General features: G+C 36.8%; 1 protein-coding gene across 1 annotated transcript; it reads left to right on the top strand.

The window, feature by feature from the left end:
• Positions 1–839: 839 nt before the first annotated feature.
• Positions 840–112,835, top strand: LOC128068335 (disintegrin and metalloproteinase domain-containing protein 2). The gene is made up of 22 exons (XM_052661482.1): positions 840–894; positions 1,452–1,528; positions 4,001–4,056; positions 8,802–8,880; positions 21,135–21,211; positions 25,398–25,566; positions 30,005–30,061; positions 42,994–43,065; positions 43,504–43,670; positions 44,898–44,979; positions 60,140–60,276; positions 66,726–66,906; positions 70,672–70,770; positions 70,881–71,076; positions 82,331–82,436; positions 101,177–101,360; positions 105,585–105,662; positions 105,891–106,023; positions 110,373–110,393; positions 110,577–110,588; positions 111,452–111,611; positions 112,802–112,835. The coding sequence occupies exons 1-22, from the start codon at positions 840–842 to the stop codon at positions 112,833–112,835; spliced, it is 2,232 nt and encodes a 743-aa protein (XP_052517442.1).
• The last annotated feature ends 239 nt before the right edge of the window (positions 112,836–113,074 follow it).

Here is a 113,074-nt window from a genome sequence, read left to right as displayed (position 1 = left end):
ATGGATCTCCTAATAATGTTGAAAGAACTTGAAGATAAAAAGAATACGTGATGATTAGCTCCATTTATATAAGTTCAAAAGCAGACAAAACTATTCTGTTAGAAGTAGTGATTGTCAGGGGCTGCTGACAGTTGTCACAGTCTGTCAGCTTTAGTATTTCTATATTTTACTTTTTGATCTGGATCTAAGTATTAATTATACTGGTCTGTTCACTTGAATATTGAGCTGTATGTAAATATATTATTTATTATGTATATAATATGTTTATTTATAAATATATATATTTGTACACAATATATTGGACTTCCCTGGTGGCTCAGATGGTAAAGTGTCTGTCTACAATGCGGGAGACCAGAGTTCAATCCCTGGGTTGGGAAGATCCCCTGGAGAGGGAAATGGCAATCCACTCCAGTACTATTGCCTGGAAAATCCCATGAGCAGAGAAGCCTGATAGGCTACAGTCCATGGGGTCGCAAAGAGTCGGACATGACTGAGCGACTTCCCTCACTCACTCACACAATATATTATATATAAAAGTTCAGTTAAGGTACAAATGAACCTTTCTGTTCATTAGCTCTTCAACCTTCTATTTCAAAACGGATGCTACACTTTCTGAACCAGAAGGCAGAGTCACGCTGGGTTGCAGCCTCCTGCATAGGCTTAGGGGCCCGGGTCGCCCTTATTGAAGAGCACGCAGCATCCCGGAGTCTGGACCCAGCGCTCTCCCAGCCGCCCGCCTCCTGCAGTGTGCGTGGCGGTGAGGCGCCTCCTCGCGCTCCCCAACCGTCCTGTAGGCAAGCCAACGGCCGTCATTCGGCCGGCATCCAGGACATTAAGCCATGTTGTGCATTCTGTCTCTGCTCCTGGGGCTCACAGGGCTTCAGACAGACGACAGTAAGTACAAAATCCCTCTTCTGACCTGTTGGGAATGTCAGGGCTCCCTTCCGTTTCCCCCTAAGAGGCCGGCTGTCTCTGTGAAAATGCTTTCTTGACGGGAGCTCCAACTATGTAAGTCTGAAAACACTCTCGCATTGCCTCCTTCCCCAGTCAAAATCCACTTTTGGTTGCGAGGGTCTTGACCACTCGTCTTGAGACCGTAGTAAATATGTGCGATGCCGATGCCGGGGCTGGAGCACATGCCTTAAGATGATCTCTGGGTTCTGTTTTTGGAAAGTCCGAAGGATCTGACTTTCTTTGTTCTAATAATGCTTGGACCTATTGCCTCAGGGTTACCGGAACCTGCCCACAGGGCAATATTCCTAAAGCAGCATACTTATTTCTCTTGAAAAGATTTGTAATTCTAGAAAAAAGTGGATATTGAGGGTGTTTGAAAAGAGAGCAGAAATGAGGGGTAGCATGTAGAATATTATGGGTTTAGATGAGGAAATAAATAATGAGCGAAGCTGTGAGGTGATGGAGGTTGCCCCAGTAAAACATTTTGAACCTTGCAGATTCTGAAAGACTACGTGTGCAGTTTACAGTTCCGGAGAAAATACGGTCAACATCAAGTGGAGGAGTAGAAACACATGTAATTAAAGCACTAACATTTTCCACGAACTAAAGAAAATAAGCATGTGAATATTTTGTTCCTAATAAGTAAACCTGGTGTTTTTCATCCTTGCACACTTCCTGAATTTATTTATCCTTAATTTTTCTTAAGCGAAAAAGCCCTTTTGAAAATGAACCAAGATTAATGGTGTTTCATAGAAATACGGTGAAGTGATGCTTATATTAAAGTCCCAAGGCCCATCTTCTAAATGTTTCCCTTTTGAGTGTCTGAATAATCTCTGACTTGATCCATTTAGAGTCTCTTGACCCTCACTCACCATGCAAGATTTGGAGGATTTTTAGTTGTTGTTTAGTAAACCTACGGCATCCTTATATGGAATGATAAGCATTTGATTTAATGAAATGTTACATGAATAATTTTTACATCTTAATTGCAAACATGTTAATCATTAAGAATTTTTTTCATGCCATCTTAGTTTGTCTTGGTTCAGGTATTAGTTTTCTCTTTTTTATTCTTTGAATCAATTAGAAAGATTCTTATCTTTTTTTATTAATTTCCAGAATAATTTCTAAAGAAATGAAGTATGATTTTTGAAACACTACACCTGAATCTTCTTTTTGATTGAGTAGTAAATATTTAGATAATTTGAATGCAAATACTTACTTAGTAACTACTTACTGCTCACACTAACAAATATTACAAGCTTAAAATTGTCAATATATAATTTATAAGGGAATATGTATTTAATGAAAACTTTATTTAAATAGAAAACAAGACATTTAACAGCATTTAAAGAGTGTTTTATCTTTTATGAAAAAAATCTGTGGGATTACTTGGTCATATTAGAAAATATACACAGAATCTACTTAAGAGGGAACTGTCTTTAACCAGGTTTCACCAGATTCTATGACAGTAATTCCCATAAGAGAAGCAGAAAAAAAATCTTTCCTCAACTGTCACGTTCATGAGGGAAAATTTTTGACTATTTTGTTGATATATCTAATTCCAATGCCTAGAACAGTAATGAATACATAACAAGGGATTAATAGTATTTTTGAACTGATGAGGTTATCATACCTACTGATTTCACAAATGCTACAAACACAATATTCAATGTGTTATATTCATAATTATTATAATTAAGACATTATCATAAGAGAATATTTAGTCTTAAAAAGACTAAAAGATTTTTAAAATAACTGAGTGGAATTTCTATGTGAAAGATATGTGTGTAAAATCAAGAATTAACGCAATCCCATGGACTGTAGCCTACCAGCCTCCTCTGTCCATGGGATTTTCCAGGCAAGAATACTGGAGTGGGTCGCCATTTCCTTCTCCAGGATCATAAGAGAATATTCAACTTAAAAAGACTAAAAGATTTTTAAAATAACTGAGTGGAATTTCTATGTGAAAGATATGTGTGTGAAATCAAGAATTAACAGTAGACCAGAAACAGCTGAAGAAATAAACAGATACAACATATAAATGGCTAAACAGAAAAGGGAGAATTAGAGGCTTATAGATACAGAATAATTAGAATTCCTGGAAAAGACAGAGAAAAAGTCTGAAGAAGAGGATACAGTAAACATAGATGAACTGAGATCAGGTATCACAACACAGAATAAATGCAGTTTATTAGAAATTAGATTACATTAACACTTTCAGATTACAAGAGAAGAAAATATTTTAAATAATGTACTGCAGCAGGTAGACGTTGAAACTGAGACAAGAACAACATAAAAGCAGGAACTGGTGAAAAGTATGAATATGTATAACTCGAAATAAATTGAATATACAATTGTAATTGTAACAAATAAAAGAATACAAAGCATACATATGTCTTGATACAATGGTGAATTAAATTTTAAATTAAACTTTAAAATTTGATAAAGTTTATCAGAAATCACATACATTTCAAATTGGATTTTAAAATATATACCTACAAGAGGAACACCTAAATCACAAGGGAGCAGAAAGGTCTAGCACAAAAATAAGAAAAATTGTACAAAGCAAATAATAAAGTTAGCATTTACTATACAACCATTATTTATCAGGCAAAATTTATCAATATTAACAAACTCAATGAATATTGCATCCAAACTTGGAACAGATGTTTATAAAATCTGTAAATATTAAATATGTGCAGTTAATTCTTTGCTATACTACATAAATTTTCAATTGAGTAGTTATATTATTTTAAGTACAAATTTTCCAATGACTTCATTATTAAACACACTATGGATTAAAATGATCATTGTTTTAGGTTCTATCTTATTGGCTAAACATTAAAAATTTAAAAAAACTATACAAATTAAGCAAATATTTTAATATTTGATTCCATTGGAATAAGTCAATATTAAATTATAAATTGTCCTCTTTTTATGTTATTAGTGTGCTTTAGGATGTGATTATTGGTAGCATAAAAGGTAGTTTTCCTTTATAACATTTTTCTCACTTTTCTTTTGCCTTTTTAATCCACTCTCCTGCCAGGTATCTTACAACATTTTAATTGAAGGGAAAACGTACACTGTGAACCTAATGCAAAAGTAGGTGACTTACATTATTTTATCACCTTTTCTTTGTTCTATTTATAATTACTATTTATATTTATTCAGAAAATAATTATTTTGCATTCTTTAATATTTTCAGTTGCTGGATATTTGCCTCTTATTTTATGCTTCAGGACAATCTTTTAAGCATATATATTAATTATCTTGAACTTTTCATTAATACATAATATGACTTGTTTTCAAGTTATCATATTCAACTATATTTGAAAGAACATAGTGGATTTTTGAGTGGAAAGAACAGTGATTTTTAAATTAGTTTATAGATCAGAATGTATTCAGGACTTGGAATATAACTGTAATTACCCAAACTCAATCCCATACAAGCTGAGGAAATTAGTTTTTAAAAAAGCACACCATATTTGGGAATAAGGAAAAATCAAAACTGTGGTATTCTTTTTTTCTATGGGTCCTTAAAAGCTTTAGTCAGTCTGTCTCTTTATATTATCTTCAGCAAGAATATTCTGGCTTTTCTTACCACTTTCATTTTCATATATTTTACAAAAAACTCTTCCACAAAGAAATGTCCATAGACATTGATTGTGACTTCATTGAATCTACATAGTACTTTCAGAGGAATTTTTCCTGTCATTCCCTTTCAATTTTTTATTCAGTCAGGAATTTTTTTAATTGAGGCTGAAACTCTTTTAATGCAATCCAAATTATTATTTTCTTTGTAGGTATTATTATTTTCATATTTTAAAAGAAATCTTTGTCTCCATAAAGTCATGAATTCAAACTGCCACTTTTGTCTAATAGTTTTTATTGTTTTCACTTTCATACTCAACTCTAGGATTCATCCAGAATTGATGTTTGTGTGTTTTATGAACATGGGAATCCAGATTTGAATTTTTTTTTGTATTAGCCTCCAATGAATCCAGCACATGCTACTGAAAAAATAATTTTCCCATTTCAGTGTAATGAAATGTTTGTCATAATTCAAAAGAGTCTTTATGATGGGGATCTCTTTCTGGACTATTTTCTCTAATTTTAGGTTTACTCCCGACCCCTGTTTATCTGTACAGATATCACACAGTATTAAGTACTGTACTAAGTCTAGCTATGTTCAACAATTTTAAGATGCTCTTGTTTTCCTTGATCCTTTGATTTTCCATATTACGTCTGAAGTCATTTTTGTCTTTTGTACATTTTATTTTATATTCCTTTTTCATTTGTTGTCTCCACTTTAATGAATCTATTGTTTTATATGATACCATTTTCTCTCAATTAAATTCTTGTTATATATCTTTTTACTATTCTTTAGTAGTTTCTCTAGACTATCATATTAGTTCCTGAATTATTGAATCTAATATAAATTATTCCTTTTACAAGTTACTCTACATTGCTGGGGGCTTCCTTGGTGTCTCAGATGGTAAAGAATCTGCCTGCAATGCAAGAGACCCTGGTTCAATCTTTGGGTTGCAAAGACCCCCGGGAAAAAATGGCTACCCACTCCAGTGTTCTTGCCTGGAGAATTCCATGGACAGAGGAGCCTAAGTGGGCTGCAGTCTGTGGAATCAAAGAGTCAGACACAACTGAGGAACTAACACACATACATTGTTAGATCATTAAGCCACTTTCATTTCACTTGTCTTCTACTTTTTCATTATTTTTCTCCTATGCTTTTAAGCCCCAATGTACTATTAGAATTATTTTTGTACAGTCAATGTCCCTTTATAATTAAGCATGAATTTACCCATTCTGGTGCTCTTCGTTTTTCCTACATTTGTTTCTATCTGCAGTTAGTTTCTTTATGTCTCAGGAATTCTCTTCACGTCTATTGTAGGTCTGCTTGTTTTTGATTAGCTTGCATTCGGTGTTAAACATTAGGTTTATTCTTTTTCTTACTTTAAATATTTCAATTTATTGTATATCAAATTTACTTAAGTTGAAAATATACAAAAATGATTTTATATATATATATATTAAGTAAAAGATTTAGAAAGAAGTTCACAAAAAAAAGTTCACAGTAAAATTCCTGAGCAGCGAGATTGCAAGTGATTTTTTTTTCTATGTACATTTACGCATTTTTCTAAATTTTCTAGAACACATACATACAGTTTCCTGTGTCACTTGTAACAAATCACCACAAATGAAGTGGATTACAACAATAGAAATTTATGGCCTCACATTTTTGGAGGCCAGAATTCTGAAATTAGTATCACTGAGACAAAATGAAGATGTCAGCAGGACTAGGCTCCCTGGGCGTTATGAGGCATAGCGTGTCTTCCACACCTCCCTGCTTCTGATGGTTGCCAGCTTTCCTTGGCCTGTGACCTTATCATTTGAATCTTCAGGATCAGCATCTTTCAAATCTCTGCTCCATCTTCACCTCACCTTTCCTTTTGTGGGCCAAAGGGAAAAAAAAAAATAGATAAATTGAGACAGTAACAGTGAAACTTATGCACTACCACGTGTGAAACAGATAGCTAGTGGGAAGCTGCCATGTAGCACAGAGAGCTCAGCCTGGTGCTCTGTGATGACCTGGATGATGGGCTGGAAGGGGCTCAAGGGGGGCTTTCAGGAGGGAGAGGGATATATGTGTCCTTATGGCTGATTCACATTGTACATCAGAAGCCAACCCAACATTGTAAAGTAATTATCCTCCAATTAAAAATAAATCTTAAAAAGTCAAAAAATGAAAGAAGATAATTTTTATGTGAGTATAGTTGGTTTACAATATTGTGTTAGTTTCTGTTGTACAACGAAGTGAATCAGCCATACATATACATATATCCCCTCTTTTTCAGATTTCCTTCCCGTCTAGGCCACCACAGAGCACTGAGTAGTTAGTTCCCTGGGCTATACAGTAGGTTCTCATCAGTTATCTATTTTATACATGGTGTATACATGGTCAACAGTGTATGTACATCCATCCCAGTCTCCTAAATCATTCCACCCCTCTCTTTTCCCTCTCGGTGTTCATATGTACATTTTTCTCTTTTTTTTTTCAACTGTGTCTAACCTTATTCTTAAAAACTTTTTTGCTGAAATAACTTCTGGGATGACCTTTTTAAAATGACTTTTGTCCTTTAAAAGTATTTCATTGTCTTCTGGCTTTCTTTCTTCATTTGTATTGACAACTTAAGCTCTCAGTCTTACTGCCCTTTAGTTTGGTTTAAAACCTTTAAAACCTGAGCCTTCATGCTCCAGATGGGAATTTATCCTGAAAAGGAGAGGGAGGGAGAGGGAGAAAGAGAGAGAGAGATTTGACACGAGGGAAACCAGTCTTTCCAGTGGTTCTACAGCCTTTAAAACTAGTAATGTAGGTGTAATTTTCTTTGCTTTTATCATGCTTGAATAAAATAGGATTTATTGAGTCTATATCATCAATTTTGAAAAAAAAATTGGTCTTATTTTCAGAGATTTAAATTTTGTTCCTTGGCTACTCTGTGCAACTTCAAAATTTGGCAACTGACTTTACAGGGAAAGAAGCTATGTGTTTGATACAACTTAAATATTCATATGTTTATTCCAGAACTGTACAGCCACCAAAAGTTCTGCTGGTTTCTAGACTCCTCAGTAATAGCTTCCTCCCTCGGCCAAGCATAGATATATGACTTCTTTCTTTGCCAAAAAGAAAAAACAGTACCTGCATATCACTAGCTAAGTCTCTTCATAGGGCTTTCAACCCAGAATCTGTGCATTCCCTAGAACTCCACTCCATTATGTGTTATTTTCTTTTTTTGCTACAGGAAAGAGAAAAATTTTGTCCTGCTTGTCAGTCCTTTGGCTCTTTGAACTTTTGCTTTAACAAATCCAGACTGCCGTGACAGTCACAAATCTTTATACTATACATATTGGGAAAATGAAAATGAAATACCTACACCTACCTTTTCTTTTTATAGAGACTTTTAACATCCTCTTCCCATGTCTACAAATAATGCATTTTAAAGTGACTTCATGTCATGTTAGTTCAATATTTGTTGGCTGTTATTTTCCAGATATTTTTAAAGAGCTTGAATTACATGAGTAAACAAAATGCAGATGTATTTTATATTATCAGATGAGACTAATAATAATGTGATTTAAAAAGGGGGATTAGAAAGAATATTAGAAAGTGACACATGCTTAAGCAAAATTATAGAGCAAAGTAAGAAGTGTCATTTGAAAACCATACGCTTCGATAATTGGGAAAGTTGCCGAGTTTTATAAACTTGTCAAGAGAAGCCTCAGGGAGATGAGGGTATATGAGCAAAGACTCGAAGTAGGTGAGACAACCAGCTATGTTGAAAAACATCCCAGGAAGAGGCAACAGCTAGTGCAAATACCCTGAGATGAAAGTTTTCCCGTTGTGTTTTTAAAACAGCAGGGAGGACAGTGTGACAGTAAGGTGAATGAGGAGAGGTCTGAAGACTAGAAATTTTGAGCCAAATTAGAACTGTGTGTGTGTGTGCGCGTGTGTGTGTTGTGTGTGTGTGTGTGTTAGTCACTCAGTTGTGTCCAACTCTCTGTGACCCCATGGACTGCAGCCCACCAGGCTCCTCTGTCCATGGAATTCTCCAGGCAAGAACACTGGAGTGACTTGCCACTTCCTTCTCCAAAATTAGAACTAAATTCTTGTATTCAGAGAATCTGTCTCCTTTCTCTCCCTTTCTCTCTCTCTGCCTCTCTTCCTATCTATAATAAATATAATGAAAGAAATATCTTTTCAAAATAAAATCTAGGAAACACATTTTCCCTTAGATACTTATTTAACTTTCCATGAAAATCTTCTTTTACAGAGCTTTCTTACCTCATAATTTTAGAGTTTATGGTTACAGTGGCACAGGAAGTATGAAACCTCTTGAACAACAGTTCCAGGTATGTTTTATTGTCTTTTTTGCCTTTATTATGTGAGCTTCTGTGACCATCTTACTTAGGGTCCACACGGTGCTAGAATGTGAAGGGCTGGAGTTTTGTTTTGGCATAAATATAACCATTTCCTTTTGATGATGTATTTTCCGTTAGCTTTGTGACACAGGTGGTTAAACAAACCGCTTATGACCGTGATGCGTTTAAGCTACTGTTTCACGATGCTGCACATGGATGTGGTAAAAGGGTTGAATATGGAGTGAGATACTTACAATGAGAGAACATGACTTGAGTCAAAAAAGCTAAATCTGGAAGAAAAGGAGAATGCAAAGACTTATCTGAAGTATGTTCAGGGACCAAAGAAGTACACACATTACATTTCATGCACATTAAGGAATATACTAAGTGTTCATCTATTTGCAATATTCAGAGCTTCATTTAATAAAGCCTGTGATTTGTTATAAAAATAATATAGAAGGATGCATAGACTTTCAGGGATTACCCACTCCTGAAATGCTGTTTTTCTGTTTTCCATTTACCATGCCTCACCAATACCTGAAACATATGGTGATATCTAGTCTCAGAGAAATCCACACAGAAATGGTTTTGAGCCAAGCCTTCAGTAGAAGAAGGTGGCCCAGGAAATGGGTTTTAAGATGGCAGGAGGCATATCTCCATTCCCCATGGGGAATGGGTCTAGGACCAGTGACTCTGAGATAGCTAAGTATGTCCATAGTGTGAAACACCTGGGCAGGAACACAGCAAGCAGGAGAAGGATATGAGTGGGCCAGGTCATGAAAGATATGCTGCACCATGGAAATCCATGTGGACTCCATCCCTGCTGACACAGGGAGCTGCTGGGGAAATATCAGCCAGAACTAGCCTAGCCATGTTCACATTCGCCAGTGGCTGTTTCTGTTAGCAGTATAGAGGGTGAACCAGGGAAAGAAGTGGAAGGCCTTGCTAGCCTGGAAAAGCAGAAAAGAGATGACCACAAGTGCTGTGCACATGTGGCAACCGGGGAATGAAGAGGCTCGTCCAGTGCAGCCTCTAACACCCGCACCAGAAGGTCTGGTTAACTAAGGTGGTGACTGGTAGGACTGGATGAGCACCATCATCCTTAATCACTGCTTTCTCTTTCCCTGGTTTCAGTTACTTGCTGTCAGCCAGGTGGCACTAGTGGTAAAGAACCCGCCTATCAATGTAGGAGATGCTGAAGATGTGGGTTCGATCCCTTGGTCAGGAAGACCTCCTGGAGATGTTCATGGCAACCCACTCCAGTATTCTTGCCTGAGAATCCCATGGACAGAGGAGCCTGGTGGGCTACCTAGACCATGGGGTCACAAAGAGTCAAACACAACTGAGCGACTTAGCACGCACCAATACCTCTTTGATTTTTTTGTATGCAATCCTGATTTCTGTGTAGCAAATTATACCACTATGTTGAAGTGAAAGCATTTTTATAGACTAAGCTCTTAACAGGGAAAATAATAAATATGGTGTGTTCTTTAACTTTTGCCAAACAGAGTAGACAAATACATGTGAATCATCTATGGAGTTGGCTATACAAATGTATAAATAATGCATACTGTCTAGAAGTCTTATGATATATACACTTATGCATATATACATATATAATAGACATACTGTGTGGCATTTTGTGTGTGTGCATGTGTGTGTCAGTGTGGTAAAGGAGAGTGTGTGCATGCTCAATTATGTCCAACTCTTTGTGACCCCATCAACTGTAGCCCGCCCGGCTCCTCTGTCCATGGGATTCTCCAGGCAAGAATACTGGAGTGGGCTGTCATTTCATTCTCCAGGGATCGAACCCACATCTTCGCTGTCTCCTGCACTGGCAGGTATATTCTTTACCACTGAGCTACCTGGGAAACCTCGAGAGGGAGAGAGACACATCTAAAAAGAAAAAAATAGAAACAATAATATGCACATGGCCACAATGTCCCACACCTACTTTTATGTGATTCTATATACCGGACTATCCTAGTGGCTCAGATGGTAAAGCGTCTGTCTACAATGTGGGAGACCTGGGTTCGACCCCTGGGTCGGGAAGATTCCCTGAAGAAGGAAACGGCAACCCACTCCAGTACTCTTGCCTAGAAAATCCCATGGATGGAGGAGCTTGGTGCAGCTACTGTCCATGGGGTCGCAAAGAGTCGGGCATGACTAAGCGACTTCACTTCATATACCTAACACCTAACTCTATTTCCTCCCTCCCCAGGAGATAGTCATGAAAGACAAATGTGTAATTAAAAAGACAAATCAAAAACTGTTTTAGTAATAACCTGACTGTAGTAAGTTATTGAATGCTGGCCTCAAATGCCATGTTGGCAAAGTATGTTTGCCAAAGCTTCAAGCCTATCTTCAGTGTAGGAAAAATCAGGAGAGTTTATTAAATTAGCTTAGAAGCATATAAATCTGTTTTTCATGAATTCCACAAATGATTTTCATCCCTTAAATCTTGCTAATTAAAGGCTTATCTACAAGAAACCAAATCAACCTAGCAGACACAGAATTTGTTCCCTAATCATTTCAGTTCAGTTACTCAGTCATGTCCAACACTTTGTGACCTCATGGACTGCAGCATTCCAGGCTTCCCTGTCCATCACCAACTCCCAGAGCCTACTCAAACTGGTGTCCATTGAGTGGGTGATGCCATCCAACCATCTCATCCTCTGTCGTCCCCTTCTCCTCCCACCTTCAATCTTTCCCAGCATCAGGATCTTTTCCAATGTGTCAGTTCTTTGCATCAGGTAGCCAAAGTATTGGTGTTTCAGCTTCAGCATCAGTCCTCCCAATGAATATTCAGGACTGATCTCCTTTAGGATGGACTGGTTTGATCTCTTTGCAGTCTAAGGGACTCTCATGAGTCTTCTCCAACACCACAATTCAAAAGCATCAATTCTTCAGTGCTCAGCTTTCTTTATAATCCAACTCTCACATCCATACATGACTACTGGAAAAACCATAGCTTTGGCTAGACAGACCTTTGTCAGCAAAATAATGTCACTGCTTTTTAATATGCTGTCTAAGTTGGTCATCACAGGGTTGTTCCCCATGTCTGCAGCTTGCTTTATGATCTCTTCAGGACAGAGAGATACTCATACTGGCTAAAAATAAAATTACAAGATGGCATAACAATCTGAAATATGTGTGCATATAAAAATAGATGTCAAACTATAGGAGGCAGAAATTGACAGAAATGAAAAAATAAATAATTAAATTATTATTATTGAAGATTTAGACTTTTCTCTCTATGGTGCTAGTGATAAAGAATCCACTTGCCAATGCAGGAGACCCAAGAGACGAGGGTTTGATCTGTGAGTCGGAAAGATCCCTGAAGTAGGAAATGGCAATCTGCTCCAGTGGTCTTACCTGGAGAATCCCCTGGACAGAGGAGCCTGACAGGCTACAGTCCATAGAGTCACAAAGAGTCAGACACAACTGAATACACGTGCCCACACAAACACACATACACACACACTCTCTTTCTCTCTTGATAATCAATAGGTGAAGTAGGAAGAAACTCAGCAAATATGTTGATGACTTGAGCAGAACTATAAATCAAGTTGATCAGATCAAAATTTGTAGGAGACACACACAACAGCAACATTCTTACTGTTGCTAAGTTTATACACATTCATTTTGAGTGCTATTAGAAGACCAAACAAGGTATGGTAAAGGAAAACAGTGCAGAAAAATGACAATGAAAAAAATATGAAAAAACTGGGAAAGGAAATTGTATAAAAATAATAAACTTTTGATTACTCTATCAAAATTTCATTCTCTACTGACCTAAAATGACTTATTTATTGATTTCCAACTTTTCCAATCAACTTATGTAAAAGATTGATATAATTTACTGATAATTTTGGAGAATTAGATATGTTATCAGTCTGGACCATATAAACCACATTTGCAGGAAAGTAGTCAAAACCTGGAGGAAAGGAAGAGATATTTTCTCTTGAGTGTATAAAGTATGATTTATGCAGATGAAGCTGTATATGAACCCACAGTCAAGAAATACAAATATGATGATAAATCAATGAAGTATCTGAAGAATGTAAGAAACTGTGTTAGTCTATGTCTAAAGAAATCACTCAAAAATTTGCACATAGAAAGCTTAATATAGAGAATTATTAACTGTAACAGGGATTAGAGTAAAAAATAAGAAGTAAAGAGAACTTTAAAGGACATAGGAATATCAGATACAAGAAGCAGTTGGCAACCTTAGGATGGGTTCAAGAAGCCTGTTTCTTTACCGAGAGTTGGGATTGCTGAAAGTGGCATGACCGTGGATCTTCGAATAGCAGAAGTTACTGTGGTGCTGTTCCAGTTGCTGCTGCTGTGAAATTTCTCTTCACAACCATCCAAGGGAAATCTGCCCTTTGGGTAGCCAGGAGAGCTGCTCACAAGATGTCTCACCAAAGTCACTTTACTGCGGAAGGAGAGGGGCCTGGACAGATGGAAACTACTTACTGAAGGGTGTTAGTGACCACCAGTCACTGAAGCATCCTGGCTTTGCCACAGCTGTACTCTCTGTAGGAGCCTACCAAGCTAGCACCCTGGAACCAGACAGCTGTCTTCCCATGCTCACCAGCACCCCTTACTAGCAAAGCTTGCTCTGTAGCAAAGGAAAAAATAATTAAGGGACCCATATTCATTTGCGCAAAGCAGGCAAAAGGTTAATTTGAAACTGAGTTGCAATGCATTAATAATCAACAGAGCCTTACAACTTAGACTATTCAGTTTCCATATGCACTCATTTTAAAAAAAAATTTTTTTTTTTTTGGCTGTGCCAGGTGTTCATTGCTGTGCAGGCTTTTCCCTAGTTGTGGCGAGAGAGGGCTACTCTTTGTGGTGGTGTGCAGGCTTCTCACTACTGTAGCTTCTCTTGTTGAGGAGCACAGGCTCTAGGGCACAGGCTCAATAGTTGTGGCACACAAGCTTAGTTGCTCCATGGCGTGTGGGGTCTTCCCATACCAGAGACTGAACCCGCATCTCCTGTATTGGCAGGCAGATTCCTTACCACTGAGCCACCAGGGAAGCCCCCCATATGTATACATTTGAACTCTGAAAAAAACACCAGAATCACCTATTTCTAGTTAACAACATTTAAACAAACTTTCACAATCAAAGCGATTTTCATTCTTCCACAAATTGATGAGACACACAATCACATGTCATTGTGTCCATTGGTAGCAATATTAAGCTCTCCACAAATTGTCACAGTCCTGCTGAATACTGTGTTAACATGAGGTTAAATTAACTTGTAAAGTTAACCTCCAACCACTTGTATGTAAGCCGATAATAGGAAGAGGGGGGAAAGAAGAAAATGGTTGGTACATACAAATAAAGATACATACGCATGTGACAAGCCAAAAGAACATATGCAAAGCTGCTAGAGTCTTCGCTTCTGTGATCAGTTATGATTGCTGTGTATGACTTCTTGTTCCCACCACCTGCTCCCCATTTCCGTTGCCCTCAACAGGACCTACCTAAGCTTCTTATGGATGTTTACCTAGCAGAATAGCACAAATCTTCATTCCCAGAGGGTCTGGATCCTTAATCATATCTTATTTTGGTTACTGTTATATTCAAGTGGATTGAAGACACAGCACTTCTTTAAGCAACAGTTTTCCCTACTGTGTTCAGAGTCAGTCACTCCAGCCACTGGATTAGCCTGCTCATTTGTACAGTGTCAGAAGTGGCTCAAAATATCCAGGTGGAAGTTTCATCTTCCAAAGTAGTAGAATTATTATTGTGTCCCCGGGTGAACAAATCCCCCACTGGTGGCTGGGGGCTAAAAGTTACTATGGTAGAAAGCAAAAAAGCTACCAAATAGTTATTAGGTATAATGTTGGGAAGGTGAGACTCCCATTTCAACACCTTATATCTGGACAAATGTATTGAGGCTCTCAGTGAAACTTGCCATATACTGGTCTCTGATGCAAACAGAACCCCAGCCTTTCAGAGTAATGTCTCCCAACTACCATGGTAAAAGAGTGCTCAGTAAGCTAGTCTACCTTTAAATTAGATCAGCCACTTCCAGATGATAGAATATATGGTTAGATATGTATATAAACCAATGGTGGTGATGGTAGTTTAGTTACTAAGTCATGTCCAACTCTTGCGACCCCATGAACTGTACTAGCCAGGCTTTTCTGTCCATGAGATTCCCCAAGTAAAAATACTGGAGTGGGTGGCCATTTGTTCTCCAAGGGATCTTCCTGACCCAGGGATCAAACCCGGGTCTCCAGCATTGCAGGCAGATTCCTTACTGACTGGGCTATGAGGGAAGCCAACATAAACCAATGGCTACACTTAATTCACTGAAAAATAAGTTTCTGTGTGAGACACAACACTGTGTAGAATCCACAGCAGTGGATAAGGCTCTCTGTGAGTTCACGAGTGCTGATGCTAGAGGAGGCACCATGGACAGAGAAGGTAGTTTGTGCTTTTCTATAGATATATTGATTTACCAACATCATGCAATGTTGGTGTATGATGACTCTTAGCACTCCCTAAATAATCCTGCTATAAGGGTGGTAGTAACACCCCACTTTTATTTCTGATTTTAGTAATTTGGTTCTTTTAGTAGTCGATGTAGCTTAAGAATTGTCCATTTTAACTTTTCAAAGAACCACCTTTTGCTTTCATTGATCTATTTATTCCTATTTAATTTCACTCTAATCTTCATTATTTCCTTTCTTCTGCTTAATTTAGATTTAACTTGTTCTTCCTTTTCCTGAGTTATAGGTGGTTGGATTGGTGTTACTTTATCTTTTTTCATTATTAATATATGTGTCAATCTATATACATTTATCAAAAGCACTAGCTTTCGCCACATCCTATACTTTTTAAGTATGGAGTTTCTTCATTTTTATTTTGCTCAAATATCTTCTGGTTTCATATTTGATTTCTCCTTTAATCCATAGGTTATTTAGAGATACGATGCTTGATTTCCACATGTCTGTGAGTTCATCCAAATGTTTTCTGTCAGTTATTTCTAAAAAATGTCATTCTTATCAGAAAGCATACTTTTACTAGTTCTGTATTTTTTAATTGAGGCTTTTGTAATGCATGAGCATATGATCTATCCTGGAAAATATGTATAGACTAAGAAGAATGCGTGCCTTGTTTTTCTTTGGCAGAGCAGTTTACAGATGTCTGCTAGGTTTACTTTTTATTTCAGATTTTATTTTATTTTATTTTTTACTTTACAATATTATATTGGTTTTGCCATACATCAACATTAATTTGCCACAGGTGTACAGCTTTACTTTTGTTGTTCAGTTACTCAGTAGTGTCTGACTCTTTGTGACCCCATGGACTGCAGCACACCAAGGCTTCCCTGTCCTTCACCATCTCCCTGCGTTTTCTCACATTCATGTCCATTGCGTGGATGATGCCATCCAGCCATCTCACCCTCTGACGCCCCCTTCTCCTCCTGCCTTCAATCTTTCCTAGCATCAGGTCTTTTCCAATGAGTCAGCTCTTCACATCTGGTGGCCAAAGTACTGGAGTTTTAGCTTCAGCATCAATCCTTCCAATGATTATTCAGAATTGATTTCCTTTAGGATTGACTGGTTTGCTCTCCTTGCTGTCCTAGGGACTCTGAAGGGTCTTATCCAACATCACAGCTGAAAAGCATCAATTCTTTGACACTCAGCTTTATGGTCCAACACTCACATCCATTCATGACTACTGGAAAAGCCATAGCTTTGACTATACAGACCTTTGCTGACAAAGTGATGTTTCTGCTTTTTAATACACCGTCTAGGTTTGTCTTAGGTTTTCTTCCAAGGAGCAAGTGTCTTTGAATTTCATGGCTGCAGTCACCATCTGCAGTGATTTTGGAACCCAAGAAAATAAAGTCTTTGACCGTTTCCTTTGTTTCCCCATCTATTTGTCATGAAGTGGTGGGACCCGATGGCCTGATCTTCCTTTTGTCAATGTTGAGTTTTAAGCCAGCTTTTTCACTCTCCCCTTTCATCTTCATCAAGAGGCTCTTTAGTTATTCTTCACTTTATGCCATAAAGGTGATGTCTTCTGCATATCTGAGGTTATTGATATTTCTCCTGGCAAGCTTTATTCCAGCTTGAGCTTCATCCATTTCACATGAGGTACTCTGCATAAAAGTACTCCGCATAAAAGCAGAGAGATAATATAAAGCCTGACGTACTCCCTTCCCAATTTGGAACCAATTCATTGTTCCATATCCAGTTCAAACTGTTGCTTCTTGGCCTGCATATAGGTTTCTCAGGAGGCGGGTAAGGTGGTCTGGTATTCCAATTTCTTTAAAAATTTTCCATAGTTTGTTGGATCCACATAGTCAAAACCTTTATTGTAGTTAAAGAAGAAGAAGTAGCTGTTTTTCTGGAATATTCTTGCTTTTTCTATGGTCCAACGGATGTTGGTATAAATTAACTGGGTTCTCTTAATTTATTTTTTAAAATCCTGTAGTTTCTTGCTAATCTTCTACCTAGTTGTTCCATGGATCACTGAAAGTGGAATAGAAAGAAAAAGAAAGTCTTCAACTATAACTGTTGAACTATTTCTCCCTTCATATCTACCAATTTTTAATGTACTATGGTGCTGTTACCTGTGTTTACAAGTGTTATATCTTCCTGATGTGTTGAACTTTTTATCATTATAAAATATTGCTTATTATCTACCAACATGTTTTTTGTTTTTAAAGTCTGTTTTGTCTGATATACACTATAGTGTTAGGTCACTAGTTGCATCCAACTCTTTGTGATCCCATGGACCAGTTTCCTCTGTCCATGGATTTCCCAGGCAAGAATAATGGATGGGTTGCCATTTCCTCCTCCAGGGGATCTTTGACCCCAGGGGACCCAGGAATTGAACCCATGTCTCCTGTATTGGCAGGCAGATTGTTTACCATCTGAGTCACCACCGGAATAACTTGGTATAAATGTAGTCAATCCCATTTGCTCAAGATTGCTATTTACATGATACTCTTTTATATTCCTTTAATCAGCCTACGTCTAGTAAAGGTTTACAGTTGTGTCTTTCTTTTTAACCTAATAAGACAATCTTTACATTTATTTATTGGTGTTTATCATCTGAGCCACCAGGGAAGTCTCATGAACTCCTTATTATCAAATTCAGACTTAAATTGAAGTAGGGAAAACCATGAGACCATTCAGGTATGACCTAAATCAAATCCCTTATGATTATACAGTGGAAGTGAGAAATAGATTTAAGGGACTAGATCTGATAGACAGAGTGTCTGATGAACTATGGATGGAGGTTCATGACATTGTACAGGAGACAGGGATCAAGATCATCCCCATGGAAAAGATGCAAAAAAGCAAAATGGCTGTCTGGGGAGGCCTTACAAATAACTGTGAAAAGAAGGGAAGCGAAAAGCAAAGGAGAAAAGGAAAATTACAAGCATCTGAATGCAGAGTTCCAAAGAATAGCAAGGAGAGATAAGAAAGCCTTCCTCAGCGATCAATGCAAAGAAATAGAGAAAAACAACAGAATGGGAAAGGCTAGAGATCTCTTCAAGATACCAAGGGAATATTTCATGCAAAGATGGGCTCGATAAAGGACAGAAATGGTATGGACCTAACAGAAGCAGAAGATATTAAGAAGAGATAGAAAGAATACACAGAAGAACTGTACAAAAAAGATCTTCATGACCCAGATAATCACGATGTTGTGATCACTCACCTAGAGCCAGACATGCTGGAATGAGAAGTCATGTGGTCCTTAGAAAGCATCACTACGAACAAAGCTAGTGGAGGTGATGGAATTCCAGTTGAGCTATTTCAAATCCTGAAAAATAATGCTGTGAAAGTGCTGCACTCAATATGCCAGCAAATTTGGAAAACTCAGCGGTAGCCACAGGACTGGAAAAGGTCAGTTTTCATTCCAATCCCAGGGAAAGGCAATGCCAAAGAATGCTCAAACTACTGCACAATTGCACTCATCTCACATGCTAGTAAAGTGATGCTCAAAATTCTCCAAGCCAGGCTTCAGCAATACGTGAACCATGAACTTCCAGATGTTCAAGCTGGTTTTAGAAAAGGCAGAGGAGCCAGAGATCAAATTGCCAACATCCGCTGGATCATTCAAAAAGCAAGAGAGTTCCAGAAAAACATCTATTTCTGCTTTATTGACTATTTCATGGGAAATAGATGGGGAAACAGTGGAAACAGTGGCTGCCTTTATCTTTGGGGGGCTCCAAAATCACTGCAGATGGTGATTGAAGCCATGAAATTAAAAGACACTTACTCCTTGGAAGGAAAGTTATGACCAACCTAGATAGCATATTGAAAAGCAGAAACATTACTTTGCCAACAAAGGTCCGTCTAATCACGGCTATGGTTTTTCCAGTGGTCATGTATGGATGTGAGAGTTGGACTATAAGGAAAGCTGAGCACTGAAGAATTGATGCTTCTGAACTGTGGTGTTGGAGAAGACTCTTGAGAGTCCCTTGGACTGCAAGGAGATCCAACCAGTCCATCTATAGGAGATCAGTCCTGGGTGTTTGTTGGAAGGACTGATGTTGAAGCTGAAACTCTAATACTTTGGCCACCTGATGCAAAAATTTGACTCATTGGAAAAGACCCTGACGCTGGGAAGGATTGAGGGCAGGAAGAGAAGGGGACGACAGAGGACGAGACGGCTGGATGGCATCACTGACTCGATGGTCATGGGTTTGGCTGGACTCCGGGATCTGGTGATGGACAGGGAGATCTGGCATGCTGAGGTTCATGGAGTCTCAAAGAGTCGGACACAACTGAATGACTGAACTGAACTGATGCAATTTTAGATTTATATTACCTTAATTCCAGTGAGACACAGAGACATTTTTCCTATAAAACTGTTTATTTCCCTCTCTTCTATGGTATTATTGTTGTACATATTGCATCTATTAATGTACAATCCCAACAGTTCACTGTTACAGTTACTTTACTATCTGCAGTCCTTTCCTTAACCTAGTACTTCTTTGTTTCCACTTACCTTCTATATGCTGTTATCGGCAAATATATTCTATTTCTTGGACCAGATAATATGCTATATACAATTAGTGGTTTAGTCACTAAGTGGTGTCCAACTCTTGTGACCTCACGGACTATAGCTGCCAGGCTCCTCTGTCCATGGATTTCCCAGGCAAGAATACTGGGGTGGATTGCCCTTTTCTTCTCCAGGGGATCTTCCTGACTCAGGGATCAAACCTGGGTCTCCTGCATTGTAGGCAATATCCTGCATTCAGGCAAATTCTTTACCAACTGAACCATCAGGGAAGCATACATACATATTACTTTACTCAATTGATTTTTAAATCGGTTAAGAGAATGAAAGGGAAAATATGCCCTTATACTATGCTTTTTAAATTACATAGTAACTTTCTTGAGCTCTCTTTGAAATTTTATGTGGATTTGAATTACTATCTGAAATCACTTACTTTCATCCTGAAGAATTTCCTTAAGTGTTCTATGTAAGGCCAGGCAAGTGATAAATTCTCAAAGTTTCTGTTCATATGGAAATACATTTATTTTATTTTATTTTTCAACATTGCCTTGCTTGATATAGAACTCCTGAGTAATTTGTTTTTTCTTTAAGTACATTATGTTAGCCCTCTGCTTCCTAAACTTTGTAGTTTCTACAGAGAAGTCTGATGCAAATATCACTGGAATACTCTTTTAAGGTAATTAGTTTTCTCATGCTGCTTTCAAGATGTGATTCTTTGATTTTTAATGTTTTTGCTTATACATCTATTTATGGATCTCTTTGTGTTTGTACTCTGAATTCACTGAGCTTTCAAAATGTGTGAATTAGTTTTTCGGTAAATTTGGGAGTTTATAATCCAATATAATCTACTCTGCCATTATAATAAAGTAATTTTTAATTTGATAAATTTGGAAGTTTTTGGGTTTATTTTTATTTTTATATCTACCTTTAAAAAATAAGTCAGAAGAATTTGAAAAAATAAGTTTTGATGATTTTTGCCTTGATCCTAATGATAGGGGCTGTCATGTTTAATTTATAATAGAAAAGATCATGGAAGTACACTTATTCTTAGAAACTTTGAGGCACAGTTTTGGAAAACTGAGGTTAAATGTCCATCTAATAATCTTACACATCTGTCTCGGAAATAGTAAGTGTTTGATGCATACACTATATGTATATATGTTTTAAATATTTGAGAATAATGTATTTAACATGAAGTATTCTAATAAAAATATATGTTTTCCTTTATTTTTCAGAATTTTTGCTACTACCAAGGGTATATTGAAGGTTATCCAAATTCAGTGGCGATCATTAGCACGTGTAGTGGACTGAGGTTGTGATATATAATTTTACAGTTGCAAAATGGAATTTTTAAGAAATAATTTTCAAATTTAGAAATTATATTCAGAAGTTTTACTTTTATTTTTAATTAATTTTATTGAAATACAATTGATTTACAAAGTTATGTTAGATTCTACTGTACAACAAAGTGAGTCAGGTACATGTGTGTGTGTGTGGCTCAGAGGTTAAAGCATCTGCCTGAAATGTGGGAGACCAGGGTTCGATCCCTGGGTTGGGAAGATCCCCTGGAGAAGGAAATGGCAACCCACTCCAGTATTCTTTCCTGGAGAATCCCATGGAGGGAGGAGCCTGGTAATTCCATGGAGGGAGAAGCCTGGTAGGCTACAGTCTACGGGGTCGCAAAGAGTCGGACACGACTGAGCTACTTCACTTCACTTCAATCTTCTTTAGATTATTCTCTCATATAGATATTACAGAGTATTGAGTGAAGTTTCTTGTGCTTTTCAGGAGGTTCTTATTGGTTATTTATTATATATATAGTAGTGTATATATGTCAATTCACGTATACCAATTTAATCCCTCCCTCAACCCATCCCCATTGGTAACCCTAAGTTTGCTTTCTACATCTGTGACTCTACTTCTGTTTGGTAAATATGCTCACCTGTAACATTTTTTAAAATTCCACATATAAGTGGTATCAGATAATATTTGTCTTGCTCCGACCAACTTCGATCAGTATGACAATCTGTAGGTCCATCCATGTTGCTACGAATGGCATTATTTTATCCTTTTAAGGCTTTTATGGCCTTTATATCCTTTTTATCTACATCTTTCAATGTAGATATGTACCACATATTCTTTATTCATTCCTCTGTTAGTAGACATTCTGGTAGCTTCCATGTCCTGGCTGTTATAAATAGTACTGCAATGAATATTGGGGCACAAGTATCTTTTCAAATTATGCTTTTCTCCAGATATATACCAAAGGATCAGATTGCTATACCCCACTCCAGTACTCTTGCCTGGAAAATCCCATGGACAGAGGAGCCTGGTAGGCTACAGTGCATGGGGTCGATACTAGTCAGACACGACTGAGCGACTTCATTTTCACTCTTCACTTTCATGCGCTGGAGACAGAAATGGCAACCCACTCCATTGTTCTTGCCTGGAGAATCCCAGGGACAGGGGAGCCTGGTGGGCTGCCGTCTATGGGGTCGCACAGAGTCGGACACAACTGAAGCGACTTAGCAGCAGCAGCAGCAGCAGCAGCAGATTGCTATGTCACATGGTTGCTCTATTTTTAGTTTTTTAAGGAGCTACCATACTGTTCTCCATAGTGGCTGTACCAATTTATAATTTGACCAACAATGTAGGAGGGTTCCCTTTTCTTCACACCCTCACCAGCATTATTTATTTGTGCGCTTTTTAATTATGGCCATTCTGAATAGTGTGAGGTGGTTCCTCATTGTAGTTTTGATTTGCATTTCTCTAATAATTAGTGATATTAAACATTTTTTAGTTTGAGTGAACTCTGGAAGTTGGTGATGGACAGGGAGGCCTGGTGTGCTGCAATTCATGGGATTGCAAAGAGCTGGACACGACTGATCAACTGAACTGAACTGAACTGAATAATTAGTGATATTAAACATTTTTTCATGTGCCATATGTATATCGTCTTTGGAAAAATGTCTGTTTAGATCTTCCATCCCTCTTTTTGATTAGTTTGTTGTGCTTTTTTATATTAAGCTGCATGCACTGTTCATATATTTAAAAGATTAATCCCTTACAGATATTTTCTCCTATTTTGTGAGCTTATATTTTTGTTTTGTTGATGGTTTCTTTTGCTGTGCAAAATTTTTAAGTTATATTATGTTCCATATATTTTTGGTTTTATTTTCATTACTCTGAGAGGTGGATCAAAAAAGATCTTGCTTCAATTTATGCCAGAAAGTGTTTTTCCTGTGTTTTCCTTTAAGAGTATTATAGAATCCAGTTTTATATTCAGGTCTTTAATTCATTTTGAGTTTATTTTTGTATATGGTATTAAAAAATGGTCTAGTTTTATTCTTTTACATATAGCTGTCCAGTTTTCTTTTCCCCAGCACCAGTTATTGAAGACATTGTCTTTTCTCCATTGTATATCTTGCCTCCTTTTCATAGATTAGGTGACCATAGGTCATAGGTTTAGCTCTGAAATTTCTATCCAGTTTCAATATTTCTATTATTGTGCCAATGCCATACTGTTTTGATGAATGTAGCTTTTCAGTATACTCTGAAGTCAGGTAGCCTGATTCCTCCAGCTCCAGTTTTCTTTCTCAAGATCGCTTTGGCCATTCAAGGTCTTTTGTGTTTTCATACAAATTTTAAATTTTTTTGGTTCTAATTCTGTGAAAAATGCCACTGGAATTTGATAGTGATTGCATTTAATCAGTATATTACTTTGGATAGTATAGTCATTTTGACAATATTGATTCTTCAAATCTGAGAACATGGTATATCTCTACATCTGTTTCTGTCATCTTTGCTTTCTCATCAATGTCTTAGAGCTTTCTGAGTACAGGTCTTTTGCCTCCTTAAATAGGTTTATTGCTAGTTACTTGGTTATTTTTTATATGATGGTAAGTAGATTTTTTCATTAATTTCTCTTTTGGATCTTGCATTGCTAATGTATAGAAGTACAAGAGATTTTAGTGTATTAATTTTGTATCCTACAACTTTACCAAGTTCATTAATGAGATCTAGTAGTTTTCTGGTGGTATCTTTAGGATTTTCTGTGTATAGTAACATTAATCTGCAAACAGGACAAATTTACTTTTTTTCCAATTTCTACTCCTTTTATCTTCTCTGATTGTCCTGGCTAGGACTTCCAAAACTGTGTTGAATAAAAGTGGTGAGAGTGGATATCCTTGTCTTGTTCCTGATCTTAGAGGAAATGCTTTCAGTTTTTCACTGTTGAGAATGATGTTTGCTGTGGGTTTGTCATATATGGCCTTTATCATGTTGAAGTATGTTCCCTCTATTTTCACTTTTTGGAGTGTTTTTATCATAAATAGGTGCTGAGTTTTGTCAAAGCTTTTTCTGTGTGTGTTGAAATGATCATATGACTTTCCCTCTTCAGTTTGTTAATATGGCATATCATAGTGATCAATTTACATATATTGAGGAATCCTTCCATCCCTGTGATAAATCCCACTTGCTCATGAAGTGAAAGTGAAAGTGAAATTGAAGTCGCTCAGTCATGTCTGACTCTTTGAGACCCCGTGGACTGTAGCCCACCAGGCTCCTCATGGTGTATGATTATTTTAATGTGTTGTTGGATTCTGTTTGCTAGTATTTTGTTGAGGATTTCTGCATCCATGTTCATCAGTGATATTGGCCTTTAATATTCTTTATTTGTGACATCATTGTCTGGCTTTGGTGTCATGGTGGTGATGGCCTCATAGATTGAGCTTAGGAGTGTTCCTTCTTCTGCATTTTTTTGGAATGATTTGGGAAGAATAGGCATTAACTCTTCTCTAAATGCTTGAAATAATTCACCTGCTAAGTTTCCATCCCTAGCCTTTTGTTTGAAAGTTTTAATCACAGTTTCAATTTCAGTACTTGTCATTATTCTGTTCATATGTTCCATTTCTTTCTGGTTCACTCTTAGAAGCCTGTATCCTTCTAAGAATTTGTCCACTTCTGAGTTGTCCATTTTATTGGCATATAGTTGTTTGTAGCAACTTGTAGTGTCAGCTATAACTTCTTTTTCATTTCTAATTGTATTGATTTGAGTCCTCTTTTTTTTTCTTGATGAGTCTGGATAAAGGTTTATTAATTTTGTTTATCCTCTGAATGAATCAGCATTTAGTTTTATTGATCTTTGCTAAGTTTTAAAGTGAGGCATGGCTTATTATGGGAAGCTGTCATTAGAAAAGCATGGTATGAAAACTCTTGCAATGTCTCCTACTCCCCTCCTGAATTAAGGGTTTATTTTTAGTATATGTGGAAACCATTAGTATTAATTATAGCTAGATAAATGCCAATAGCATTACTACTACTCATTCCACTTAGTAAATTTGTGGATTATTGGTAATGTTTTCCTACTTCACCACCCAAGGCTAAGACTGAAAATAATCTACATACTATTAAAAACTAATTGTTTCATTTTATTAACTTTGAGAAAAATGAATTATTTTATTTATTTGCTTTTTTTTTTTTTTTTTTTTATTTTGTAGGGGCTTACTACAGTTTGAAAATGTAAGTTATGGAATTGAGCCCTTGGAGCCTTCAATTGGTTTTGAACATATGGTTTATCAAGTAAAACCTAGGGATTCAAGTTCTTCTGTGTATACTGAGAAAGAAATTGAGCCAAGAGAAAAGCCCTATAAGATACAAAATGTAGAGGTGAGTGATCAGTTGAGTAAACTATGTGGTTATTACTATGCAGCCATATTAACAATGTATTTTTATTATAAACCAGTTGCTTACAAATTATTGAGAGAGAGCAAGACATCAGATACTTCAGAGCTTGTGTTGTAAGCCTTAAAATTAGCCACTCAGTTTTCCAGAACTCCAAGCTGGCATTTTCCACCGTTAATGGCATTTTCCCCTGTGATCCAGACCTTTGCTGTCTGCAGATGCACTCCTTTCTCCATATCCATTATGTCTGAATTGTGATAAAATAAGCATGAGTGACATTCACATAAATACTGAAGACACCTATCTAGGATCCTGAGAAGAATCCCAAGTGTCTTTTATGGCAACTGCCTTAGGGTAGGCCTTTATACTTTCCTTATATCCTTATCCAGAGATGGAGAGACTGCTTCAATCAACAAAGACTCGCCAGAGTTTAGAAGGTTAATGACTCCAGCTTCATCAGAGTTTCTCATACACCCACATTCCAATTTTTAGGATCTTACTTCTTTCAGCAGACACCCTGTGAGGGTAGAAGTTCAACCTGTGTTGCAGTCCATTCACTCACAAAGTGAGATTCTGTGTTTGGTTTTCAACAATCTCAGCTCCACAGCTACCATAGTGAAAATGGTGTCTTTCATGACAAACATTTCTCTAGAAAAGCAGAACCAACAAGATGTGTGTGTGTGTGTGTGTGTGTGTGTGTGTGTGCGTGTATGTATACACACATATACATATATTTGATATAAATACACACAGAGAGAATAAGAAAATTTAAAGTAGACTGCAGACTGGCAGACTGGCAGGCTGGAGACCATGGAAAAGTTGTGTTCAAGTCTGAAGGCAGTCAGTTGGAAGGAATTTTTTTTTAACTTTTTATTGTGTATTGGAGTATAGCTGATTAATATGTTGTGATAGTTTCAGGTGGATAAGCAATGGGACTCAGCCATACTTACATATGTAACCATTCTCCCCAAAACTTCCACCCTCTGGCTGTCCAGGCTGCCACATAACATTGAGCAGAGTTTCCTGTGCTATACAGTAGGTCCTTGTTGGTTATCCATTTTAAATACAGCAATGTGTACATTCTCGCTTACAAGGTAGCCCTTGTTCTATTAATACGTTCAACTGACCAGATGAGGTGCACACATATTATGAAGGATAATCTACTCCACTGAAAGTCCACCAATTTAAATGTTTATCTTATCCAAAATTATTTTCACGTAAATATCCAGGATAGTTTTTGGACGGATATCTGGGCATTTGTGGCCCAGTCAAGTTCACAGATAAAATTAACTATCACACTAGATTTACAAAATTTATTTCATATTTCCTCTAAAAGTTTTATTCTTTAATCTCTTACATTTCAATATATGATCCAACTTAATTTTTTGTAAAAAGGGAGGAAGGGCTCTAAATCCATCATTTTTCATATGCATATCTGGTTTTCCCAATACCATTTGTTGAAGAGACTCATCTTTTATTCACTGAATTTTCGTGGCCCAGCCCTTTTATTTCAAAATCAGTTGACTATAGATTTAGGGATTACTTCTGCACATGCAATAATATTCCATTGATCTTTATGTCTATTCTTATGCCAGAGTCACTTTTTATTCACTGCAATATTTTTGAAATAAGTTCTGGAATTAGTAAGTGTACATCCTTCAGTAATGTTGTTTTTCAAGATTCTTTTGGCTATTCTTGATGCTGTCAATTTCCAAATAAATGTTAGCATTCATTTATTTTCATTTCCCAAAAATGAAAGCTGAGATTGTGTTGATTCTGTGTTGTTTCAGTCCACTACCATGGAGTGTAACGTTAAGGGTGAAATAACATAAAAACTCCCCGGAATTTTCGACTCACTTTACTCTCTGATAAAATTCTCCTGCCTCTCTCTGTGTATCACCTTCTCTCTCTTTTCTTTATACACTCATACTCTACATAATGATATTTACTGTGTTGTGCTCAGTTGCTCAGTCGTGTCCAACTTTTTGTGACCCCAGTAACTGTAGCCTGCCAGGCTCCTCTGTCCATGGGATTTTCCAGGCAAGAACAGTGGAGTGGGTTGCCATTTCCTTCTCCAGTATTTCCTGTGTAAAGTCTCAGGTTTTTGTTTGTCTTATATATTATTTTGTATATTTTTTCATGGCTTTATCTACTGTAATTTATATATCTCCCACTCTCATTCTTTTTTTCTTAGTTATTGAGCTTATGTAGCACATGATAATTGCCCAAGTTAAACAAAATACACACACACACACACACACATTAACTATCTACCTACTTACATGTTTTTCTATCTGTATTGTCTGTCTGTCATCTATCAACATCTTCATGTCCCTTCTCACTCCCTGAATATTCTTACCAGTGATCTTTGTCATTTTCTAATTTTAATTTTTCACTCCAACTATATTGCAATTGGATTACTTAACAGTGTTCTCTAGTCTTCTTCCCTAGATCCAATTCTTTAGTGTTTCCTTTACCAAAGTAAATTTTCAGGTAATTGGTGTCAACCTCATATAACACGTATCCAAGAAATTGGTTTTATTTATTGACTACTTTCTTTCACTAAATAAAATAGCTTTTGAGGTCTTCTGAACTCTTAGCACCTACCCACCTTTCCAATGCACACATTTCTTGGCATTATTTTATGCATCTTTGTCTTAAATTTTAATTGTTATTCTAAAATAGACTATCTTATCTTAAAGATACTTATGTATCTTTTCTCTTGAAAGTTTATTGTCCAGCAAGTAAATGAATAAATTATTATCAACTAAATATCATCAATCCTTATCTCAAAGATGAAAATAAATAAGGATTACTTCAGGAAATGTAAGTCAGCTAACCCTTATGTTGGGCTTCCGAGGTGGTGCAATGGTAAAGAACCCGCCTGCCAATGCAAGTGACACAGGAGACACAGTTCAAACCCTGAGTCAGGATAGTCCCCTGGAGAAGGAAATGGCAGTCCATTCCAGTATTCTTGCCTAGGAAGTCCCATGGACAGAGGAGCCTGGCAGGCTGCAGTCCATGGGGTCACAAAAGAGTCGGACACGACTTAGCAACTAAGCAGCAGCATCAGAAGCAACTTACGTTGATTAAAACAAAGAAATGACTTTGAATCCTTCAAATCATTAATATAACCCTAACATAATTAATATAAATGCTTGTGTTTATCCTCCAGTAAAGTAGTGTCTTTCCCTTGTTTCATCCTAAATGAAAGGATGGAGTCCTATAAGCAAAACTATCATGAAACATTTCGTGCTTACCTTTGGATGGAAATTATAATAAATCAGTTAGACTCTAAGGGGATTTCATTTGCATTGTTTTGAAAAAAAAAAAAAACAAGTCTTCAAGGCTTTAAAAGAATTTTTAAAGGTGGAAAAAATGAATGATCATGCAGCCCTGAATTTGTCTTAATGACCTTATTAACTTTTTCTCTTTAAATTACTATAGTCTTCATTTTTCTCATCTTTGCCAAGTCCCAGATTAGGTTTTCCGTCTTTATTGCGCCTCTGTATGTTAAGGAAAATGGTTTAAGTAAAATGTGATAGTTTTGAACTTTCAAGGATTTAAATATCAGTGTAAAAAGAAAAAAAAATGCAGACTTTAAACATAATAAACGTTTTCTCAATTTTTGAAATTTGATTCTCCTTTTCTGCTTCTATATAATTGTTCATTGCTTGTTGATGGCATTAGTAACTATTTTGAGTTAAATACACTACAATCTTAGCGTGTCCACAAAGACTGTCTCACAAGTTTTCCTTAGAATATTCCTCCTAGGTTAAATTCATATAAAAATAATGATGAAAACAAGTAATATTTTACTGATGGTAGTTAAAACAAGTATTACGTTGTCCCTAGAAATTGGCAGGGTGTAAATCACACAGATCATAAGCCTATTGGGCCTCACATTTGTGCCTAAGTTATCCACGGTGGTCTGTGACGACATTGTAATCAGATTCCACATCCTGAGATATCTATGGCACAGTTTAAGAAACTCAGTCATTTTGTTTCTCTGTTGCTCACATTTTTCTGAGGTCATTTATACAAGGATTAGTTTTATCTTCAGATGAAATTCCACCCCTCCAAACAGAGAGGTGCCCTTACTCTTTCAAGGTCACAAATAAAATCATAACACATAATAATGTATGTGTGATGTATGATGGAATCATTATGTATGATGGAATCAAATGAGTAGCACTGTACCAATGGAAGGTAAAGTTATTTTCTGAGTAAATTAGTTGATTGTTTTCTGAGTAAATTAATTGATTGAACAGATGCAAAAGAGGCAACAAAGACAATAGTCTGAAAATGACTTCTATTTTCATATATAAAATTGAATTTCTAACATTGAATTTGTGAAGTAGTGATATTACTTAAAATATTTAAATAACTCGTCAATTTTTACCTAAGTTTGTGATTTTTTTAGCCTCTTCCAGACTTCTCTCAGTATATAGAAATGCATATTGTAGTTGAAAAAGACTTGGTAAGTATACTTTCATTTATTTGTCTCATGTTAATTTATATTAGCAATGGGAGGTTATAAAAAATGTTGGAATAAATTTTTAACATGGAACAATAAATAATAACTTCTGCTTTAATGAATTTAAATTTCTGGTATCGGTAGTAAATAGAAAATCATATCTCTATTAGTTTATTTTTCATTTTATGTAATTAATATAAATCAAAACATCTGTTACATACAGAATAGTTTCTGAGTAATTTTTATTCACCATTCTCATACTCATAACCAGAGAAGGAAATGGCAACCCACTCCAGTACTCTTGCCTGGAGAATCCCATGGATGGAGAAGCCTGGGATTCTTCCCATGGATGGAGGAGTCCATGGGGTCGCTCAGAGTCGGACACGACTGAGCGACTTCACTTTTACTTTTCACTTTCATGAACTGAAGAAGGAAATGGCAACCCACTCCGGTGTTCTTGCCTGGAGGATCCCAGGGATTGGGGAGCTGGTGGGCTTCTGTCTATGGGGTCGCACAAAGTCGGACGTGGCTGAAGTGACTTAGCAGCAGCAGCAGCAGCATACTCGTAACATCTAGTAACCTTTAATCTTTTTACTGTCTCCATAATTTTGCCTTTTTGAGACTGTCACATAGTTGAAATGTGAGGTCTATAGCCATGACAGATTGTCTTCTTTGCCTTGGTAACATGCATTTAACTTTACTATGTGCCTTATCATGGATTTAGAGCTAATTTCTTTTTACAACTCAGTAACATTGTATTGTCTGTATATACCACAGTTTGTTTATCCATTCACCTTCTAAAGGGCATCTTGGTTGCCTCCACATTCTGGCAGTTATGAATCAAGCTGCTGTAAATATCCCTGCCCAAGTTTTTTCATGGACGTATGTTATCTCCTTTGGGTAAACATCTAGCAGCATGATTGCTACATCATACGATAACAGTCTTTTTTTTCTTGTTTGGTGGTTTGTGTGTGTGAGAAATTGCCAAGCTGTCTTCGAAGGTGCCTTTTCCATTTTGCGTTCAGTACTTTAAATATAATATTGTCTGGCCCCTGAAGTTTTTGCTAAGAAATTGGCTAGTAATTTTATTATCATCCCTTTTACATGGTTAGTTGCTTTTTTCTTATTATCTTCAATATTAGAATTCTCTTTGTTTTTAGCTTTAGATAATTTGATTATAATGTGTCTTGGTGTGAGTCCCTTTGGTTTTATCCTTCTTAGAATTTCTTAAGCTTCCAGGATTTGTGGGTTCATGTGTTTCATCAAATTTGACAAGCTTATGGCCATTATTTAGATAATTTCTCTTCTTTTTCTGGGATTCTCTTTATTTGTATATTGTACTACATAATGGTATCCCACAAGTTCCTCCCATTCTTTTTTCTTTTTTGTTCTCAGACGCAACAATTTCAATCATCCTATTCTCAAGTTTACTGATTCTTTTTTATGCACCTTTAAATCTGCTGTTGAATCCTTCCACTCAACTTTTAATTCAGTTATTGCATTTTCAATGCCAGAATTCTGTTTGATTTCTTTTATAATTCTATATCTTTGTTGATATGCTCATTTTATTCATACATCATTTTCCTGACTTCCCTTCATTCTTTTCATCCTTTAGCTTTTTTAAAAAAACTTTTTATGTTGGAGTATAAGCAATTCACAATATTGTGATAGTTTCAGGTGCAGCAGATCGACTCAGTCATACACGCACATGTATCCATTCTACCCCAAGCTCCCCTCCCATCCAGGCTGCCACATGACATTGAGCAGAGTTCCCTGTGCTGTACAGTAATCCCCTGTTGGTTATCCATTCAAAATAAAGCTGTGTGTACATGTCCATCTCCTTTAGCTCTTTGACCATATTTTAGATAGTTGTGTTAAGCACTTTGTCTAGTAAGTCTCCAAGTTCTCAGGACTGGTTTCTGCCCATTTATTTCATTTCCTTGAGCTATGCTTTTGTTGTTGTTTACTAGTTTGCCTTATAATATAGATGGAATGTTTATTTTCTGTTCAAATGTATACTGATGAATAATGATGGTGGGGCTTCCCCGGGGCTCAGCAGTAAGGAATTGGCCTGCAATGCAGAAGCTGCAGGAGACATGGGTTCTATCCCTGGGTGGAGAAGATATCCTGGAGGAGGGCATGGCAGCCCACTCCAGTATTTTTGCCTGGAGAATCCTATGGACAGAGGAGCCTGGTGGGCTACAGTCCATAGAGTTACAAAGAGTCTGACATGACTGAAGCAACTGAGCAAGAAGCAAGAACATGCACATAGTGATGTTATTTGGCAGTGGAGCCTTTGGGAATGGCTTAGGTCATGAAGGTGGAGCCCTCATGAATGGGATTAGTGCCCTTATGAAAGAAAGGCTACCTGTTCTACCCTGTGAGGACATAGCATGTTCTCATCAACACAGAATTGATGTCTGTGGCTAGAGACTTAACCTTTAAACTTTCCAGCCTTCAGAACTGTGAAAAACAAATGGTTGTTGTTTGAAACCAAGTTTTATGGTGTTTTTGTTATAGTAGCCCAAATTGACTAAGGTATCTTTTGATTTTTGTTGAAAATTCAGCATTTAAAAAAATAATCACTTTTTAAACCATTTTTTGGGACTGGCTTTATGTCAGGGTAGCCTTTCACTGATTAGCTGGGTTACCTCTTAGTCCATGTGGTGAAAGTTTAAGATGTTCTCAGGTCTCTCTGACCATATATCTTGCCTGGGCTTGTGGGATTCACTATATATATATATACATGGCTACTTTTCAATATCTCAATTTCCAAAAAGTCTCACCCCAGCTTCTTTTTAGGGCTTTATATCTATATATTTCCACCTGTAATCTCTTGCTCCTATATTTCCAGCTGTAATCTCTTGTTTCAAGTATCTGTGGGTCTGTCATAACCTTGAAGTTTTAACAAGCAGTGACCACCCCTCTCTGCTACCTGAAAACTGAGTTAGGTAACACAGAAAACAGTCATTTGGACACTTTCCAGATAGATTAGAAAATTGCAAATAAGGTCTTCTCTGCTCCACCTGGTATAAGGGAGGAAACTGGGAAACAGATGGGCCTTTCCTCCAGACAACCATGCTATGCTGGGGAGGAAGTAGGGCATAGGAGAGTAAATACCACACAATTTCCTGTCATTTTCAAGGTGGGTTTTTCTTGGTTGGACATTGACTTGGCTGCTGTAGACCTTTGCATGTTTTCCAGAGGTTTTCCAGAGGCTCCAATGGGGTTATTATATCAACCATTTTCTGATTGTCTTTTGATATTTACAGAAAAAAACAAAGGCTTGGTGTTTTCTGATTCTCCCTTTTGCTGATTTCACTTCCATGAAGAATATTTTTAATTATTTATTTTCATCATTTTACCAAGGCTGCTTCAAAATCTTTGTCATATATATTTCTAATAAATGATGTACTTCGGTGTTGACGTGTATTGACTGACTTTTGTTCCTCACCATAATTCAAAGTATCAATTCTTCAACACTCAGCCGTCTCTATGGTCCAATCTCACATCTGTACATGACTATTGGAATAACCACAGCTTTGACTATATGGACCTGTGTCAGAAAAATGATATCCCTGCCTTTGAATATACTGTTTAGGCTTGTCATAGCGTCCCTTCCAAGGAGCAAGCATCTTTTAATTTCATGGCTGATTATTGGTTGTATGCCTGTGTGTGTGTGCTAAGTCACTTTAGTTGTGTCTGACTCTGTTTTGGCCTTTTTCCCACACTTTGATTAGGTTGTTTGCTTTTCTGGTATTGAGTTGTATGAGCTGCTTGTATATTTTGGAAAGTAATCCTTTGTCAGTTGTTTCATTCCCTATTATTTTCTCCCTTTCTGAGGGTTGTCTTTTCACCTTGCTTACAGTTTCCTTTTCTGTGCAAAGGTTTTTAAGTTTAATCAGGCCTCACTTGTTTACTTTTATTTTCATTTCCATTACTCTAGTGGGTGGGTCATAGAAAATCTTGCTTTGATTTATATCATCAAGTATTCTGCCTATATTTTCCTCTAAGAGTTTTATAGTTTCTGGTCTTACATTTAGGTCTTTAATCAATTTTGAGTTTATCTTTGTGTATGGTGTTTCATTCTTTTACAGGTAGCTGTCCAGTTTTCCCACCACCATTTATCGAAGAGGCTGTCTTTGCCCCATTGCATATTCTTGCCTCCTTTGTCAAAAATAAGGTACCCAGGTACCCATAGGTACATGGGTATATTTCTGGGCTTTCTACCTTGTTCCATTGGTCTATATTTCTGTTTATGCACTAGTACCATACTGTCTTGATGAATGTAGTTTTGTAGTATAATCTGAAGTCAGGAAGGTTGATTCCTCCAGCTCCATTCTTCTTTCTCAAGACTGCTTTGGCCATTCAGGGTCTTTTGTGTTTCCATGAATTGTGAAATTTTTTGTTCTAGTTCTGTGAAAAGTGCCATTGGTAATTTGATAGAAATCGCATTGAATCTGTAGATTGTGTTTGGTAGTATAGTCATTTTCACAATATTGATTCTTCAAACTCTGCAACATGGAATATCTCTCCATCTGTTTATTTCATCTTTGAATTCTTTCATTAATGTCTTATAATTTTCTGTGTACAGTTCTTTTGTCTCCTTAGGTAAGTTTATTCCTAAATGCTTAATTATTTTGTTACAATGGTGAATGGGATTGATTGCTTAATTTCTCTTTCTGATTTTTTGTTGTTAGTATATAGAAATGCAAGTGGTTTCTGTGCATTGATTTTGTATCCTACAACTTTGCTAAATTCACTGATTAGCTCTAGTAGTTTTCTGATACTATCTTTAGGGTTTTCTATGTACAGTATCATGTACATCTCACTGTTTGTCATCTGCAAACAGTGAGAGCTTTATTTCTTCTTTCCTGATCTGGATTCCTTTTATTTCTTTTTCTTCTCTGATTGCTGTAGCTAGGACTTCCAGAACTATGTTGAATAATAGTGGTGAAAGTGAACACCCTTGACTTGTTCTTAATCTTAGAGGGAATGCTTTCAATTTTTCACCATTGAGAATAATGTTTACTGTAGGCTTATCACATATGGTCTTCACTATGTTGAGGTAGGTTCTTTCTATGCCCATTTTTTGAAGAGTTTTAGTCATAAATGGGTACTGAATTTTGTCAAAGGCTTTTTCTGCATCTATTGAGATGAGTATGTGGTTTTTATCTTTCACTTTGTTAATATGGTGTGTCACATTGATTGATTTCTGTATATTGAAGAATCCTTGCATCCCTGGAATAAACCCAGTTTGATCATGGTATATGAGCTTTTTGATGCGTTGCTGAATTCACGACCCAATCAAAAAATGGGCCAAAGAACTAAATAGACATTTCTCCAAAGAAGACATACGGATGGCTAACAAACACATGAAAAGATGCTCAACATCACTCATTATCAGAGAAATGCAAATCAAAACCACAATGAAGTACCACTTCACACCAGTCAGAATGGCTGCGATCCAAAAGTCTGCGAGCAATAAATGCTGGAGAGGGTGTGGAGAAAAGGGAACCCTCCTACACTGTTGGTGGGAATGCAAACTAGTACAGCCACTATGGAGAACAGTGTGGAGATTCCTTAAAAAATTGCAAATAGAACTACCTTATGACCCAGCAATCCCACTGCTGGGCATACACACCGAGGAAACCAGAATTGAAAGAGACACATGTACCCCAATGTTCATCACAGCACTGTTTATAATAGCCAGGACATGGAAACAACCTAGATGTCCATCAGCAGATGAATGGATAAGAAAGCTGTGGTACATATACACAATGGAGTATTACTCAGCCATTAAAAAGAATGCTTTTGAATCAGTTCTGATGAGATGGATGAAACTGGAGCCGATTATACAGAGTGAAGTAAGCCAGAAAGAAAAACACCAATACAGTATACTAACACATATATATGGAATTTAGAAAGATGGCAATGACGACCCTGTATGCAAGACAGCAAAAAAGACACAGATGTGTATAACGGACTTTTGGACTCAGAGGGAGAGGGAGAGGGTGGGATGATTTGGGAGAATGGCATTCTAACATGTATACTATCATGTAAGAATCGAATTGCCAGTCTATGTCTGACGCAGGATACAGCATGCTTGGGGCTGGTGCATGGGGATGACCCAGAGGGATGTTGTGGGGAGGGAGGTGGGAGGGGGGTTCATGTTTGGGAACGCACGTAAGAATTAAAGATTTTAAAATTAAAAAATTTAAAAATAAATAAAAATAAACTCAATCACAACTTAAAAAAAATTAAAAAATAAAATAAAATTTTGTTGAGGAGTTTTTCATCTATGTTCATCAGTGATATTGGCCTGTAGTTTTCTTTCTCTGTGTTGTCTTTGGTTTTGGTATCAGGCTGATGGTGGCCTTGTAGAGTGAGTTTGGAAGTGTTCCTTCCTCTGCAATTTTTTGAAAGAGTTTTAGAAGGATAGGCACTAGCTCTTCTCTGAATGTTTGATAGAATTCTCCTGTGAAGCCATCTGGTCCTGGGCTTTTGTTTTGGGGGAGATTTTTCATCACAGCTTAAATTTCAGTGCTTGTAATTGGGTTGTTCATAATTTCTGTATCTTTCTGGTTCAGTATTGGAAGATTGATCTTTTCTAAGACTTTCTTTCAGGTTATCCATTTTATTGCCATATAATTGTTCATAATAGTCTGTTAATATCCTTTGTATTTCTGCATTGTCTGTTGTAAACTCTCCTTTTTCATTTCTAATTTTGTTGATTTGCTTCTTCTTTCTTTTTTTTGTGATGAATCTGGCTAAAAGTTTATCAATTTTGTTTATCTTCTCAAAGAACCAGCTTTTGGCTTTATTAATCTTTACTATTGTTTCATTTCTTTTATGTTTATTTCTGCTCTGATCTTTATGATTTATTTACTTCTACTAATTTGGGGATTTGTTTTTTCTTCTTTTTCCACTTGTTTTAGGCATAAAGCTAGGTTGTCTATTCGATGTTTTTTCTTGTTTCTTGAGGTAGGATTGTATTGCTATAAACTTCCCTCTTAGAACTACTTTTGCTGCATCCCATAGGTTTTGAGTTGTCATGCTTTCATTGTCATTTTTTTCTAGAAATTCTTTTATTTCCCTTTTGATTTTTTCAGTAACCAGTTGTTCTGTAGATACATATTGTTTAATCTCCAAGTGTTTGTGTTTCTACAGTTTTTTTTTCTTATAATTGATATCTAGTCTCATAACGTTGTGGCCAGAGAAAATTCTTGATATAATTTCAATTTTATTAAATTTACTGAGGTTTGATTTGTGACCCAAGATGTGGTCTATCCTGAAGAATGTTCCATGTGCGCTTGAGAAGAATGTGTATTCTTCTGCATTGGGTGGAATGCCCAGAAGATATCAATGAGATCCATCTCATCTAATGTATCCTTTAAGACTTGTGTTTCCTTATTTTTTGTTTTGATGCTCTGTCCATTGGTATGAGTGGGCTGTTAAAGTCTCCTACTGTTATCGTGTTATTGTCAGTTTCTCCTTTTATGTCTGTTAGTGTTTGTCTGAGGTACTCAGGTACTCCTGTGTTGGGTGCATCAGTTCAGTTCAGTCGTGTCTGACTCTTTGCAACCCCATGAACTGCAGCACTCCAGGCCTCCCTGTCCATCACCAACTCCTGGAGTTCACCCAAACTCACGTCCATCGAGTCAGTGATGCCATCAGGCCATCTCATCTTCTGTCGTCCCCTTCTCTTCCTGCCCCCAATACCTCCCAGCATCAGGGTCTTTTCCAGTGAGTCAACTCTTCACATGAGCTGGCCAAAGTACTGGAGTTTCAGCTTTAGCATCATTCCTTCCAAAGAACACCCAGGACTGATCTCCTTTAGAATGGACTGGTTGGATCTCCTTGCAGCCCAAGGGACTCTCAAGAGTCTTTTCCAAAACCACAGTTCAAAAGCATCAATTTTTCGGCACTCAGCCTCTTCACAGTCCAACTTTCACATCCATACATGACTACTGGAAAAACCATAGCCTTGACTAGATGAATTTTTGTTGGCAAAGTAATGTCTCTGCTTTTGAACATGCTATCTAGGTTGGTCATAACTTTCCTTCCAAGGAGTAAGCATCTTTTAATTTCATGGCTGCAATCACCATCTGTTGGATGTATAGATATTTACAATTGTTATGTCTTCCTCTTGGATTGATCTCTTTATCATTATGTAGTGTCCTTCCTGATCTCTTGTAAACTTATTTATTTTAAGGTCTATTTTGTCTGATATGGGGATTGCCACTCCAGGTTTCTTTTGCTTCCCATTTGCATGCAATATATTCTTCCATCCTCTCACTTTCAGTCTATATGTGTCTTTAGATCTGAAATGAGTTTCTTGTAGACAGCATATATTTGGGTCTTGTTTTTATGTCCATTCAGCCAGTCTGTGTCTTTTGGTTGGAGCATTTTATCTGTTTACATTTAAACTAATTTTCATATATATGTTCCTATTGCCATTTTCTTAACTGTTTTCATTTGTATATCTTTTTCTTCTCTTGTATTTCTTGACTATATAAGTCCCTTTAACATTTGTTCTAAAGCCTTGGTCATATTGAATTCTCTTAACTTTTGCTTGTCTGAAAAACTTTTTATCTCTCCAACAATTTTGAGTGAGATCCTTGCCAGTTACAGTAATCTTGATTATAAATTTTTCCCCTTCAGTGCTTTAAAAATATCCTGCCATTCCCTCCTGGCCTGCAGAATTTCTGCTGAAAGATCAGATGTTAAACCTATGAGGTTACCCTTGTATGCTACTGTTGCTTTTCCCTTGCTGCTTTTAATATATTTCCTTTGTCTTTAGTCTTTGTAAGTTTGGTTAGTATGTACTTGATGTGTGTCTCCTTGGGTTTATCCTGTATGGGACTTTTTGCACCTCTTTGAACTTGACTGACTATTTCCTTTTCCTTCTTGGGGAAATTTTCAACTATAATCTCTTCAAATTTTTTCTCATGCTCTTTCTTTTTCTCTTCTTCTTCTGGGACCTCTATAATTCAAATGTTGGTAAATTTGATATTGTCCCAGGGGTCTCTGAGACTATCCTCAGTTCTTTTCATTCTTTTTACTTTATTCTGCTCTTCAAAAGTTATTTCCACCATTTTATCTTCCAGCCCACTGATTTATTCTTCAGCTTCAAATATTCTGCTCTTGATTCTTTTTAGAGTATTTTTCATTTCAGTCATTGTGTTGTTTGTGTGTTTATTTTTTAATTCTTCTAGGTCTTTGTTAATGGATTCTTGCATTTTCTCCATTCGGTTTTCAAGGTTTTTGATCATCTTTATTATCAGTATTCTGAATTCTTTTTCAGGGAGCTTGCTTATTTCCTCTTCATTTATTTGGACTTCTGTGTTTCTAGTTGGTTCCTTCATTTGTGTAGTATTTCTCTGCTTTTCATTATTATTTTTTTTAATCTTCTTGTGTTTGAGGTCTCGTCTTCCCAGGCTTCAAGGCTGAATTCTTTTTTCCTTTTGGTTTCTGCCCTCCTAAGTTTGGTCCGAGTTTTGTGCTGAGTTTTGGTGTTTTTTTTTTTTCCCCCCCTCTGATTGGCAAGGTTGAGTGAGATGACAATCCTATCTGCTGATAATTAGGTTTGTACTTTTGTTTTGTTTGTTGTTTAGAAACAAATGCTAATGCTTGTTGGGTAATGCTGGGTCTTATATTAAGGTGGTTTCCTTTGTGTGAGTTCTCACTATTTGATACTCCCTAGAGTGAGTTCTACGGTAGTCTAGGATCTTGAAGTCAGTGCTCCCACTCCAAAGGCTCAGGGCTTGATCTCTGGTCAGGAAAGAAGATTCCACATGTGGTTTGTTATGGCATTAAGTGAGGTTAAAACAAATACTCAAAAACGAGAAACCAAAGGTGAACCTCAGACAAATGGCAATTACAAAATCAGGCAAAGACTAATTTAAATAACAAAATATATACATATGCACCCATAAGCAAATTCAAAACAGTTAGACAAAAGTACAGTAGATTTCCCTGGCAAACAAAGGAAACCAAAAATTATATCTACCAGTTAAGAATAAAACTAGCTAAAGCATAAACTGGAAGACAGAACTAAAGCAAGGTGCCAGGTGGGGAATAAAGCAATGAAAACAAAGCTAATAAATATGTTGAATGGAAAGCAAAGAAAGAAAGAATAGATATGCAAAGTTAAATAGAGGTAGATAAATAAAATTTATATACATTAAAGATTAACTGCAAGGGGAAGAGAACAGTAGGAAAAGCAAACAAAGGTATAAATGTATAAAAAATAATAGGTTTTAAGGAAATTAAAATTTTAAAAGGAGGGGGAAAAAAGGAAAACTCCATAGAACTACAAAAGCACAACATAGAGGCAGGAGTTCATAACAACAATTTTTTTTAAATGTGACTGAGAAAAGAGAAAAAAAGAAGCTCAAAAGCTTAATTAGATTTCATAGTGCCAAAAAAATTGGCAGCCAGGGCATCATGAAATATAGTGCTCTAGAAGGGTATGGCAACCAGTATTGGCCAATAAACTCCAGTACTCTTGCCTGGAGAACTACTCTGGCAGAGAAGGCTGGCAGACCACAGTCCACAAAGTCACAAGGAGTTGAACATGTCCGAAGTGACCCTGCGTGCATAGATGCAAGACTTTATGCCTGTGGCAGCTTTGCCCCAGTGAGGGTTGATCATGAAGGTGGTGCAGCTGCTTGGCTTTCAGGGACCCTAGGTGCCAAGTGTGCAGGGGCACAGACTGCCTCCGCCACAGGAGTTATGACCCTATCAGAGTCTTTCTTCAAGTTTCTTGTAGCTGGCGATCAGAAGGCCCCTGTAGCCAGTGTTTCTCTGCATCTCTGACTGTTCAAGCACTTGCCTGGGGTTCATCTCTGTTGTTCAACCCATTAGGCACATAGAGGGCACCCCCCCCACCCCCGCCCACGCTGGCTGGAGCCCTACTGTGTAGTCTTGCACATCAGTCACTTAAAGGAGCACCCTGGGTGGGGTCCTACTCTGTAGTTCAGTGTGTCAGGTGTTTGAGGGCCAGCCTCTCTATTGTTCAGCTGCTGATGCAGGCATGTGCAGAGAGAGGGTGTGGTGATGGCTCCACTCCCTCCATGTGACAGCCATATTGCCTTGCTTCCATGGCTGCCTGGCTTTCCTCCACAGGCTTTTCCCACCACAGTCTCCTCTCTCACATCCTCTTGATCCGTCTCTCCACAGTCAACAGCACCCCTTGCCCTGGGATTGCTCCACAGTCTTTAAACTCAAATTCCCACCCACTGCGCCTTCTAGGGAACCTACATCCCTGTCCCAGGTATGTATGGCTGTGGCAAGCACTGTCTTGATTCTCCTTCCATTTAGGTGCCACAGTTCAGTTGTTTCAGTATCAGCCTTAAATGTTTCTCTTCTGACTCAGACAATTGCCCCGATGTTGGGATTGGACCCCTGCTTCACTTTCCCCACCCACTGAGGGCAGGTCCAGTCCTAGTAACGCTCCTATTTTTCTCCCTAGTTCCTTCATCCTACCAAATTTTGCGTGGTTCTATAAATTCCTTTCCACTGGTCAGGTACTCTTGTCCACTCTCAGCTGGTGTTCTGCATATATTTCTGTGTCTGACGGTGTATTCTTGATGTATCTGTGGAGAGAGATGTACTCCAGGTCCACCTACTCCTCCGTCTCCTTGTTCTCTCCCTTCTTCAGTTTCTTTAATCAATGTCTTTATATAGTTTTCAGTGAAAAGATCTTTTATTTCCTTGGTTAAATTTATTCCTAGGTATTTTATCCTTCTGATGCAATTGTAAATGGTATTGTTTTTTAGTTTTGCTTTCTGATAGCTTATTATTGTTAAGAGATAATATAACCAATTTTTGTATATTGATTTTGCGTCTTGCAACTTTAGTGAATTTCTTTCTAGTTCCAACAGTTAATGGGCTTCCCTGGTGGCTCAGATGATAAAGAATCTGCCTGCAATGCAGGAAACCCAGCTTTGATCCCTGAGTTGGAAAGAACCCCTGGAGAAGGAAATGGCTACCCAATCCAGTATTCGTGCCCAGAGAATTTTATAGACAGGAGCCTGGTGGGCTACAGTCCAAAAGAGTTGGACACAACTGAGCAACTAACACTTTCATTTTAGGGTTTTCTATTTATGTCACCTGCAAATAGTGACAGTTTCATTTCTTTCTTTCCCAGTTTGAATATCTTATAGTTGTTTTTCTTGCCTAATTGCTCTGACTGAGGTTTCCAATACTATGCTAGATAAAAGTGGCAACTATAGGTATCCTTCTCTTGTTCCTGGTCTTATTGGGAAAGTTTCCAACTTTATACTGCTGAGTGTGATGTTGATCATGGCCTTTATTATGTTGTGGCGTATTCTCTCTATATTCACTTTGGTGAATTTTTATCCTGAAAGCAGATTGAAATTTATTAAGTGCTTTTTCTGCATCTATTGAGATGATCATATGATTTTTTTATTCTTCATTTTGTTAAAGGGGTGTATCACACTGATTGATTCAGAGAGATTGAACTATTCTTGGATCCCTGGAATATATCTCACTGGATCATGGTGTATGATCCTTTCAGTGTGTTGTTGAATTCATGTTGCCAATATTCTCTTGATGATTTCTCCATCTATATTCGTTAGGAATTTGGCCTATAATTTTCTTTTATTCATGCTATCTTTGAGTGGTTTTGATATTAGGATAATGCTGGCCTCATAAGTGAGTTTAGAAAGTTTTCTTCTTTTTGTGAAAGTTTGTAGTGTCTTTTTTTTTGTTTGTTTTTCATTTTGACACTTAATATATATCATGCTATCTATAATAACAGATAATGTTTGAAAACTAATAAATTGGTAATTTTAAAAAGTTCTTAACTCATACTTTTACAATTTAAGTATAATAACCATCATTAGATAGTAAGAAATATATATATATATATATATATTTAGATCTAAAATGCAAGTTATCTTTTTCAGTATAATCATATGGGTGCTGATACGACTATTGTCATTCAAAAGATTTTCCAGTTGACTGGACTGACCAATGCTGTAAGTGTTTACTTATGCATTTGCTTGTGTTACCTAAACAGTTTTCAGAGTTTGTTTGTTTGTTTTTAAATGAACCTGCCTGAATACACATGTTGTGTGAATGAGGACAAATATATAACCATTTTAAGTTTTCTAGCTCTTTAATTGCAGTAATAAATAATTATAAATACCTACTTAGGGTTTTGTAAGGATTAAATTAGGTAAAGCACTTGACATTGGCCTGGCTTAATAAAGTATAAGCAAATCAAAGTGTTCCTTATTACTTGTTTTATTTGTGATATTTATTACTCACTAATAGAATTTATAAGATCCAATCCAGATTTACAGTTTATATTTTTAATGTGTATGTCAAGTATAGTGTTTATTTTTGCAGATAAATTTCCAAATTTATTTAAACCATATAGTTTGAACATATTTTCTTTATGTCTCCTATTTTAGATTTTTACTTCATTTAATATTACAGTAATTCTATCTTCATTAGAGCTTTGGGTAGATGAAAATAAAATTCCAGTAACTGGAGATGCTAATGAAGTATTACACAGATTTTTAAAATGGAAACGATCTTATCTTGTTCTACGTCCACATGATGTGGCGTTTTTACTTGTGTAAGTATATCTTGTCATTACTAAATCTTGCACATTAGAAAGCATATGTAATTTGACCTAATTTCTGACAGGCCGTTAAGGAAAAAATATCTTGTCATTTCTTTATATACAATATCCTGTGAATAGTATTTTTCACAACATACGTTTTACAGCAGAATTACTAATATCAATTACTCTATATATTGGCTGATAGTTAAAACTCACTTCAACCTTATTAAAGTATGTCTCCTTACACTGAGTATATAACATATCATTAAATGTGCCTAAGTGGTAGCACTAGTGGTAAAGAAACTGCCTGCCAATGCAGGAGACTCAAGAGATGCGAGTTCAGTCCTGGGGTTGGGAAGATCCCCTGGAGTAGGAAATGGCAACTCACTTCAGTATTTTTGCCTGGAAAATACCACGGGCAGAGGAACCAGGTGGGCTACAGTCCATGGGGTCACAAAGAGTCGGACACAACTGAGTAACTAACACTTAACTAAATGTAAAATATTAGCAATATCTATTTGAAGAAATGTATTCTATGAATTTAGAGATGTAGCCGTCTTTTTATGCTTTGTTTCTATAAAACAAAAGCAAATAATGATGAAGTGGAAACACTATTGTACATTTCAATATCTCTAATGTACTATATTCACAATCAACCACATTTTTAAAAATACAAGCCTCCATTTCTATTTAATAATCTCTTTGTTTTTATCTTATCAATATTCAGGACCCATATGTATTATATATTATCATATTATGTAAAAATCATATATATAATTATAAAATTTTAACCTTTTATATTATTTTTCTTCCCCAAATACACATACCTTTGCATGGTTAGACCAGGCTAATTATATCTGATTAAGAGGAGGTTTCAACCCAGAAGCTTACTCTGCCCATTTGTCAACTAAATTATCTTAGCTTTCTAGTTTTAAGGAATTTTATTTATTTTTATTATGTTTACTTTTAAGAATAAGTAAATTTTTAAAATAAAGAAGAATCTTCATTATTGTCTAAAAATTAATATGATAATTCACTTTTTATTATTTTTAATCTATATTACTATTTTTAAAATAAGCAGACATGTATCATCCATTTCTATGCTTTCTTATCCTAGCATTAGGTGGAAATATCTGAAATTGTTATTTGAGTATGCAAAACAACAAAGTACTAGTTAAATTTAATATTAATTGTGCTTAATTTTGCAAAGTTATATGATCATGCTTTTTTAAACTTAAGTTACAGAGAAAAATCAAATTATATTGGTGCAACCTTTCAAGGGAGGATGTGTGATAAACACTATGGAGGAGGTGTTGCTCTGGTATGGTATGATTTAATTTACTTGGCTAAGATGTATAAATGAGATGCTATTTAGATTAATATGCAATTAACTTTCTATAGTTTGTTATGGCTAAGTATACATGAACCATGAACTTCCAGATGTTCAAGCTGGTTTTAGAAAAGGCAGAAGATCCAGAGATCAAATTGCCAACATTCATTGGATCACTGAAAAAGCAAGAGAGTTCCAGAAAAACTTTTATTTCTGCTTTATTGACTATGCCAAAGCCTTTGACTGTGTGGATCACAATAAACTGGAAAATTCTGAAGGAGATGGGAATACCAGACCACCTAACCTGCCTCTTGAGAAACCTGTGTGCAGGTCAGGAAGCAACAGTTAGAACTGGACATGGAACAACAGACTGGTTCCAAATAGGAAAAGGAGTACGTCAAGGCTGTATATTGTCACCCTGATTATTTAACTTCTATGCAGAGTACATCATGAGAAATGCTGGACTAGATGAAGCACAAGCTGGAATCAAGATTGCCAGGAGGAATATAAATAACCTCAGATATGCAGATGACACCACCCTTATGGCAGAAAGCAAAGAAGAAGAGCCTCTTGATGAAAGTGAAAGAAGAGAGTGAAAAAGTTGGCTGAAAGTTCAACCTTCAGAAAACTAAGATCATGGCATCTAGTCCCATCACTTCATGGCGAATAGACAGGGAAACAGTGGAAACACTAAGAAACTTTATTTTCTTGGGCTCCAAAATCACTGCAGATGTGACTGAAGCCATGAAATTAAAAGACACTTACTCCTTAGAGGAAAAGTTATGACCAACCTAGACAGCATATTTAAAAGAAGAGTTTGCCAACCAAAGTCCATCTAGTTAAGGCTATGGTGTTTTCACTAGTCATATATGGATGTGAGTGTTGGACTATAAAGAAAGCTCAGGGCCGAAGAATTGATGCTTTTGAACTGTGGTGTTGGAGAAGACTCTTGAGAGTCCCTTGGACAGCAAGGAGATCCAACCAGTTCATCCTAAAGGAAATCAGTCCTGAATATCCGTTGGAAGGACTTGATGTTGAAGCTGAAACTCCAATACTTTGGCCACCTGATGTGAAGAGCTGACTCTTTGAAAAGACCCTGATCCTGGGAAAGACTGAAACAGGAGGAGGAGGGGATGACAGAGGATGCAGTGGCTGGATGGCATCACCAACTTGATGGACTTGAGTTTGAGTAAACTCTGGGAGTTGGTGATGGACAGGGAAGCCTGCAGTGCTGCAGTCTATGGGGTTGCAAAGAGTCGGACATGACTGAACAACTGGACTGAACTGAACTGATATTAAAATTTGCATAATGATTCTAGGGATCTTTTCCTGCTGCTGACAAAAATGTGTGAACTATTAAAAGTCCTCATTTAACTTAATATATATATATAAAATTTTTAAAATTTTCCTCTAATGAGTTCAAATTATCCTCTTTAAAAGTTAGGGTAGTGATCTATTTTATAGTTTTATAAGATGCTCATAATTTTTTCATATACTCAATATTTAATAATTTTAATATCAATTAATTTTATATAAATAATTTTAATTTTGAGCTTTTTCTCCATTGTTTAGCTAATTTAATTATGAACTGGGTTAAAATTAAACTCCTGTAACTATCAATTGCCTCAAAATGCTTCCTGGGATATGGGTGAAGAATAATAACATCATCAAATGCACTAATTAGCACTGCTAGTAGAAAATCTTGATGTGCTTAATATTGGCATGTTTTTGCTTCTACTGCATAATACTTTGATTATTCCTGACATACCAAACTTGCCTTTTTAAATTTTTTGTGTGTTTGTACACAGTCATCTGGAGTTTTAGAAAGGCAATGCATCATGCACTTCTTTCAGTAAATAAGTGATGATATAAGAAGAATCAATGAAATGGAGACATAAATTTCATACCTTAAATTCATAATTCATGAAAATATGGCTTATCTTTTACAGCAAATGATTATCTAGTCTCAAAAGCTAGAATTTGCTTCAATTACCCAGTCATAGGCAACTCTGAAAAATCTTAAGACTTTCCAATGCAACCGGTTTAGCTACCAAGTGGAAGGATATCTCCATATTTACTGGTCTCTGTACCGAAAGGAGCAATCAGAGAACTCTTCTAGTATTCTTCTTTCTTATTTTCCACACTTCACTGGGTGGAAACCTATGCTAACCCTTCGCTGGAAAAATTAACAACAGCTGATATTCACAAAAATGCGATACTGAAGAAAATAGTCAAAGCTCATGTCCTCTAATACTTAAACACCCACCACCCTGTCCCCTGCTTAACCCCCAGAGTTGTGGAATAAATTCTAAGAACCAAAATTTTTCTATGCTGCTTCTTCCTAAAAGTTTATGGGTAAAACCAATCCAGGTAGTTCTGGTGTGAGTAAAAGCAAGTAAATATAATTAGTAGAAGATTTTTGATGTCTGCAGCTCTTTGCCCTTGGGTTCCTCCGCTCATCTATCCTAACACAAGTTCACTCTCAAGGATGGACACAAATTAGCTCTTGGCATCACAAGTTACATACATTACATGCTACCAGACACTTCATCTGTTGACTTCAGTTTGTGGACTATACAGATCCCAAGTGTTAAACTTTCTCAGAATAAAAGCACACTACACAACACTGACAACATGAGGCAGAACTATGAGTAGCTGTAGGCAAGGAACTTCAAACAAAACGAAGTGTTCAGTATCAAAGATGCAGACTCATTGGAAACATTAAATGTGAACAAGAAAATAGCCATAATAAATTGCATGAAAAGTACATATGAAGATAAACTATCAAATTGGGAAGGCAGAATTGGGACCTCTCTCAGAAGACACTGGAGAAGTTACAGACAAAATTAAAAGACATGGATGACTGAAGTAACGGAGATAAAATTTTTAAAGTCAAAAGAACACTTTTGAAGAAAAAAATGGAGATAATTTCACAGAATGATAGTCATGACACACTGTCTCTAGCCACTACCAGATCAACAAGATTCCTGCACCAGCAAAGTCCCCCTGGAGTAGGCCCATGATCTCTGGCAGTATGGGATGAAAGTGGGTTGTCTGATGAAAAGGATACATGGAAAGCCAAAAAAGAAGAGATAAAAATGCATACCTATAATGGAATTAAAATATCAAAGAAAAGCTATGTTTCTAAAAAGAAAAAAGTAATATAACAATGTGTAACAAGGAAGACATTCCATAGGGTGAAAAGCCACACTGAATGCAAAAAGACTTTTTTCTTAAAATATTGAGCTAAAAGTACTTTGAAGGCAAGATTCATAATTTTAAAAAATGTTTTAATTCAAACATAAGGAACAATAAAAATATTTTCAGTCACATAAGTCCTCAAAAAATTTGTAAATAAAAGACTAACACTCATAACATATTTGTATAAATTATTTATGAAAAGCCACAAGGATTATGAAAACTGCTTCCCTAGTGGTTCAGATGGTAAAGAATCTGCCTGCAATGTGAGAGACCCGGGTTCGATCCTGGGTGGGGAAGATCCACTGGAGAAGGGAATGGCAACCCACTCCAGTATTCTTGCCAGGAGAATCCCATGGACAGAGGAGCCTGGAGGGTTACACTCCATGGGGTCACAAAGCGTTGGACAGAGTGACTAACACATATGCATGCATAAAGTGAGTGAATGTTGCTAAATGTTATTGTTACCTTAAAAGGAAAATTGAGAGCTTCCCCGGTGACTCAGTGGTAAAGAACCCACCTGCCAATGCAGAGGACATGGGTTTGGTCCCTGGTGAGGTAGGGAAGGTCCCCCAGAGAAAGAAATGGCAACCCACTCCAGTATTCTTGCCTGGGAAATCCCGTGGATAGAGGAGCAGTGGTGAGCTACAGTCCATGGGGTTGCAAAAGGGTCCCACACGACCTAGCGATTAAACAAAAACTGAAAGGAAAATACCTGAAACTGGGTAGGATTGAGGTGCATGGCAAAGAAAAGTTAAGTCTGTACAAAACTAGAACTCATAGCTTCTGTGATAGAGTGGAGAGGATTGTGCGTGCTCCGTCACTCCGTTGTTTCTGACTCTTTGCGACCCCTTAGACTGGAGCCGGCCAGGCTCCTCTGTCCATGAGATTTCTCAGGCAAAAATTCTGGAGTGGGTTGCCATTTCCTACCCCAACAGGATCTTCCCAATAGAGGGATCAAATCCTTGTCTCCTTGTCTCCTGCATTGGCAGGCAGAGTAAAGAGGAGATAAAAATGAAATGAAAGCATATGATAGGACTTGTCTTCTTAAGAAAACAGGGAAGATATTGATATGTTCTAGAAAGAAGTAAGGGTGTATGAAATGGAAGTTAGTCTTAAAAACAACCAAGAAGAGAACTATACCAGAAAATAGTCTAATAGAAGAAATGTAAATACAGTCAAGGAAGAAGAAGCATGAAAACAATAATGTAAAATAAAATGACCAGAAAATAATCAAATTAAATGGTTTAAATAATGGGGTCACACAGTCGGACACAACTGAAGTGACTTAGCAATAGAATGACAATCATGTGAATGTAGATGAATTAAACCAATTAAGTGAGTCTCTGATGGATATTTTTTAAAGTTAAGTTCAAATATTAGTTCTTTATAAGAAATACATTAATAAGACAAAGTATTGGAGAAGGAAATGGCAGCCCACTCCAGTGTTCTTGCCTGGAGAATCCCAGGGACGGGAGAGCCTGGTGGGCTGCCGTCTATGGGGTCGCGCAGAGTCGGACACGACTAAAGAGACTTAGCAGCAGCAGCAGCACATGCTACAGCATGGATGAAACTATTATGCTAAGGAAAAGAAAACAGTCCAAAAAGATCATATAGAAATCCATTTATAAGAAATATGTTAAATAGCCAAATGTATACAGACAGAAAGTAGAGAGCTCGGGGAAAAGGAGAATGGAGGGTGACTTCTCATGGGGATATTTCTTTTAATATATTCTAAAATTATTAGGGAATTTTGCATAGTTCTGTGAATATATTAAAACCATTGCATTATACATGTTAAGTGGCTATGTTCCATTGGCATATGAATTTTATGTCAATAAAGTTGCTTTTAAAAATTGTAAAAAAGAAAAAAAAGAAATACATTAATAAGACAAAGTGAAGGTGAATATAAGATAATAAAATATACCTCAGTTAAATAAGTAAACATGAGAAAATGAAGTTTAGAATACAATACACTATAGATATAATAGCAAACAGGCATAAACATCAGTGTAGTTATCCATGTAAAAGTTTTATAAATATTTTGTTTGATTTATTCCTAAGCATCCCAGTAAATACTATATTGTTTGATGATATCAGTAAATACTGTATTTTAAGTATAATTTATGAGTTTCTGTTATATCAAAAAAAATGACTGATTGGTATAAAATTATATATATATATATTTACTTCTAATAATTTTAGAGATAAATTTTGTGTCCAGCTTTGCCATATGTGAATAAAAAAATTTTATTCTCTTTTCTCTTACCAATATGTATATCTTTTATTTTTAGTTTTGTTCTCCTATTGAATTGCCTAGGATTCCAAGAGCAATTCAAGTTAACAATGTTTAATTGAATTCATAGTAGACACTTTTGTATTATTTCCTCAAGGAAAAATCTCTCAATATTGTACTATTAGATATTATGTTTGTTCTAGGTTATCATAGACATTTTTAACATAATAAAAAATCTCGTGTACTAATATTTTTAATCTTCTAAACTTTAAGTCATGTATTTTTTTATCCTATCTTTATTTTTGAAGGGAAATTAACTCCATTTAAACATATGATTTTTTTTCTAAATGTCCCATTTTAGTAGCAGAATTTTTTACTATAGTTTTTGGTAACTTATATAGATCTTTTCTTACTCTGTTGAATTGTTTCCTCTTTCACATAGAATTCAATTTTCTTTTTCAATATTGTAGCGATGTCAGTGCAATCCTAATAAAAATCTCAGCAACCTTTTTGGGGTAAAATTGACAAGCTTATATTGAAATCTTACACATATAAACATAAAAAAAGGAAACAGATAAAGCAAGATTGGAAATTGAGGATATTTTTAAGATATAAACTTATTATAAAACTGTGGTAATTCAGATATTACAGTGTAAATAAATTCATCAATATAACAAAATAGGAAGTCTAGATATAGACCTCGACATATATAATCAAATGCTTTTCAACAGGAAAAATACATTCATGTACTAAGAAAAATGAAATATAAAATTAAACTCTAATATTTATAATAGACTTCCAGTCGAAAGCACTGGTAAAGAGAGTCATAATGGGAAGTTGTGAATGTCTAAAGACATTACTATAAAATAATTCATGCTAAACCTTGAGGAGTGGGAGTCTTCAGGCAGAATAGTTAAGGAAATTAGTATCTAGTGAATTTGGCAAAAAATAAAGCTGAAAATCAGTGAGCTATTTATCCAAGCAGAAATATGTGGAAAGATGGAAACAACATTGTTCTAAAACATGTGGAACACAGGAAACAGTGAAGACAAAAGCAGAAATCAAAGAAAGAGATGACAGGTAGAACAGAGATATTCTAAAAGGATATTAAGTCCTTGAAAATGCTTTTAGAAAAACAAATTTGAGGGAACTGGTTATTTAATTCTTATATTTGCATTTCCTAGTAAGATCTGGAGCAAGAAATGGCAGCCCACTCCAATATTTTTGCCTGGAAAATGGCATGGACAGAAGACAGTCACACGGTCACAAAGAGTCAGACACAACTGAGCATGTGTGCAATAAAAAAGATATATCAGGATAATATAATAAAAATTGAAAGGACTCAACGCAGGCTATTTTGGGTGGGATCATGAAATAAAAACTTTGAAGAGAAGGGTTTTAAGAAGAGGAATGAATGATAAGACAAAAGCAGTCATGGGAAATCAGAACCCATGAGAATGATCATTAAATTCGAGGCTTTCAGGTGGGAATGAATTATCAGGAAAGAAGACGATTGTCAAAATATTGTCAAAGGAAGCAGCAGTCTATAAGCACATAGAGCCTTATTGATCTTAGCAAATAGTTTTGAGTATTATCCTCTTTGCAATGAAAAGACATTGGAAGTTTTGAAGCCACAGAGAAATATTTTTCTGGTTATATAGAAAAGTGAATGTGAGGACTGGAGATCCGCAGCAAGTAGACTAAGGAGACAGTTCTGAATGATTGGTATTTAGTCAGTTCAGTTCAGTCATTCAGTATGTCCAACGCTTTGTGACCCCCATGAACCGCAGCATGCCAGGGCCCCCTGTCCATCACCAACTCCAGGAGTCCACTCAAACCCATGTCCACTGAGTTGGTGATGCAAACCAACCATCTATCTCATTCTCTGTCATCCCCTTCTCCTCCTATCCTCAATCTTTCCCAGCATCAGAGTCTTTTCAAATGAGTCAGCTCTTCGCATAAGGTGGACAAAGTATTGGAGTTTCAGCTTCAACATCAGTCCTTCCAATGAACACCCAGGACTGATCTCCTTTAGGATGGACTGGTTGGATCTCCTTGCAGTCCAAGGGACTCTCAAGAGTCTTCTCCACCATCACAGTTCAAAGGCATCAATTCTTCAGTGCTCAGCTTTCTTCACAGTCCAACTCTCACATCCATACATGACCACTGGAAAAACCATACCCTGGACTAGATGGACCTTTCTTGGCAAAGTGATGTTTCTGCCTTTCAATATGCTCTCTAATTGGTCATAACTTTCCTCCCAAGGAGTAGTGAAGTTTCTCAGTCATGTCCGACTCTTTGCTACCCCATGGACTGTAGCCTACCAGGCTCCTCTGTCCATGGGATTTTCCAGGCAATAGTACTGGAGTGGATTGCCATTTCCTTCTCCAGGGGATCTTCCCAACTCAGGGATTGAACCCAGGTCTCCTGCACTGTAGAGAGAAGCTTTACCATCTAAGCCACCAGGGAAGTCCCAAGGAGTAAGCGTCTTTTAATTTCATGGCTGCAATCACCATCTGCAGTGATTTTGGAGCCCCCCCAAAAATAAAGTCTGAGACAGTTTCCACTGTTTATCCATCTATTTCCATGAAGTGATGGGACCAGATACCATGATCTTAGTTTTCTGAATGCTGAGCTTTAAGCCAACTTTTTACTCTCCTCTTTCACTTTCATCAAGAGGTTCTTTAGTTCTTCTTCACTTTCTGCCATAAGGGTGGTGTCATCTGCATATCTGAGGTTATTGATATTTCTCCTGGCAATCTTGATTCCAGCTTGTGCTTCTTCCAGTCCAGCATTTCTCATGGTGTACTCTGCATATAAGTTAAATAAGCAGGGTGACAAAATACAGCCTTGACATACTCCTTTTTCTATTTGGAACCAGTCTGTTCTTCCATGTCCAGTTCTAACTGTTGCTTCCTGACCTGCATACAGACTTCCTAAGAGGCAGGTCAGGTGGTCTGGTATTCCCATCCCTTTCAGAATTTTCCACAGTTTACTGTGATCCAAACAGTCAAAGGCTTTGGCATAGTCAATAAAACAGAAATAGATGTTCTTCTGGAACTCTCTTACTTTTTCGATGATCCAGCAGATGTTGGCAATTTGATCTCTGGTTCCTCTGCCTTTTCTAAAACCAGCTTGAACATCTGGAATTTCACGGTTCATGTATTGCTGAAGCCTGGCTTGGAGAATTTTGAGCATTACTTTACTAGCGTGTGAGATGAATGCAAATGTATGGTCATTTGAGCATTCTTTGGCATTGCCTTTCTTTGGGATTGGAATGAAAACTGACCTTTTCCAGTCCTGTGGCCACTGCTGAGTATTCCAAATTTGCTGGCATATTGAGTGCAGCACTTTCATAGCATCATCTTTCGGGATTTGAAATAGCTCAACTGGAATTCCATCACCTCCACTAGCTTTGTTCATAGTGATGCTTCCTAAGGACCTCTTGACTTCACATTCCAGAATGTCTGGCTCTAGGTGAGTGATCACACCGTCATAATTATCTGGGTCATGAAGATCTGTTTAGTACAGTTCTTCTGTGTATTCTTGCCACCTCTTCTTAATATCTTCTGCTTCTGTTAGGTCCCTACCATTTCTGTCCTTTATTGAGCTCATCTTTGCATAAAATGTTCCCTTGGTATCTCTAATTTTCTTGAAGAAATCTGTAGTCTTTCCCATTCTATTTTTTCCTCTATTTGTTTGCATTGATCACTGTGGAAGATTTTCTTATCTCTCCTTGCTATTCTTTGGAACTCTGCATTCAAATGGGCATATCTTTCCTTTCTCCTTTGCTTTTCGCTTCCCTTCTTTTCACAGCTATTTGTAAGGCCTCCTCAGACAGACATTTTGCTTTTTTCCATTTCTTGTTCTTGGAGATGGTCTTGATGCCTATCTCCTGAAGAGTGCCATGAACCTCCATCCATAGTTCATCAGGCACTCTGATCTAGTCCCATAAATCTATTTCTTAATTCCACTATATAGTCATAAGCGATTTGATTTAGGTCATGCCTGAATGATCTAGTGGTTTTCTCCACGTTCTTCAATTTCAGTCTGAATTTGGCGATTTTGAGTTCATGATCTGAGCCACAGTCAGCTCCTGGTCTTTTTTTGTTGACTGTATAAAGCTTCTCCATCTTTGGCTGCAAAAAATATAATCAATCTGATTTCAGTGTCGACCATCTGGTGATGTCCATGTGTAGAGTCTTCTCTTGTGTTGTTGGAAGAGGGTGTTTGCTATGACCAGTGCGTTCTCTTGGCAGAACTCTATTAGCCTTTGCCCTGCCTCATTCTGTATTCCAAGGCCAAATTTGCCTGTTATGCCAGGTGTTTCTTGACTTCCTACTTTTGCATTCCAGTCCCCTAGTTCTAGAAGGTCTTGTAGGTCTTCATAGAACTGTTAACTTCAGCTTCTTCAGCGTTACTGGTTGGGGCATAGATTTGGATTACCGTGATATTGAATGATTTGCCTTGGAAACAAAGAGAGATCATTGTGTCATTTTTGAGTTTGCACCCAAGTACTGTATTTCGGACTCTTTTATTGACTCTGATGGCTACTCCATTTCTTCTAAGGGATTCCTGCCCACAGTAGTAGATATAATGGTCATCTGAAATATTAGCTAGTGTCTTATTCTTGGATATGTGAAAAGTAATTTTTATCTGGTATATATCATGAAAGCAGAACATATAGGGCTTGCTAACTTACTGGATACATACCATGAATGGTGGAAACATCTATGATTATTCTTAAGACTTTTCTTTAAAAACTAGGTAGAGGGAAGTGGAAAGGCAAAAGAAAAGTTACATTTGGAACCTCAACCTCTAGTTTGAGCGATTTTTGTGGTGCTTAACTTTATATGTCACTTTGGAGAGGTTTGATTGGATTAATATTTAAATCAGTGAAATCTGAGTAAAGCACCTTGCCTCATCCAATGAGTTGAAGGCCTGAATAGAACAAAAAGACCATCCCCTTCAAGCAAGAAGAAATTCATCAGCAGAGTGCCTTCAGGTTTCACCTGCGCTATCAGCTCTCCTGTGTCTCCAGGCTTCCAGCTCACTCTGAAGGTTTGGACTGCCAGTCTTTATATTTGTCTGAACCAATTCCTTATTATAAACCCCTTCATATATGATATTCATTATTATATATATGCTATTGGTTTTATTTCTCAAAAGAAGTCTGATTAATACAATGGCTAGTACTTAAGTATAAATATATACTTAAACATTAAAAGATATGTGCATGATAGAGATGATGAATAGATGATACATAGATAGATAGACAGCTTTATGTCTTTCCTTTCTCCAATACCTCCTTGTCTCAATATAAATAAAAGTTGCTGTAGTTTTATGGAAAATTATAAAAAATGATAGTGTGAACCCTACTACTGCCTCTTCAGACTGATTTAGCTTTTCTAGGTTTGCTAACTTTCTCTTTTAAAATCGGCTTGTCAATTTCAAGAAAAATTTTAGGTCGATTTGAGGGAGATTGACATCTTCACAATATTGGTTATCCATGATATTGATAAATATGTTTTTTATTGCTTCATATAATGCTTCATATACTATAAGCAATAAAAAGAAGTATTGTTATATTTACCATTGTTGAGTCTCAAAACATGTATATTGGGCAAAAGAAGCCACAAACAAGGCTATATAACAGATGTCAGGTGCTGTTCTTTTTTTAATATTTTAGCTGGAGGATAGTTACTTTATAATATTGTGTCAGTTCTGCCATACATCAATAAGCATTAGCCATAGGTATACTTGTGTTCCCTCCCTCCTGAACCCCCATCCACCTCCCTCCCCACTCTACCCCTCCAGGTTGTCACAGAGCACCAGCTTTGGGTGTCCTGCTTCATACATCAAACTCACAGTTCAGTTCAGTTCAGTCGCTCAGTCATGTCCAACTCTTTGCAACCCCATGCACTGTAGCACGCCAGGCTTCCCTGTCCAACACCAACTCCCAGAGCTTGCTCAAACTCATGTCCATCAAGTCGGTGATGCCATCCAACCATCTCATCCTCTGTCATCCCCTTCTCCTCCAATCAAACTCACACTGGTTTTCTATTTTACATATGGTAATGTATATATTTCAAAGCTATTCTCTCAAATCATCCCACCGTCTCCTGCTCCCACTGAGTCCAAAAGTCTGTTCTTTATGTCTGTGTCTCCTTTGCTGCTCTGCACGTAGGATCGTCAGAACCATTTTCCTAGATTCCATATATATGCGTTAATATATGGTAATTGTCTTTCTCTTTCTGACTTACTTCATTCTGTATAATAGAACCAAAGTCCATCCACCCCAGTCCCACTACTGGGCATATACCCTGAGGAAACCAGAATTGAAAAGGACACATGTACCCCAATATTCATTGCAGCACTATTAACAATAGCTAGGATGTGGAAGCAACCTATTGATAGGAAAGTTGTGGTACATATGCACAGTGGAATATTACCCAGATGCTGTTCTTATCTGAAAACTATTGCCCTAAGCAGATATTATGCACTAAAAGAAACAAGTCTGCTTAGTTGTAAATCTTTTCTAAAAAGTATTTTTTAAAATCCAATGCTAAATATAATTTTTGTTTTTCTATGAATTTATTTCTGTTTATTTTACAATAGAATTAATCATAACAGTATCCTTTAGAAAATTCTTATACTCCAGTCTGTATAGGTTTCAGGGTTTTCATACTACTCTGTTAACAGACTGTGTCTCCCTAAAATTTATATACCAAAACCCTAACCCCCAATGCGGCTGTATTTGGAGAAGGAGGCTTTAAGGGGCTTTTTGAACTGTGGTGTTGGAGAAGACTCTTGAGAGTCCCTTGGACTGCAAGGAGATTCAATCAGTCCATTCTAAAGGAGATCAGCCCTGGGATTTCTTTGGAAGGAATGATGCTAAAGCTGAAGCTCCAGTGCTTTGGCCACCTCATGCAAAGAGTTGACTCATTGGAAAAGACTCTGATGCTGGGAGGGATTGGGGGCAGGAGGAGAAGGGGACGACAGAGGATGACATGGCTGGATGGCATCACTGACTCGATGGACGTGAGTCTGAGTGAACTCCGAGAGTTGGTGATGGACAGGGAGGCCTGGAGTGCTGCGATTCGTGGGGTCGCAAAGAGTTGGACACGACTGAGCGACTGAACTGAACTGAACTGAAGGTTAAAGGAGGTCATAAGCCTGTGCACCTAATCCAATAGGATTGGTGTCTTTGTGGGAAGAGAAGGAGACAGCCCTCCAGAAACCAGGAGAGAGACCTTACAAGAAACTAAACTCACTGGCATCTTGAGCAACTTTAGGAAGATACTTAGTCTATAATGTTCCTGAGGGCAGCACAAGCTGACTAATAGAAGTAAAATTGTCAGAAAAGAAATATAATGAAATGTCATCTCAAATGTGAAACCATGTCTTTGATTCTATCATACAAGGAAAGGAGAGACCAGAACATATGCACTAATCAGAAGATAAGGAATAAAAGAGTAATTGCATATTGGGATTTTTATACAAATAACTTGGAGAAGGGAACTGCAACCCACCGCAGTATTCTTGCCTGGAGAATACCATGGACAGAGGAGCTTCGTGGGCCACAGTCCATGGGGTCGTCAAGAGTCAGACATCGCTGAATGATGAACACACACACACAAATAACTAAAGTGAGATGGTTTGGATGTTGTTATTTCCCTCTTACTGAGCTATAGATGCTAATGGGGAACAAGAGAATAAGAAACAATTGCAAGATATACTGATTGAGAAATCACAGGCATTTTCTACATTATCCTGAAACCTAGAAAGTCTGAAAACTATGCTAATAAAACTGTCCTATCACTGAATTTTTATAATATCCTATTATTTATATCCTTGAAATTTAGCATAATCCTTCATTTTCTTCCCCACAGCATCAATCATTCCTCCTCCTCTTCTCTCCTCCTGTTCCCTGGACCTCTCTCCCTCTCTCCCTTATTTTATTTTTAAAATAAATTTTAAAAACTGTGGAAGGTCAGTATTCTTATTTTCAGTCATTCAGTTCAGTTGCTCAGTCATGTCCGACTCTTTGTGACCCCATGGACTGTAGCATGCCAGGCATCCCTGTCCATCACCAGCTCCCAGAACTTGCTCAAACTCATATCCATCAAGTCAGTGATGCCATCCCACCATCTCATCCTCTGTTGCCCCCTTCTCCTCCTGCCTTTAACCTTTTCCAACATCAGGATCTTTTCCAATGAGTAAGTTCTTCACATCAGATGGCCAAAGTATTGGAGTTTCAGCTTCAACATCAGTCCTCCCGATGAATATTCAGGACTGATATACTGTAGGATTAACTGGTTTGCTCCCCTTACAGTCCAAGGGGCTCTGAAGAGTTTACTCCAACACCACAGTTCAAAAGCATGAATTCTTCAGCTCTCAAAATTTCTTTATGATCCAACTCTCACAACCATACATGACTATTGGGAAAACTATAGCTTTGACTAGATGGACTTTTGTTGGCAAACTCTTCTTTTTAATATGCTGTCTAGGTTGGTCATAATTTTTCTTCCAAGGAGTAAGCGTCTTTTAATTTCATGGCTGCGGTCACATTTGCAGTGATTTTGGAGCCCAAGAAAATAAAGTTTCTCACTGTTTCCACTGTTTCCCCATCTATCTGCCATGAAGTGATGGGACCAGATGCCATGATCTTAGTTTTCTGAATGTTGAGGTTTAAGCCAACTTTTTCACTCTCCTCTTTCACTTTCATCAAGAGGCTCTTCTTCTTTGCTTTCTGCCATAAGGATGCTGTCATCTGCTATCTAAGGTTACTGATATTTCTCCCGGCACTCTTGGTTCCAACTTGTGCTTCATCCAGCCCAGCATTTCACATGATGTACTCTGCATATGAGTTAAATAAGCAGGGTGACAATATACAGCCCTGACATACTCCTTTCCCAATTTGGAACCAGTCTGTTGTTCCATGTCCATTTCTAACTGATGCTTTAAGAATTTTTCACAGTTTGTTGTTATCCACACAGTCAAATGCTTTGGTGTAGTCAATAAAGCAAAAGCAAAAGATATTTTTCTGAAACTCTCTTGCTAATTTAGACTATGGTAAAAATGACTCTTGCTTTTTTCTCTTTTTTTTCTGCTTTTACTTGCTATTCTTTAAAAAAAAATGGCAAAAAGCAAAGAAAAAATGAGTCATTATTACTATAATCTAAATTAATATAAGGGTTAATTTATGATTTTTGAAACTGTGTGAAACATCATATAAAATATTATCTCAATAAATTATAAACAAACACTATTCATTTATAACTGGCATTGTGTGTATATAAATGGGTGTCTTTTTTGACTTTCTTTTAAAAGTAAAACATTTTTACTTTATTTTACTTTACAATACTGTATTTGTTTTGCCATACATTGACATGAATCCACCATGGGTGTACATGCATAAAAATTAAAATTTTAAAAATAACTAAATAAAAGTAAAACATTGCCCTATTGTTATATATGAATAACAAGTTATTGCTACAAATATTTTCTTGGCCTGATGCCATCAAATGAACTATACATTTGCATTTTGGTAAAAATTTTACACTTTGCTTTTTATATTTTCCCTTATATTGATAATGATACCTTCTGTGATTGACATATTTGATGTCTCAATTGCATGTCATCATGTGATTGTTTCTAATAATTGTATTATACATCATATATGTGAATGTATAAGTGTGTGTTTTTTTTTCCCAGCACTCCAACACCATAAGCCTGGAATCACTTGCCGTTATTATAGCTCAGTTATTGAGCCTTAGTATGGGAATACCTTATGATGACATTAACAAATGCCATTGCCCAGGAGAGGTCTGCATAATGAACCCAGCAGCTGTGTAAGATGCTTCATTTTTATATGCTTTACATACATAGTTTATGTGAAAACAAGCTTTGTGTATTTTGTTTATGAAATCTGTGCTATCAAAATAATTAGTAATAGTTAAATATAAATTGTGGTCACTGATCCCAGATTGAAATATAGAATCCAATGCCCCTGCTGCATGCATCTCTCAGTATTTTTTGTAATCTAATGTCACACTTACTTTCTCACATGTGACCTATGTGCTTAGTCACTCAGTCCTGTCCATCTCTTTGTGACCCCATGGACTGCAGCCCACCAGGCTGCTCTGTCCATGGGGATTCTCCAGGCAGGAATACTGGAGTGGGTGTCTATGCCCTCCTCCAGGGGATCTTCCCAACCGTGGGACTGAACCCAGCTCTCTCACATTGCAGGCGGATTCTTTACCATCTGAGCCACCAGGGAAGCGCCCTATGTGACCTACTTACCATTTCTGGCTTACCAAATTATGAATGAAGCTATGAAATCATGCAAGTAACAAAATGATAAATGTAGAAGTAGGTCACCCTTTACATTCATCACTTTTGTTACTTGCATGATTTTATAGCTTCATGCATGATTTGATAAGCCAAATACAGACTTGTGATTATACAAGAATAACTTCAGTCAGTCAGTCAGTTCAGTCGCTCAGTCGTGTCCGACTCTTTGCGACCCCATGAATCGCAGCATGCCAGGCCTCCCTGTCCATCACTAAGAATGACTTAGTAAGGCCTTTTAACATGAATCTTCTTCATTCTACCTGGCTCAGCCTGAAATCTTGGCATCGACTGGTTTCAAAGATGCTTTTCAGCACCTCACCACCACATGCACAGGGCTTTGGTAGAAAAGCCATACATTACACCATGAGAGCTGCCAGACACAGACTCCATTTCAGATAGAGTTACTGGGAAAACCCATAGACAATAGGGAGACAACAGAAGACACCTGAAGAATCTGAAGCCTCTGACATCTACCACAAGTCCAACTTTCAACACAAAGTTACAAGTCAAACTAAGGTCAAGGAAAAGCAGAGCATGAGAAGGCATGAGAAAAAGCAGGCATGAGAACTTGGTTCAGATATGGCAAAGATTTTGCAATTATTAGACTGAGAGCTTGACTATGATTAGTATGCTAGTCTGGGTGTTCTTTGGAAGGACTGATGCTAAAACTGAAACTCCATTACTTTGGCCACGTCATGCGAAGAGTTGACTCATTGGAAAAGACTGATGCTGGGAGGGATTGGGGGCAGGAGGAGAGGGGACAACAGAGGATGAGATGGCTCGATGGCATCACTGACTCGATGGACATGAGTTTGAGTGAACTCTGGGAGTTGGTGATGGACAGGGAGGCCTGGTGTGCGGCAGTTCATGGGGTTGCAAATAGTCGGACACGACTGAGCGACTGAATTGAACTGAACTGAACTGGACTGAACATGTTAGGGGCTTAAATGGAAAAAAGTGGACAACCTACAAAAAACTGATGGATAATGTAAGCAGGGGCTTCTCCGGAAGCTCAGTGGTAAAGAATCCACCTGCAATGCAGAAGACACAGGTTTGGCTTTTTCTTTGTCACTAGAGAAGGCCTTTTGCAGTACTTATTATGCCTCAAAGACCTAGTGAATTCTTTGCTATTATCCTCAATATTCTTAGAATATGCTATGAGATTTTATAGAGTTAGAATCAAATAGTCAGGAGATTAATGGAAACCATCATCCAATCAGTGACTGAAGCCAGACTTTTATCCTTTTTTTCTTGGACTGTAAACCCAACAGTACATCATTTTATTTAACAATACATTTAATTTCTTCTATATTATCTCTAATATTTTGCCTTTTTTCACCTTCCAGTTTCTCTCCCAAAACAACTTAATCAACAAACAAACTTTAATTTGTAATAGTAATGACTATCAATTTTTTTCATTACTTTTTTGATATAATAGAACTTTGATTCTTGTGTAGATATGAAAAAATAGAAATTTTACTTAAAAATATAAAATGATGGCCTGTATAAAATTGGTGAAATTATCAATACACATATAGAAACCATGCCTCTGTGGAAAGCTTTTTTAAAAAGCTTAACTTGACAAATTACAATCTTGGAAAAAAATGCTTCATAATCTTATCTTTCAATGCATTGCATCATTTTAATAGCATGATTCTGAATTTTTGGAGGACACAGACATTTTGATCATTCAATTTAGTCGCTCAGTCATGTCTGACTCTTTGCCACCCCATGAACTGCAGCACGCCAGGCTTCCTTGTCTATCACCAACTCCCTGAGTTTGCTCAAACTCATGTCCATAGCATTGGTGATCCCATCCAACCATCTCATTCTCTGTCATCCCCTTCTCCTTCTGCCTTCAATCTTTCCCAGCATTAGGGTCTTTTCAAATGAGTCAGCTCTTCGCATCAGGTGGCCAAAGTATTGGAGCTTCAGCTTTAGCATCAGTCGATCCAATGAATATTCAGGACTGATTTCCTTTACGAATGATTGGTTTGATCTCCTTGAAGTCCAAGGGACTCTCAGAAGTCTTCTCCAGCATCGCACGCAGTTCAAAAGCATCAATTCTTTGGCGCTCAGCTTTCTTTATAGTCCAACTCTCACATCTTTATAGTCAACTCTCACATGACCATTTTAATCATTATTGACTGGCAAAAAATTGATGTGAAAAATCTATCACCATTTAAAGGAAAATCTGAATAAACAGCATATTTGAAAAAATATTTGTTGGTAGTCTTTAAATTGATGGGAAACATGTCTTAGAATTACTCATGTTTAATGACTTTTGGCAAAATTACATTCAGTGATTTACATAGAACTGAGTCCTATCCTTGTTAAACACATGCCTTTCTGAGGCAGTTGTACTCAGTCTTAACCTTAAAGTGTGGCTTATTATATACCAAAACTTAAGGAGTTTAACGTGTTATTTTGTTTTTATAATCCATAGAAAATACATGTCACACACTGGTTTTTGCTAAGCCTGCCATTTTTCTGGGGGCTTCCAATCAATAGTCCATGGTTTACGCTGTCTAAGTCTCCAGCAGCTCAGATGTGCATACATGATATGCCTGAGAATTTTTATTTTCTTTGAAATTTTAATATTTTAACTAGGAACTTTGTTTCTTTAGATAAAGAAGTTGTCTTTATGAAATTGTGCTTTTTTGGCTCATTTGAAGGTAGCAATATATCGGAACTTTGAAAACAATATCTTGGGGAAAACACATAGAGAGAGAAAATAATCTTTCATCTGAAGTAAAAGGAAAGGAAAAGAGAATGATGGTTCCCAAATACATCCACAAATTGTTGATATTTCTCCCTTTAAGAGGTAGAGTTTCAGTTCAGTTCAGTCGCTCAGTTGTGTCTGACTCTTTGCGACCCCATGAATCGAAGCACACCAGGCCTCCCTGTCCATCACCATCTCCTGGAGTTCACTCAGACTCACGTCCTTCGAGTCCGTGATGCCATCCAGCCATCTCATCCTCTGTCGTCCCTTTCTCCTCCTGCCCCCAATCCCTCCCAGCATCAGAGTCTTTTCCAATGAGTCAACTCTTTGCATGAGGTGGCCAAAGTACTGGAGCTTCAGCTTTAGCATCATTCCTTCCAAAGAAATCCCAGGGCTGATCTCCTTCAGAATGGACTGGTTGGAACTCCTTGCAGTCTAAGGGACTCTCAAGAGTCCTCTCCAACACCACAGTTCAAAAGCATCAATTCTTCAGCGCTCAGCCTTCTTCACAGTCCAACTCTCACATCCATACATGACTACTGGAAAAACCATAGCCTTGACTAGACGGACCTTAGTTGGCAAAGTAATGTCTTTATTTTGAATATGCTGTCTAGGTTGGTCATAACTTTTCTTCCAAGGAGTAAGCATCTTTTAATTTCATGGCTGAAATCACCATCTGCAGTGATTTTGGAGCCCCCAAAAATAAAGTCTGACACTGTTTCCACTGTTTCCCCATCTATTTCCCATGAAGTGATGGGACCGGATGCCATGATCTTAGTTTTCTGAATGTTGAGAGCTTTAAGTCAACTTTTTCACTCTCCTCTTTCACTTTCATCAAGAGGCTTTTTAGCTCCTCTTCACTTTCTGCCATAAGGGTGGTGTCATCTGCATATCTGAGGTTATTGATATTTCTCCCAGTAATCTTGATTCCAGCTTGTGTTTTTTCCAGTCCAGCGTTTCTCATGATGTACTCTGCATAGAAGTTAAATAAGCAGGGGGACAATATACAGCCTGACGTACTCCTTTTCCTATTTGGAACCAGTCTGTTTTTCCATGTTCAGTTCTAACTGTTGCTTCTTGATCTGCACACAGATTTCTCAAGAGGCAGGTTAGGTGGTCTGGTATTCCCATCTTTTTCGGAATTTTCCACAGTTTCTTGTGATCCACACAGTCAAAGGCTTTGGCATAGTCACTAAAGCAGAAATAGATGTTTTTCTGGAACTCTCTTTCTTTTTCCATGATCCAGCGCATATTGGCAATGTGATCTCTGGTTCCTCTGCCTTTTCTAAAACCAGCTTGAACATCTGGAAGTTCACCATTCACATACTGCTGAAGCCTGGCTTGGAGAATTTTGAGCATTACTTTACTAGCGTGTGAGATGAGTGCAATTGTGCGGTAGTTTGAGCATTCTTTGGCATTGCCTTTCTTTGGGATTGGAATGAAAACTGACCTTTTCCAGTCCTGTGGCCACTGCTGAGTTTTCCAAATTTGCTGGCATATTGAATGCAGCACTTTCACAGCATCATCTTTCAGGATTTGAAACAGCTCAACTGGAATTCCGTCACCTCCACTAGCTTTGTTCATAGTGATGCTTTCTAAAGCCCACTTGACTTCACTTTCCAAGATGTCTGGCTCTAGATTAGTGATCACATCATCATGATTATCTGGGTCGCGAAGATCTTTTTTGTACAGTTCTTCCATGTATTCTTGCCACCTCTTCTTAATATCTTCTACTTCTTTTAGGTCCATACCATTTCTGTCCTTTATTGTGCTCATCTTTGCATGAAATGTTCCCTTGGTATCTCTAATTTTCTTGAAGAGATCTCTAGTCTTTCCCATTCTGCCGTTTTCCTCTATTTCTTTGCATTGATCGCTGAAGAAGGCTTTCTTATCTCTCCTTGCTATTCTTTGGAACTCTGCATTCAGATGCTTATATCTTTCCTTTTGTCCTTTGCTTTTCACCTCTCTTCTTTTCACAGCTATTTGTAAGGCCTCCCCAGATAGCCATTTTGCTTTTTTGCATTTCTTTTCCATGAGAATGGTCTTGATCCTGTCTCCTGTACAATGTCACAAACCTCATTCCATAGTTCATCAGGCACTCTGTCTATCAGATCTAGGCCCACAAATCTATTTCTCACTTCCACTGATTAATCATAATCATTTGATTTAGGTCATACATGAATGGTCTAGTGGGTTTCCCTACTTTCTTCAATTTAAGTCTGAATTTGGCAATACGGAGTTCATGATTTGATGATTTCTCTCTATTGAACGTGGGTTGGATTTGGTGACTTGATTTCATCAAATAGACCTTGGTAGAAATGATGGTGTGTGACTTTCAAGATTATATAATTAAAGAGTTTACAAATTTCTCTGTATTCTCTCTTTGATCAGGCGCTCAGGTTGGAGGTAGGTGCAATATCATGAGGACCCTCAAGTAACTTTCTATAGAGAGCCATATGACCAGGAACTGAGGCCTCTTGCCAGTGGAATAAAGGCGCAGATAAAAAGCATGGCTGTAAACATTACCTCATGTAACTTAAATTCATGGTTTCATTTTAAGGCCAGTGATCAGCTCCTATGGTTTACAAAAGGGAAATGTAGGTATCATACAGGGAAGTCATGTATTCAACTGAAAATCAGAAGTTCTATTATCAAGGAAAAACAAGAGAAAGGAAAATGAGAACATCCAGCTAATCTGTGAAAGGTTCAAGCTGCAAATAAATTATCCAGTTGGGTATAATTATGATTGGCCATCTCTTTCTAATGACAACATTGCTTTCATTGTCAGAAAATGTACCCTCTATGAGCCAGTTCACACAAAATAAACATCTTGCACTGCCTGCTTCTCAGTAATATTCAAGTTCTATCAACTTTTCTCCTTTTGTTTTCTAGCGTTTAGATAGAAATTATCTGAATTGTTGGCAATATAATAATATATCTCTTATTTGTGGCTAATACGACTAAAGAGTATGATCCACCTGGGTGCAACCACAAAAAATAAAAACATTGGTAGTTTGTCCAAAATTCTCTAATTTTTTCATGATACTCATGTAAATAACATTTTCGTGTAAGAATCCACATAACTAAGATTTGAGTCCATTACCTTAAAATTTAGTAATTTTATATTAGCTATATTTATTGTTAAATTATAGACTTGTATCCTGAGGCTAGCCAATTTTCAGGAAGCAATGGTTACATAAAAATGTAATGTCGATGTGTTTTTAGTCATTCCAGTGGTGTGAAGTTCTTTAGTACCTGCAGCGTGGAAGATTTTTTACATTTTATTTCAAAGCCAAAGTCCCAGTGTCTTCAAAACCATCCACGTTTAGATCCAACATACAAAGCTGCAGTTTGTGGTAATGGAAAAGTTGAAGAGGGAGAACAATGTGACTGTGGCAGTCAGCAGGTTGGTACAAATTTAGAAAACTATATACCAGAATTACATCAAAAAGTATTAATTTTATAGTGTAATACTGCTATTTCACCTAATTTATCAAACTTGCTTTTTAACAAAGGCCTTAAGAATGCATACTGGGATTATATTAAATTAATGATTACACATATATTTTTATATGTGAATTCAGCAGTTTGTAGATTATTCATACTGATGATTTTCAGGGTCTTAATCCTTTAGCTGAATTGACCAAGTTTACGTTTCCCCTCTTGTGTATACACTTCCTTAGTATTTCTTTTTTGTTAAAAGTTTTCTTTTTATTGCAGTATAGCTGATTTACAATGTTAACTTCTGTTGTACAGCAAAGTGTTATATATATATATTCTTCGGGCGTCCCTGGTGGTTCAGTTGTAGAGAATCCATCTGCAATGTAGCAGAGACAAGGCAGGAGTCTTGGGTGAGATCAGTGGATTGGGAAGATCTCGTGGAGAAGGAAATGGCAACCCATGCCAGTATTCTCGCCTGGGAAATCCCATGGGCAGAGGAGCCTGGAGGCCAGGGGTCGCAGAGTCAGACATGCCTTAGCAACTAAAACAATAACATGATTGGCTTGTGGAGCTGCAAATTACAGCTTCTAAACATAGAACTCTTTATGAAAACAACTGTTCAAGTATATCTGATTTACAATGTTGTCTTAAACTACTGTTGTACAGCAAAATTATTCATTTTATATATGTGTGTATATAAATGCATTCTTTATTATATTATTTTCCATTATAGTTTATTATAGGATACTGAATCTAGTTTCCTGTGCTATACAATGGGGCTTCCCTGGTGGCTCAGATAGTAAAGTCTGCCTGTAGTGCAGGAGACCCATGGACCTCGTTATTTATCCATTCTATAATGTAATAGTTTGCATCTGCTAACGCAAACTCCCAACTCATTCCTCCTCAACCCAGACCCCTTGGCAACCACACCCCTGTCCTCTGTTCTGTGCGTCTCTTTCAGTTTCATAGATTGGTTCATTTGTGTTATATTTTAGATTCCACATAGAAGTGATATCACATGGCGTTTGTCTTTCCCTTTCTGACTTACTTCATTTGGTATGAAAATTTCTAGGTCGAAACATGTTGCTGTAAATGGCATTATTTCATTCTTTTTTATGACTGAGCAGTATTTCATTGCGTATATGTACCACATTGTCTTTATCCATGCATCTGTTGATGGACATTTAGGTGGTTTCCATATCTTGGCTACTGTGACTAGCACTGCTGTGAATATAGGATTTCATGATATATTTAAATGATAGTTTAATGATAGTTTTAATTTTAAATGATAGTTTTTCCAGATATGTGCGCAGGAGTGGGAATGCTGGATCATATAGCAACTATATTTTCAGTTTTTCAGGAATCTTTATGATGTTTTCTGTAGTGGCTGCACTGACTTACAATCCCACCAGCAATGTGGAAGGGTTCCTTTTTCTCCAAACCCTCTCCAGCATGTTATTTATAGAGTTTTGTTGTGTTTTTTTTTTAAATGATGACCTCTCTGAACGTGTGAGGTAATATCACACTATAGTTTTGATTTGCATTTCTCTAATAACTAATGATGTTGAGTATCTTTTCATGTGTCATGTATGTCTTCTTTGGGGAAATGTCTATTTATGTCTTCTGCCCATTTTTCAATTGGGCTTATTGCTTTTCTGTTTTGAGTTGTATAAGCAGATTGTATATTTTGGAAATTAAGCTCTTGTCAGTTGCATCATTTGTAAATATTTTCTCGCAGTCTGCTAGTTGTCCTTTGGCTTAGTTTGTTTCCTTTGTGGTGCAAAAACTTGCAAGTTTGATTAGGCCCCATTTATTTATTTTTGCTTTTATCTCTATTGCCTTCAGAGACTGACCTAACATTGCTATGATTTATGCCAGAGAATTTTTTGCCTATGTTCTCTTCTAGGAGATTTATGATATTGTGTCTTTTATTTAAGCCATTTTAAGTTTCTTTTTGTGTATGGTGTAGAGGAGTGGTCTATCTTCATTGATTTACATGCATCTGTCCAGTTTTCCTGGGGCTTCCCAGGTGGCACAGTGGTAAAGAATCCACTTGCCGATGCAACAGATGCAGGTTGGATCCCTGGGTCAGGAAGATCCCCCGAAGAAGGAAATGGCAACCCACTCCAGTATTCTTGCCTGAGAAAATTTTACCCTCTGGAATCTCATAGAGATAGGAATGACATTAATTAGGCAAAATAGTTCTGGAAAATAATTCAAGCTTTGTGTGCCCTAGGAAGTATCATGCCATAACCCATATAAGACTACTAAAATCCATGATTTATTTTTTGTAACTTATTGAAAATTTTTGCCCAATTAACTCTATTTCAAATCCCGAGGTATTTAAAAATGTGCGTGTGTGTGCCTGTGTGTCTGTCTTCTGTCTCTCCAGCCTTATTTCCTATCAGTTGCTTTTTATTAACCCTAAAAATGGAATTTTAAAACACAGAACCACCAGTTACAGATGAATTATAACGTAAAACAAGACATAATACATATGGATGAACGATTAAACGTGATAATTTCAATTAAGTTCAGAAATATCATTTTGTATCTCTTCATCTTTAGGGAATTATAAGCAAACTTTGAATATCCTTTAAAAGGTAAAGACATCAAAATACAGTAGATTCATAAAAGTTGACTAAGAACTAATCAACTTTTAAAATCATAACTTCTGTTTATTTCACATCTTGTGAAATAACTTTGTTATAAGAGCCAAAGATCTCAATTTCTTAGCTTTTTAGTTTTAGTTTACTTTTTTTAATTAAAAAAAGTTGGGAATATATAGCTGATTTATAGTGTTGTGTTCATTTCTGCTGTACAGCAAATCAGCAATCAGTTGTTCAGTTCAATCGCTCAGTCGTGTCTGACTCTTTGAGACCCCATGAGCTGCAGCACGCCAGGCCTCTCTGTCCAACACCAACTCCCAGAGCCCACCCAAACCCATGTCCATTGAGTCAGTGATGCCATCCAACCATCTCATCCTCTGTCGTTCCCTTCTCCTGCCCTCAATCTTTCCCAGCATCAGGGTCTTTTCCAATGAGTCAGCTCTTCGTATCAGGTGGCCAAAGTATTGGAGTTTCAGTTTCAACATCAGACCTTCCAGTGAACACCCAGGACTGATGATATTTAGGATGGACTGGTTGAATCTCCTTGCAGTCCAAGGGACTCTCAAGAGTCTTATCCAACACCACAGTTCAAAAGTGTCAATTCTTTGTCTCTCAGCTTTCTTTATAGTCCAACTCTCACATCCATACCTGACTACTGGAAAAACCATAGCCTTGACTATATATCCTGTCTTTTTTAGATTTTGTTCCCATATAAGCCATTACAGAGTATTGAATAGAGTTCCCTGTGCTATTCAGTAGGTCCTTATTGGTTATCTATTCTATAAATAGTAATGTATGTGTCAATCCCACGTTCCAATTTTCTCTCCCTCCTCCCGAAATAAACTTGTGGTTATTGATGTCTTGGCTTTGGTGGACTCCAGGACCTCAGAAAATCCTACTACTAAAATAGTCAAGTTTAGTGATATGCAGAACACTTGGTTTAGCACATTAGGTAATAAATAAATGTTAAATAAATGAATGAATAAATGGCTTTATATTTTTCCGTTTGCCAACATTTAAGTTAAGCATCTGTCTGTATATTATGTAATATGTTGTCCTTGTTAAATATCTGTTTAACATAAAGTTGAAAGGTATTTCAGAGCATTTGATTTGCCTTTCAGGCTTGTGATGACCAGACAAACACGTGCTGTAACCCTGGCACATGTAGACTCCAGCCTGGGTCAGCTTGTGATACTGGACTGTGTTGTGATTCTTGTGCTGTAAGAGCCTTTAAACATTTTAATACCTACATTAGTAAAGCTATCATTTTTTATAATATTTAAATGCTCACATTCTGCTTTACTCAATATTGTTTAACTCACCTCACCAGTTTGTACCAAAAGGACACATATGTAGGGGTTCCACTGATGAATGTGATCTCCATGAATATTGCAATGGTTCATCAGCAGCATGTCAAGAAGATTTGTATATTCAGGATGGGCATCCGTGTGGACAGAATCAATGGCTCTGTATCAGAGGAAAATGTGTGGATGGGATAAAACAATGTGTTGAATTATTTGGTGAAGGTATTTATTTTAATTTGACTGCCTGTATATGTATTTTTCTGGAAACTGACTAATATACCTATCTTTATATGTATATATTAGAAAGGACAAAGGATATTATGAAATGAAGCAATTAAAATGTCAAAAATACTTAAAATTAATTTTAAAAATAAAATAAATAAAATGTTAAAAATAATGTTAACCTCTAGAAGAATAAAAATAGAAAAAGATAACATCACCAGGAAAAATAACTGAAATAAAACTCAGTCATTTCAATAAAATGCAGCACCCAGAATAATCAAGTATTGATATAAGTCAAATATTTGTTTTATAATCTAAGATAAATACAAGAATGATAATATAGTAATTAAAAACTAAAAGCTAATAAAGAGGAGAACAACAAAAATATTTAACATATTTGATTAACCCAAAAGAAGGCAAGAACAGAGTAAACTCAAGAACATAGGATGTGAAAACAAATAGTAAGGTTGGTTATTTATATTTACATACTTATAAGTTACATTAAATATAAAACCTGTGTTCAGTATTAAATTGAGAGAAAGAATATATCAAGTAGTGACAGAAGCAATTACAAGAAAAGGACTAGAAAAATCAAGGCATGTTGCATTAATGATATATTTTTAAAGGCTGTAGAATATAGTGAAACCAATGACAACAAATTTAAATCTCTATAGCAGAGAAACTTTGCCTGCCTTAGGGAACAACTGACAGCCATTTATGTTCCTAGGGGCATATGCAGCTTCTGAATGTTGAAAATCAGTCTTGGCTTAGCAGATATCTTCAAGGAAAAGAAAAGGAGATCAAATATAAAAGTTTTAGCAGTTGGAATTTAAGGAGAGGGAGCTGTCAAAACCATAGACTATTTTTCGTTGAGGCATCCTCATCCTTGGAACTCAGTAGCTGCTCAGAAATTTGGTGAATTAGATTTAAAAAATTAGAAAGGCATTATGAGTTTTCATACAGCCACAAGATGATCAAAGACCAAATGGTAGAGGAATTTTGCCTAAAAAGTTCTTAGTCTTCCTCTAGAACATTTTGCTTCATTTAGAAGTGTCTTTGTTGGTAGGCTTTCCAAGGCCCACTTGACTTCACATTCCAGGATGTCTGGCTCTAGATTAGTGATCACATCATCATGATTATCTGGGTCAGGAAGGTCTTTTTTGTACAGTTCTTCCGTGTATTCTTGCCACCTCTTCTTAATATCTTCTGCTTTTGTTAGGTCCATACCATTTCTGTCCTTTATCAAGCCCATCTTTGCATGAAATGTTCCCTTGGTATCTCTAATTTTCTTGAAGAGATCTCTAGTCTTTCCCATTCTGCCATTTTCCTCTATTTCTTCGCATTGATCACTGAAGAAGGCTTTCTTATCTCTTCTTGCTATTCTCTGGAACTCTGCATTCAGATGCTTATATCTTTCCTTTTGTCCTTTGCTTTTTGCCTCTCTTCTTTTCACAGCTATTTGTAAGGCCTCCCCAAACAGCCATTTTGCTTTTTTGCATTTCTTTTCCATGAGAATGGTCTTGATCCTGTCTCCTGTACAGTGTCACAAACCTCATTCCATAGTTCATCAGGCACTCTATCTATCAGATCTAGGCCCTTAAATCTATCTCACTTCCACTGTATAATCATAAGAGATTTGATTTAGGTCATACATGAATGGTCTAGCGGGTTTCCCTACTTTCTTCAATTTGAGTCTGAATTTGGTAATAAGGAGTTCATGATCTGAGCCACAGTCAGCTCCTGGTCTTGTTTTTGTTGACTGTATTGAGCTTCTCCATCTTTGGCTGCAAAGAATATAATCAATCTGATTTTGGTGTTGGCCATCTGGTGATGTCCATGTGTAGAGTCTTCTCTTGTGTTGTTGGAAGAGGGTGTTCGCTATGACCAGTGCATTTTCTTGGCAAAACTCTATTAGTCTTTGCCCTGCTTCATTCCACATTCCAAAGCCAAATTTGCCTGTTACTCCAGGTGTTTCTTGACTTCCTACTTTTGCATTCCAGTCCCCTATAATGAAAAGGACATTTTCTTTGGGTGTTAGTTCTAAAAGGTCTTGTAGGTCTTCATAAAACCATTCAACTTCAGCTTCTTCAGCGTTACTGGTTGGGGCATAGACTTGGATAACTGTGATATTGAATGGTTTGCCTTGGAGATGAACAGAGATCATTCTGTCGTTTTTGAGATTGCATCTAAGTACTGCATTTCAGACTCTTTTGTTGACCATGATGACTACTCCATTTCTTCGGAGGGATTCCTGCCCACAATAGTAGATATAATGGTCATCTGAGTTAAATTCACCCATTCCCATCCATTTTAGTTAGCTGATTCCTAGAATGTCGACGTTCACTCTTGCCATCTCTTGTTTGACCACTTCCAATTTGCCTTGATTCATGGACCTGACAGTCCAGGTTCCTATGCAATATTGCTCTTTACAGCATCGGACCTTGCTTCTATCACCAGTCACATCCAAAGCTGGGTATTGTTTTTGCTTTGGCTTCATCCCTTCATTCTTTCTGGAGTTATTTCTCCACTGATCTCCAGTAGCATATTGGACACCTACTGACCTGGGGAGTTCCTCTTTCAGTATCCTATCATTTTGCCTTCTCATACTGTTCATGGGGTTCTCAAGGCAAGAATACTGAAGTGGTTTGCCATTCCAGTTGAGCTGTTTCAAATCCTGAAAGATGATGCTGTGAAAGTGCTGTACTCAATATGCCAGCAATTTGGAAAACTCAGCAGTGGCCACAGGACTGGAAAAGTTCAGTTTTCATTCCAATTCCAAAGAAAAGTGAAGTCGCTCAGTCGTGTCTGACTCTTTGCGACCCCATGGACTCTAGCCCACCAGGCTTTTCCCTCCATGGGATTCTCCAGGCAAGATACTGGAGTGGGTTGCCATTTCCTTCTCCAATTCCGAAGAAAGGCAATGCCAAAGAATGCTCAAACTATGGCACAATTGCACTCATCTCACATGCTAGTAAAGTAATGCTCAAATATCTCCAAGCCAGGCTTCAGCAATACGTGAACCACGAACTTCCTGATGTTCAAGCTGGTTTTAGTAAAGGCAGAGGAACCAGAGATCAAATTGCCAACATCCACTGGATCATGGAAAAAGCAAGAGAATTCCAGAAAAACATCTATTTCTGCTTTAGTGACTATGCCAAAGCCTTTGACTGTGTGGATCACAAGAAACTGTGGAAAACTCTGAAAGAGATGGGATTACCAGACCCACCTGACCTGCCTCTTGAGAAATCTGTATGCAGGTCAGGAAGAAACAGTTAGAACTGGACATGGAAAAACAGACTGGTTCCAAATAGGAAAAGGAGTACGTCAAGGCTGTATATTGTCCCCCTGCTTATTTAACTTCTATGCAGAGTACATTATGAGAAATGCTGGACTGGAAGAAACACAAGCTGGAATCAAGATTGCTGGGAGAAATATCAATAACCTCAGATATGCAGATGACACCACCCTTATGGCAGAAAGTGAAGAGGAACTAAAAAGCCTCTTGATGAAAGTGAAAGAGGAGAGTGAAAAAGTTGACTTAAAGCTCTCAACATTCAGAAAACTAAGATCGTGGCATCCGGTCCCATCACTTCATGGGAAATAGATGGGGAAACAGTGGAAACAGTGTCGGACTTTATTTTGGGGAGGCTCCAAAATCACTGCAGATGGTGATTGCAGCCATGAAATTAAAAGACGCTTACTCCTTGGAAGAAAAGTTATGACCAACCTAGATAGCATATTCAAAAGCAGAGACATTACTTTGCCAACTAAGGTCTGTCTAGTCAAGGCTATGGTTTTTCCAGTAGTCATGTATGGATGTGAGAGTTGGACTGTGAAGAAGGCTGAGCGCCGAAGAATTGATGCTTTTGAACTGTGGTGTTGGAGAAGACTCTTGAGAGTCCCTTGGACTGCAAGGAATCCAGCCAGTCCCTTCTAAAGGAGATCAGCCCTGGGATTTCTTTGGAAGGACTGATGCTAAAGCTGAAGCTCCAGTACTTTGGCCACCTCATGCAAAGAGTTGACTCATTGCAAAAGACTCTGATGCTGGGAGGGATTGGGGGCAGGAAGAGATGGGGACGACAGAGGATGACATGGCTGGATAGCATTACAGACTTGATGGATGTGAGTCTGAGTGAAAACTCCGGGAGTTGGTGATGGACAGGGAGGCCTGGCATGCTGCGATTCATGCGGTCGCAAAGAGTAGACACAACTGAGCGACTGAACTGAACTGAACTTGTTGGTAGGCTAGGAAGCTATCCTGAGGACTAAAGAGTATGTATTTATCCCTAGCAAACTTTCAGTGAAGAGAAGATAAATATCTGCAAGGTTCTGAATCAGTACAAGGGCCACACCCAAGATAACAAGGTGAATCCAGAATAAAACAGCCTTTGCTCATAGAATTGCCTGGTTGTACTTATGCGATCCCTGTCTTGCCCAAGCTGCCTGACTGTTCCAACCTTCATATAGTTGCATCATGTTTTGTGATTTATTCTGCCAATAGCTTCTTTTTGATTGCAGTGCTTATTCATATAAGGTAGCAGTTCCAATTGCTATTTTGCTATGTGTTTTCAATATTTTATTTTGCCTTCTGTTCCTCAATAACATCTGTGTTGAATAGAGATTTTCTAGTGTAATAGTTCAATCTCTCTGTGATTTATTTTACTGTATGTATTTAGTTATTTCTGAGTGGTTTGCTTGGTTGTTACAACTACTATCTTAAGACATTCAATTAATATGTATTTCATTTCAACAGTAAACCAAAACTTAGCTTATGTTCTATTTTTGGCGAGTAACTTCACGTAAGTCTAAATGACAAAGTTTTATAATAACTGTTTTTATGCAATGGTCTTTTAAAATCTACAGAAGAGAGTCCAAACAATAAGTATATTTGCACTACCCATTATATTTTCTTTTACTTTATTTGATAGTTTACTATACTAGCATGAAGTGTCACTTCATGTGGATCCTAGTTACCTCCTATTGTCCTTTGATTTCAGCCTTAAGGATGCACCTTAGTAGATGTTACTGGAAAGGTTTGCTAAAGGTCTTTCTCATTGTGTTTGTCTTGGAATGCTACAATTTCTCCTTTATTTTTTTAGGAGAGTTTAGCTGAATATAGAATCTTTAGTCTTTTCCTTTCAAAGTTCTGTAGTATCATCCCACTGTCACCTGGCTTCCTTCATCCCTAATAAAGAGTGTAATCAGTTTGACCTTGATCTGTGGATCTCTTTACGATTATTCTATGTGTATTTTTTAAACCTTCTTGTAAATACATGGATAGATATAGATACATCATTTAATATGAAAAGTTTTAAGTCATTTCTTAAAATATTTTACCACCCTTTTCTATTTTTTCCTCATTTTTGGAATCCCTTTGTGCCAATATTTCATATGCTTGATGTTGCCCCACTGACCCATTAAGCTCTCTTTACTTTTCATTATTTGATTTTCTTTCTTTCTTCATACTGGATAAACTCCACTGATCTATCTTTAGGTCAATAAAGCCTGCCAGATTAAATCTATTGATTTTAAAATTTCTGTAGTGAAGTCTTTCATTTTAGTTAAAGATAGTTTTCAATTCAGAATTTCTATTTGATTCCCTTTTTTATTTAAAAGTCTATATTAGCATTTCCCATTTAGTTTTTAAGAAATGGTTTCCTCTGGTAAGTTAACATATCCGTAATAGCTATTTTAAGTCTTTGTCTACTGGATTCAAAATTTGAGATCTGTGAGGATATTTCCCATTGGTTTTTTTTTTTTTTTCCAGGTATGTAGCATACTTTCATTTTTTGCATGTCATGTAAAATTATTTTTTAAAGCTTTTTAATTTTTAGAAATTTTAGACAATATATTTTAACAGTTTTGATTCAGATTTCTCCAAGGGTTTTTGTTGTTCTTATTGTCTTACTGACTATTTGTTTAGTCCTAGACTAAATTTTCAGGTTCTGTATTCTGTACTATGTGCAGCCACTGAGTTCTTTGCTAGTTTTTTCTTTTTCTTTTTTTTTAATCTCCCCAAATTCTTCTTTTCATTTTTAAGTCAGGCTTCCCAGGGATAACTCCTAATTCACACAATTTAGTGCCAAGCTGAAACCTGTCAGATACCCTTCAATGCTTTGACTGTTTATTTTCTATCCACAATGCCAAGGGACAGTTTCAAGCTTCAGGTGGTTTGCAAGAGAGGCGTAGCTTTCACTTCTTGCTGATTCAGAACTTAAATATAATCCAGAGGAGCGACTGGGGACTTCTCTTTCCTAGAATTGTTCTTGGAATGTGTACATCTTTTCAGATCCAGTTGCGTATTTGAGCTTTTCAACATTCCTTATGATCATCTAGTTCTCCAAAGTTTCCTTTTAAATTCCCAGAAGGCTCTTGTTTGCCTCAACGGATGCAGTGTTGCTGTCATATTGCTATTATTTCAGTATTTCCCTCAGTGTGAGGATCTTTTTCCCACTGAGCTGAGCTTTTTTTCTTGTTGTTGTTTTTCAGTCGCTATATTGCTTTCAAATCTTTGCAGCCCATGGACTGCAGCTTCCCTGTTCTTCACTATCTCCAGGGGTTTGCTCAGATTCACAGCCACTGAGTCGGTGATGCTGTCTAACCATCTCATCCTCTACTACCCTCTTTTCCTTTTGCCTTCAGTCTTTCCCAGCATCAGGGTGTTTTCCAATGAATCAGCTCTTCGCATCAGGTGGCCAGCACCAGTCTCTCCAAAAAATATTCAGAACTGATTTCCTTTAGGATTGACTGATTTGATCTCTTTGCAATTCAAAGGATTCTCGAGAGTCTTCTCTGGCACTACAATTTGAAAACATCAGTTCTGCAGCACTCAGCCTTCTTTATGGTCCAGCTCTCACATCTGTACTTGACTACTGGAAAAATTACAGCTTTTACTATACAGACCTTTGCTGGTGAAGTGATGTCTCTGCTTTTTGATACTCTGTCTAGGTTTGTCATAGCTTTCCTTCCAAGGAGCAAGTGTCTTTTAATTTCACAGCTGCAGTCACTGTCAGCAGTGATGTTGGAGCCCAAGAAAATTAAATCTGTCACTGCTTCCACTTTTTCCCCTTCTATTTGCCATGAAGTGATGGTACTCGATGCCATGTTTTTTGTATTTTGAATGTTGAGTTTCATGCCAGCTTTTTCACACTCCTCTTAGAAAACACCCTAGGAATAGAGATTTTCTAGGTAAGTAAAAGTTTGAATAATTGTCTGACTACGTTCTGTTGCTTTTAAGAAAGCTCAAAATAGGCCAGACCTCTTCATTAGCTGTAAGGCTTTTGGCTACCATGCCGCTGAAGAAAGATGAGAATATCTCCAAGGTAAAACATCACAGAGCCCTCTGTCTTAAGAACTGTATCCACCAGGATTCCATCAGAGAAACAGAATCTCACTCCAAATCTGATGCCATCCCTTCAAGCCAGAGCTTCCAGACAAACGAAGGTCTCTTTCACAGGAAGACTGAGTGTGCATTTCAGCCAGTTATCTGTGCCATGTTCTGGGGCCATTAACTAGCTAGAAACTCTCTTTCCCATTATTACTGTTAACTTTAAAAACATCCACAATGTGAAAACTGAGAGTTTTGTTTTATTTGGTTGTTTTAGGACTTCAAGCTCAAGAGACAGCATCTCAAGTAACCCTGAGAAAACTACCCCAAAGAGGCGAGGGAAGGGGCCAGGCTACATGGAACTTTTGCAACAAATGACAGGAAGACCAAATACCAAAAGATTATTGTTAATTAAAGAAAACCAGATAACCCAAGTTAATGAATTTAGCACTTTTCTATGTATGGGAAGATGTAAGAGTCTGGGCTAACTGAAATCATTCCTTTGATTTGCACCTCAGCTGTCTGGAGCCAGTATCCTGTGTCTTTGACATCCTGAGCTTCCCTGGGGTTTACTATAGGGTACGGCTATAGTCTGATGACTGCTAGATCGCAGGTATTCTCCTTCCTGAGTTCCCTCAAGGTTCACCTGCTCACATTGGAGGGCTGCAGTCCCCAAAGACTGTGATATCCTTAGTTACTGATACAGCAGGAAATATTCCATTTCTTATTACCATCCCAGGGGACCCAGGAATGCAAGTGCCTCTGGTCACTAGAATCAGATGACCAAGGAATGTCCCTGGGCAAAAGCCACAGAAATGAGAGCACCACACGTAAAAAGCCAGAGCCCAAGATGTATGTGAAAGCTCCCTTCCAGGAAATTCTGGCACTCTGAGGTGTGACAGGTTGAGAACCGAAAGATAGCGCTCACCCTCCAAAGTCTCAGTGAAGGATTCCAGCAGGTCCCTGTTTAATCAAAAGCCTGACCCTCAGGCCGCAGCTCTTGAGGTAAGCTTACAGACCTCTCTTACAGAAAGACTGGGCTCCTCTAACTGTTCCCCCCTTGTCCTGCCCTGGATATGGTAGCCGGTTAAGAACTCTTTCTCCCTTAGTTACAGTCTTGTGGGAGCCTTGAGCATAAACCACACTGGCCATCAGAATCATTTCACAATTCTCTACAGCCTTGTAGGTCTCATAGACATGAGCCTCTGTTTGTTATCAAAGTTGGAGGTTTCGGGGGCTCATCTTTCAGGTACAGGATTTAAAAGCTGTGGCGCCTGATGTGAGTCAAATACTTCGCCCCCTCAGGGAGGAGCTCTTGGTTTTGAGTTCCCTCCCAATTGTGGGATTGGTGTGTTGGGGTGAGTTTATGGCAAGAGCATGTCTCAGCCTTTCCTTCCTGCTTCAGTGTGGTCTTTCTCTTGTTTGCTCAGTGTAAAGTGGTCATTCCACCAGTTTTTAGCTTTTCTTCACTAGAAATTATTTCATATGTAGCTGTAGATTTGATGTGTTTGTGAAAAGTTGCAAGTTCAAGATTTTTCTGTGTGTACTTCACCATCTTGAAATGGAACCTCTATTTCCATCAGCATTTTAAAGAGATTGCTCCATTGTTATATGACTTTCATATTTCTGAAGAAAGATCTGTTATATTGTGTCTCTTATCTCTTTAAGCCGTGAAGATTTTTTTGGTCTTTGGTTTTTATCAGTCTCCATATTACATATTTGATTGTGTGTTTGTGAGCCTGTAGGACTGCTTAGTGTTCCTAAGTGTCTTGTGACTGTGGTGTAAACACTGTACTATTATACAGATTTCTAAATTTCAAATTATGCTTGTTTGTTTCTCCATAATTATTTCAATGTATTTATTTTTGATGCCCTGCCTTCTTAAACATTTATATCTCCATAATTAATTTTAGTGTACACGTACCTTGGTTCTCGTAATTATTTTAACATATGTAGATGTCTTTGTTTTATATTTTTTTCTTGAATGCTTTATATAAAGACATATTGTTAGTTAAAAGTTTTTTTCTCTGTCTTCATCTTCATTTTTGACTTACAGGAACTGTGTTTTCAGTTTAAATGCTTCTCATATAAACACTACATCTTATATGAATACATCCACCTTTTTCTTCTGCTAAGTATATGAAGTAAGAGACCAATCACTTTAATTGAATTAGAAACCAAAATTGTTAAGGTTCTGTTAGAGTTTTTATTAGGTTCACTCTATATCTAGTTCACTCTTAATTCTAAGGCATAACTCTCCAGGGCTTTCAATTGAGAGACTGTATGTATGTAACCACAATGCAGAAACTGCAGACAAATCATGATCTGCTTTCTGGAAGTCACTTATTTACATTTTAATTTCCTTCTCTTCACATGTTTCAGTTCAATTCAGTCGCTCAGTCATGTCCGACTCTTTGCGACCCCATGAACTGCAGCACGCCAGGCCTCCCTGTCCATCACCAACTCCTGGAGTTTACCCAAGCTCAGGTCCATCGAGTCAGTGATGCCATCCAGCCATCTTGTCCCCTGTTGTCCCCTTTTCCTCCTGCTTTCAATCCCTCCCAGCATTAGGGTCTTTTCCAATGAGTCAATTCTTCACATGAAGTAGCCAAAGTATTGGAGTTTCAGCTTCAGCATCAGTCCTTCCAATGAACATCTAGGACTGATCTCCTTTAGGATGGACTGGTTGGACCTCCTTGCAGTCCAAGGGACTGTCAAGAGTCTTCTCCAACACCACAGTTTAAAAGCATCCATTCTTTGGCACTCAGCTTTCTCTGTAGTCCAACTCTCACATCCATAGCCTTGACTAGACAGACCTTTGTTGGCAAAGTAATTTCTCTGCTTTTTAATACGCTATCTAGGTTGGTCATAACTTTCCTTCCAAGGAGTAAACATCTTTAAATTTCATGGCTGCAATCACCATCTGCAGTGATTTTGGAGTCCAAAAAAATAGTCTGACATTGTTTCCACTGTTTCCCCATCTATTTCCCATGAAGTGATGGGACCAGATTCACATGTTTAGAAGCAGGAAAATGTCTTGAGTGGGCTGTACCATATGTTGAGGCCCCCCAAGTCTCTAATTTTATCACTATAGTAAATGATCCTCCAAATTTGGCCTTCTTTATGTTCTGTTTCCCCTGGGTAAGCTTATAATTTTGATACTCTCACACAGAACTAGGTTTGCAAATGATCTCTGGGATGAAAATCAATTGCTTATTTGCGGTTTACCACTGCCTCTAGGACTTTCAACTGAGATCCAGATGCTGGGGCTCCTTTTATGTTCTCATATTTCTTTGTGGTTAAATCAAAGGTTTTTGGCTTAATCTTCCCATTAGAGTAATAGTAAACTGCTTTTTAAGTAGATAGAATCCTATGAGAATTAAGCACATAAAGTGTGTGGATTGGATAGTAAATATGAAAATAAATCAGTTATGATTCCAAGATTTTTTGCTTTGGGTAAAGTAAGATGAAAACGAAAGATGTCATTTTAATGATTTGTCTTGAAAACACATTTACACAGAAACACTATTGACCAATAAGTCAATTATTTGTTTTAAAATGTTTCTTATATACATATATGTTTCAGGTTTACTAAAAGTTAGAAGATAAACTGCATACTTTAGTTAATCCTAAGGTATCTGTTTGGGTAGTAGACAAGATGCTTTCAATATTTAAATATTTCATTAAAGTGGTTTTTTTGTGTGTGTGACTTTAAAAATTGTTGTATGGCAAAACCAATACAATATCATAAAGTAATTAACCTCCAATTAAAATAAATAAATTTATATTTTCAAAAACTATTTTATTTTCAAATTTTGTATTATGCTTTTATGTTGTGCAATATTTTAGGCAATCTCAGAATAAATGTACTCATTAATTATTTTAAATGCAGCAGCAGTATCACTAACCACACATTGTTTTTTTCAGGCTCATCTTTTGCTCCTCCAGAGTGTTTCCAGCAGCTTAACTCTATGAACGATCAATCTGGGAACTGTGGCGTAACTCCTACTGGGTTCACACCGTGTAGCTCTGAGTATGTTCCAGGAAATCTATCTGAGAAATGTTATTTATTGTCTTAAATTTGAAAATACCATGAGATAATTTACTTTATACATAAGCAAAATGTCACTTTATCATGAAAAAGACTATATTTAACCAAACTATAAATGTCTTAAGTACAGAATGTCTGTACTTATTTTTTTTAATATAAATTTATTTATTTTAATTGGAGGTTAATTACTTTCCAATATTGTATTGGTTTTGCCATACATCAACATGAATCCACCACAAGTATACACGTGTTCCCCATCCTGAAGCCCCCTCCCTCCTCCCTCCCCGTACCATCCCGCTGGGTCGTCTCAGTGCACCAGCCCCGAGCATCCAGTATCATCACTTGTACCGTCTGTCCCACAGAGCATTTCATTTACATATAAGTACATTAACTGCCCATTAGTTTGACAGGTAATTTTCATTTTTGCATGCTATCACTTTAATTTTACAAATGATGACCATTGTTTAGTGATCTAATAAAAATGCATGAATTTCTGCTATCCAGGAAGTAAAGCACCGTGTTTAAGAACATGCACTCTGCAGGCAGCCATCTTGGTTTCAAGGACTAATCCCAATGGTTACCTACTGTTGTGGCTTTGGACATGTGCTTCATGTTCCTGAGGTGTAAAACATGAATACCGGTTTCACTAACGTCACAGGGCTTGTGCCAGTGTAGAATTTAGATACTCTAATAAACACAGCTAAAATGGGACTGACACTCAGTATGCACAATATGAGTGTTAATTGCTAATTACTATGTGCCTGCTATGTCACTTTAGTCATGTCCGACTCTTTGTCACCCTGGACTGTAGCCCACCAGGCTCCCCTGTCCATGGAATTCTCCAGGTAAAAATACTGGAGTAGGTAGCCATGCCCTCCTCCAGGGGATCTTCCCCACCCAGGGATCAAATCAAGTCTCTTATGTCTCCTGCATTGGCAAGCAGGTTCTTTACCATTAGCACCATCTGGGAAGTTCTAATCACTATGATTATTATATATATATTAGAACTAGAATGTTACTGTGATATTTTTATGCTATTTCAAACATGGTTTGATATCTAAAATAAAAATTCTATTTAAAAAATTTGTTTGCATGATTAGCAGGAAGATTTCTCATATAACCTTTACTCATACTTGCCAGTGGCTTGCATTTTGCCCAGTTGGTTTGTCCTTCTGTTTTTCAAATTCTCTTCTCCTTTCCTCCTTTCAAAATTATTTTCCTAAACCATTTGAATGTAAATTGAATACTATGCTTCATTATCCTTAAATAAATCATTGTGTCTTTCTTGGGGACAAAATTTTTTAATGGCTATACTGTAGCTGTCAAAATTCACAATAAAACTTCATTCATTATCTCAATAAAGTATTTACAGTTCTTTGCTTTGTTCAGGAGCCAATCTAGAGTCACATGTTTGCAAGAGTCATAATGTATTTTTAAACTTTAATCTAGAACATTTTATTTGTTTTTTTTGTTATTTTTACTTTTTAAAAAAATACTGCAGGCCAATCATTTTGTAAAATTTTCCTCAAACTGGGTTTGATAGTTAGTTAGATTCATGTTATAAATTTTGTCATACTTGCCACTAAAGTGGTATTGTACCATCAAGTACAATATTCAGAGGGCACATCCCAATTTCTCTCAGTGTTGGATATGTTAGGTTAAACTATTTGGTAAAGTTAATTTTTTTTAGGTCTCTCAATTGTAAAGTTACTCTTTCCCTTTGTGTTTAATGCATAAACTGAAACTATAGGCATATTCTGTTCTTCAAACTTTTGCCCTCTAGTTTTAAAGTTCACTGATTATTTTCTAACTCCATTATTGCCTCTGTCTTTAAGCTAAAAATGTATTGTAGAAAGAAGTATTCCCTCCTACTTATTGATTTCTGTATTTGTCTACATCAGTTCAGACTCAGCAATTGTTACTTGACTCAAGAGTATAGAATATATTACTATCATTTATTTTAATGCTTACTTTCTCAAATTGTCTCACTTTTGGCTAGTGAGAGTTTACTTTAACTGGCCACAATGTTTTTTTCAAAAGTCTGTATGATACTTTAAAAACTTACAAGTTTCTCTAGCACAAAAAAACAGACATCCTAGGACACTTATTATATATATTTTTTTTTACCCTTGCTGTGGATTCAGCTATTTCTCTAAATAAACAAAGGAATTTCCCATTGCCTTTTATCAGAGAAGAGTACTTAGAAAACAAACATCTCAGCACCAGGTGTGCCCATTTCTACTGTTTTTCATGATCTCTAAGTCTTCTCAGTGAACAAAGGTAGAACATACAAGTATCATATATTTATTTCTGTATCCACGTGTTGTATCTCTGTTTTTAAAACATGAACTTATAGTGATCATTTTATGGCAAAATACATCTTGCATTTATGAGCTGCTTTCTTATATGCTCAAGCCCAGAAGCACAAAAATTTGTTTCACAATTGCTAAAACATATTCTGACTAAAGGAAACTTTCTAGCTATTGTGCTTACATTCTCTTTTAAATCATTGATCTTTTTATATTAGCTGCTGTGAGGTGCTTATCTGCTAACTACATTATCTGGGTCATTTTGCCATTGATATCTAGTGCTTTATTTGCACCTATATCGTGTTTTAAGTGTTGCATACATTTATGATTTTCTGTATGAAGGTGAAGGTGAAGCCACTCAGTCGTGTCTGACTCTTTGCGACCCCATGGACTGTAACCTACTAGGCTTCTCCGTCCATGGGATTCTCCAGGCAAGAATACTGGAGTGGATTGCCATTTCCTTCTCCAGGGGATCTTCCCGACCCAGGGATCGAACCCGGGTCTCCCGCATTAGAGGCAGACGCTTTAACCTCTGAGCCACCAGGGAAGCCAATTTACCTACCTACAAACATTATATTATTTTCAGATGTAAAACATAATAATTCAATATTTTTATAAATTACACACCATACAAAGTTATTAGACAATACTGACTATATTCCCTGTGCTGCACTATTACATCCCTGCGGCTTATCTATTTTATTATACCCCTGGTGGTTTGTACCTCTTAATCCCCTTCACCCATTTGGTGCTTTCCATATCCCTCTCCGATCTGGTAACCACTAGCCTGAATCTGTGAGTATGTCCCTGTTTTTCTCACCTTTCTTTGTTTTATTTTTAGATTCCACATACAAGTAAAAGCATACGATATTTGTTTTTCTCTGTCTGATTTAGTTCAAAATGCATGAATCAATATGCTCTCCAGGTCTACCCATGTTCTTGCAAACAGCAAGATTCCATTTTTTGTGTGACTAATATTGTCATTTATATATATATATATTTATATATATATAATATACAAATAACATAAATGTATCTCACATCTATATGCATTCATCTAATGGTGGGTACTTAGGTTGCCTCCATATCTTAATCTTAGTCTCTCAGTCATGTCTGACTCTTGGCAATCCCACGGACTGTAGCTTGCCAGGCTTCTCTGTTCATGCAATTCTCCAGGCAAGAATACTAGAGTGGGTTGTCATTTCTTCTCCAGGGGACCTTCCCGACCCAGGGATCAAACCCAGGTCTTCCGCACTGCAGGCAGTTTCTTTACCATCTGAGCCACCAGGGAAGGCCGTATCTTAGCTATTTTAAATAATGCTGCAATAAACATTGGGGTACCTATATCTCTTCGAAGTAGTATTTTCCTTTTCTTCAGATAAATATCTAGGGGTGGAATTGTTGGATTGTATGGTATTTTAATTTTTTTGTTTTATGAAACTCCATACTGTTTTTCATTTACCTGTAAAACTTCCCACTAAAAGTTTACTACAGTTTCTTTTCTCTGCATCCTGACCAACCCATGTTTTTATTGTCGTTGTTTTACCCTTTGGTCTCTTTGAAAATAGCCATTCTGACAGATGTGAGATAATACCTCCCTGTGGTTTTGATTTGCATTTCCCTGATGATTAGTAATGTTTAGTGCCTTTTCATGTACCTTTTGGCTCTCTGTATGCCTTTGGGAAAATGTCTATTCAGGTCCTTGTTGTTGTTGCTGTTGTTTAGTTGCCAAGTCATGTCCAACTCTTATAGAGTTACTCTGTAAGTTACTCTTATAGACTGTAACCTGCCAGGCTCCTCTGTCTATTGGATTTCCCAGGCAAGAATACTGAAGTGGGTGCCATTTCCTTCTCCAAGGGATCTTCCCGACCCAGGGATAGAACCCATGTCTCCTGCATTGCGGGTGCATTCCTTACAACTGAGCCACCAGGGGAGCCCTATTCAGGTCCTGTGCCCATATTTTAATTGAATTGGTGAGGTTTTCTATTGAGTTGTATAAGTTCTTTATATATTTTGGATATTAACCCCTTTACAGATATCTTCTTCCACATTGCTTTTGTGTTTTGACCACGGTTTCCTTTACTATGTAAATTCCTTTTAGTTCAGTTGGGTCCCATTTGTTTCTCTGCTTCTGTTGCCTTTGCCTAAGGAGATCAAAAAATATACAAATTATTAAGGTGAATGTCAAAGGACATACTGACTATGTTTTCTTTTTTAAAAAATCTTTTTATTTTATTATATTGGCATATAATTTATGATTAGCAATCTTGTAATAATTTCAGGTGGACAGAAAAGGGACGCAGCCATTCATATACATATATTAATTCTTCCCCTAACTCTCCTCCCATTCAGGCTTTCAATAGCATTAAGCAGATTTCTCTGTGCTATACAGTAGAATCTTGTTGGTCATCCATTTAAAATATAACAGTGTGTACATGTCCATCCCAAACACCTTAACTATCCCTTTCCCCCATCCTCCCAAGCCTGGCAACCATAATTTCATTCTCTGAGTCCATAAGGCTCTTGTTTCTATATTAGTTTTCTGTCTGAATGATATGTTCATTGATGAAAGTGAGTTGTTAAAGTCCCTCACTCTTATTGTGTTACTGTCTATTTCTCCCTTTAAGGTTGTTAGTATTTGCTTTACATGTTGAGGAGCTCCTATAATGGGTGCATATATATTTGCAATTATTGTATCTTCTTTTTGGATTGATCCCTTGACCATTATGTAGTGTCCTTCTTTGTCTCTTAAGTCTTTGTCTTAAAGTCTATCATGTGATGTGCATATTGTTACACCAGATTTCTTTTATTTTCCATTTGTATGGAATACCTTTGTTCCATCCTGTCACTCTGTGTGTGTGTGTGTGTGTGTCCTTAGTTCTGATGCGGGTCTCTTGTAGACAGCTTACATATATGTCTTATCTTTGTATCCACTCAGCCAGTCTATGTGTTTTGGTTGGTGCATGTAATCCATTTACATTTAAGGTAATTAACAATATATATGTTCCTACTTTATTATTCAGTCACCATGTCATGTCTAACTCTCTGGGACCCCATGAATTGCAGCATTCCAGGTTTCCCTGCACTTTACTATCTCCCTGAGTTTGCTCAAACTCATATCCATTGCCTGGAAAATCCCATGGACAGAGGAGACTGGTGGGCGACATTCCATGGAGTTGCAAAGAGTCAAGCAACTGAGTACACACACACACAGCCACAGAAGTAGCAGTAACCTGTCTACAAGGGAAGGATTCAATCCAATTAGAAAAAACACAATCCATTGCCAAGACATGTTTATGTCCATAAGATAGAGAAAGCTGAATAACATCTATTTGCTGATATACAAGTGGTACATTAGGCAGTTTAAAGTTTCCAGGAGAAATGCAGACGGATTTTCCTGAATTGTGTTTCAGACGCATGGGGGAAAGTAGGCACTCTTTGCATTAATGTTTCCATCAGTTCATAAAGTAGACCAATGATTCAATGCATGTCTGGTAGTCAGTAATGGAAATTTCAGAGCCTCTGGCAGTACTGAATTCAGTATTCAAACTGAAGTTTTCTCTTTTTATTGGGTCATCAGTTATTAGATTTCCAATATTGTTTTTCTTTTTTCTGAGGCAAAAATATTATTATTCCTTGTCATCCTTTTTTCTCCATTCCCCATACTTTATTAGCTTCCATCCCTACCTAAAGTAAAATATTCACTATATTTGAGATGCATAGTGTCTTCCTTAGCATCTCTGTGGATAAGCCCAGGCAATATATTATGGCCTTTACTTGGGAAGGAAGGCAATACACCTGGACAGTATATGCCCCACAGTTTTAACAAAAGTCCCCCCTACTCCCAAGCCATAAAAGCTGATTTAGATGCTATACCATTCCCTGGAGGCTCTACTTAATTACAATATATAGACAATTTTCTTCTCTGCTCCCTAATGCAGGCCTCTTCATAAGAAGATAGCATCTATCTGTTAAAACTTTTAGCCTTAGAGGGACACAGTCTCCAAAGAAAAGTTGAGTTTGCTCAAACTCAGGTTTTATATTTGGGGCACCTAATCTCAGAACAAGGGCTACATTAGATCCAGTACTCCAAACTAAGTGCCACTTGTGAGGTTTTCTTAGACTACCTAGGTAATGTTGAAATGAGAATTCCAAACTTCTCTCTTATGACCAAACTTTGTATATTTGACTAAAAATAACAAACCTTATCCTATTATTTAGGAAGATCAGGGTGACATAGCCTTGAAAGCCTAAAAGAAAACTGTAAATCTCCCTGCCCTTAGACATCCCAATTATCAACTTTTCTCCCCCCACTGCCCCAACCACCTTTTTTTTTTAATTTAAAAGGAAGGAAGTGTCCTTGGGATACTGACCCTAAAACACTAGGGAAACCATTGACTCATAGGATATCAATAGCCAACAGCTAGACCCTGTAACATGAGGATAACTCTTTTGCCTCAGTGCCACTACTGCCACTATCCTCTTAGTCAAGGTCACCAAGACATAGTCTTGGAATCCTTTTTACCATCTTTGTACCTCATAAAACAAGTCCTTCTGAATTCTCATCACACTCAACATTCTCTGGCCAGTCATCGCATCTCCTATAAAATTGTCTTAATAACCACTTCCCATATAACTTCTCATATAGCTTTTTCTCACTGTAATAATCTTAAGTCTTAAAACACTACCTATTTATTCATATAAAGTTTGTCAAAGTAGAACACAGCATACTAATAACAGAGTGTATAGACTTTCCTGTTGAAGCTTTTATCATTTTCCTTAATTTTATTTGATTTTTAAATTTACATAGACTATAAATATTGAATATACAACTTGATAAATAATTCCATTTGCAGAAATGTTTCCTCCAATCTGTGCCCCATACAACCTATGTTGTTTTCTTAATGGTAATAGATAAATGTATTCTGTTCAAAAACTCCATACTAATAGAATGCTACAGTATGCTTTTTTTTTTTTTGTATGCCATAATATGCCCAGAACAATTTTTTTGTGATTAAAATAAACTGCTCTTGTCATAGTATTTCAGTTTTTATTACTGAGTAATTATGAATATCACTAAAATTATATACAAAATTATATGTATATTTATAATTAATACAATATATACTTATATATTTGTATATTATATTTATTGATGATCAATTATGCGGTGCATTTTTTTGTTGTTCATCTTGGCTATCATGAATAAAGCTGCTCTTTTCAGGATCAGGTCTTTGCAGCAAATATATTTCCACTTATATTGGAAAGATACCTACATACATAGGAATATAATTGCTCATTCTTGTAATTTCATATTAACATTTTTTAAAATTTACCAAATTGCTTCCCAAAGTGGCTATGCAATTTTACATGCAAACTAGCAGAGTCTAAGAATTCTATTTCCTCCATAATTTGTTACTACTTGGTAATGTCAGTCATTTTTATTTTAGCCATTCTACTTCTAACTTGCTTTTGTTTCCATTTGCATTTGTCTAACTGATATTTAGAGCATTTTCTAAGCCTTTTATGTTACTGTGTGTGTCTTTCTCTATGATGAATCTTAAATTTTTTCCAGTTTATTTGGAATGGTTTAGGATCAGGAAGCAACAGTTAGAACTAGACATGGAACAACAGACTGGTTCCAAATAGGAAAAGGAGTACGTCAAGGCTGTATGTTGTCACCCTGCTTATTTAACTTCAATGCAGAGTACATCATGAGAAATGCTGGGCTGGAAGAAGCACAAGCTGAAATCAAGATTGCAGGGAAAAATATCAAGAACCTCAGATATGCAGATGACACCACCCTTATGGCAGAAAGTGAAGAGGAACTAAAAACTCTTTTGATGAAAGTGAAAGAGGAGAGTGATAAAGTTGGCTTAAAGCTCTCAACATTCAGAAAACTAAGATCATGGCATCTGGTCCCATCACTTCATGGGAAATAGATGGGGAAACAGCGGAAACAGTGTGAAACTTTATTTTGGGGGGCTCCAAAATCACTGCAGATGGTGACTGTAGCCATGAAATAAAAAGACATTTACGTCTTGGAAGAAAAGTTATGACCAACCTAGATAGCATATTGAAAAGCAGAGACATTACTTTGCCAACAAAGGTCCGTCTAGTCAAGGCTATGGTTTTTCCAGTGGTCATGTATGGATGTGAGAGTTGGACTGTGAAGAAAGCTGAGCACCAAAGAATTGATCCTTTTGAACTGTAGTGTTGGAGAAGACTCTTGAGAGTCCTTTGGACTGCAAGGAGATCCACCCAGTCCATTCTGAAGGAAATCAGCCCTGGGATTTTTTTGGAAGGAATGATGCTGAAGCTGAAACTCCAGTACTTTGGCCACCTCATGCGAAGAGTTGATTCTTTGGAAAAGACTCTGATGCTGGGAGGGATTGAGGGCAGGAGGAGAAGGGGACGACAGAGGATGAGGCTGGATGGCATCAGTGACTCGATGGACGTGAGTCTGCATGAACTCCGGGAGTTGGTGATGGACAGGGAGCCCTGGCGTGCTGCGATTCATGGGGTCGCAAAGAGTCGGACACGACTGAGCAACTGAACTGAACTGAACTGAGCCTTCTTATCGCTGAATTTTACCTATGTATGTTTTTATTCTGAACTAACTGCAGATTTTTGGGAGATTTCAAAAGTAACCTAGAAAGAATACAGAGGACCCCTGTATACTTCAGCTGTTTTCCCCAAATGGTAACCTCAAATGACTTATATATCTTACCTGTAGTAAAATATCCAAGCCAGGAAATTGACACTGGTAAATTCACAGACATTACTCCTTATATTGGAGAAGGAAATTGCAACCCACTCCAGTATTCTTGCCTGGAGAATCCCATGGACTGAGGAGCCTGGTGGACTGCAGTCCACGGGGTCACAAAGAGTCGGACACGACTGAGTGACTTTACTTACTTACTCACTCCTCATATATCATCAGTTTCCCATGGATTCATTTGTGGTGTGTGTGTACGTGTATGTGGGTTTGAACTGCCGTCTTGTCAATATTGCATTGCAAAGTGATAAATATAGAATGTCTGGGTTTATTTCAGTGTTCTTTCCTTTTTCTCAATCAGGTTTTAGTTTTCAGTGTTCAAGTGTTGCATGTATTTTAAGTATATTGCTGAATGTTTTGCTTTTGAAAATATTGTGAACAGAATGGTTCTCTAAATTTTATTTTCTCATTGTTCACTGCCAGTATCTAATAAAAACAACAATGCAAATAATATATTGATCTTTTATATTGTGTGAACCACATAAATTCTCTCTTTCTCCCTTTTTGTGTGTGAGCTTCTTAGTATTTCCATGTCCAGGATCATGTAATCCACAAATGAAGTCTGAATTATCCTTTTCTAATTAGGATACCTTTATTTTGTTTTTCTTGCTTGACTGTATACATATCTACCAAAATGTTGAACTGTAAGTGGAGAAAGAAAAGATTTACTTATTACCAATTTTATGAGACAAATTTAGCCATTACAAGGAAGTTTATTGTTAGCTGTAGTTTTTTTGTTAATACCCTTTATCTGATTTGGAAATTCCCCCTATATTTCTACTTTTCTGAGAATTTTTAATCTTACATGGTGGTTCTATTTTTAGTGCTTTTCATACATCTATTTTCATGAATCTGTTTTTGATGCATTTTCCCTATTGATATAATTTATTACATTAATTTGTTTTCAGATGTTAAAAATCATGAGCCATGTTCTTATTATTCACTCTAACAATGTCTGGCTTTTAACTGATTGTTTATAGACCGTTTCCATTAAAAGTGATTACTGATGTACTATCTTCAAATAACAGAGTAATAGTTCACATTCAAATGCTGTAATTATACACTCCTTCATGTGTAGTGAAGGTGTACTATAATGGTTTCCCAATTCCTCCATCCAGTCCCTTGTGAGGCTTCTTGTTGCTTACTTTGCTTATACATATACAGTAAATATCCAATACATTCTTTGTATTATTTTTAATATAAATTTATTTATTTTAATTGGGTGTTAATTACAATATTGTATTGGTTTTGCCATACATCAACATGTATCTGCCACAGGTATACACGTGTTCCCCATCCTGAACCCTCCTCCCTCCTCCCTCCTCGTACCATCCCTCTGGGTCATCTCAGTGCACCAGCCCCAAGCATCCAGTATCATGCATTGAACTTGGACTGGCAACTCATTTCATATATGAGATTATACATGTTTAAATGCCATTCTCCCAAATCATCCCACCCTCTCCCTCTCCCACAGAGTCCAAAAGACTGTTCTATACATTGTTCGTATTATTGCTTTGAGAAGATAGTTATCTTTTAGCTCAGTTAAGAGTAAGAAAAATAGACACATTTTTCTTTCAATTTTTTCATTTTCTGATGCTGTCCCTTTTTTTGTAGATCAAAGTTTCTGACACAAATTTCTTTTCTGTGTAAAGGACTTTTTTAAAAAATATTTCTTGCAAGTAAGATATGCTTGCAAAGAATTCTATCACTTTTTGCCTGAAAAAATCTCTATTATTTGAAAGATAATTTTACTGGACAGAATTCTTCATTAGATTTTTCTTTTCTTACAGCAGTCAAAATTTCCTTCCAAATCTTAACTGCATGATTTTTAAATGAAAAGTCTGCTGTAATTCTTATCTTTGTTCCTCTAAGTAAGGTGTGCCCCAACCTAGTTGCCTTCGAGAGTTTCTCATTGATTTTGATTTACTTTAGTTTGAATGTGATATATTTATAGATGGTTTTTATTTTGATATTTATCCCACTTGGCATTTTCTAAGTTTCTTGTATTTGTGTTTTCATGTCTGTCAATAGTTTTGTGAAGATCTTGTTCATTATTTTTTTCAAGTTTTTTCCTATTCTGTTTCTTCTCCTTCTGCTGCTCTTACTACAAGTATGTTACACTTTCTTTAATTGTCTTACAGTTCTTGGGTTTTTCTATTTTTTTCTCCATTATTTTGTTTTATTGTGGTTCAGTTCAGGAAGTTTCTATCAATCTATCACTGAGTTCTCTTAAGTTTTTCTTCTGTTGCTTAGATTGAGTGTTGTTGATGAAAGCTTGGAAGCCATTTTTAAATTTTTGTTGGGTTTTTTATGCTTTTATTTTCTCTTTTTTCTTATAGTTTGTTCTTACAGTTTTCATATCTCTGTTGATATTGTTTCTCTGGCCTTTCATGTTGCTGTCTTTTGCTTTTTAAACCTTTAAAATATTAACCAAAGTGATCTTAAATTTCATATCTAATAATTCCAAGATCTGTTTTGTATTTGATTTGTTTCTGATGCTTTTTTTATCTCTTTAGACTGTTTTTGTTTTCTTGCCTTTTAATATAACTAGTACTTTTTTGTGTTGAAAGTTGGTCATGTTATATAGGGTAGTAGGCACCGAAGCAAATAAGCTTTTAATGTGAGAATATATGTTAATATTTTTAGGGGATAGGTTGTGTCTAATGTTTGTTGTAGCTATAGGCACCAGAACCTTCAGATTCCATTAGTGAAGTAATTTATTTCTCTCTTCTTAAATTTGGAACTTCCTTTCATCCCAGCCCTCAAAGGGAATATGTGTCTTGGAGCTCTCTCAGTTATAATTTACTTCTATTTCTGCTGGAGACTTGTTACTATGGTTTTACAGTTGGCGGGGGGTGGGGGGGGTGGTGGTACAGGTGGACCTTCTCTAGTTTTTACATAAGCCTTTCTTTTAATGAGTTTGTGTCTCAGGGGTATGGATAACAAAAGTGTTTTTAATCCTCCTCCAGGTGTAGGGTGCCCCATCCCATGCCCCCATTCTCTAGTCCCCATTCTGCAGCTACCATCCCCAACCTATATTCTTAAGCCTTTTCTGTTATTGATCATGACTATATTTATTATTCTTTTAGGTGAGTCAAGACAAGTGGAGTTGGCAAGAGTGGGATGAAAGTCTTTCTACCTAGAGATTAAGCCTTTGTTAGACAGCTGGGTCTGGGAATTTCATAATGATTACTCTTCACCTCCCCCTGCAAGTGTATATGGAGAGCTCTCACGTATACTCCCCAAAAGAAACATATAGTTTCTGGAGAAAAGGCAAATGAAAATATAACTGTATTACTCAAGAGCTTCACGTTTTCATAGTAGTCCACACTCAGTTTCCAGCAATTTGTCAAAATTTGTATTTAAATATTATTAGTGTCTTACATAGTTCAGTGGCTTATGCTCCAGATAAGCAAATTACAAGTGCTATACTTGTTGTTTTTGCAGGCACTTAGCTTTCCAGATACATGTAAGTGGTTTTTTCTGCAACTGCAATTCTCTGATGGGTCCCAAAAAAGTCATTGATTTCCGTTTACTCGGCATTTTCTTGTAATGACTGAAAAAACAAAGCCTTCTTAAGTAAACAGTGCAAAGAAATAGAGGAAAACAATAGAATGGGAATGACTAGAGATCTCTTCAAGAAAATTAGAGATACCAAGGGAACATTTCATGCAAAGATGGACACAATAAGGGACAGAAATTGTGTGGACCTAACAGAAGCAGAAGATATTAAGAAGAGGTGGCAAGAATACACAGAAGAACTATACAAAAAGGTCTTAATGACCCAATTACCACAATGGTGAAGTTACTCATCTAGAGCCGGACATCCGTGAGTGTGAAGTTAGATGGGCCTTAGGGAACATTACTACGAACAAAGCTAGTGGAGGTAATGGAATTCCAGCTGAGCTATTTCAAATCCTAAAAGATGATGCTGTGAAAGTGCTCTACTCAGTATGCCAGCAAATTTGGAAAACTCAACAGTGGCCACAGGACTGGAAAAGGTCAGTTTTCATTCCAATTCCAAAGAAAGGCAATGCCAAAGAATGTTCAAACTGCCACACAATTGCTTTCATTTCACATGCTAACAAGGCAATGTTCAAAATTTTTTAAGCTGGGCTTCAACAGTACAGTGCTCTATACTTTGAATCCCGTACCTCTTGCAGGTAGCCTTAGAAACTGGCCTCAAAATAGTTGTTAACCTTCTGAACTCAAACTAATTTAACACCACCCATATCACTTTGCCAACGAGGGTCCACAGACTGAAAGCTATGGTTTTTCCAGTAGTCATGTATGGATGTCAGAGTGGGACCTTAAAGAATGCTGAGTGCTAAAAAATTGATGCTTTTGAACTGTAGTGTTGGAAAAGATTCTTGAGACTCCCTTGAACAGCAAGGAAATCAAACCAATTAATCCTGAAGGAAATCAACCCTGAATATTCATTGGAAATACTGATGCTGAAGCTCCAATACTTTGGTCACCTGACGTGAAGAGCCGACTCATTTGAAAAGACCCTGATGCGAGATAGTCACGATGGTGTGATCACTCAGCTAGAGCCAGACATCCTGGAATGTGAAGTCAAATGGGCCTTAGAAAGCATCACTGCGAACAAAGCTAGTGGAGGTGATGGAATTTCAGTTGAGCTATTTCAAATCTTGAAAGATGATGCTGTGAAAATGTTGTACTCAAAATGACAGCAAATTTGGAAAACTCAGCAGTGGCCACAGGACTGGAAAAGGTCAGTTTTCATTCCAATCCCAAAGAAAGGCAATGCCAAAGAATGCTCAAACTACTGCACGATTGCATTCATCTCACACGCTAGTAAAGTAATGCTCAAAATTCTCCAAGCCAGGCTTCAGCAGTATGTGAACCATGAACTTCCAGATGTTCAAGCTGGTTTCAGAAAAGGCAGAGGAACAAGAGATCAAATTGCCAACATCTGATGGATCATCAAAAATGCAAGAGAGTTCCAGAAAAACATCTACTTCTGCTTTATTGACTATACCAAAGCCTTTGACTGTGTGGATCATAATCAACTGTGGAAAATTCTGAAAGAGATGGGAATATCAGACCAACTGACCTGCCTCTTGAGAAACCTATATGCAGGTCAGGAAGCAACAGTTAGAATTGGACATGGAACAACAGACTGGTTCCAAATAGGAAAAGGAGTACATCAAGGCTGTATATTTCACCCTGCTTATTTAACTTATATGCAGAGTACATCATGAGAAACACTGGGCTGGAAGAAGCACAAGCTGGAATCAAGATTGCCGGGAGAAATATCAATAACAACCTCAGATATGCAGATAACACAACCCTTATGGAAAAAGTGAAGAAGAACTAAAGGGCCTCTTGATGAAAATGAAAGAGGAGAATGATAAAGTTGGCTTAAAGCTCAACATTCAGAAAACTAAGATCATGGCATCCAGGCCCATCACTTCATGGGAAATAGATGGAGAAACAGTGGAAACTGTGACAGGCTTTATTTTGGGGGGCTCCAAAATCACTCAGATGGTGATTGAAGCCATGAAATTAAAAAGACGCTTACTCCTTAGAAGGAAAGTTATGACCAACCTAAATAGCATGTTCAAAAGCAGAGACATTACTTTGCCAACAAAGGTCTGTCTAGTCAAGGCTATGGTTTTTCCAGTGGCCACGTATGGATGTGAGAGTTGGACTGTGAAGAAAGCTGAGCACTGAAGAATTGATGCTTTTTAAACTGTGGTGTTGGAAAAGACTCTTGAGAGTCCCTTGGGTTGCAAGGAAATCCAACCAGTCCATCGTAAAGGAGATCAGTCCTGGGTGTTCATTGGAAGGACTGATGTTGAAGCTGAAACTCCAATATTTTGGCCACCTTATGTGAAGAGCTGACTCATTTGAGAAGACCCTGATGTTGGGAAAGTTTGAAGGCAGGAGGAGAAGGGGACGACAGAGGATGAGATGTTTCGATATGACTAAATGGACATGAGATTGGTTAAACTCCAGGAGTTGGTGATGGACAGGAAGGCCTGGTGTGCTGCAATCCTTGGGGTTACAAAGAGTCGGGTACGACGGAGTGACTGAACTGAACTAAACTGATGCCAGGAAAGATTGAAGGCAAGAGGAGAAAGGGACAACAGAGGATGAGATGGTTGGATGGCATCACCACTTCAATGGGCATGAGTTTAAGCGAACTCCAGGAAATAGTGAAGAACAGGGAAGCCTGGTGTGCTGCAATCCATGGGGATGGAAAGAATCACACATGACTGAGTGACTGTAAACCAACAACAGCAACAACTTTACGTAGAAGCTCATAAATAATTTGTAACAGACTTAATAATACTTAAAATACTTAACTAATACGTAATCAATCTACTTTAATGGAATAACTTATGTACTTTGTGATAAATTTATAAAAGTGCAAAAGTCACTAGAATCCAAAGTCATTTTAAAGTGATCCCAGTTCCTAGCAACCAGTGATATACTTTCTCTTCCCTTAGGTTTACCTTTTCTGGAGTTCTTATATTAGAAAAATTCCATCCTATGTGGTCTTTTTACTTGGTTTATGTTACTTGTTTTTTGAGTTTCATCCATTTTGTAGTCTATAACACTGTTTGTAGCTTCTTGTTACTGGATAATATTATATCCTAAAATTATGTGCCAGCTAGTGGGCATTTAGAATGTTTCTAATAGTTTTGGGTCATTAAAAATAATGCTGCTATGGATGTCTCTATTATACAGAGAATGGATAAACAACAAGGTCCTACTGTATAGCACAAAGAACTATATTCAATATTTCAATATCTATACTAAGGCATAATGGAAAAGAATATTAAAAACTATATATATATATATGTATATATAACTGAATCACTTTGCTCTAAGTAGTAATTAACAGAACACTACAAATCAAGTATACTTCAAATAAAAAAATTAAGAACAATGGTGCTTTGAACATTCTCATGCAGTATTTTGTTTGTTTTCTTTGTAAAGCCATGTATTTTTTTCCCTTGAGATATAACAAGTGACGATTTCAATCAGTTCTAATGAGGTGGATAAAACTGGAGCCTATTATACAGAGTGAAGTAAGCCATAAAGAAAAACACCAATACAGTATACTAACGCATATATATGGAATTTAGAAAGATGGTAGTTATAACCCTGTATGCGAGACAGCAAAAGAGACACAGATGTATAGAACAGTCTTTTGGACTCTGTGGGAGAGGGCGAGGGTGGGATGATTTGGGAGAATGGCATTGAAACATGTATAATATCATATATGAAATGAATCGCCAATCCAGGTTTGATGCATGATACTGGATGCTCGGGGCTGGTGCACTGAGACGACCCAGAGGGATGGTACAGGAAGGGAGGAGGGAGGGGGGTTCAAGATGGGGAACACGTGTACACCTGTGGTGAATTCATGTTGATGTATGGCAAAACCAATATAATATTGTAAAGTAATTAACCTCCAATTAAAATAAATAAATTTACATTTAAAAAAAACAAGTGATGAAGGAGCAAGTCTTTATGTAAACACATATTTTTAAATTTCCCATGGATGCACACTTAGAAGTGGAGTTGCTGAGTCATGTGGCAAGTTCAGGGCTTACCTGGTGGCCCAGATGATAAAGAATCGGCCTGCAATGCAGAACACCCAGGTTCATCCCTGGGTTGGAAAGATCCCCTGGAGAAGGGAATGGCAACTCCTGCAAGTATTCTTGCCTGAAGAATTCTATAAGCAGAGGAGCCTGGCGGTCTATGGTCCATGGGGTCACAAAAGAGTCAGACATGACTGAGTAACTTTCACTTACATGGCAATTTAAACATTTTAAGCAATTGCCCACATAATCTCCAAAGTTACTATACCATTTTACATTTCTAACAAAAGTGTATCAGAGTTATAGCTTCTCTACATCTGCAGCATTTGGTACTGTCACGACTTTTTGTTGCCTGGTTTATGTGTCATTCTAAAGAGGTATCTTACTCTCTAATTTGCATTTCCCTACTGATTTATGAAATTGCCACTCTTTCATGTGATTATTAATGCTTTTTTTTTTTTTTTTTTCATCTTCGGGTTGCCTTCCCTGTGGCTCAGCAGTAAAGAATCTGCATGCCAATGGAGAAGATGCAGGAGATGCTGGTTTGATCCCTGGGTCAGGAAAATTCCCTGGAGAAGGAAATGGCAACCCACTCCAGTATCCTTACGTGAAAAAATTCCATTGACAGAGGAGACTGACAGGCATAGAGTCAGACACAACTGTGCACACACACATACACACATACACACACACACATTTGATTTTCTGGTTATTTTTGTCTGTGGTTTAGACACTATCATCATGATGTATCTTAGTGATTCAACATTAATATTTATTCCATAAACTGCTTCTTAAGTGTATGCCTTAGTGTCTTGTCAGTTTGGGACCCATGATGTGGAGAATATGTGTTATGTTTGAAAAATAGAAAAGGAAATGTAAGTAGATTAGTAATTTTTAAATTTTTACCAATTTTTAGATAGAATAAGCTCAGAATCATGTTTAAGAACAACAGCCAAAAACTAATAATAATAAAGGATTGTTAAAAAGTGATGACTGAATAGGAAGTGGGGCTTCCCTGGTAGCTTGGCGGATAAAGAATCCCAGGAGACCCAGATAGGATTCCTGGGTTAGGGAGATCCCCTGAAGAAGGGATAGGCTACCTACTCCAGGATTCATGGGCTTCCCTCGTGGCTCAGACAGTAAATAATCCACCTGCAATGCGGGAGACCTGAGCTTGATTCCTGGATTGGGAAGATCTGTGGAGGAGGGCATGGGTAATCCACTCCAGTATTCTTGCCTGGAGAATTCCCATGGACCAAGAAGCCTGGTGGGTCACAGTCCAAGGGGTTGCACAGAGCCGGACACAACCAAATGACTAAGCACAGCACAGCACAGCACAAAGTAAGAAGAAGCTCATAATTACTAAGATGTTGTTATTGCTAATAACACAGGAAAGACCCTCATAATTTTCAGTTTCACAGTTAATTGCATAATCTCTTAGCAAGCCTTAATACTTTATTTCAGAGAAGTCAATGGCACCCCACTCCAGTACTCTTGCCTGGAAAATCCCATGGATGGAGGAGCCTGGTGGGCTGCAGTCCATGGCGTCGCTAGGAGTCGGACACAACTGAGCGACTTCACTTTCACTTTTCACTTTCATGCATTGGAGAAGGAAATGGCAATCCACTCCAGTATTCTTGCCTGGAGAATCCCAGGGAAGGGGGAGCCTGGTGGGCTGTGGGGTCGCACTGAGTCAGACACGACTGAAGCGACTTAATAGCAGCAGCAGCAGCAGTAGTAACGCTTTATTTGGGCTTTCCATGTAGCTCAGTTGGTAAAGAATCTACCTGCAATGCTGGAGAACTGGGTTCAATTCCTGGGTCGGGAAGATCCCTTGGAAAAATGAAATGGCAACCCACTCCAGTATTCTTGCCTGGAGAATCCCATGGACAGAGGACCCTGGAGGGCTACAGTCCATAGGGTTGCAAGAGTCGGACCCAACTTAGCACAATCTTTCTTTCTCTTCATGCTTTATTTAAATCTTTTTCCTTTAGAATTGATATTCTAATATTCCTCTGTATTGACAACTAATGATTTTTATTTGTTGCTAAATTATAGGAATGTGAAGTGTGGGAAATTACTATGTACATATGATAAAACACAGATCGTTTATGTTGAAAATGCCTCTGTTTTGTATTCCAACATAAATGGAAAGCAGTGCATTGGACTGGATTATGCTCACGGTACTGAAGACTCAGAAACGATGTGGGTAAAAGATGGAACTGTTTGTGGTGAAAGTAAGGTGTGTGGTCTTTTATTACCAGGTAATATACTAATTTCAAATTTTAAATGCATACATGGTATTTTTCTCAAGTTAAATGTGTATTTAATTTCAAAAAATAGGAAAATAGAAAGTTTTGAATATGAGAGAAATTTTAAAAGAAAAAACATAACCTGCTATTTACTATTCTTTCACATATGTTAACTGAATTGAGAATCATACTGTTCATTGACAGTTTTATTATTTCATGTATTTTTAATGTCATGAATTATATTTTTACATAATTACTTAAAAATAATGATTAAAGTAAAAAAAATTAAAGAAACATATGCTCATTTTAGTGATGAAAATGATAAAGGATTCACAGAGTAAAGGAAAGATCAATCAAAGGGACGAAAATCTGAAATACAATTACTCTCCATTTCCTATAATGAACTTTCCATTAATTCTTTTAAATTGAAATAATTGATTTACAATATTGTGTTAGTTCCCAGTGTACGTCATAGTGGTTCAGTATTTTGCAGATTATATTCCGTTATAGGTTATTACAAAATAATAAGTCCCTATGCTATGCAGTATATCTTTGTCACCTATCTACATTATAAATAACACCTTATATACTATACCATTTGTCAGTATTTGTATACTATACAATTTGTACTATACTATACAATTTATACTCCTAATTTATCCCTCCCCACTTGGATCTCTCCTTTGGAGAGTTCTGTTTCAATTTTTCATATACATTCATTTGTATCCTTTTTAAGTTTCCACATATAAGTGATATCATATAGTATTTTACTTCCTCCATCTGACTCATTTCACTAAGCTCATCCACATGACTGAGAACGACAGTATTTCCTTATTTTTATGCCTGAGTAATATTCCACATTCATATTTCTAAATATTACATATTATTTATAAATATTCAATTATTTATAAATATATTTATATAGATTTTATATTTTTAAAATCACATTTATAATCCAGTAGTCTGTTGATAGGCACTTAAATTGCTTCTGAGTCTTGGATATTATGAATAGTGCTGCTGTGAACGTTGAGGAATATATATATTTTTTCAGATTTTATTTTATTTTTTTAAATTTTACAATATTGTATTTTTTTGAATTAATGTCTTTCTTTTTTCCAGTTGTATACCCAGGAGTAAGATAGCTGGGTTGTATGGTAGTTCTAGTTTTACTTTTTTAAGGAAATTCCATAGTGTTTCCCATAGTAGCCGTACCAATTTATATTGCCAGCAAAAGTATACAAGGGTTTCTTTTTCTCCACATCTTCCCCCAACATTTGTTATTTGTAGAGATTTTGATGAAACTCATTCAAACAGGTGTGAGGTGATACCTCATTGTAGTTTTGATTTGTATCTCTCTAATAATGAGAAATGTTGAACATCTTTTCATAGGCTTGTGGGCCAACTTTATATTTTATGTGGAAATATGTGTATTTGGCCTTCTGGTTTTGTTTTTATTTTTGTTTTGATATTGAGTTGAATAAGCTATTTATATATTTTGGATGGGCTTCCCTGGTGGTTCAGTGGTAAAAAACTCTGCCAATGCAGGAGACGTGGGTTTGATTCCTGGGCTACAAAGATCCCTTGGAGAAGGAGATGGCAACCCACTCCAGTATTCTTGCCTGAAAAATCCCATGGACAGAGGAGCATGGCAAGCTACAGTCCATGGGATCACAAAAGAACCAGACATGACCTAGTTACTAAACAACAACAGTGTTTTGGATATTAACATCCTGTTGGTCACATCATTAGCAAGTATTTTCTCTCATTCCATAGGTGTCTTTTGCTTTGTTGATAATTTCCTTTGCTGTGCAAAAGCTTTTAAGTTTAATTAGGTCTCATTTATTTTTTTATTTTTTTTCTTTTGTCTTAGGAGATTTATCTAAGAAAACATTGCTACAATTTATGTCAGAGTATCCTGCCTATGTTCTCTTCTAATAGTTTTATGATTACTGGCCTTACATTTCGGCCTTTAAGCCATTCTGAGTTTATTTTTATAAATACTATGAGGGAATGTTTTAATCGTATTGCTTTTTGTGCTGCTATCTAGTTTTCCCAGTACCACTTGTGGATAAGACTGTCTTATCTCCACTGTAAAGTCTTTCGTAGTTTTTCTCCTCTTTTGATAGGATGTGATTTTTTTGTTGTAGTTGTTAAAAATTGGACTTCAGAAAACACAGCCACTTCTCCCCAAGTTTACAGTCTGGCTCTGTGCTCAGGTAGTCCTTTTGTAATTTCTTGGGTGCTCTGAGCCTTGAGAGTAGCCTGAGGAGAAAACTTGTTTTGTCTGAGGGTTTTGTGAATATGCATCTTTCCTGTGAATATGCGTGTCTTTGTGGCTTTTCTCATTGCCCGTGTACATGGACATTTTAGATGCTTTATTTTTCCAAACAGTCTCACCATGGTTGCCTTGGAGCCTTATACTGTCGACAGTATGTCTCCATTCATTCTCTGCCCCCCCATGTCTGCAAGTCTTAGTTTTCCTGAGCACTGTCTAGCTGAGATTTGAGTCAAGTGGAACAGAAACCAGTCTTTAAGCAGTTCCCAGACAGATGAGAATATGAAAAATAAGATATCCTCTGGAAACTCTGCTGCTGCCGTCTCCACACCTAGACTGTGCCATACACCAGAGGTAGTGGCACAGCGTGAACAAGATGCCACAAAGTTTTCTAATGTTTTGGTGTGGCTATCTGTTTGGTCGTTTGCTTAGCTGTTGTGGTCCTCTGACTACTTCCAGAGCTCCTGTGGGTTGCTTTAGCCAGTTCTTCTTCCCCTCCCCCTCTTCCCCTTCCTCCTCTTCCTCCTCCTCCTCCTTCTTCATCTCTTCCTCTAACATCTCTAAGGGAGAACAACACTTGGGGTGCCCAGTGCACCGTTTTGCTGATGTCACACTCCAGATTAATTTTTCAGGATTTGGCAAAAATCTGCTTTTAATTCTGTCACTGGTGTACGGTGCATATAATCGCTTAAATCCTACATCCTTTGCCACTGATGACCACAGCGGGAATCGCTGGCTTCAGGTTTGGGTTACTTTTGTGAAATCACATTATCTCACATTTTCTGTGCAAAAATGATTTTCATTTTATCTCAAGTACACAGTATTATTTGACAGTACAAGTAAAATGAAGTCTCAAAAAATAATATTTCTATAATTTGGGGCTTTATGTTAGCTTTCTTATCTCATCAGTTGTACCACAACCAAGAAAGTTAGACATGCCAGAAACCCCAGTGTCATTGCCTATCTCTCTTTTCATTCTTTATATACAATTTATCACTAAACTTGGTGAATTAACTCTATCTCAAATACAACCACTGTTTTTGGTCAACAGCACTATGCACTCAGTTTCACTCTAGGTTGTCATTTTTCTAGACTACTGCAATGTTGCTCTAGTTTGTCTCTCTATATTTTCTCTCACTTTTGCAGTCTCTTTTTCAAAACTTCCTTTTTATCATCCTTCCATCTTCCAATTAAACCTCTAAATATGACTGATTGTTTACAAGTTGTAGACCAACTTTCTGATCAAGATTACAAGACACAAACATATCCCCCATAAAAACTTCTGTCACATCACATGTAGATTGTGTGTGTGTGTGTGTTTCTTTACCTTTTACAGCAATATGAGCAATATAAGGGTTTTTTGTTATCGCTATTCACTGCTGTGTTGTCAGGGTGAAGGGCATTGCAAGACTCAAATATTTAGTTAATGTTTGAATGGATGTTCTTTGTGTAACAGTTGCACTGCCCTTAATATTTTTTAAAAGTTACATAGTAGATATGATGTAATCATTTTGAAGATTTATTCTTTTTCTACAAGTACTTTGCCTTTCATTTCTATGCTTGATTGAGTCCTGTTCAACATCAAGGCTCAATAAAAATGTTTTGCTGTCTTCATATATTCTTGGTTTTTTATTATTTCATAAAACTACTTTATTATAGTATTTTATGACATATTACCTTTGCTTTTATTTCATGTCTGTACTTCCTATCCTAGTATAAGCATAGAAGATGCTTTTATTTCTTGTTTTACTTTCAGATAATCAGTCTCATCTAGTACTAGAAACTCAGTAGCACTATGAATTAACCACTTAGTAGTAGTATGTTAATATTTATTATGAAATAAATGCCTCTTATGTCTGTACAATACGGAATCGTTTTAGTTAGATGCCAAGTACAAATGGTGGTTCAATTAACTTACTTTGGCACATTCCTTTTTTAGGTTTGCCGCAATAAGCAATGTGTAGATTCTTCATACTTGAATTATGACTGTAATCCAGAAAAATGCAACAATCAAGGTGTAAGTATCAGTACTATGAGACACAGAGTATATATCATTGAGAGTGATCTTCGGAAAGCAAACACATAGATAAACACACATATACATACACACACACACACACACACACACATTCATAAACCAGGTAAGAAAATCAGCCTTATCTGACCTGTGTATTTTTTCAAAATTTTAATGAACACAAATAATTGTAGCTACTAACTTTATAAGGTGATATTTCTCCTGTTTCAGGTGTGTAATAATAAAAAGAACTGTCACTGTAACCCTTCATATTTACCTCCAAATTGCCAACATTCAGTTCCAGGATGGGAAGGTGGGAGCGTTGACAGTGGCAACTTTCCACCCTCGGTACCTGGTGTACCTGGTATGCGTTCTTTAACTGATGGACCTGATACTCTTAGTGCACTCGGTAAGTATTGATAACAAATTGAAATTATAATTCAGACAATATTTTAATGTGTTAAATTTGACAAGGTAAATATTTTGTCTACTAATTTATATTTAGATTATGCTTGGACATCAAATAATAAACCACAGATGGCTATTTTACTTCCAGAGGCTAACGTGTTATACAAAATATATGTTATAAATAAGATATGCCAGTAGGGACCCAGGCAAGAAAACAGAAATCACTTTAGTCTTTCATACAGAAGGAATTAAGTACAAAACATGAGGGAGGGTAAGGCATGAGAGCAGATATGAAATCTAATCAGAGAACAGTGAGGCAATGCAGAGATTAGCAATGCAGGAATCCATTACCACTTCGTAGGGCTGAAAGGACAATAAATGGAGATGGTATGACTAGAACCGGAATCTAAGCCATCTGTCATGACATATGACTATGGTTAGGGATACCAGGATCCAGAAGACAGGTAGACGTACCCTTCAGCAAGAGCTGAAGGTATAGAGGATGCAGAGACACAACTGCAGATGCTGGAGATGGAAAGGGATCAATACCATGAGAATTTCAGTCTGCCTGCTCTCCAAATTTTATCCAGTGAATCCATGAATCCCATCAGCTAAATCTAACCAGAAGACAGAAGGTTCAGGAGCATAGGAAATGTAATTTCCTACAATCTTTTGTTGAAAGTAGAGGTGGATTTTAGAGCACACCAGTATATCCAGTGTTGCTTAGGACTTTTATACAAAAATTTATATTTACAGAAAAGCAAAGCCAGTTTCTCCAGATTTTGAGCCAGACTTAGTTCTTAACATTTCCACATTTATTCCAACTTTTGAAGTATAGTATTTAAGACCATTTATTAGAGACTGTTAAAAAATTATAACATGTATTATCAAGCTATTTCTATTTTAGTGGGAACAATTAGCTTATCTTCAGATTCACTGTAATTAACTGCTTCTATCCATACACACACATGCCTTTTCCCCCATGAGAAGAGGAGAGTATTCTTTCTTAGCATCCAAGTTGGCCTTCTGATTGGGCTTTTCAGAATACTAATTCTTGGAACTCTCGTTATTGGAATACTCATTCTGTTGAAGATGATTGGCTGTATTTGAAATTTGACTTTGAGACACAAAAATACAACCATGCAACTAAACCCTGCACAAACTCATGCCACACAAAATTCAAATGAAATGATTGTTTAAGTTCCTAAATTTGGGGGTACTTTCTTGCACAAGTGCTCTCTAGATGGTGTATTTATATTTGTATAACAAGAGTCTAAAACATGTGCCATTAGTTTTGGAATTGGATGGTTTGTGGAAGGCAGAACAGGAAACCTTTGAAGACTATCAGTATACATTGACATTGTCTCAAGAGGACTGTTGATGAGCAATTCAAGGACAGCTTAAAACACATTATTAGAATTTGGAGAAATGAGAGCATTTATTATGAAATGGTGAATTGTGAGGCACCTTTGCTGCCTGTGGTAATGTGAAAAATAGAATTCATGGTTCTTGTCAATAAAATTTCTAGGTAAATTGTAATGATTTCCAGGTTGGGCAACTGAAGTTACCTATGATAAAATGCAAGGAGACAGTAATTAATAATGCAGGAAAAGTTAAATTTTCAAGTAAAATGTATATTTATATTCATAAAAGAGTTAGCATTTTTGGCATGAAAATAGGACATTTTTATTCCTGAAATCTTCCAGAAAAACATTTTTAAAAGTAAGATGTGGCTAACAACTAAACTTAAGATATTTAGTAATAAAATTGGATCTCAGATAAAGATTTTCAAGCATATGTTAAACCCCTCTGTTAAGACCTCAGAAAAACCTTAAAGTGATGCTTCTTAGACACCTTCATCTATACAAAAAGCCCTTTTAAGTATTGTATTGGACTGCCTTATGAAACTCACAAACAGTAAGGCTACAATAGATTATTTTATGGCAGCCTCACAAGGGTCTAGTATAGACAGACATATGTCAGAAAGATTTGTGGATGTGGTCTCATTTAATGGAGTGTATTTTTCATTTGATACATAAGAAATCCACACATTTTTTAAGGAATTACATCAACTCAGGCTGAAAATGATCAAAATACATATGTTCTTCAAATCCTAATTGAGTATGGGTAACAAGTATACTGATAAAGCTACTCAGCTGTGAAAAGTATTATAAGGGCTATTTCATGTGGAAAAGGAATTCTAAATCATAGTATAATATAAAGAGTATAACCAAGAAATCAAAAGCCAAAATTTCATGTTCTGTGTATTTGTGATTTTAAAAACCAACAAAATTAACAGCAGCAAGATGTACAGTTTTCACAGGTTAATTCTGGCATGGTTTTGCCAGGAAGAAATATCATTTTAAAAAACGGTGGTGAAAGTGACACCTATCACCTCATTGGTTGAGGAAAACATATCCCTAATGACAAATCCAGAAAAGAAAGTTAACAAAGAAAAAATTACAGAACAATATATTTAATTAACATAAATGCAAACACTCATTTGAAAGTCAATCAGTACAATTTATAAAATTAATAAATATTTTAAAGTATATCATTTTCTCATTTGTTGCATGAAAGTCATTTGACAAAATTCAACAACTATTTATGAATTTTTAAAAGGCAACAAACTGTCAACAGAAGTAAACTTAATATAAAATCAATATAAAAAAGCATCAACAGGGTGGCAGGGTCTGGGGAAAGGGCGGCAGGCGCCATGTCGGCCCGCGAAGGTGGCAAGAAGAAACCCCTGAAGCAGCCCAAGAAGCAAGCCAAGGAGATGGACGAGGAAGATAAGGCATTGAAACAGAAGCAGAAGGAGGAGCAGAAGAAACTCGAGGAGCTAAAAGCAAAGGCCGCAGGGAAAGGCCCCCTGGCCACCGGTGGAATTAAGAAATCTGGCAAAAAGTAAGCTGTTCCTTGTGCCTGAGGCAATGATGACCCTTAGTTCCATTCCTGTTTAAACACCTGGATTCCCTGCCATAATATCTGTTGCCACCTATAGCTAGAATGAAATGTTGTCTTGGAACCTATTGTACATTTAAGAATAAACTTTTCTAAAAAAAAAAAAAAGCATCAACAAAAAGATTTTAGCTAATATATCTTATATTTTATAACTATTTTTTTCCAAAAAACTGAGAGCAAGGCAATGAAGTGTGCTCTCACCATGTCAGTATTGTACTCTAAGTCCTAGCCAGTGCAATAAGTAAAGAACAAAATATCAGGAGCATAAAGATTAGAAAGAATGAGATTAGACTGCAGACAATATGATTAGTTATATCAAAAATCCTAAGGATTCTACAAGAACACTTTTAGAAGTAATAAAAATCCTTTGAAAGGTCAAAGAAAATGTTTAAAAGTCAGTAGTATTGCTATATACTAGCTGCAGTAAAATGAAAATCAACTTGAAATCAGTCCCATCTATAATACTATCAAAATATAAAATATTAGGAATAAGGTCAACAAAAGATGTGCAATACTTTTGCACTGAAACAAACAAAAATGCAGATAGATACTAAAGACACAAATAAATGGATTAATATCCCATGTTCATCTGTGGAAAAGTTTATTATTGCCAACATGTCAATTCTCACCAAATTAAATCTATAGATCAAAATACCCAATAATAAAAGCATGCAATATTTTAGATATCAACAATTTGATTCTAAAATACACACAAAAGTGCTAAAATAACCAAAGAGCTCTGGAAAAGAACAAAGAAGGATGATGTAGTCTACTTGCCTTATATCAAACTTAGGATAATATAGTTTTATATATTATCCTATATCCAGTGAGAGACTATTTTGGGGGGTAGAAGCAAGGATGTGGGGAGTTTAAGAGCCTTTACTAGAGTTTCTGAAGTAAGCCAGAAAGAAAAACACCAATACAGTATTCTAACGCATATATATGGAACTTATAATGATGGTAATGATAACCCTGTAAGCTAGACAGCAAAAGAGACAGAGATGTATAGAACAGTCTTTTGGACTCTGTGGGAGAGGGCAAGGGTAAGACAATTTGGGAGAATGACATTGAAACATGTATATTATCATATGTGAAATGGATCACCAGTCCAGGTTCGATGAATGATACAGGATGCTCGGGGCTGGTGCACTGGGATGACCCAGAGGAACGGTATAGGGAGGGAGATGGGAGTGGGTTTCAGGATGGGGGACATGAGTACGCCTATGGTGGATTCCTGTCGATGTGTGGCAAAACCGATACAATATTGTAAAGTAATTAGCCTCCAATTAAAATATGTAAGTTTATATTTTTTATTTTTTATTTATTTTTTTAAAAAAAGAGCCTTTACTAGAGTTTCTAGTAGTCATGTATGGATGTGAGAGTTGGACTATAAAGAAAGCTGGTCGCCTTAGAATTGATGCCTTTGAACTGTGGTGTTGGAGAAGACTCTTGAGAATCCCTTGGACAGCAAGGAGATCAAACCAGTCAATCCTAAAGAAAATCAGTCCTGAATCTTCATTGGAAGGACTGATGCTGAAGCTGAAGCTCCAATACTTTGTCCACCTGATGCAAAGAACTGACTCATTGGAAAAGACCCTGATGCTGGGAAAGATTGAAGGCAGGAGGAGAAGGGGATGACAGAGGATGAGATGGTTGGATGGCATCACCAACTTGATGGACATGAGTTTGAGTGAGCTCTGGGAGTTGGTGATGGACAGGGAAGCCTGGCGTGCTGCGGTCCATGGGGTTGCAAAGAGTCAGACATGACTAAGCAGCTGAACTGAACTTAATATAGATTTAGTATACAGTTACTATATACTAAAGGACAAAAATAGTTCAAAAGGGCAGGAAAGTCAGTTCAAAACATTGTATGTTAACAACTGAATGTCTACATAAGACCAAATGAATCTCAGAATTATAACTTACTCCACAATTCATAGGGGATTGATGATAAATCTAAATGTAGAAGCTAACACTGTTCTTGAAAGAAACATGGGAAATGTCTACATGACCTTGAGATAAGCAGTTTCTTAGATAAAGCATGAAAATACATATCAATGCAATAAAAGAATTTGCAATATTTCTTCCAAAAATAGAGCACTGAGGGAAAATTCAATTCTTAATTGAATCACTATAATTCTTTTCATCTATATTATGAGACTGATCTGTAAAGAGAACCACATGGAATAGGAGGTTCTTAATAAATAAGCAAGGAATAGAGGACTGTTATGTAAGTGTTATTATAGAGGAGTCTAACTTTGTGCACTTATGATGTCAACTTATCCATTTCATATAAAAATGTTAATTGTAAAATTATTAAATGCTTTAAATTCTTATTCCAATAGTTATAATAAAATGCAGAAATGGTTTTGCTGTATTCCTGGTAGTTACTTTCAAATCACTGGTGTTTTCTCTCCTAGATAGTCGCTACATTGAGAATGTTTACCGTTCTAAACCTACAAGATGGCCATTTTTCTTATTCATTCCTTTTTTCATTATTCTCTGTGTACTAATTGCCACACTGGTAAAAGTGTATTTCCAAAGGAAAAAATGCAGAACTGAGGATTATACAAGCGATGAGTATATTAATTTCATATTTAAGATCCGTTACTTTTACAGTTAGTTGGCCTACATAGTAACTTATCAATATATAACATTATGGTGATACAACCAGTAGTAATTCAGATTATATATTTATCTTTCCATGTATATTTAATATGCAATATATTAATGATCAATATAATGAACAATAATAATGCTTTTTAATCTTAAAACAACTTGGACTCTGTTAAGAGTAAATTTAAGTAGCAATGATTTCTGGTTAATGATTATCTTCTTTTACTATTTTATCTTATTTATTAAGTATGTATTAAATATCATTATTTACTTTTTAATATTTATATATTTCAAAGAGTTTTGCAAACGCATTTTATTAAAAGATAGCATGGAAATTTAGGAGAGCAGTTAGGCTTTAGGGAACTTCAATAGAGGCCGCCAGAGGTGGAAAAGGTTAAAATATAAATAAAAATATATTAAAGTAAAATATATAATAGTAAAACTGAAAAATCTAGGTTATAGCCATGGCTACTCTACAGAAAAAAATTTTTTTTATTTAATAACCTAATAAATATCTGAAAATATTCTTCAAGAGTAAAACAAATATTAAAATTGGTTTACTTCTTTTCATGGAAATTGCTATGAAATAATTTCTGCCTTTGAGTTTTATAACTATGCTTTTCATTTTACTCAAGATGAAATGAATTTTATTAGAACATTTAAAGAACTTTATTAACATATTTAAAATTGATAATATAAATTAAAAGAGAATACATTTCATAGAAATATTTTGAAAAGTTTATGTAAAACTGCTGAAATAATATGTGGCACATAAAATAGTCTCATAATTCTGGTAATACTTAAACATATTAAAGGAATTTTCTTATATTGGAAGAATTTATTGTGGGAAAATGAGCAGAATGTGAATGGTAAAAAAAAATGTAAAGCTATTTAGCTAATAATGTTTTATATACATAAATATGATCTGAGTTCATTTCCAGGCAAACTTTTATTACTGTTCTTTTTCTCATATTAGCCTTGCTTATCATTGAGAAATACCCTCAGGGGTGAGACATTCTTAAGTAGTGGCTGCTCCCAAATCTCAGCTAGGGATTCAAAACTGTTTCAATACTGCTAGATACTATAGAGTGTTGTAGAACTATTTTTGAAGAAAATGCAGTTTTAAATGATCATTTTTATTTTTAAATATATAGGCAACTGGAAAGTGAGAGCGAGCCCAAAGAGTAGCCTGGAAAACAAAGAGTCTATGACATCACAGTAAGTATCAACTAATTTTAGAATGAGAGGAAGGAACAGAAACAGAAAATTTAAAGTATTATGTAGATAGAAATAGTATAAGTGTATATTAAATGAAGATAGTAATATAGCTGCATATAAGAAAAATCAAATTGAAGGATATTTTTCAATATTGTAAGCTATATCATAGACATGATAAACTTGTCATTTAAAACATTTCTTGCAGTGCT

Source organism: Budorcas taxicolor, chromosome 24, assembly GCF_023091745.1.
Source record: "Budorcas taxicolor isolate Tak-1 chromosome 24, Takin1.1, whole genome shotgun sequence".
NCBI classification, from domain to species: Eukaryota; Metazoa; Chordata; class Mammalia; order Artiodactyla; family Bovidae; genus Budorcas; species Budorcas taxicolor.
This window is presented reverse-complemented; position numbering and strand designations above follow the sequence as displayed.

Coding starts and splice junctions, on each gene's coding strand:
- LOC128068335 (XM_052661482.1), top strand. CDS start 840: ATGTTGTGCATTCTGTCTCTGCTCCTGGGGCTCACAGGGCTTCAGACA. Junction 8,881..21,134: donor CTCTTGAACAACAGTTCCAG/GTATGTTTTATT, acceptor TTTATTTTTCAG/AATTTTTGCTACTACCAAGG. Junction 21,212..25,397: donor AGCACGTGTAGTGGACTGAG/GTTGTGATATAT, acceptor TTTATTTTGTAG/GGGCTTACTACAGTTTGAAA.